The 121,094-nt window shown below is 44.6% G+C and overlaps 1 protein-coding gene across 2 annotated transcripts; it reads left to right on the plus strand.

Annotated features, from left to right (window-relative positions):
- The first annotated feature begins 11,216 nt into the window (after positions 1 to 11,216).
- On the plus strand, positions 11,217 to 111,718 carry LOC149865668 (V-type proton ATPase subunit S1-like). Of its 2 annotated transcripts, XM_090042179.1 has the most exons (11): positions 11,217 to 11,353; positions 23,334 to 23,460; positions 23,564 to 23,632; positions 34,070 to 34,266; positions 37,920 to 37,960; positions 43,241 to 43,326; positions 78,260 to 78,501; positions 79,177 to 79,230; positions 101,317 to 101,554; positions 107,453 to 107,565; positions 109,901 to 111,718. In XM_090042179.1, the coding sequence occupies exons 1-11, from the start codon at positions 11,241 to 11,243 to the stop codon at positions 109,989 to 109,991; spliced, it is 1,371 nt and encodes a 456-aa protein (XP_089898305.1). In that variant the 5' UTR covers positions 11,217 to 11,240; the 3' UTR covers positions 109,992 to 111,718. The 2 variants fall into 2 exon arrangements, with proteins under 2 accessions (XP_089898305.1, XP_089898304.1); XM_090042178.1 differs by lacking the exon at positions 107,453 to 107,565.
- Positions 111,719 to 121,094: the final 9,376 nt, after the last annotated feature.

Consider the following 121,094-nt stretch of genomic DNA (forward strand, 5'->3'; position numbering starts at 1 on the left):
CTGTGTGCCCACAGAGGCTGAGAGGGCACGGTGAGCTGCCACAGGCAGCGCAACGCTGGCAGTGGTGGCGGGGGGAACATGGTGGTGGCAACTGGGGAGCTCCTGCAGGCAGCTGCAGCGCTGTCAGCAGGGGGGAAGGGTGTGAGCTTTGATCAGTGGTCAGCGACCACCCGCAGACACCACTGGCAATCACAGACCACCCACAGACGCTGCTGGCAGTGTCAGCAGTGTCGGTGGCGCCTTTTCGCAGGGGGTACACCGTCACACTCAAGGGGTACATGTGCACCCGCCTGCACCCCCTTCGCGTCACCAATGCTTCAGTGGGGTTTGGTGCAAAACCAGAAAAGCACTTAAGCTCATGTAGGGTTTTAAGTATATGGAATAGTCCAGTTGATTTCATGTGCTTTGCTGGATCTGAGCCTTCATACAACTGTTGGAAATGAGCTCTCTGTCATAGAAAAGAACATGCCTGTTAAGAAACATTAGAATTATTCTACAAAAGAGGAAGAAACCCTACATATGTCAATCCATCCTTTGATTTGAGGCACAACTCTATATGTTTTCCAAATTACCATCAAGAAATCTGGCCCTCAGATTTGGTCCCTGATAAGTACCAAAGAAATAGTTCAGGCAAATCTAGACTAAGTCACTGGTCTCACAATTTTTGTGCACAGTTCAAGTTTGGTCACTGAAGAATTTATAAGAAAACGTGTTTTGGTCCATGAGAGGAGAATATAATGCATTACTTGCACATGCATTTGCCTCCTGGCTTTTAGTATAACTCAGTGTCTCTAATAATTGTTTCCCATTGCATCTGTTTAGGGATGTTGCTTAAGTTCTTATGTTTATAAATTGGTGAAAAATAATCCCTTTAAAACTAAGCTGACTAGGACATTTGACAGTTATCTGGGTCATGACTGCCTGATGGACTTGGAGAATTAAATTTCTGTTTGTTAAGGAATAGAAGGCTGCATGCATACAGGTTAAAGTTCTCAGTCTTTTACTGGAATGGTGTTAAAGAATGGCTCTTCAAAGGCATTGTGGGTACAGTGAATTGAATTACTTTGGGCAGCTTGAGTCACCAAAATGGTAACGTATAAAGTTCATATCCACTTGAGTCATTCATTTGGATAGAGCAAAGTATAGCCATCATAATTCTGATATAGAGTAATACACTTCAGTTGAAGCTGCGCACTCTTGATCAAACTCTGAAGCCCTATCCACCTGACACCAAACCTTGCTCTGCTCACTGCCATGTTGGTCCCAGAATCCCCTGCCCCCATCACATGGTCCCAGACATCAGAAAGTCCACCGTTTACCTGGGAAACACTTGACTGAGAAACACCACCCTCATGGTGCATGGCCTGCCCCTGGAGCCCCAGAAGTTCTGGCTTGCAGTTCACGAGGCCCAGGCATGACCAATCAGGTAGTGAGGGGTTGTGACCCCTCTAGCAACCAGCCCCATCACCCTTAACCTATTGGTGGGTGTTTCGGTGGCATCAGACCTCCCGAGAATGGCACCAAATAAAATCTTTCAGGAGAAATCATTTCAACAAAGTATAGATAAAAAGCAAGTAGTATACTGAAAATCAAACATCTACTATAAGATTTTAATTTTATTTCAAAAAAAATTTTAGTTCTGATTTATGTGCGTTTGAGTAGCATATACAGAGGCGATTGCATAATAGCTCAAAATAAAGGCTTGATTTTGTATATTGTGTGTGGTGGGGGTAGGGGGTGTGTGTGGGAGGTGGGGGTCAGGGAGTTGGGTGTGCACATGTGGGGGCTGCCTGAGTGCTAGGTCTTGGAAGCTGGCCAGGGGTGTGGGGGAAGGGGGAAGGGGAAGGAGGCATGTGGGTGGTGCAGATACAGTTTGCCTCACTCCTCCCCTCCAGCCCGCAGCTGCTTCCTGGCACTCTGCATAGGGCCGAGCTCTGCCCACTCCCACCCAAGACTGCCAGCTTGGTGCTCCCACCTGCACCAGCCCTGGCCCTTTCACCCACTTAGCCACTTGCAGGTGGCTGCTGATGGCGCCTGGCCGACAGAGTTGGTGGAAAGTGGCCAGGAGCTGGAGCTGGACCTCCATGCCCTGGGGCAGGAGCCCCCAGCTGCAGCTTCCCTTCCCTTTCAGCTGCTGCTAGTTCCCTTCTGCCTGCTGCCATTTCCTCTCCCTGCTGCTCCAAGCACTACAGCAGAGACAGGAGGAGGAATTGCTGGAGGCTGGAGCTGAGCAGTTGAGTGCAGGCTCCCAACAGCTCCCTCTTGTGTTTTGGGAGCTGAAACATTAAATAATACTAGGCCATTGACTGTGTTGGTGTGTTTATCCTCATGTCATGATCATAACTAACTTTTTCAGTCTGTTTGACCTTAAATTGGAATGTTTGTATATGCATAGAAAGTAGGTCTAAGATGAATACAGCATGATTGAAATATATATATTTTTATGATACAGCAGGACCTCTGTATCTATATGTGAATCCTTGACTTTGGATTCACAGATCATGTTGCTTTACCTATGAGTAAAGCAGGACAGAAAATGAGTAATATAAGTCAACAGATTGACTAACTGCATCAAAATACTGTATTTTCTCCTATAACATGCACCTTTTCCCCAGAATTAACCCTCCCAAAATGGGAGTGCTTGTATTAAGTGGGAAAGCTGGTTTTCTACATGAATTTGGAAGCATCCTAGTTTGATTCCTGCTCCACAGTACAGTACAGCACCTGTGGTATTACTGTTGAGGCAACTGAGGGAATCAATTGATTTAATGGTTCATTGTTCTTTACAGGTATTAGCCACCCTTTCTCCTTTTTATTGTGTTCATGTTCCACTAATTAAGCTAACCATTCTTAGGGTGATTTTGCTGTCTGCTTCTGGTCTATTTCATAGCCTCTTTAGCTCTTTTCAAAATCATAGAGCCACCTATGGAGACCAGTCTTCAGGAACAGCTATATATTCAGCTCTAGTTATGCAGAAAAGGAAAGGTGAGTCAGTTGAAGATTAGGATCTGTCCTTTCTTTGTGCAGCCATAAGTCTGGAAAAAAAAAACGTTTCTTCATTCTGCCTTTCAAAAAGGTGCATATTCTATTTGGGGGCATGTTGAATACAGGTTTTGGGGTCTGCTGCCATAAGAAAGAAATAGGAAAAGGTTCCTCAACTCTAACCTGGTATCTGCAAAACTCCATCAGCAAAGATTTTTCCAGGTGAAGGAACAGCCTAGCTAATTCAGGTTGTGTCTGCTCAACTGCTGAGTTAAGTACCTCAAATTGTTGAAGTATTTTATCTGCAGGGAGAAATTGTTTAGATTGGATCACATGTGTTTGGTTCTGTAAGTACAGGACAAATTCTTGAGACAAATACCATTATTTTTCCTTCAGTTCCAGCCATTCTTGGTCTCTGAGATAGAAAGCATTGATGTGAGTTGCAACTTATGCTTAGGAACTGTGTCCTTTCTGGCTGTTGAGAGTGAGAATTTGGTAGAAATTGTTAGTGTTTCCTTGAAGGAGGCCAGATTGGTTGGTTGGTTGGTCTTTAATATATTAAAATTACACATGCAAATAGTTGCTGTTCCAGAAGTGGCAGGGAGACTTGGACATAGAATGGTAACTAACTATATCAATTGTGTCTATTGTTACTTTTCCAGTACCTGTTTAGATTATTGAAAGAGCTGTGAAAGCTCATAATACTCAGCTGGGTGGTAACCTGGTTATTAAATAAAACATTGCATTCATTTGCATTTGTAGATGATGTTCTGATAACAGATAGAAATTAGGTGTCTATACTGTGGAGGGATGCCTTGCTTCTGTGAATTGAATTAAATTGTATTGTGAGGTGGTGTCAATGGTGACTCCTAGCATTGCAGGTTTCAGGATTGTCTCTAGTGGGTTATGGAATAGAGAAAGGTTCCACACAATTTACTGATTCGTTTGATGTGCCTGGCTGGGGGAGTATTTGGTTGATTGCACGATTTCACAATGATTGCACACTAAATTCATACAACACAATTTTATTTTAAAATTGCTACACATATAACACTGCTTAGCTTTAAGAAATCCTTCCCAAACAATGCTATAAGAATTAGTATTACAAAACATTACAAAAACAACTACAATTATAACTAAAGGTTAAATTGGAATCACTACTATTATTTCTCATGATATACTTACAATCCTAGAATTCCGAGAAACCAAATCCCCAGATATACTTTCATTCTTTAGTTATGGTTTTAGGGTTGGTCTCAGCAGTGATAGGAGCAAGTCCCCTTCCTTCGGTCCCACTTGGGCGCTCCGCGGCTTCAGCGTAAATGGGAGTTCGTGTTCATGGAGAGGGTGGTTCAGGTGATCAGTCTGATCCAGCCTACACTTGCGATTCTTCCTTTGGTGCTCTGCAAGTGAGGTTACCTCCAAATTGGGGACGGTAGGTTACAGTTTTTATTGGGTGAGTTGCCATCTTGGGCCCCTCCTACCCAAACCTCTCACTACTCCCAAATTTGGGCTCAGATCTTACTTAACAGATTCCTTTCCTGAGTAATTAGTTTGTCATCTTTGGGAAATTTTCCACACCACTGTGGTAACCTCTCTTCTCAACCCCGTTTCAAAAGCCCCTAGGTTTTGATCTCTCGGAATGTTTGCTTAAGGGTCGTTTTTAGGTTAACTTTGTTAAAGTTCTCTAGAGATAAAATTCAGACCCAAGACATTCAGCATGTAGGCAAAAACAAGCAATGAGCCTAGATAAGAAGATGAACCTTGCCTTTTTTCTTAACTGGCTAAGGGGCAGTTATTACAAGCATTCAAACTATTACATTCAATATGACAAGGATAAATTGAGCTGAATGGGGTGCTTTACGTCTCTTGGTGTCAGTTCAAGTAGGTTGCACAATTAGGCTGGTATCATTTATACTCATGTCATTTGCAGCTACAAGGATAGAAAACTTTTTTTTTTTTAAAGAGATGCAATTCTGACACCTTGGGACCCAAGAAGCTGGCCCTCGACCTATGCCCACATTCTCTGTGCCTTAGTCCAACCATATGGAAGTGATCAATGTAAGAGTCCCACTCCAGTGCCATAGGGGGAAGTTCTACCATAACTTCTTTCATCCAATGGATACTTGCTTGTTGATGAAGAGGACATAGCATATGGATTGCATATGTGGGCCTCTCTGCTTCTCTTTCCTCATCAAAAGACATGTCTACAAGAATGGGTGCTGAAAAGGATCTTCAGCACCTGCTGCTCCTGAAGTGGGTGTCTTCTCACTGGATAGAGCTTAGACAGGGGCAAATCCAAATATTTTCATTCAACAAGCACCTAGTTTAATCCATTTCCAAAGAAAAAAGCTCTGGCTTTTCCCCAGCATGCTTTAGAGCAGGGATGTCGGACTCATTTGATCATGTGAATGGGATCTGGGTTGTGAGGCACCTCATAGGCCAACAACCCACTTCCAGATCCATTCTGCAGAGTTTCATGCTGCAGCTGCACAGAGTTGATGCCACTCCTTAACATTCCCCATCTGTCACCTCAGCAATTGGAGCCATCTGCGTGCTGAGCTGCATGCTGATCAAGTGTCAGGAGTGGCTCCTGCAGCTATAGCAATGGGGTTTAAGTGGAAGCAACATTAACTCTGCTCCTGGTGCCAACACAGAGGCTCCTGCACTGCTGACACCTGCATTAGGAAGCCCCATAGGCCAGAAGACCCACCTCTGTGGGATAGATCTGGGAACCTGGATCCTAACAGGAAGTTGCAATTAGAAAAGCATTAATACCCATTTTGTATCAAAAAGTGATGCATGTAGCGATGGAATGTTTGATAATAGTAAAATAACTGGTGATCAACATTTGGCACTATTTTTCCCCTCCTGGGGTAATAGCTGACATCAGAATTAAAATATCTAGCCTCTTATAAGGCTCAGAATCAATACAAACAGGCTTTCGTTATCCACAGTTGCTAAGGAATATCTTAACATGCAGTTGCAGACTGCATGCCAGCTACTGAATCTGTTTCATGGGTCATATTTAGACAATTGACCTTTCTTTTTTTCCTGTCTACAGTCATTGTATTGGCTGCTTATACCCATTAATTGCTATTGTTACAAAAGACATCCCCTTGTGATAACTTAGGGCCCTAAATTTACCTTCATCTGCATATATCTGGTAGTTACACTTTCTATTCACAATTATTTAAGTCAAGGATGCAGAATTATGAAGCAGAGAAATATTGTTTAAGGATTTAGTGGAAGAAGAAATTAAGCCTATGTCCTTCTTCCTTGCCTACTATTTTTTGCGTGTGTGTGTGTGTCCCATGTTTCAACTTTGACAGGATGAGAAAGACGTGGGTTATGGTCTCTGCATAGGATTGAATAAGAAAGCATGTGTAAATTTGGACAAGTGAGTGGGAGTGGAAACCCAAAATGGGCTTTGGGAAATCAGCACTTATACCCTTTTCCATGTAATAAACTGATTTGTAGCTAAGAGAGGAGATGAAAGTAACATTTTGTCATCTTTCCTCGTTATAATAACACTTCAGAAACGAGAGATTAGTCTGAGTGACAGGATTTTAAATCTATGTTCGGTGTTAACACCTCAGTGTTCTAAGTTGTCTAAATCTGGGGTTTAGTTTATGTGTAATTTAAGGATAAATATTGAGGGGAAGTATAATGGTACATTTTACACAACTCTTGCTTGTTAGGTAGCATCAATCTGAACATGTAGGTCACCGTTTGCGTGCTACTTGATTAGAAAAATGGAGTCCTGAGATCTCATCACACTTCAGTTCGAGGTAAGTCAACTTTTGTACAAAACTCTTCCCCCATGATGGCTATGTCTTTCCTTACTGTACTTGTCATGAAAATTTTATTTTTAGGGACCAACAGTCAAAACAAGGAAATAAAGCAGATGTCTTTATGTTCATATGCAAGCCAGGCTTTTTGATGGAGACAAAATAAAGACCCCACTATAATTTCCTCATATTCTTTTCTTTATTTAAACAAAACTACAACTCAAACCTCTGCGTTATCAGCACTTAATCTCTTTCCTATCTGGGACGGGAAAAGAAATTTTGCCTCATTTCACAGCTTCTCCATTTTATTTAATTTTATTTTTTTTAACCCACTGTGTTCAGCTATCTGATACATACGCTAGAACACAGTAACCACACGCAGGCCCAAGCACCAGTACACCCTCTTACACTGATTTCTTCTTTCTCCAGCTCAGATTTCATGACAGGAATTCCATACGCTTCACACTAGAAGTAGTTGAAAAGAAAATTGAAGTTTTGAAAAGAAGGGTTTTCTACCTCTGTAAAGACACCCTAACTGTGCCTTTGTAAATGAAGACTATTTGACAGTTGTTAAAGAGTTGCCTGCCAAAGGCATTGCATCAGTATCTGTTAATACTGTGATGAAACAGCTCTTGAGACTAGGGATTCAACACCTTGTTTTTCTTCTTGGCTTTCATAAAGGCCAACCCTGATATGATTTCTGAGTACTGCTCTGATATAAGTATACTCTTGAGTAATACTCTGAATAGCAGAGACTTCCTATGCCTGAAGAAGGGTGACTGCACCCGAAAGCTTGCTAAGAAATTTTTTCCAACTACCCAGCTGGCCTAATAAAAGATATCGCATCTACTCAAAGAACCTTGCCTGCCTATGTCCTTACACCAACACGGCTACAACCAAAAACCCAGCAACTCTGATACAAAACTCTTAGTAGCATGTATTATATTGGTGATGCCACATCAACCATGGAGTAGCCTCACTGAAACCTGATTCTGGTATCAGAAATCTTGTATCCCATCTATCAACCCCATCATGTATTCTTTGTTTATGTATTTTTTCCCTAACTTTCAGCTGTTCAGTCTTCTTGTTTTCTCCCAGCCAGGTAGCCGTAATCTTACCAGAGGGAGTTTTGCAGGCAGCAGGTACGTGAAAACACAATCCAGGAGCCTTCCAGAACTGCTGTGGGAAAATAAAGACTAATGCTATAAAAGACTCCCAACGTAGGGTCAATGTGAAGTGGAACATTCCTCACGTCAACAGTATTTTGTGTTCTGACTGACCTTGTCCAGCTTATGCTAAATTCCTCTTCAAACACTCCAGTTGGTTCTACCTTCTTTCCCTTTTAGTGTTGCCTTACTCCAATTGCTCTGCCTTACCTTGACCGATTAGTATTTCTTTGGTAAGAATGAATAAATCAAAATCAAAATTGAACTTTCAAAAGTAGGAGGAGCTATTGATGGCAAAAGCTGTCTGGGATACAAATAGTTATAAAGAGGGTAAGCAGAGGAGTTTGTTTACATTTAATTTTATGTAGCTTTCTTCTATCACAAAACTGATTTTATATTAAAATGAAGTGATTTTATACATAATATAGAAATAAACTAAAGATCAAGTCAAATGGGTCACAAAAATTCAAGCCACTAATGCTCTCTTAAAGTTTTTATGTATGACACCTGCTTCTGCTTCTGCTCATATCCTGCTTCCTTGAGTTTGCTGGTGGCTCTTCATTGGTCCTTTCTGTATCATTGCTGCTCTTAGGCTAAGATCAAGTGTGGTTCCTAGCAGGCCTATGCAAAATGGCTAGTATTCTTTTTGGATTCGGATTTGGCCGATTCGGGGGACAGTGATTCAATTTGGTTATTTGAATCATTTTCCCGAATCGACTGAGCCAGATCTGATTCAGAGATTCAGCTGAAGCCAAATCAGATGAATCTCCAAATCAGCTCCACCCCCCCACCCACTCTCAATGGCTCCCCCACCCACTCTCCCACCTCTCAGCTCTTTCATAGTTTCTAAGGTCTGAAGGGACCTGAGCAGATCATCAAGTCCGACCCCATGCCATGGCAGGAAAAAGTACTGGGGTCAAACGACCCCAGCAAGGTGATTGTCTAGCCTTGTCTTAAAGACCCCCAGGGTAGGAGCCAGCACCACTTTGCTTGGAAGTTGGTTCCAGATCCTAGCCGCCCTGACCGTGAAGTAGCGCCTCCTGATGTCTAATCTGAATGTACCCTCTGCCAACTTGTGACGGCTATTCCTAGTCATTCCTGGTAGTGCTCAAGGAACAGGGACTCCCCCAATGCCTGCTGGTCCCCTCTGACTAGTTTGTACCACGCCACTAGATCCCCCCTCAGCCTTCTCTTGTGGAGGCTGAACAGGTTCAGGTCCCATAGCTTCTCCTCGTAGGGCCTGCCCTGCTGCCCCCTGATCATGTGAGTAGCCCTCCTCTGGACCCTCTCCATGTTGTCCACATCCCTCCTGAAGTGCGGCGCCCAGAACTGGATGCAGTACTCCAGCTGCGGCCTGACCAGTGCCGCATAGGGGGGAGGATCACCTCCTTGGACCTACTTGAGATGCATCTGTGGATGCATGCCAAGGTGCGGTTGGCCTTCCTGACTGCCTCCCCACACTGCCGGCCCATGTTCATCTTGGCATCAATGATGACTCCAAGATGCTTTTCTGCCTCTTTAAAAAGAACCCTGAACTCACCAGCTGTTGCCAGGTGGGGGGGGATCCCACTTCCCCCGGCTGCCCCACACCATGTCAAGGGCTCTGTCACAAGCCCCCTGGCCCCCCACCCACTTTCCCAACCGCCACCGCCCATGGCTACCCCGCTCAACCCAGCTCTCGGCCTTTAAAAAAAACAAATAAAAGTCCCAACTCACCAGCTGCTGCCCAAGTGAGGATGATCCCCACTGCCCCCCCACTGCCCCGCACTGCATGGGGGGCTCTAACACAAGCCCCCAGAAGCCCCAAGGCTGCTGCAGCAGCTCGTGAATCAGGACTTTTTTTTTTTAAAGGGCCGGGAGCTGAGGCGAGCGGGGCAGCCATGGGGGGGCAGGTTGGGAAAGTGGGGGGGGCTGGGGGGCTCATGACAGAGCCCCCCATGCAGCATGGAGCAGTGGGGGGCAATGGGGATTGCCCCCTGCCTGACAGCAGCTGGTGACTAGGGGCTTTTTTTTTAAAGAGCCAGGAGCTGGGGTCGGGTGGGGCAGCCATGGTGGGGGGCCTAGGAGAGTGGGCAGGGGTCGGGGGCACTCGGGGGCTGGAGGAGCAGGCAGGGGTCCCCCCATGGTCCTCCCCCCACACACTTACAAGTATGGAGTCCAGATCCAGCTCCCTGCTGCAGCAAGCAGGGACTGCTGAATCGCCGAAGCTCTCCGAACGTTTTCCAAGTTGATTCAGAGAGCTTCAAATTGATTTGAATCTTTTAATTAGTCGGATTCGATTTGGATTCGGAGGTTTGGCCACCAAATCAAATCAGCACCCAAAGCTTTGCACAGCCCCAGTTCCTAGTTCAGCAGTTCATGGAGTGCTTCTCTTACTTTGTAAAGAGTCAGCATGACTCTGATGTTTAGGATACTACCTAATTAAACAGTTGAAAATGCACATGAATGACTTCAATATAGCTCAGCGCTTGAAAAGGTCAGAGCAGAATTTTAAAATGAAAGATACAAAGGGAGAACATTATTAGAAAGAAGTAATTCCTGTAGTCATTTTGTTCTGTTATGTTTCCAAGCTGTTTAAGTCATGCCTTTATAGTCAAGACATTATACTTTGCTGTTGACTTTGGGCATTTTTGTTGCATGGGTCAATACTTTCTGTAGGAAAGGAGAATTGAACAATCCCAATTTTAACTGACGAATTCCAGACTCATCATTTTCTCACTCACTCTTCCTCCTCACAGGAAGCTGCAGTGTACAGATACACTGAAACTTTCAAACCTGCCAACACCCAAATGTGTAACATTAGCTTCTGCAATGTGTGAAAAAGCTAAAGCTGAGGGACAGGGTAATAAATAGCAGAGAAAAAAATGGAAATACTGTGCAATTCATTTTTCTTCAACACAAGTAAAGTTTTCTATAACTTTGCGATATAGCAATTTAGCAAATAGTTTATAATGATATTGCAGTGAGTTAGCAAACAGCAGATTGGAATGAAATTAGGCTTCATAATCAATGTCCTGTGGATGATCAGTTAATAGGTCTGTGTGTAAGATTCAAGGCACATGCAGTCCATGGAATATTTGTGCATATTTTTCCACTGGAAGTTGTTTAAAAATTCTAGCATTCGGGTTGATTTGATGAAGTGGTTGTTTTGAAAGTTCATACTGTTGATGTCAAACAGCTCTGCCTAGCACTCTGGCTGGATCCAGATACTGCAGATTAAACTGGAAAATGCAGCTTGCTTTGCCATATGTTCAGAGTTTTCTTTGCAGCTAGTCAGTCATGTACTAATCTGAGTGGAAACATGGCCAGGTTCTATTCTGTTGCCCCAGTCCAGCTGTTCTGGTACCTCACTGAGCTGTTCAAAGTGGCTCTGGCTGCAGACCATGTTCCTATGCTGCTCTGGTCAACTCAAAGGTAAGAAATTAAAACATACAGCTGCATTTATTGTGCTAAAAATCAGTTCCATTTCTTTGGATGCATTTTGATGTGTGTAGAAACTATCAGTTGTGATCATATAATCAAAGGTTGTAGTGATATATATATACACAAGTGGCTAAATTAATCCTGGCATTTCCTTACTTTTGCATACCTGACTTTACATCTTCATATTTGTTTTTAATAGCTTTTTTGTGTTGTAGTGTTCATTAAGTTAAATAACTGGAAGGTCACAAGAAGTTTCAATACAAAGGATTTTAACATACTTTTCAACCAGACATGAGACACTTGAAAGTAAGAGGGTTTAAAAGGAATTGCAAGGTCATAAACTACTTTTGACCAGGTTTGGAGGATTCCAGAAAAGGATTCATGACCTTATTCCAGAGAATAGAGGCAACAGAACTGCCATGCCTAAACTGTTTCTGCTGCCCAGCAGACTTGTATAATGGTGGGTTTAGGTAAATTGTTCTAATCTCTGTGCTCTACTACTTTCCTGCTGTTAATCCTGTCTTTTTAGATTGTAAAATCTTTGGTGCAGAGCCTGTCTCTTACCCTATGTATATAAGCATGTATAATATCTAGTAACATGACCTGGAACCCAGCTGGGGCCATTAGATGCTGCAGTGATAATGATAATTACCTTCTATTTCACTCTGGAAATTTGACATTTTTTTTCCCTAAATAATTTCAAACTTTGTCGTGATGGGAAGATTTCCCCTGCTGTCAGTAGCCTCCCAGTATTGCTCATCTCTTAATATTTCTGTAAAAATCAATAGCAATAGTGGGGAGGGAATGACTTGCAGGTGATTCAGTAGTGTTGTTCAGTCACAAGTTCCCAGGCAGGTTATAAGGTAAAATGCTCTTGGATGGGGAGTAATCCTGCTTCTGAGCACCTTTTGATCACTACAAAGTGCAAACAGACTTGACAAGTCTGGATAGATGAGACCTGATTCTCTTAGACTTGTATCACTTCACTAACTCCAGTGGAGTTACCTTAGTTTTACACCTCAGTAAAATGAGAAAGGAATCAGGTCAATGGTTTCTGGGAAGAAAATCAATCTACAACAGTTAGTTGAGCTGGTCTCCTCCACTTTCCTCAAGATCTTGACCCAGCATATATTATGTGAAGCACTATAAAGTATTTCCACTAGCAGGAGTCAGAATTAAATTTTCTGTTTTCATACATAACACTTATATTCTTCTAAATGCAATACTTTAATGAGCAACTGCCTTTGACAGATGAATAAGAGGATGCTTTCTGCATCTCTAATGTATTCCCCATTCCAGCCAATTCATCTTTACATCATTGCTGATTAACCCCACTCTTGACAAATGCCTATGTGTCTCTAAGGTGTCTGTGGAAATTGCATCTTTGGTTCCTGAGGAACAGGAAAAATCTAAATACAACTATGAGGCTGAATTAGGTTAGTTAACTTTGATGGTTTCTTTTCTGAAGGAAGGTTAAAATTGATCCTTTGATTTCAGTGGCTTTGACTTCATTCAGAACACTAAAAGTTGGCTAATTATGCATCTTTAAATAAAATCTAAGAGATCTAAAAGTGTGCATTTAAAATAAAACTAATTTTGATAACAATTCTTTTTTTCTTTTAAGAATCCAATGTTTCCGTTTTCCTAGTTCTTATTTTATATAAACATTATACCTTTTGCCTGTATAAACAAAGTGCTGCTCTTGTGTTAAAACAAAGGTCATTGCAAGATGAGTGTTCAGAAAGCAGAAGTCAGGTAGTCTAGAGTGGAAACAAAAATAAGCTTTGCTTTAGCAAGCAATTAACAACCTGTTCCATGCAGTTTATTCAGGGTAGTTAGCTAATCTACAGCAAGAAAATCAGGTAGACAGTGTGGTGAAAATAGCATTATATTTATATGAAAACAACTCTTCCTGAAAGAAATATACCTATATCCATGACTGTTTGTATTTTGGGGGAAACTAGCATAATTGGGGATATGTGAGAGGGTACCCCACGTGCCACTTTAGCAGAGGCACCAGAATCCCTCCCCACCATTATGGAGTCCATGCCCTGGCAGCCTTCCCATGCCAGAAACTCTGAAACAGTATCTGGCTCCTGCAACTTTAGGAGCAATAGCCAGAGGGGAAGAGCATGCGTGCGAGCAGCAGCTCAGCTAGGAGTGGAGTTGCAGGAAGGGATTGGAGTACTGCATCCCATTACCTCACAATCCAAGTGCCCCCTGCTGTTGGAACCCATGTCCTTCTCCCCCTGCCCCCCACTCTCCTTCAGGGTTTGTCCCAACTATGGTTGTTAGGCCACTGTTTGGGGAGCAGTTGTGGGGGGCAAGTACTCCGATGTGGGAGAAATTATTTCTGGTGAAAACAAACAAAGTAAAGATGAAAGCTATATGTTTTTATAAATATACAGCAGAACCAATGCAAACTTTAGTTTGCATCAAAAAACACTTCTATATATTTAGTTTCAGTTTCTACATGCCATACTCTAAGACTAGGGACAGAAGTTAGACATAAGCCAGTTTAAGTGATCAGAAGCTGGTTTATACCTGTAACAGAACAAAAGCTCAGTGCACATAAACCAGTTTCAAAGTGGCTGAAACAGGTTAAGTAAACCTGGTTGAATGTAGTATCAGACTTAACTGATTTGGGTCAAGTAGTTTATGAAACTTCTGTCCCCTTCCTGATTCAAGTTAAATCACAGTCTCCCAGCATGCTTTGCAGCCCTGGGCTGGGCTGGGCTGTGTGCTCCAGCAGATAAGGGCTGGCCCTGCTCCTCTGCTCCCTAGCTGGAGCAGCAATGAGGGTTGGCTGACAAGTGAGTGGAGTGGGCAAACCCAGATAGGGATGCAACCCACTCTGGGGGTGGATGACTGCCCCCACCCCCAGGCAAAAACTGGCTGGGGTTTGGGGTTGGGGGGAAGCTAAACACCCCTTCCCACACTCAAACTTACGGCTGGCTGCAACTGGACTACAAATCCCAGAGGCACCAGGAAGCAGGAAGAGGAAGTGATGAGCAACCCTGCAGAGTCCTACTGTTGTGATTCTGTACTACAAATCCTAGGGCAGGGGTGGACAAAATATGGACCACAGACTGAATCTGGCCCACCAGGCTACTCTATCCAACTCACAGGACCCCCAAAATTTAGTAAATTAATATTTATTTGGTCTTGGCTGCCTGCCAAAGATTTCACAGATTTCATAAACATTAGGGCTGGAAGAGACCTTAAAGGTCATCAAATCCAGCCCCCTGCCCCATGGACAGGAACTCAGCTAGGGTCAAAGGATCCCAGCAAGATAAGCATCCAAATGTTTTTTGAATGAGTCCAGAGTAGGTGCCTGCACCACTTCTGGAGGGAATCTATTCCAGGCCTTGGGGGCTCAAACAGTAAAGAAGTTTTTCCTTAGGTCCAGCCTAAAAAGGTCTTGGAGGAGTTTATGACTGTTGGTCCTTGTTATCCCTCAGGGCTCTGTGGTGAACAGATGTTCCCCCAGATCCTGATGCACACCCCTTATGTACTTAAAGACAGCCACCAGGTCCCCCCTGAGCCTGCGGTTTTCCAGGCTGAAGAGTTCCATGGCTCTCAGCCTCTCTTCATAAGCCCTATTCTCTTGCCCTCTGATCATGCACGTGGCTCTTCTCTGTACTCTCTCAAGCTTCTCAACATCATTCTTGAATTGTGGAGCCCAGAACTGGATACAGTACTCCATCTGTGGCCTCACCAAGGCAGAGTACAGCGGGGGGATGACATCCTGAGATTTACTTGAGAAGCATCTATGGATGCAAGTTAGAGTTTGGTTTGCTTTACCAGCTGTGACATTGCATTGGTGGCTCATGTTCATCTTGTGGTCAGTCATGACCCCCAAGTCTCTTTCAGCTGTGGTGCTAGGAAGCATAGCACTGCCGAGCCTATTAGCATGCTGCAAGTTTTTTTTTCCCCTCAAGGTGGAGTACCTTGAATTTTTCAGTATTGAATGTCATCAGGTTTATATCCACCCACTTTCTAAGCTTATCCAAGCCAGCCTGGGTCACTAGCCTATCCTCAGGTATGGACACTATGCCCTAAAGTTTGGTTTCAGCAGCGAACTTGGCCAGTGTGCTTCTGACACCAATGTCCACATTGTTGATAAAGATGTTAAAGAGAGCTAGTCCAAGGACAGAGCCTTGGGGGACACCACTGGTCATGGAACACTGTAATGATTCACTTCCGTCAACCACTACAGGGTCTGACCTCAGAGCCAATTTCCCAGCCATCAGATTGTCATGTAGCTGAGGCCACAGTTGGCCAATTTTTCCATGAGGAGATCATGGGACACCAGATCAAAAGCTTTTTTAAAGTCCAGATATATGATGTCAATCTCTTCTTCCATGTCCAGGTGATATGTCACCTGGTCATAGAAAGAGATGAGATTGGTCAGACAAGACCTACCTGCAACAAACCCGTGCTGGCTGTCCCTCAGATGATAGGATCCAGGGGCAGTAGGACCCATGGAGAGCTGGCAGCCCCGCCCCACCCCCATCCATTTCCCTGACTTCCTGCCCCCTCACTGTTCCAGCATCACATGGCTCCTGGATGCATCCCTGGACCACAGGAGCACAGGGCCACACCAGTACCCCAGGGTGTGTGTGTACTCATAAGGTGAGTCTCACTACATGCCCCCCCTTGTACTGCCATACACGCAGACACCCACACCCCTTCACACACCCCAGATACCCTGCTCTCACACACAGCCTCCCACAAACCCCATATCCACACACACACCCACATGCTCCCTCACCCTCCCCTACACCTATCCATCCATGAGTGCCTCGTGCTTCCCGAAACTGGGGGGGGCACAGCGACCACCTGAAGATGGTGGTGGCGGGGGCATGGTGGCAGCAGGTGGGGCCTTCCAGCAGGTGGCTGCGGCAGTGTTGGCAGTGAGAGTAGGAGTGGTTCGCACCAATTAGTGATCAGCAACTGCCCACAGACACTGCTGGCAGCAGTGGCAGCAGCCTATCTCGGGGGTGCACAGCCAATCTCATGGGGTACATGTGTTGCCAATGTATCCACACACCCCCACAGACATACCCACACCCTTCCCCACATACCCACAGCCCCCCACAATATACAAGAATGAGACTTCATTTTATACAATCTCCTCTGTGCACATTACACAAAAACATGTAAACCAGGACAGAAACATTGAAATCAATTAATGAATGTTGTAGATTTTCACTTTTTAGCTTCTGGTGGCAAAGGTCAGGGGTTAGTGGGCGGGACTTCTGGTCACAAGATGGCAACCAGGGGGCAGGGCACCTGTCAAGGGGCAGGGCCACCCATGTGGTCCTCAACAGCTTACCAAAACTCAGTAAGTAGCCCTCTGCTTGAAATAATTGCCCGTCCCTGTCCTCAACACAGAAGAAAGAGGAAGCCAACACAGCCCATGCTGGTAATGTACCAGAGAGCTGTGTTATAGCACTCCCTGGCTTCTGGCTTGAGCCACTACAGGTGTGTGACTGCATTTCCTGAATCAAAGGTAAATGTCTGTGCACTTGGGTCTCAATTTAATTTCTGCTGCTCAGACTAACCTGCAAAGACTGAATCAATTCAGCCTTGGGCTTTTTGACTGTCTGTACTTAGCCCTATAGACTAACTAGCTCAGTGAGGCATAAGCTTTAATAGGCTGAAACCTACTTGGTCAGATACTATAACTGGACATTGACATTCCATCACTGACCTCAGAGTAGCTGGTCTTAAACAGCAAAACTTTTGAAAACCAACCTGAATGTTAAATCATGGAATAAATAAATCACTCACAGATGGTTGTGTTAGGTATAGTTTCAACAGAGACTCTGGATTCTTACCCCATTACCTAGACTTGCTTTTAAAATCCTTGTATCCCTCAACAGGTTAACTGCTTTGTTTATCCTTTTTGATCTCAATTCAACTTCAACTCTCTCGACAGTGACCCTTTTCTTTCACACCCCCTTCCCCATCCTTTAAATGACTTCATTCTTTTCTGTTTAGTATTCCTGCTCTCTGCTGTTCCATTCATAACATCTGATGAAGTATGCTATAGCCTACAAAAGCTCATGCCTCTCTGATCAAGCTAGTCTGTAAGGTGTCACCGAACCCTGCCTTCTACCATTATAGGGCATGGATTATTTGGGATGTAACATATTTCAAAGTGCTCTTAAAAATAGTGTTTCTAAAGCCAAGTAAGTGCTAAATTATTCATATCACATTTCAAAATCTGTCACTAATGTTGTAATTATCATATATACAATTTTCATTAAAGAAATAATGTTTAAGAAGCCTGCAATTCTCAACATACACCGGGTGTAAAATATAAAATGAATATGAGATCAATCCTTTCTATAACTTTGGTTCACTAAATATGGTCTTCTATAGTAAGGATTATGTGTACACACCATTTTAAGAACATCCAAGTATTTTCAGCAGCAAATGAGAGGGAGGGGAGGACGGGGATGACTAGATTGTAGTCCATAGGTGACATGATTTGCATAAGAGGGATACTCGCATTGCAAACATTGTATCTGTTCTTAGGAATGTTCTTTGCTTACATTCAATACTAACATACCATGGTTTATGACAACCACCTGCATTATTTCAGGATTAAGAGGTTGAGTTTTATACAGTGAATGCAGGTTATAAGTGACTTTGAGTATGAGTTAATACCAAACACTACAATTGCAGTGTTTCTCCTAGCTTTAAGTGTAAAGAAAAATCTGCTCTGATTTTTAAGCATATAGAAATGATCCAGTGAATACAAAGAAGTTGAGAAATCCTATGACTTCCTTGGGGACATTTTTTTTAGAAGAAGAATCAAAGGTGCTCAGCTGCAAGATGACATTTTATATCAGGTCATTGTTGGATTGCCACTCCAAATGTATTCTTTTAGCTGTAATGCATTGGGCTGCCATGGTGATATTGTACAATAAGATGCTTCAGTACCTTTTTGTAATTCTAGTCCAATAGTCCTCAATTTCCATTCTGCTGCTGCTGCCACTAGCAGTGGCGACATGTAAACTTGATGTCTAGTGGTTGTGTTTAAAGGTTCCCACTGAAATTTTATTAACTATCTGTAGGCATATTTATTTTTGTTGCAGCAAGAAAAAAGCTATATATTGTCTAGTAATCTTCTGCCAGTTGAAAAAGACAACTGAAAAAATAAAATCTATAGATGATTTTATGTGCAAAGAAATTATATAAAATTGTAGACTATCCTCCAAGCCTGAGACCGAGGGGTTTCATTTAAAAATCATTGTCCAAATTCCAATTTTCTCTAAAAAGAAAATGGATTAGATAAAAGCCTAAACATACAATCTGAAAGGTGTTGGGCTAGTATACAGAGATACTGGGAGGGGCTTTGGGCTAACCTCTTCTTTCCTTTTGCACTAATACCTGCTGGCTTAGACTCCACCTCGAGTTACCCAAAGTCATTTCTAAGACTGTAAGTAACATTATGTGCAAGGTGTCTCAAACAAGCCGTGAAGCTACCTATTCACAGTGCAGGTCCTATGGAGAAAGAGACTCTAGTACCGTGTTTTCAAATGGGATCATGAGCTTCCCAAAACCTTTATGGTGTTTCTCTGTTGACTTAAAGAAAAAAGCATTTGCCATTGCGTTGCTACAAATACTTTAATGCTGTTTTGTGTGTCATGTTATTTTTTGATTCATTGCAGATAAAAAAAAGCTTTTGAAAAATCCAGTGAATATTTTGCATGATTTTGCTAATGCTTGTTAAGAAATGCATTTTGAATGGCTATAACATAACTGTTGAAACATTTGCTCTTCTTTCCCCCACAGTTCCCATTTCATCATCTTTACATCGCTTAATCCATATTAAATTTCTTTAATAGTAAAAGTGTTACATCTTGTTCATACAAATATAGAATATTCACCAATTCAGTGTAGTGGGCTCCATAACAATTTTTAGTCCTTGGGGCTTTTCTTTTTTTTTTTTTTTTTTAAGGCAGGTCTGTCCAACTTCTAAGCAGCCTGGGCCTGCATATCCTTTGGGCAGCAGCAGTAGGGGTCCCAGACCCTTGGGCTGTACACCACATAGATGCCCCCTCCCTCACTCCATTGCACCATCTGCCTGTCCCCTGTATCCATTGCAGTGTCTCCTGACTGCCAGCATCACAGCTGTGTAATGGAAGAATGCGTCAAGTAATGTCCCCAGGAAAGGTGCTTCTACAAGGATTTTCCCTGCAACATTTTGTAATGTAAAATAAAACAAAGCAAAAAACACCCTTTCTATCCACTATAATCTGATATTAACCTCTAAATCAAATTACAATAAAATACCTGGCTGAATAACAAGTAGTAAATTCTCCATTTGCTATGTATTGTCTTGGAAACCATTTTATTCAGGCTAAGAGCACTAACTTTTGCATGTGCTGTTGGCTAAGATGGTTAAATAACTGGGAAATGCAAAATTAAAATTATACTTCTAGTCTTTCCAGAGAGGTTCACAATTACCTTAGACAAGGCATTTATGGACAGATTCTCCCATAGAGTTTATGTTTATTATTTTTAGACTGGAACTATATCTTTCATAATACTATGCATAAAGTTGAACCAAATAGCTGCCAGTGTCAGTCTCAAGCTATCGGTATATGCTTCTATAAAATAAATTACTTAAAATTAAAATTAAATATGCTTGCAGGGGGCAAATCTAGATTAATTTATCTAGGGTCCCCTTCTTCCCAAACTTTGATAATTTGTGAAATGGATCTGAAAAGTTTTTGAAAATTACTAATTTTGCCTATATCTATTTTTAGTAGTTCATTAAGTAGAAGGCTCAGTTCTTCCATCCCAATTCACCTTGCTATGAGATGGGTATTTTGTTTATATGAAGATTTCTCTGGAAATTTTTGCCATGTTATTCCATTTTGTTCCACTTTCTCCTGAAAAGGTCTGTTATGCTTTATGAATGCTTATATGATGCCAAAACGTAAGTAGTGTAGCAGGAATTCCATTGCTCACCCCTCACCATGATGGTTGCCTACGTTATGTAAGTATTTTGGTGGAAATTCCATAGAGCTAAATTGCAGTGTAAAAATTCAGTTATTTCTTACACATGTCAGTTGCCAGCAAAAATAGGAGCAATGTAATTGGGTCTGTTCATTTAATGTTGGGTTAGTGGTCCTCTGCTGGAAATCAACAAAGATCAAATGAAAGATGATAATGTATCATAGTACATGGATGATGAAAATATGACTTTAAGTGGCAATTTTTCAGCCTTAGTCACCATAGTAAATGAGCCAAACCACCTTGCCACCCTCTGCTCAGAAATCAACTATTGCTCTTTCTGAATCGTGCACCACAATTTCGTGCTTCTCTTAACCAGCCATTTAGTGATAGACTGGGTGTCTGAAAACCCATTATCATCCAAAAATGAGAGAAGTGTGCTAGGAGTGATGACTGGGGCACTGCTTCTATATCCTCCTCCCCAAAAGTGCTGTTATCCAAAATGCTTTCCAAGGGTGCTTGTACACGTGATGAAAACCGACTGTTTTTGCAGTTTGTCACACTTTACATGTGCAGGGTTTTTTTGTGATTTAAATGCATTAGTTACGTTGCAAACAAACTATACTCCCATGTCATTTCATTTGCAATGTAGCTACTTATAACATTGCAGCCCTTAATCTGACAGCTCGCCCCCCAGCTGTGGCAGAGGTGGGCTGAAGGTAGAAGCAGTGAGGGGCCCAATCCGTGTGTGTGTGTGTAGCCTGCCTACATCTCCCATGGCTGGGGGATGAGCTGCCAGTAAGCTGAACAGCCCCTGAGCTGTGGGGGACCCTGGTCCTTCCCTCTGTGGCACTGGCACCCCACCCACCCTGAGCCGCCTGGGCAGGCTGGTAGTGGGTGGGTGCTGCCTCAGCTGAAAAGCACCCAATCCAATGCTTCTCCAGCCCACCCCCAGGCTTCCACCACCCCACACACCATCCCTGCTGCCCTCTCCAGCTGCCAGCACACCCAGCTGTCATCCTGCCATCTGCACTGCCCCAAAGCTAGCTAGCCCATTCCCAGGTGGTCCCAGGTGGTGGGAAGGCAGCAGGGACAATGCACAGGCTCAAGGAAGAGTTGGATCCAGTGACTGCTGCCTCTGAGCTGGGACAGTACCCACCTGCTAGCAGCCCACCCAGACAGCCCTGGGGGGCACCGTTGCCATGGATGGAAGGACCAGGACTCCCCACAGCTCAGGGGTTTCTTGGCCCACTGGCAGCTCATGTGGGCGGACTCCATTGGAAAAAACAAACCAAAAAAAGCAGTGAGGGGCCCAATACTTTTTTTTTTTTGCATGGAGACTTCCTGCGGCCAAGGGGGGTGATCTGTTGGTGGGTCCTGAGCTGTGGGTGGCCCTGGTCCTTCCCTCTGTGATGATGGCACAACCTAGGCTGCCTGGGTGGGCTGCTAGCAGGTGGATGTTGCCCCAGCTCGGAGGCAGCACCCAGCCTGAGCTAACTGTTTCCCAAGCCCAAGCTGGGGCAGCCCCTGGCCCACTAGCAGCCCAAGCCAGGCAGCTCTGAAGGGAGTGCCACCACCTTGGAGGGAAGAACCAGGGCTTCCCGCAGCTCAGGGGCTGTTCAGCCCACTGCAGCTTGCACCCTGGCAGTGGGAGAGGTGGGCAGGCTCCATGGGGGGAAAAAAAGGGTCGGGCCCCTCACCATAACAAGGATAGGAGTCCCTAAATTGAAACAGTGGGTTTTTAATGATCACAATTAAAAACCTACCATTTCAATTTAAGGTACCAAACCCCCGTCATGTGTACAAGTCCCCCAAAGTGCTACTTAGTTCTTCTATTTGTTTTCAGGAAAGTATGTTAGAGTCTAGTACAAATATCTGCACCACAAAGTTTTATTTTTGTCTGCTAGTAAGTTATAGCAATGAGATCTTGCCATTTGAGAGTTACCAATTCTGTTGTTCTGTGCCAAATTATTTTGCTGAGGCCATTTTTGAACAGCTGTGATCACTAATCTATTTCAATTTTAAAGCACAGGACAGCTTGTACCATGCTTCTCTAGAAGGCAAAAGCCATTACAAGGGCCATCACAAGCAAACTGAAAGTCCCTGTTGGTTTTAAACTCACCAAGTGATATGACTTTCTTTTCTTTTATTTAAAATTCATAATGTGTCATCAGCTTTGTTTCCAAAGTGTCCTATGTTTATCTGATGATTTAATATGGAGGTTTATAACATGGAAGTAATGGAAAAACTGCTTACACCTATTGACAATTTTCTCTAATCTATACTTGATATCTTTTACATTTTAAAAAGTGCTAAAAACATGGCATTAACAAGGCATGAGGTATTGTGTTTCAATTCATTTTTCTATCCCCTTGCTTTTTACACAATGATTATGTGGTATGTGATCTACCCAGGCACTTGTCTCAGGATATGGATCAGCATATGCTAAACGCCATCCCTGTTCACCCAACACTTTAAGTGTGTACTGTTAAGCATATATGTTTCAATAAGCATATGCTTAAATGCTTTGCTGAATAGAGATGGTTTTCAGAATTGGGTAAACAGTTTCTGTTATCATGAATAGCCTCAGTAGCCACAGTTGGATTACATAGTGGTGATCACTATGCTTAATAATAACAGTCAAATTGGGACCACAAAATATACATTTTCAAGGGCAGGGAGCCCCACTTTACAATTGTCCATAAGCCCATTGTATAGTGTTGGTACCAAACAATTAATAAGCAGTAATAGGAATAAGTGATAATTCTTAGCAGTCTAAATTTATCCTTAGTATAACTGAACAAACTTAATATGAAAACGTTGCCAATATGCATTCATCTGCCTAATAGACCATATCATATTAAACCAATATTGGACCTAATCTTATCCGATCTTAAACTGATATTATACCTAATGTTACTTGTGCGTGTCTTTAACTGAAAGAAAAACTGATAACTTTTGCATTAGAACTAAAAGAAAATTATTTTACTTTTAGCTCACTGTGGAATTCAGAAACTACTTTACATGAAGGACACATTATCACAAAGCAAGAGCTGCCTACAGTGCTGCAACCTATTTTTACCCAGAGTTCCAAGAACCTTGTCTTGTTCCTTCAAGATATGGTGCGTAATATAAAGTGCCTCATCTTGCCAGTACAGAGAGCAACCTGTGCATAAGGAGTTGACATGGCACTTGGTAACCTATACTCTCTTTTTTGTTTTTCAGCTTAGCATAGATGACTTCACATATTACAGTGAATCCTATGGCACCGAAAAGCCATTTCACAATGTGCAGGCAAGTATTTCTCTATCCTAGTCAACCTCATAGCTGTACTTGAAACAGAAGAAAAAATAATGCTACAAAAAAGTAACAAAAGGTTATTAATGAATTATACTTAGTTAAGACAGTCTGATGATTTAAAAATGGGTATTCAGTTTTAACAAACGGATTTTAGTAAATCAATAGTTTGCTGCAGCAGCTGTCTTCGATATTACATTTCACTGTATAAAACAACAAATCCTATACTAACACTCTAAAGTGACATAATGAAACCCACTTACAAGAATTACTGAACAAGGGAAAATAGTTATAGGAATAAATTCCTATATCTGATTTTCAAAAGTTAACTTATTTTGTTTCCCTAGTGGCACACCCAGTAATAACTGTGAAGACATTTTATAGCATGTAGACATTTGTCTTGATTTTTCAGTGCAATGATGTGATTAACCATGATGGTTAGACTCCTGGACTCTTCAGCAGATCACCTGTACCACAACAAACTTTACTAACAATACAGAAGAAGTAAATGTGTACTTTGGAATGAATACTTTATTGGAGTTGCAGTAAAGTGTGACTTACAATCCAATATCTGACTCCTCAGAAAGAGGCATTAAGTTCTTTACTGAGGATGCATCATTTCCTGTGGTTTCAAATCTAAGCAGAGCTGTGCTTGGTTCATTCAAGAGCAAATTTCACTCCTGCTTCTGTGTTGTTCAAGTCGGGTAAATTTTCAGTTCGAAGGTCTGCCTAAGATGTATTCATGCATGCATAAATAAGACAGATAAGGTTCTTTGGGCTAAAAAGGAACCTGAAGAAGGGTGTTTGTACCCAAAAGCTTGCAGAGAACAATTTTGCCAGCTATTTAGTTGGTCTAATAAAAGATATTACATTTACCCAAAGAAACTTGTCTGCCTATGTCCTTAGACCAACACAGCTACAACCAACAACCCTAATGCATAAATAAGATGGATTCATGCCTGCAAGATCCTTGTCAGGTAATAATCTTCCTTGATAGGGCCTTGGTACTTTTGTACATGTGTTTCCTAGTAGCTAGGGTCAGGAGGGACCTGAACAGATCATCTAGCCTGACCCCTGCCACAAGCAGGAATGAATGCTGGAATCACAAGATCCCAGACAGGTGATCATCCATGCTCCTCTTGAATTTACCCAAAGTATGGGGTGAGGACCACTTCCCTGGGAAGATGGTTCCGGATTTTGGCCACCCTAACTGTAAAAAATTGCCTTCTGATCACTAACCTAAACCTATTCTCCATCAGCTTATTACCATTGTTCCTCATCACCCCAGGGTGTGCTGGGGAGAGAAGAGCTCTTCCTATTTGCTAATGATCTCCCCTGATGAGTTTGTAGGCAGCCACCAGGTCCCCCCTCAGCCTCCTCTTGCCAAGGCTGAACAGGTTCAGGTCCCTCAGTCTCTCCTCATAGGGCCTGTCCTGCTGCCCTCTCACCAAACAGGTCACCCTCCTCTGAACCCTCTCCAGGCTGGCCACATCCTTTTTAAAGTGCGGTGCCCAGTACTGGATGCAGTACTCCAATTGCAGCCTGACCAGTGCCGCATAGAGGGGGAGGATCACCTCTCTGGACCGGCTTGAGATGCATCTTTGGATGCATGACAAGGTATGGCTGGCCTTGCTGGCTGTGGTCTGGCATTGGTGGCTCATGTTCATCTTGGAGTCAATAATGACTCCAAGATCCCGTTCTGCCTCTGTGCTTTCAAGAGGGGAACTCCCCAGCCTGTATGTATGCTGTGGATTCCTTCTCCCTAGGTGCAGCACCCTGCATTTATCTACGTTGAAGCCCATCCTATTGTCATCTGCCCACTTTTGTAGTCTGTCTACATCTAGTTGCAGCCTCTCTCTCCCTTCAAGTGTGCCCACCTTGCCCCACATCGTAATGTCATCAGCAAACTTGGACAATGTGCTTTCAACCCCCTCATCCAAGTCACTGATGAAGATGTTAAACAGTGCAGGCACAAGGACTGAGCCCTGGGGGACCCCACCACTCACATCTTGCCAGGTTGAGTGTGACCCATCCACCACTACTCTCTGGGTGTGCCCCATCAGCCAGTTTTTTACCCATCCAACTATGTGTAGGCATCAATACCACAGTCACTTAATTTATTAATGAGAATGGGGTGAAAGACAGTATCAAAGGCCTTCTTAAAGTTTAGAAAGACTACGTCCATGGCAACACCATCATCCAAGGATTTAGTTACCTGGTCATAAAAGGCATGTTCTGAATAAGGGGGAACAAATTAACTACAATGCAAATTCTTCCATCCTTTGCTTTTGACCATGAAAACATCAGAAGCTACAGGATTTATTCCAGCCAAGAGATGCATTTATGGAGTGACTTCTTAACAACCTACATGATGCTGGTAGAAGGGCTGGTCACTCAGACTTCTAACATGAGCAGATCTAAGATTTTAAAAAGGGAGGTGAGATAGTGGGATGCATGAATACTGTTCAGCTGGAGATAAAAGTAAAAATATCTACTACTTTATAGGATTGTGCATTATTTTGTTATATATCAAGTATAAAACTATACAGCTGGTCCAATAACATACCACAAAAAAACCCTTCCCTCCAGAACAGTAAATAGCAACATGACTGAGTAAGATCTATAAGGTGTGGGACTGCAACAAGTATGGCTAGAGTGGCTACAGAGACACAGGACTCTGAGAAGTCACTCCTCTGGAAAGCCTTAAGGGGAGCCTTTAAAGGCAAGCCAAGGCTTTCACTGCTGGTGTTGTTTATGCTTCTGCAGGGGGCTTAGGGTATGGAACTCAGCTGGCCATGCATATGGGAAAACTTCATTTTGAAGAGCATGGTTCAGGCCAAGGTGCTGCTTGACCCATTCCCTGCTGGGCAGTTCACTCCCTTACTGCAGTAGCCTTGTTGTCAGCCACCTAGAGGGAAGTAGGGAGGGGGAATGGGACTTTCCCCATCTGACCTAATTCCAGTAGCTGGGCTTAGGGCTCTCTGCCACTTTACCTATTCCCTGCTGGGTCTGGTACCAGCAATTTGCTCCTTCATTGAAGCAGCCATGCTGGTCAGGTCAAGGAAAGAGCAGATAGGACTTTTCCCCCAGAGTAGCATGTGCTCCAGATCCCAGGAACAATGGCTTTTTTCTAGAAAAATTAAAACTGTCCACAAGAAAGCATGAAAATTTGATAAAGTTCTCATCTGAAAAGATGTGTCAGGGTTAGGATGAAATTTCTGCTCAAAAGGGGAGAGAAGACCGGAATCCCAAACAGCCTGGTGGCTGGGGCACTTACTTGGGATGTTGGAGACTCAGTTTCAAGTCGCTGCAGGACATGACTTGGATCTGAGTCTGACTTGTGCATGCCAGGTAGCAGTTGGCTATTCTAGGATGGGCTTGTCAACAATTTTCTGTGTAGAAGCAATTCAACTTTGTATAAATAATTGAATATTAAGTGTAGTAAAAAGACACTGTTTTACAGTCCTGTTTCAATGAATGCTTAATTACATGAAATGAGATAGCTCCAGCAGGAAAGACTGAGACACATATCCCAAAATAGCTGATAGCTTAGTGGGTGGACCACTCACTATAGAGAATGGCAGAGAGACTTGACCCTGAGTAATACACATCCCATGTGTTTTCTCTCTCTCTCAAAACTGAGAAGTCTTGGTTTCCACACAGTGTAGAATGGAGAAAGCCTCTAAAGTCCCATTGTTTCACAAAATAGGTAAATTGTTTCCTGCACAGCATTAATCCAGTGAAAAAGTAGCACATGATCATGTAGATGATCATGTAATTAAGACTGTCATAATTAGACTTAGCAGAATTTTATACATGTATGTATATATGTGTGTGTATATATATATGTATGTAGACAGCCAAAATCAATGTGTATTTTTAAACATATGTTTCAATTCTTATCAATTTAAATTGTTCAGAATTGTGTGAAATTAGGGGTGTGGGAGTACGTCCACACACATGCACACACATGTATGAACACATGCACGCATGTTCCCACATGTGCCTGCTTCCTCCTCCAGCTCAACACACAACAGGCACAGGGAAAGTTGCTGTGCTGCCAGGTGGACAGCCTACTGCCCAGCCCCTGTGCAGGGCATCGCCAGTCTCAGCACCCGCTTTCCTTTGTCACACAGCAGTCACTGCCTCCCACCCCTGCAGCCCCTTCCAGCTCCCTGGCAAGGAAGCCTCCAGCTGCTGCAGCAACATCTGCCCCCGGCAGCCAGCAGTTTGCTCTGCCTGCCAGCTCCCACCCAGGTTTGCAAGGCAGGGCCTGGCTGGCTAGCACCCTGCAGGCACCAAGCGGGGAGGCAGCAGTGGGGACAGGCACGCACACTGATGCATAGTGCCCAGCCTGCCCTCTGCCTCCAGCTGCTGTTCAGCAGGAGCCTTCATGTTGCCTATTCTTAGGTCCCCTTTCTATAAATTTCTGTTATTAATGATGGAAATATTTTTCTGTTGGTCTGTGAGTGTGAGGTGAAATTAATGGTTATGGATAAAAATCAAATCCTACCAAGCCTAATCATAATATATATGCATGGAGGAAGGAAGACACACATTAAGGTTGCATAGACAATCTTAATTCTGTCATCCCCTAACTTTGGAGTACTGAATTTTGCAATCTTAATATTTGTCTAATGTAGTTTGTGTACACGTGTAAGAGAATATATTGTAGTGGAAAGAAAATAGGATCTTTAAGATAGTATTGGGATCTTTGTGAGTGGCATCTTTTATTAGACCAACTGTAGGCAAGCTCTTGGGTACCAGGTGCCTTTCTTCAGGTCTCTGGGAGGCTCTTTGTAGCACAGAGATCTTCTGAATTGAATTTGTTCATCCTAGTTTCTCTCAATATTTTTCTTCCAGTTCCCTCTTCACTTCTGCTTGAAGCCAGGGAATTCTTCAGGTAAAGCATCCACCCCTGCCAGGAAGGGAGACCTGAAAACTTGTCTATATCCCATCTAACTATGTGGCTGTTCCAATCGGAGAAATGACACAAAAATCCTTATCTCTCACACCCTTAAGATAATCATTTTATTTTCACTTACATTTACATGTATAAAGCTTTGATGACACTTGTGCATCTGTGATCATAATCTCTAAGGCCAGAAATGGTTATTATAGTCACTTACTTTGATATTCTGTAAAACAGGTTGGAGAAATTAACCCAATTATTCCTACATCAAACCCATTCCATTTTTTGTTAGAACATATCTTTAAAAAAATTCAGTCTTGGTCATATTACAAAGGATCCCATTATAATTCTCTCTCTTTCTCAGGCACAGAGTAAAGGGCAACTCTGAATTGCCTCACCAAGAGAAATTATCTTTAATGTTGCATGATCACAATTTTTACATCTTTGATAGGCTTTTACTGTACAAGTTTCATCAGAATCTAGTAGATGTGGCTTGTCACAAGAATATCCTCCTCTTGACCTTCAGTGATGCAAATTTATTCAGAGACTTAACCCAGAGATCTTATTTAATATGTATATGTGCATGTAGCAGCACGTGTAATACAAGAAAAGAAAGGGTGATTTGCTAAAAAGAGTTATAGGATTGTAACTCTCAGACATTCTCAGATATTAGATTTGTGCAGCTCTTTACATGAGCGAGTAGGTGTTTTGAGCTTTTGGGATCAATGGTTGTGTGTGCAATTAGGACTTCCCTTCCCGGTTAATACAGAGAAAGATGTTATAAGTACATCATTTGTTTTAAGCATTCAAATAACTTCTTTATTAAATAATAAAGTACAGAGACTGGCATTCTGGGAGAAGTTTTGTCAGCTGAATATGAATCCCACAAACCATTTTTCTCTAAAATAGGTTTGATGGTCCCCAAACAATACTTAACTCCATTGAATTACAATGTGTAATAAAGCAACCTAATTAGTTGCCAGCTGTGCAGTTGTGTAATTACTACTGTAAGTCAGAACTTTCTACTAGATACTGTGTATGCATGTACATATATATGCATATCCATATGACTTATTTTTCTAGACACTAGAAAAGCACTGATATTCCTTTATAACCAAGCATAATCTCATTAGCCAAAGCAAGGCCTTGCACATAAGTGAAAAAAATAGCATTTGGTAATAGAAAGCATTGATTATCTTATCAGCTGGCTGAGTAGGATCATGTAATCCTGTCTCAGCAGGATTGCTTAATAGGAATATGGTATATCAATATGTGCTTCTAAATGCTAGTATAACTGCAATCGTTCCAGAGGCTGAATTATGGGATTTTTTTAGCTAAACATTTTTCTTTTACTTAGTTGCATATATACATATAATTCAATTTAACTATATTTGGTTCAAAGTCCATGTTGTCATAGCAACATTGTACAAAACGTATGTAGTGGACCAGTCCTCAGCCCTTTGTTTTCTGGCTAAATTGACTGAAATATTGTTCATTACTCTATATCTACTGCTATGTACTCCTTGTACCAACGTCAGCTAAATTGACATTTATTACGTTGAAATGAGAGTTTTAGCACAAGAGGGGTTGCCCCTTTACTAGATCCAGTTTCTAAACTCATTTCCATTTGTATGTTTTTTGCTAAAATCAATGCCTTGAATTGTTTTTTGTTTTGCTTTGTTTTGTCTTGCATGTACCTTGCCTCAAAGGGTACTTAACTTTTTAACAAAGGTTGCCTTTTTTTAAGATTCAAACCTACCCCTAAATTTGCTGTAGGAATTAAGAAAGAGCATACTTTAAAGACACTATTTCCATGATAAAGCAAGCAAAGAGGGACTGGATGTAACACTCTTAATAATTATGAAGTAAAAAAAATAATTTATTTATAAAAAAAAGTTCAAACCCTGACAGAGTAGCTAAATACATACATAAATTAAATGAATAAAACAACTATCACAACATTAGAAGAGAAACTGCAATAGAATGAAGAACTAGTTGTTTAAAAATACTTTCAATAGTTGAAATAAAATATCTGCTAAAAGTATACCACACCAATTTTCACTTGTATCATACAAAAGGGTGAAAGATGAGATAAGGCAGATGGTAAGGCAAGGTTGGCCCCTTGGAGACTAACTCATTCAGCAAACCATGAGCCTCTACTAGGTTGTTGCTGATGAAGACTCATACCTCTGAACCAATTAGTCTCTAAGGTGCCAACCCTGCCTTACCTTCTGCCTGGCTTAAGGCTAACATGGCTAGCTGCCTCTCCATGTGAACCATAATACATAATTTTATGCATAATGAGTACTTTTCATAAATCTAAAAATCTAAAATTAATACTAGCTTCTGAAAGAGTAACAATGCTAATTTTCCATCTGATTAACATGAGTAGAAGCAGATGGTTCTTGTACTCAGTTTGATTTGATTTGTTTTTATATGACAATAATATATTGGTGTTGTAGAAAATAAACTTCAATATTTGAAAGGTACTCCTAAGGATAAAAAAGGCAGATTTCAAGGATCTCATTTATCAGTTTGTCTGCTTTGGTACTGTTTCCAGATATTTTCAGAGCAAATGCACATCTTTTACCTCAAATATGGTTTCTTATAAAGTGGATTGAAAACCCTCTATGCACAATCTTTTTGAGAAAAATGAAAGACGCTAACCATGTCCCTATTAAACTTTGCTCCATTGTAGGAGAATCATAGAACTGTAGTGTCATGAGGGACTTTGAGTCCAAACTCATGCACAAATGCAGGAGCTTCAGGGGATTTTTAAGAAGTCAAAGGTATTCATTAGTGGAGCAATCTAGCATAGCCAAAAGAAACTCCTTTTACAAATATTATGGACAGCAGTTTCCACATAGAGATTCCACTATCACTTCATGGTCTTGGAAAAAAGAGTTCTTTCCCTTTCACAGCTTGGGCTCTTCTGTGCTGATATGTCTAGTCCTTCATTAGACTGTAAAATGCTTGTCTTTAGTTCTATGCATTCCCCATACTTTCAGTCATCTAGGACTACAGAAGATGAAAGATGCACAATAGATGGAGCATCAACTAAAGATTTAAATTATCATCTAAATTATCACCTAGATTATTTTATTGCATGTAATGGCCACACTGTTCACTTGTTTAGTACCTACTGCTGTAAAAATTGTGTAATAGAGGGTAGGAGGTTAAAATAACAAAACTGTCAGCCTTAAATATTGCCTCAGGTGTATAAAATGCAAAATGTGATCTATTTCTAAGTTTAAGCAAAGCTAGCAAGACAGGAGTACATTCCTCCTCACCTCCCATTTCCTTCCTTGTGCAACAAATGCAGGTTTTTTTAAGTTCATTTTCCTGGAGTTGCTTTTTCTGCCAGTCTAGGTATTACAATAATAATAAAAATAAAGTATTTCTTATTTCCAGCAAGTGAAGGTCAAAGGTTCTCTCATGCATAGTGGCAGCTGGGGTGGGCACTGTTAAGGCACACCAGATTCTGTGGCCAAAAACCCACAAGGGAAGGATGTGATTAGCACCATGGCCAGCAACTTTTGACTCCCTGGTCCAAATGGCCAAGTAGGCTTGAGTCAACTGGAACAGCCATTGCCCTAAGTCTATAGTGAGATTGAATTCATACCTCCAGAGTTTTAGCAAGAGAGCTAACCCATGCTGCCACTGTACTTCTATTAACAATCAGTAAAATGTGAAAATGACTGTCTGCTGAGCCTGGAGTTTGCTCTTTTTGAAATCAGCACTGGGAGGAAAACATAAGATGTAAAAAATGATCCAAGCAATTGGCAATATGAAGTAAAATGTCAGAAAAGTGGTAGGCAGACAGAAAACAGAAAGGGGAGAAAAATAACAAGAAGGGAGAAGTTGTAGCAATGCCATAACACTAGCATCAGCTAAGAGAGAGTCTTTAACAAGCGGAACATCAGAATGCTAAGTAGTGTCAATTAGTTATATATTTAGAAATGCTAAAGAAAAAATAAAATGCAGTAAACTAGTGGGGGAAAATACACAAATATTCATTTAAATTTTTGAACAACTTTATTTAGACTATTCACACTTGCTTTTCTTAAACATTTTATCTGAGCATTGCATTTGTTAAAAGTAATTGCAAAAAATGTTAAGCATGAATGCTTGAATATTTTAAGATTTTTTTTTTACTTACTGTTCATGAGCATTTGGATCAGAGACCTGAGTAAAAGAGTTGGCTCATGTAATAAAGCAGGGCTGGGTATTTAATCAGTCAAATAAAATTTGATAGTTGACCAGTCTAATATTGGTAAAAAAACATTGTTTAAAAAATAACAATAGGTCTAAATAATACACAGAAAAAGCATACATTTTCCATAAAGAAATGTGTCCAAAAACAATTAAAAAAACCATCTTTCTGTCAAGAAAACTACACAACATTTAGGTTTTTTTGTAAAATTACTATAATCTTTGATCAGTCAAAAATATGCTGTCAATCAACCAGTCAATTGACAATATTGCCCACCCTAGAATAAAATAATATTATATTTGACCATTTTAATGGACTCAGTCTGAGTTTTACAATTCAAGTTTTGTTTAGGAAACCAGAAAATATCTTCATAGTTTCTATTAATTTTATAGTAAATGAAAGTGAATGAATGGGAAATGAAATAATGAAGTCAAAAGAAATTAGCAATCTGTTTATAGAGATGTTTTAAACCTTAAGGCCAAATTTGTCCAAAAAAATGTTGTTATAAATCAGTCATTGTCAAGACAAAATCAATCATGATAGGGTCTTATCAAGAAAGGGTATTTAATATATAAATAAATAATGAAAATTGATACTAGTGATGTGACTTTGCTACGTATTGCACTCCCGTAGCTTGTGCTATCATTTATTTATCTGCTTTAGTTTTAAGGGCATTACATAGCTGTCTAATGATTGTCTGGTGGCTTTTATATATTGGACAGGTATATAAACCATGGAGACTTGGTTCTTGAGTTGTCCCACCAGGATTGAGGCACAGTTGTAGAATTGTGCAAAGCTCTGCGCTGTTTTTTGAGTATTGAAAGAGTCATAACCCAGATGCTGCATCAGTCCAGTATTTTCCAGAATCAGGCTTATACAAGTTTGAAATGTGGTATATTCTAAATAAAACATAATAACAATTTCAGTTACAAAAACAAACTTATTTGCACAAATGTAAATACTTAGGGCTGGTTGAAAAATGCAAAATTATTATATTAAACTGTCTAATATTTTGTTAATAGTCAAAATTCCAAATTTACAGTCATTTCAGGGACTTTATAAACTTGTTTAAACCAACCAAATGTTCTTGCAATATATAATTTTGCAAAAAAAAGTTTATAGCTTTTGGTAATTTTAAACCCTCCTTCTCTCCCAGTACTTTCTTTTACCATATTTGTTAAACTATATATAGTTGGATCCATGTTCAGAGTTTTATAGAGTTCTTTGAATATTGTAAAACTATAAAACATAATTGACCCATGTCTTAATTATAAAGCAGATAGCTAAATGCTCCATATATGTATTACAGGAAATTCTTAAATTTTCATCATCATCTTTAATTTTATCTGCTGTTGACTCTGAGGCTGCTAGATATCTTTTGGACTATCTTCTGGGAGTTGTGGATTGGAAGTTAACAAATATAGATAACCTCAATGATGCATCAGAGATGGAAGTGGATACATCAAAGTCCAACCTATTTTTGATAAAGCTACAACCAGGCAACAGGTATGGGGCTTTTTGTGGTAAAGGTTGGAACTGATGTGTCTGTTCACAGGATTCTTAAGGCTTCTTAAAAATGCCATATGGATTAATTATGTAGAAAAGTCAGTGAACCAATAATGTACAGGATTAGGAAAGTTATTGTTACTTGTCAATATACATTCTGCATTATTTCATACCTTTAGTTATGTTTACTAAGTATAATATTTGAATGGTGTAGAGAAGGTCAGTTAGACATTCCCATTTTATCTGCCTTGTTACACTAGAACAAGGGGTACCTTAGTTGCATGCCACTGGGGGAAGCACTGCACAATGACGCTGGCTGCCTTACCCACACCTTGTACCCATTTGCAGCTCCTGGACTCCATTGGAACGCAGGGAGTGGTACTCTGGTCGTGCACAAGTCCCAGAACCTGCACGTGAGTCCCGCATGATAGAGGCGGGCTGGCCTGGCTCTGCTCCTTACCACCATGTGTAGCTCCTGAAACTGGCTGGAGCTGTGCGCCACTGGGCACCAGCACCTGCATAGGCCATGAGCACCCTGAGGGCCTGCTGCTGCTGTCAGTGGCAGGGGCTGTGCACACCCTACCTCTGACCCCACAAACCCCCCACAGCCCCCAACATGTACACACACCCACAGCCCCCAACATACCCTACACCCCCCACACACAGCCATACCTCCTCACAACCCCCCATACACACACACATGCCCCACATACTCCCCTGCATGCAACATACAAGTGTAAAACCTTATTTTGAGCTATTATGCAATTACCTCTATATACGCTATGCAAACCACATGAAAATCAAAAATATTTTTAAAAATTTTTTTAAATAAAATTAAAATACATTATAGTAGATGTTTGACTTTTAGTATATGATTTTGGGGGGACTTCTGGTTCCAAGATGGCAACCAAGAAGGAGTAGTTCTGGGGGCAAAGGAAAGGACCAGGGGCTAGGAAGCAGGACTTGTGGTTCCAACACAGTGATAAACGGGTGGCGCACCTGTCAAGGGGGAAGGCTACTATTGTGGCCCTTGACTGCTCACCAAAGTTCATTAAGTGGCCCTCCAGACAAAATAATTGCCCACCCCTAAATTAGCCTGTTAACCACTTCTAAAATAGTAAATTGGCCCTAAGTTCAGGTAATTGATAGTATGAGAAAATGGAAAACAAGCCACAAAATTATTCCACAAAATGTATGGAATAATTTTGCAGCTGGTTTCCACTGTGTCTTAAATGGAGCATGTGGCATGGTTTTTACCATGCAGCCTGGTGCCAGCTTCATAATGGGTAGAGACCTACTGTATTTGAGGAGTCTGCCCCCTGATTTTGTGGGCAGAACACAGGGCCTGAAAGCCATTTTGCAGGCAGAACATGGCACTTCCCTGCACCTCTGATTGCCTGCTGGGCCCTGGTGGCTGCACCCCTTGCTGCTGATTGGCTGTGAGGGCTGCCCATCGTATAGCCTTGCCCCTCACTGCCAGTTGTTGGAGGGGGTTGGGACCACATGACAGGCAGCCTGTCAGCAGGGCAGGGGTGGCAGCCATCTTGCTGCCTTTATGCCAGGCACCCCAGCCAGACCTGCCCAGTACAGTGTTTTAAGTTCCTTTGCTGGGAGCCTCTGCTTCCCCCCATCCGGACACTCTGGGCAATGTTCATAGAATAATAGAAAAGTAGGGTTGGAAGGGACCTCAGGAGGTCATGTAGTCCAACGCCCTGCTCAAAACAGGATCATCCCCAACTAGATCATCCCAGCCAAAGCTTTGTGTAGCCATGTTTGAAAACCTCCAAGCATGGAGCTTCCACCACCTCTCTGGGTAACCCGTTCCAGTGTTTTACTACCCTCCAAATGATAAAATTCTTCCTAATATCTAACCTAAACTTCCCTTGCTGCAACTTGAGATTTGCTCTTTGTTCTGTTATTTGCCACCGCTGAGAACAGTTTAGCTCCATCCTCTTTGGAACCCCCTTCAGGTAGTTGAAGGCTGCTATTAAGTCCCCACTCAGTCTCCTCTTTTCTAGACTAAATAAGCCCAGTTCCCTCATTCTTTCCTCATAAGTCACGTTCCCCAACCCCCTCATCATTTCTGTTGCCCTCTCTCCACTTTGTCCACACCTTAGCTGTAGTGGGAGCCCAAAACTGAATACAGCACTCCAGATGTGGCCTCACCAGTGCTGTACAGAGGGAATGATCACTTCCCTTGACCTCCTGGCAACACACCTACCAATACAGCCCAGTATGCTGTTAACCTTCTTAGCAACAAAAGCACATTGCTGGCTCATGTTCAGCTTATTGTCTGTAACACCCAGGTCCTGCAGAGCTGCTACCCAGCCTGTATTGGTGCATGGGATTGTTCTGTCCTAAGTGCAGGACTTTGCACTTGACCTTGTTGAACCGTATGAGATTTCTTTTGGCCCATGTTGTCTGGCCTGGGGTTTTAACAATTAGCTCATTGTCAGCCCTAGTCTCTGGAACGCTCAAATGAGATCTCAAAAGAGACCTGGAACTGTCAAGCAGAGGCAATGGTCAGTTGACTGTTAGCTCCACATGGGGGCACCTGCTGTCAACTTGTCAATACAGGGGGCTCCCTCTGTATTTGCAGATAGTAACGGCATTATTACAATCTGATTCCCCAATCCCCAAATTATATCCCCTGCCCGCATGTGTGGCAAGGTAGGAAGCACCATTATTGCGATCAGGATCAGATCCTAGCAGGCTGTTAAATGAATGTGTGCTAGGTCACTTTATAACCAAGCTGGGGAAGGTAAAAGAGAAATAATTGCACATTTCAGTGCCTAAAACAACCACTGTCTGCTAAACGATTCCTTTACAGGTATGTTGTTATGTAATTGTATGGAACTTTTACACCTTTCTGGAATGTCCAGTACAAGTTGCTCTTGGTCACAGAATACTAAATAGTATATGGATCTTATCTGGAACAGAAACAAACCAAAAAGCTTTGAACTTCACAGGTGGTTCTGTTGGACACTGTCAGCAAATAGTATTTAAGTTCAAGAGAGTCAGATAAATTATTGATTTGGGGATTTTGATCTTAACTACCCTGGTTGATAATTCATAGTATTATCAATTTTACCATCATTTGATGTGTTTCTAATAATCATTTCCATTCATTTCCAAGTACAGTTGGATGCACTTTTGCACACATGCAGCAAATCCCTCTGCCCAGCTCACCACCATTCCCTTAGTAATGATACAGATCATTACTTGGGTGGTGAGCTCTTCCCATTACCAGCTTGACTCTTCCTTTTCCAAAGAGGTAACTGGATCTGAAGTAAATGCAATGCTGTAGAGCATGTTACAGTATAGATGAAATCCTAATGCATGTCCCAAGGAGCTTACAAGCTAATACTAGTTGACATAATGGCTTGGGAAAAGGGCCAGGAGGGAAGGATTGGCCTTTCATTTCAGGAACTCCATACCTTGGTAGATAAATATATATATATATATATTTTTTTTCATGAATACAGTAAATAATATTTATCCTAGGCTTTGAAGAAGAACTAATTCTAAGGGACAGATAGCAGGAGAAGAAATGTATGGTCTTTGCTCCAATTTGTTATGAAAGAACTCATGGAAATAAAAACTATGTTCTGGTCTCTAAAATATTTTAAATCATCTTTCTTTTCTTTGACTAGATTAAATGACGTTTCTATGGCAAAGATTTTTGCAGCAAATGGTAAGCAACATGACTTGATTATAGCCAACATTTCATGATTTGTTTCTGTCATCTTAAAACATTCTGTATCTTCTAGAGATGTCATAGAGTATGATACTGTTGCTAATACTTTAAGTTCATCTTTACATACCTGCATCCACAGTATTTTTATGTGGTCAATCCTCACATATTTTAGCACTAATAATCTTGCCCGCAAACTGTTGGTATTTAGTAAAAGGATCCCCGTAGACTTCCTTGGACTCTAGATTCAGGCTCCAAATGTGGCTATATTCTATGCCTGCTTCAGTGAGAAGGCTTTTGTAATACTTATTACCTTCATTTTATGACCCTATTTTATGTCAAGAAAGATGTGAACAGTTTCTGTGTCCTTTGCCCAGCTGGCTAATGAAAACTGCCCCGTGCCCTCATCTCAGTTATGTTTTCAGCTGTACAAATACGAAAATATGCGCTGGATCCAAAATTTGTTACATTGCTTTGGGTCTTTTGCCAACTATGCTTATGCCAAAGCAGATACTCAGAGCATTGCTGAATAAATCCCAGCAACTCAGGGACACTGAATTTTAACTTAGTTACTGAATGGTTGATTCTTAGAATAATCCTACTGTAAGTCTGTAGCGCTGATGATACAAAATCATAGGGGAATCCTATTATTCTGTTTCTTCAATTTTTTTTAAATGAGGGGCCACCATTATAGCTGTCCAAATCTTGTGTTCTGTGCTCCAGCAAATCTATGTGTTACTGGTACCACAGCATTGTCCATTTGCCAAATCTTACCACTATCAGGAGACCTCTCAAGGTCATGATTGTTTGCCAGGTCATTAATTATTTGTATTTGCTACTTACAGACTTCTGATGGCTACCATTTAGTAAAAAACACCATTTGTGACATCCTTGTCACAAGATAAGAATGTTATTAACCAATAAATATAATGTGTTGTTCCTGACTATCAACAATAAAATCAGGCTATCTAAATATTACATTGAGTGTGTGGCTATCCATTGGCATAGCCATACACTCAAAAAACTGTGTGTTTTGTTGCAATGAATTCTTTACCACTCCCCCTCTACCCTCATACAGGGTTTTATATTACAACACAACAGAAAGCCAGAAGAATATCTCCTTTACATTCATGGCAAATACTGCTGTTAAGCAATAAACTTCAAATCTAGATTAAAAGCAGGATGTTTATAATGTGCTCTGGGAGGCAGGGAGCGGGTGCTTTAATTAGAGTGGCTCTAAGAGCCGCTCTAACTAAAGCACCCAGAGCGTCACGTGTAACAATGTCCCTGCACTGAAAAATGGCAGCAGGCACGCTTTAGCTAAAGCTTGTTGAACGACTCTGATACATGTAACACTGGAGTCTGCAGGAGCACAGTAATTGCCACTCCCCAGCAGACTCTTAACTGAGTCTGCTCCAATGCACTGTAATTACAGAATGTTGGAGCACCTCAGTGTACATGTATAGGTGCCCTTAAAATTTAGAAATTTTCTCCTTGGACATGGTTCAGAGTTGGGTCAGGGAAATATTCAGAACAGTAATAAGACCAGCTCTGCGAATAGGGTTCATGTTCAAATGCAAAATCTCTCCAAAGTTCCAAGTATTCAGATTTGTAAGTCTGTGTGACATGCCATTCACTTCTGATCTCTTCCTGTCTCTGTATATAGATAGGGAATATACTGTACAGAATAGTTAATCCTAATTTTTACTGTGTCTCTATTTCTTTGATCTGATTCCACCCTTCTCCTCCTTCAGCATTCTTCTTTCATCTCTCTAAGTCACTGTTTTCTTCCAGAAGTTACCCTTCCTCTGTTTCTTCCACAGTCTCCTTTCAACATTCACTCCCTCCCTTTTATTTGAGAAAGAGCAGATGATAGTCAGGACTGGAGGGGTTTCCATTTTGCTAACTCCTACTGAGAAACGCAGAGAAATTAATTAACTTTTACTTGGGAGTGGCTTCAGATTCTGGTTTTTCCAGAAGTGTGTAGGATGGGGGATATAAGGTAGCAACTAAGAGTATAACTGTAGTCAGTGCTGTACAAACACATACCTTGAAGAAGCTGCAGTCTAAGGCAAATAAATAGTTTTATAAGAAATAGATAAACTGGTTTGAAATGAGTTTTGGAAACAGGTGATTTAAGTCTTTATCAATTGTACTGTCCATATGTATGTTGACATGACAGTTTCTCTGAACAAATAGGTCACCTCTCCACCTTTCTAAAAGGCAAAAGTCACTCCTATTCCTGGTAACTATAGTTACCTTTATTTCCTTATTGCATTGAAATGCTAAATACTGTGTTGTTATCACAGGCATTTTTATCTTAATGAGGGGAGAAACACATGCATTTACCTAGTATTATAACAGCTGAAAATGCTAGTTTCTGTTGTTTCTTTTTAAAATAGAATTTTTTCTTGTGCCTAAAACATACAAATAAGCTGCTTGATATAATTTTTAGAATTCCTCAACCAAACATATAAATAAATATCATTTATTTTCCTGGAGCAAGACTGTGTATAGATGTTACAGTAGATAGCTTTGTTCAAATGAGCATTAAAATACTACTTTATATGACTACCATTCTTGATTAAAACTGCAATTGTCTTCGGTTGGCAAGATCCTGCTGAAAAATGGGTGTTTCACCAAGCTACCTAAGCATTTCTTTTAGTTTAGAGTAAATTACTCTAATCTTGAGTAAATTACTCCAAAATAAATGCATCACAGGATACAAAAGGTTAGTTCACCTAACTCCTTCATCAGCCACAATGAAAAAACTAACATCTGGAGTTCCACTGTGTGCTTTATCTAAATTATTTCCCAGCATTATCAGCTAAAATCTGACTTTTATAAGCTATAAGTTTTTGTTATGAGTGGGTGCATCTACATATGCAGCTAGCACAGAGCAATAAACTCCAGTGCCGTTTTTGTTGGAGTCAGCAGCTCCTAGGCACAGCATATACTGCAGTTAGAGCCAGAGCAGAGCAGTCCAGGGCTGGAAGCAGGCTTAGAGGGTCAGCCCCAGGCTCTGGGTAGCAGCGTTGGGCAGCAGAGGGTCTGGCTAGGGCACAAGCATGCTACAATATGGAGCTAAGCAGCAGGCATCCCCTATACCAGGGGTGGGCAAAATACGGCCTGCGAGGCCATTCTATCTGGCCTGTGGGGCCCCTAAAAAATTTAGAAAATTAGTATTGATCTGGCCTTGGTTCCTGTCAAAAGTAACAAACCAGGGGCAGTAGGACCCAGGAGAAGCCCAGCAGGCTCTCACTCCCCTGGGACCATGTGGCTGCCCCCGTACCAGAACCTCAGGTAAGGGGTGGGGGAGGACCCTGAGGAGGGAAGGGGCCCAGAGAAAAGCAGCCCCTTGCCTGCCCCATGCTCGGTGCTCCCTGCTGCAGCTGCTTGCAGCTCGCACGGGACTGTCCTAAGCAGACACAGGTGAGGGTTCGCTTTTACCCATGCTCAGCACCAGCTCATAACCTGCCCTCACTGCCAGCCTGGGCCCTGCACCAGCTCTGGGCTCACCCGTCAGGGCTGCGCATGGTGACAGCAGCTGCAGCTCCCCCACTCACCACACTGGGCAGTGTTTGCTGCTGCTGCCTACCCAGAGTTCATGCACTGGGCAGCCCAGAGGCAGCAGTGGCAAACACTGCCCGGCATGGCAAGTGGAGGGGCTGCATCTGCTGCTCCTGCTGTGGCACAGCCCCGACCAGCAAGCCCGGAGCTGGTGCGAGGCCCAGGCTGGCAACGGGGACGGGTTACAAGCTGGTGCTGAGCTCAGGGAAAAGCAGCCCTTGGCCCACCCCATGGCCAGTGCTCCATGCTGCAGCTGCTCGCAGCCCAGGTGGAGCTTCCTGTGCCTGCTCAGGACAGCCCCGCATGGGCTGCAAGTGACTGCAGCAGGGAGCACTGGCTACAGGGCAGGGGAGCGGCTGCTTTTCCCTGCGCTCCACACCAGCTTCTTCCCTGCCGGTGAGCAGGGGGTCACCGCCTGTACCATGGGGCTGGGGGGCACTGGGAGTGAGCAGGTGCATGGGGCCCACACCGGTGTCCCAGGGCCAGCACCAGCAGGACCCAGAGCAGGGCAGCAGGGGTACAGGGTCCCAGCAGGCAGGGGCTCTATGGAGCTGAGCCAGCTCCCCCCTCCCCTTCTGGTGCAGCCCAGCCTGGCCCCCCAGACCCCTGCCAGCCTGTGCCCCACTCTGGGCCTCACCGGAGCTGGTCCTGGGACATCGGTCCCAAGACATTGGGACATTGGTTCCAAGATGGTGACCAAGGGGTGCGGCACCTGTCAAGGGGCAGGGCTAGCCATGCGGCCCTCGACAGCCTGCCAAAACGGGGTAAGTGGCCCTCCGCCTGAAATAATTGGCTACCCCTGCCCTGTACTCTAGCACATTCATGCCTCAGCCAGCTACATTACCATTTACATGTGCATTGAGGTGGCATAAATTACACAAATTACTTGTCCTGAATCTTAGTATCCTATGGTTGAGTTAATAACTGCCCTCTAACACAGGTACATGTGTTGACTGTGATGCTTTACTGCGGCGCTAATTAACGAACTCCATAGTAAAGTGTATATGCAGACTATGTATGATTTCAAAAATAAAGATTTGCCCGTAAAAAGTATTTTGGGCCTTACTTAAAATTAGTACAAAAATAATGTGCTTGTAGTAATTCCTCCATGTGTAGAGGTTTTTTTTTACTATTTTTGTGACTTGACTCAACAGCTGTTCTAATTAAGGGTTTATTTCTGCCCCTATTTAAGTCTATACTAACATTTCCATAGACTTCAGACCAGTCAGATCTATTTGCAAAGCCACTGTATTACTGTATTATTACCAAATCTAAGATTTACCAATCCTTCAAAAAAATTTTGCGGGTAACTTTCCAATGATCAAATACTCTGAGCATCTTAGGTTACGCACAACATAATTTCTTCAGCTTTATTTTTATTAGATGGTATTTAGCATCCTGTTCTCATCTGCTCATGCTCTGTCTTTCCTCCTCCTTTTACTTTCCTAAAATATCCTCTTCCAGATCATCTAAATTTCATTTAGACTTCTGAATCCCTCCTTTATCTGAACTGCCTTGCATTCATCTTATTTAATATAGATTTTACGTTTCTTGAGCATTACTCTAGTTTTCTAAACTGTCATACGAATTATAGTTTTCCTAAAAATTGATTTAAACACCCATATACTTCATTACTTGTGTTGCAGTTATGATAGGTTTTTAGTTTTATCAGCTTAGAGTTTGGTAAGCTATGTAAGTTTCTATTTATAGACAAAGTAATTGGAAGATTGACTAAGAGTCTGCAAGAGCGAGGAATTCATTTTTCAGTAATTTATACTGCAATGAGATCTTCAAGGGTGAGTAATCTTCAGGGTCTAGAACTGTCAAATTTCTGGTATGTAACAACTAAATATTTATTAATGGATGTTGTAAATGACTTGGGAGCATAGAGGTAAGCTGTCTGGGCTATATGTGACTACACAGGAAAGAACTGCATACATTTTCATATGCAAGAGCTGTACCATATAACCATTAAAGCCTTGAAGTTTTTAGTTGATTATGTAAAGTTGCCATTTTTTCAGTGTTCATTATAACTCATAATTTTCTTCAAGAGTTCAAGGTTGTTACAGGTTTTTTTCTTCATTAACTCTTTATATATTCATTTATTTAGTATGCAAAGATCCTGCATAAAGCACTGGATGGATTATCAAGCTACTCATTTACAGGTCACTGGTTCAAATCTTAGCTGGAAGTTGTTAATTAGCTGAGGCTTGTTAATTGTACAGTGTAAAATATGTCATTGTTGTCAATCTACCACAGGGGTGCTCAGTCCCCGGCATATGGGTCAGATACAGCCCCTGGCAGGGGTGGCGCACAGGGCATGCACGTGGGTGCACCCCCTGCGTGTGGCAGTGCACCCCCTGCAAGAAGACACTGCCGACCCGACACTGTCTGTGGTGCCTGCAGGTGGTCCTGGCAGCATCTGTGGGTGGTTCCATGATCACCCCTTGCTGCTGCCCCTGCTGCCAGCAGTACGTGCTTGTGGTCACCAACCCGTGGTCAGCGCTCACCACCCCACCACCGACAGTGCCAATGATGTCTAAGAAAGCTCCCTACTCACTGCTGCCAGGCTCCTGCCACAACTGCCATGTTCCCACTGCTGCTCACGCAGCCATGCCCCCCCAGCCACCAGGGGCACATGCTGTTCATGGCACCTGGCACCAAGTCATCCAGCCTGTATGTTTGATGGGGCCTGATCCTGGCATGTGGGGCCCCAAAGCCTAATCCCAGCACACAGGGCTCCTGAAGTGGTGCATGCACCTACTCTGGGCTCATTCAAGAAACGTTTGGATGCTTATCTTGCTGACTTTGACCTTAGCTGACTTCCTGCCCCTGGGCCAGGGGGCTGGACTTGATGATCTTCAAGGTCCCTTCCAGCTGTAACGTCTATGAAATCTATTATACAGGGGCAGTGCAGGGCCCCTGAGCCCATTGCTGGCACATGGGGCTGGGCAGGGGCAACACAAGGCCCCAGAGCCTGATGTTGGCATATGGGGCCAAGCATGAGCAGCACAGGACTCCAGAATCTTACCCCAGCCTGTAGGTCCGGGCAGGGGTGGCTCAGGGATTCATAGTGCTGGCCCCATGCCACTCATTTGCCCTGTGGGGCCAAAAGGTTGGGAGCCACTGATCTAATATCTTGTGGACAAAATTCAGCAATTGTAGTTACACCCCTGGTTGTACTCTATGAAGAAGGAGCAATAATCAAGATAGATGTAGACAGGAGCAGATCTGGCAGGGTGCAGTGCTGCAGTTGCATCCATCTTTCTTTCCTGGTCCATCTAAAGTTTAAAACCCACTGCCTGACAGTGGCAGCAGCATTTCTATTCAGGCAGCACTAAAGAAGTCAGTTGCTGTCATTGCTCAGACCTGAATCCTCCTAAATGATTCATTGCACAGGTGTTAATGACTCTCTCTCCTTTTTAGTAGTTTTGATGTTCCACTAATTAAGCTAAATTTGATACCTTCCATGGTTGTTTGTACCCATGTTAGTCTAAGGCAGGGATGGGTAAAGTCTGGCCCATGGGCCTGGCAGTGGACTCCATTTCCCAGAAGCTCTTGCCCATGTGGCTGGGCCTGGTTTCCATGAAGACCCCAGCAGCAGCTGTGCTGTGCTGGGCTGTGGTAGCAGGGGCAGGGATTTCTGTGAAGACTGGCCCCAGGAGTGCTGGCAGGGCACACAACAAGACAGGGACCTGCTCTGGGGCTGGGCTGGGATCTTGCAGCAGCGACAGTGTGGTCCAGAGCCAGGGCAGAGCTGTGATCTGCAGCCTGCATGCTCTGGGCACCAGAGTCTGCTGGTGAATTGTGTGCTCTCCTGGGTAGAGTTAGAAGCCAGTATGCAAAATTAAGCTATGCTTTCTTCTGAAATTCTGCTGTTTGCTAGCTACTCCTGGTAATGTAACTCCTATGTCACAGCCCTGCAGACTGTTTTAACTCTAACTAAAACCATTAATTCAGGTATGGAAATAACTTTCAATAAAACATCTGCTCAAGAAGACTGGAGTTTGTTTTATAAATCTGAAAAAAATTAAACATTTAATTCTAATGATAATAAAACTAAAGAAATAACATCTTGTATTTAATTTTTTGCCTCATTTGTTTTTTTATATATAGCTAATACACATTCTGATAAAGTTATATTTGTTTTTTGCTTTAATCTTAAACTGAATAATATAGCCCTAGGCCCTGCCACATTAGGAAAGCTTCTAATTTCTTTTCAACTGGTGAAAAATGTGTTGTTTAATAGTTTGACAGTGCACCCCCCCTTTTAAAAGTTCTAGAACTGCCTATGGCAGGCAAGCTTCTTTAGGTAGATGTGGTATCTTTTATTAAAATATGGAGACTCTCCACTGTAGCATAGTATCACCTGGGACTCTGCAGAGTCTCCCTATGCTTGAAGAAGGCTGTTTGTGCTTGAAAGCTTCCAAAGAACATATTTTACAACTATTTAGTTGATTTAATAAAAGATGTCACATCCACCCAAAGAAACTTGCCTGCCTGTGTCCTTAGACCAACATGGTTACAACCAACAACCCTAGAACCACCTATGGAACTGGACATTGGTCTGCCTTCTGGTCATATTTTCAGATACCTGGTGAAGTGCTGGAGTAATGATGAGGATGGGTCAGTTATGTAGGGTGACCTGTTTCACTTGGCCAACTGATTGCAAGCAAGCAGCATGATAACTTTTATTAAAGGCAAATGGAAGGCCATCAAACATCTAGGAACAAAGAAAGTAAGTCATAGTAACAGCATGGGGGCATGTGGAAATAGTGGGGCATGATAACAGCATTCTCAAACATCACATGCTGCTCCCCATGGGCTACTTCCTAAACTGACTACAATATAATTGCATCAGCTGAGCACTCAAGGCAGGTTAATTAGCACACTTAAGTGATGGTTCCAATTAGCCTATATGTGATACAACGTGGATGCAGAAACACTGCTTCTGATCTAGCATGCAGTCCACATGAAACAAGAGTGTGATTTGAGGACACTGCTGCCTAATCTATTAAGTTTGCAGGGTAAAAAAGACTAGTGACTTTGAAAATTATGCTACATGTCATAGTGGATAGCCAACCATATGTGAACTCCCAATGTGGTGCTGTGCCTCAGTAGCATAACTAAGGGGATGAGAGAGTGGAGGGGGTTGGGGCAACAGCCTCAGACTCCAACTTAGGTAGGAGGCATAAAAATAGTTTTTGAAACAGCTACTGGTACTGCCCCATGCACTGTCACTGCCCAAGTACAGGGCTGCCCTGTTACATCTCAGCTGTATCTAATTTGATCCTTGGAAGACGAAAGGTGTAACATCAATTCAGAACAAGGAGATTGTATTTCCTCTGTTTCAGGTACTGGGGACACCATTAGTGGAATTCTCTGACTTGTTCTGGTGTGTACAAACCAAAAAACCCCCAGAAACTTGAAAAATTGGAGAGGGTTTCAAAAAAGAACTACAACAATGGTTCAAGTCTGGAAAACCTGCCTGGGAGCAATATACAGTGATATTCTGTGTAAGGCTAAAAATACCTTGAAATTAAGATTGGCTGCATCCCTAAAAGCGATGTAATTCAAGCAAAAAATCGTAAGGTGTCTATTATATAGGATATCATAGAATAATAGAAAATTAGGGTTGGAAGGGGTCTCTGGAGGTCATCTAGTCCAACCCCTGCTTAAAGCAAGACCATCCCCAACTATATCATCCCAGCCAAGTTTTTGTCTAGCTTGGTCTTAAAAACCTCTAAGGATGGAGATTCCACCACCTCTTTGGGTAGCCTGTTCCAGTGCTTTACTACCCTCCTAGTGACAAAGTTCTTCTTAATATCTAACCTAAACCTCCCTTGCTGCAACTTGAAACCATTGCTCCTTGTTCTGTCATCAGCCACTGCTGAGAACAGTTTAGCTCCATCCTCTTTGGAACCCCCCTTCAGGTAGTTGAACGCTGTTATTAAATCCCCTCTGTATTCTTCTTGAAACTAAAAATGCCCAGTTCCCTCAGCCTCTCCTCAGAAGTTAAGTGCCCCAGCCCCCTAACCATTTTTGTTGCCCTTCGCTGGACTCTCCAATTCATCTACATTCTTTTTGCAGTGGGAGGGATGGGAAACTGGACCCAGTATTCCAGATGTGGCCTCCCCAATGCCAAATAGAAGGGAATAATCACTTCCCTTGATCTGCTGGCAATGCTCCCACTAATGCAGCCCAGTGTGCTGTTAGCCTTCTTGGCAACTAGGGCACACTGCTGGCTCATGTTCAGCTTATTGTCCACTGTAACACCCAGGTCTTTTTCTGCAGAGATACTGCTTAACTAGTGGACCCAGCCTGTACCAGTGCGTGAGATGATTCTGTCTTAAGTGCAGGACTTTGCACTTGTCCTCATTAAACCTCATGAGACTTCTTCTGGTCTAATCCTCCAATATGTCAAGGTCTCTCTGAATCCTAGCCCCACCAACTAGCATATGTACTATTCACCATGGTTTGGTGTCATCTGCAAACTTGCTAAGGGTACACTCCATCCACCCATACCAGCTGCCAACTAGACATTGAGCCATTGACTTACTGCTCTCTGAGCCTGATGATCCAACCAGTTTTCTGTCCATTGTGCAGATCATTTGTGCAACCCATACTTCCTTAACTTGCTTGCAAGAATGTTGTGGGTGACTATGAAAAGCCTGGCTAAAGTCAAGGTATATCTCATCCACTGCTCTTCCTGAAACTACTGAGCCAATCATCTCATCATAGAATGTGACACTAAGGCTATACTTACTGAATAGCTGCATGTTTATTTGAAATATGCTGTGGTAGAGCCTAGTAGTGGAACTAGAGCAGGGCATCAGCCCTGGGTGCCAACTGTCAAAGGGGCTTCAGAGTTGCCCGTCAACCCTGGAAATCTTTGCTACAGCATGTGCAACTCTGCGCTGCCCATGCCCAGTCATAGGAGCTGGGCAGGGAAGCACTAATATAGTTGGAGACGGTCTTGCTTTGAGAAGGGGGCTGGACTGGATGACTCTTGACATCCCTTCCAGTCTTAATTTTCTATGATTCTATAATTTATTTATGTGATCAGCCAGGGGATCAGACTGGCCAATAGCAGGGATCACATAGGATTAAGCACAAATCCAAAGTGTAGTTCTTTTCCACCATTGTTATACACTAGACGTGCTTAAGCATGCATCATTGCCAATGGGCCATTTGGCAACTTAATTACACCATTCCACCATACTTTCTGCATCTTTTATACTGGGTTTGGCTGTATTGTCTTCCATGCCTTAGCTGTTACAGCAGTCCATATTGATCCTGTCCATCTTAGGATGTTCTTGGATAGATTTTAAATGTTTTGGTCCCTTTCACCAAACTTACAACATATAGGGTTGTAACACCAATAGCTCTAGGACTGCCATGTGTCATATTTGAGCCCTACTGTTAATGATGCATAAGCCATTGGTCTCCATCTATGACCAGGCAACTGAAAGAGGACAGTGTCTTTCTGCAGATATCTTTAGTTACAGTCACTGTATCTCAACAAAGGGACCTCTTTAATTCCTTGAGCTTCTTAATGCATCCCATTGACCATCTTTACCCAGTGGTCCTGTCAGTATGCTATTTTGATGAGATAATTAGGCATAAACTTCTCTACAGAGTTCACTGTTCCAGGAAACTGTGTTCTTCCTTGTCAGTTTAGGCAGGCAAGTTAGTGATGGCTTCTACTGCTGTGATCTATCTCTATACCTTACTGTTTTTAACCTTCTTTCTGGGTGTGGTATATTTGTCATGTAGAATTTGCTTCTTTATTTGTTTCAGTTCAGCCAAGGAGCTCTGGCAATTTCCATAGCTGTTGGAGCTTATGCTCATGGTCTTCTACTGTTTTTCATCATCCCTGTAGGTCTGAATTTTCTCTACAGCAGTGGGGCCAACTTTTTCAACAGATGTGCCATAAATTAGGCCCACACCCTCCCTGAGTGCCACTCAGATCCCATTCCCCTATTTGATCTGCTGCTCTCCTTTCTGCTCCCTGCCCTATGTGATGCTGTATTGCTTCTCCCCTTTCTAAGGGGAGAGAAAATACAGGCTGTCCATGATCCTGATCTACAGCATTTGAACTTTGTTGCAAATTTCAGTGAAATGATTTGGATGCAAACACTTCATGCCAATTTGAGGAAGCAACATCTCCCCAAGAAGATGCTGTTGAATGTGCCCTGTCTTTCTAAGGGAACATAGTAGAATCCCTGTGATATCCAGCATAGAAAAAAAATAAAATCAGCCATCTTTCTCCAAAAATTTCTTTCCTTGTAGCTAGTAAACATGTTCTCTTTCATGTATAAAATTATTTTGGCTCTATACACCAGTGAAGGATTTCATCTTTTTTATCTGCAAAAGGCAAATGTGGACCCACTTTGCAACTTTTATCATCGTATTATTATCACAGCTATAATATTATGCAGGTCCTCATTTAGCTTCTCCTTTTCTAGGTACATAGTTCCTGGAATGGCTGAGTTATTTCACCTTTTCTGTGCTGTATTGGAAATTTCCCAGTTCCTGGAAGATTATGTTAAAACTCTTCCTCAGTTGTTTTGCCCCCTCGGCCCCTCCAATGAGTACACCTTCTTAATGAGGCCAAGGCTTGAAACATTTTTAAACCAATAATGAGTATCATTTCTCTGGTATTGTTATACATTTTATTTATCTGATTTCTTATTTACCTGTCTGTTTAGTTCATGCATTCCATTAGCGTGGTGAGTAGCTAGCCACTGAAAACGCTGAATTGTATTAAATTTAGTCCTACTGCTACTCCTTGTGGCTTTTCTTTCAGTGCTAATATTAGTGTTTCTGGCATAACATTAGCTTGTCCACCTGTGTCCAATTTAAAATTATTAAATGTTCCATTTGTGTCTAGGCTGACAATCTATTCATTTTTGGTCACAACCTTGTCTATTACTCTTAAAAATAATTTTTCTGAGCTATTGTTATTATTGTCATGTTTTTATTCATGCTTTGCACACACTGTTGGTGCTTTTGTATATTCTTTCAAGTGATGTAATCTATTATAGGTCTTGAATCTTTTCTCAGATGCTAAGCATTGTTTTGGCTTGTACATTTTTCCATATACATACAGTTCCATGTTGTATTTTTTGGACTTGACTTAGAGCTTTGCATGCCTATCTGCCTCAGGTTTCTTTTCTTGTAGTATTTTTAGTTCTCTTACATGTTCAGTGGAGACCATTCTCCACCTTCCCTTAGGCTCAGTCTGAACAAACTTGGCAAACTCTAATAGCTTGGCAAACTCTAATAGCTTTGTCAAGAGTTTGCTCTAGATCTTCTGGTAGTATTTCTCTGAGGTTTTTATTCCAGGTCCCAATCATAGCTTGCATTTATCAGGAAGTCAACTAGCCCCTCAGAATGACTCTTTAGTCTTAAAGTATATCTAAATTCACATATTTAGCATGATCTAGAAAACCTGCCCCAGAAGCTAAGCACTGTATTTACTTGAACCACAGATGAGGTTTTTTCTCCATTCAGTAGGGGAGTGACCCTTCTCTTGGATTCAAATACTGGCCCAGGGCAGGTGGTTTCTGCAGCTCTGGCCCCAGCCAGCATCTCCCCTAGTTTGTGGGGGAAACAGGGTGTTAAAGAGAGTGCAGGGGAGTCCATGCAGTATATGGACCAGGGGAAGCATAGGGGAGGGGTTTTATGGTGGTGGACACAGTGGAGACTGTTGCATGAGGTGTGGGGAACAGGGGAAACTGCTTAAAGGCAGGGGAGTTGTTGCAGCGCCAGCTCTGGCCCCAGCCTGGAACCAAGGCCAGAGCTACTACCTGCCTGAGGCTGGGACCGGAGCTGCTACCATTGCTGGTACCAGAGTCACTGTGTGCTCCATGTCCCTGTCCTCTAATAATTAGATTTTACACATGAAAAATTATACAAATATATAATTTTCCATTAATTGAATCTAATTATTTAGGCAGTTTCTTAAATTCAAAGTCATCTTGGATTTGGGTAAATACCTAATTGGCTGCCTTATGAATCATGCTACCTTGTGACTCTTTATGTTACTGCAACTATGCTTTTAGCATTGTGTACACTAGCTACTTCAGGGTATATCTATATGAGCTGCAGTGACTGCAGTGTAGGCTTACCCTAAAATCAGTCACAAAGACTTCTGGGTTTTAGACTTCTATCACTCACACGTTTCTTTTATACAAGAAATACAGGGCTATTCAAATTTCTGTGGCATAGTTTTATAGTTAGCCTCCCCTTCCCAAGTAAACTGAAAATGCTCTGAAATATATCAAGTGCTTTAGGACCTTCCATTGTTAGAAATAAGGCTATTTTCAAGCTAGTATCCTTACTGCTGGCATCCCTTGTTTGTAAATACAAAAGTGCTGTTGAAATCTTTAGTCATTCTTTATTTGTTCACTTTCAGCTTTGGTGGAGCTTTTAAAAGCTCTATTCTTCCATCAGGGATTTTCTAAATTTATTTTACTCCCAGGCCTAGGTGTTGGGTCAGAAATGATTCAGAGCCATGGACCCTGAGTGAAGGGACCCTCATTCAGAACATGAGGTCTAGATCCAACCTCCATTACGTAAGCTTCTGCTCAACTCAGCACCTGGTTGTAGCTGGTTCTTGCAAGAGTTGCTTAATGAGGCTAATCAGGATACGCCTCTCACCTGAGAACGGTTGGGAAGATTACACCATCTGTGGCCAGTGTCTAAGGTGGCAAATTCTTTATTTGTACTTTGCCCTTTTTCACTGATTGTATTTCCTCTACAGCTACGGCCTCTTCTTCTGACTAGCACCACAGCTGATTCTTTCTCCCAAGTGCTGTTTAGCTTCAGGACTCCAACGTAATTACACTTGGCTATGCTTTCTGCTATGTAATCTAATCATCCCTGACATGGCCAGTAACAGGGGTTTTGGTACAGATGAAAGGCCATAAGGGTTAGGATCATGCCATTTCTTAAAGTTGGAAGTGGATGAAGTGAAGTGCATACAGGCATGTAGTGGAGATTCACTCACTTCTTTACTGTCTAGCATTTTTTTAATGTTGTGCGGGAGGGTATGGAGTAAGCTGTGCCATATTGAAGCTTTATTGCTGCCAGCTGTAAAGAGGAAGAAACAGCTGGAAATTCCCATAATCCTTCCTTTTCCCCCTTGCGCCCTTGCCCCCCTCTCCACATCCCCCCCCTCCCTGCTTGGAAAATTCCTTTACAATTAAAAAAATAAACTTTGACCTGTGGATGTAGACAGTGTACTTAATTATTTCCAAGCTAACTCAGCCAGATTTTTTCACATACTATATGCAGAGTCATTTAAAATACAGAATAACTGCTTCAAGCTGGTTGAAGCTAGTTGCCCATTACTCTGGGGGAAGCAGGGTTGGGGAAATCAACCTACTTATTTTGGAAGCAGAATGGAAGGGGGAATAAGAATGGTTTGTTAGCAGTATGATTCATTCCATGTTCTAGTTCAGGACAAGGTAAATAACTGTGAGTCTGTCTTTTAACCTTTAACCTTAGATGCTGCTTTGCTCCTGCTGAGCACAGAAACTAACATTGTTAAGTGCTTTAGCAGTTCATTGTTTTATACTTTCAAAAGTTCTTCTTTTGATTTATGATTGCATTTCTGTTGACTTCAGGAGAAATGAAGAGAAATGTAGAACTATTTTTTTTCTTGTTTTTCCTGTTATCCGATCAGGACATTCATTTATTTTCAGGTATTCTGCCTTGCTATATCTCAGAATTGGGAAGTTAGCATATTTACAGAATACTTTCTTGAGACAAAACCTTGTAACACTCTTCATGAAGGGCCAGAAGAAGCAACCAGGGGGTAAGAATGCTCCATGAAGGGAAGCCCATAGGTTCCCCACGTGCTTCCATTTGGAATGGGTGGGGTTCTTCTACAAGGCACAAGACCAGTGATGAAGACATTTAGCATGGATTCTCTATAACCAACTCTGAATCCCCTTCTAATTTGCTGTTGGCCTCTTAGACTCATTGGACTCCTTTTTTTAAAAAAGGAGGTATTTCCAATAGGAGGAAGTGGTAAAATGAGGAAAGAAAAAGCTTACTATGAATAACAGCATACATTTCTCTCAGTCTAGTCATTCACATGGCTGAAGTGGAAGATCTGTACTATGGAGCTAAAGGCAATGGGTTCAACCTTGTTTATGGTTCTTAGAGTAAACAAAAGAGCTATATAGATATAAAAGTGAATGTATGTCCTGGAGTAATTACTGCAAAGCCTCAGGGCTGGATTAACCTTTTAGTGGGCCCTAAGCAAACAAACTTGTGGCCCCGGGGCCAGTTGAGACCCCCTGTCCCCACCCCCGCATTGCTGCCCGCAGGGAACAAGACTCAGAGCTGCTGGTGCTGCAGCAGTGAGGCCGGCACAAGGGATGGGAAGGGAGGTGAATGGGGCCATTTGTGCCACCACCACAGAGGGATGGACCAGGCCCCCTGCGGCTCAGGGCCATAGGCATGTGCCTAGTTTGCCTATGCATTAATTCAGTCATGAAAAGCCTTTATATTGCAAAACAGTTAATTTAGAATGGAATTAGACTGCTGTATTAATAAATTTGGAGGGGGGAAGTATTTATAACTTGATTAATATAAGCTAAGGATGGTTTTTTTTTATTGTATTTGAATTTAACCCATCAGCAGGGACTAAAATGTGTTCCTATCTTAATAGATATGTAATGCTTCCTATGTAGATAAATCTGAATCTCAGTTCAGTCTCACTTCCAAACTCTCCATCATGTTGTCTACCTAATATTAAGTTGGCAGGCCTTCAGGACACAGACTTTTTACTACAGGTATCAAAACTACCCAGCACAATAGGGCCTGACTGTTGCTTGGATCCTCAAGCATGAGTTCTGGCAGCATGGGCCAAAATCATAGCACTTGCAAGTACTGGCAAGGTTGTAATTTTCACGTTCATGTTGGGAATTGCCAAGAAAGTTATAATATATTTTTGGTCTATCCTTGGATTTTTTTTTAAACATGTTTGCTGGGTAAGCTCATGATTTTTGAGTCAATCAAGATTTTTGAACTCTTGAGGTGACAATATTTTGTTGTGGATGAGGTTATGTTGGGGGAGCTGGATTTAGTTGTGAAAGAAGGAGCTTCTGAAAACATTCAGTATTTAAGAAGGTGCTGCACAGGATCAATATGTGCCAGCTCTTTCAGCTGGTAGCAAATGTATAAAACTGAGCAATGGTATGTCCTTGCCTAAGCAGCTTGTGGTGTTTTTTGCCTTCCTTTCTGTAGTATCAGTACTGGATATGATTGTGGGCATTTAATTACATTTTAAAAATGGGCATTTAGTTTTTCATTGACCATCTGCATATTTCAACTTGAAAAAAATCAAATTCTTATCAAATACAAAAATATTATCAAGCTAGTTGTTATTGTTACTTATTATAAAGTAGTTTTTCAGAAAATAAAATATTTCCATAAGCATATTGTACTTTAGAATATGACAATGAAGAATGGATCAATTTTGGGGACCACCAAATTGAAATGAAATGAGACCACCTTTGAAATGACAGTTTTCTGCGAAGCTTTCATTTTTACTCACTTACAAGCATTTTACACTGCTTCAGTAACCCAGTCTGTGTCCTGCTTGGCAGGCAGTGCAAGTTCTAAATAAATGTTGTCACTTAACTTCCTACCTACATCCTCTAATCTCTCTCTGCATCCACATATATCTTCCTCCCTTTCCCAATATTCAGCAGTATCATAGCATTCAAAATTGCATAGGTTCTCAACATTCTTCCTCTAACAGCTCATGACCATTTCTACCTCTATTGATTTATTTTACTAAGCTCTGTCCAGGGTCAGCCCACAATTTTTTGAGGCCCATTGCAAGAAATAGTTTTGGAGCCCCCTCATGCAAAGAAGCCAGCGGTGGCAGCAATGGCGGGGGGTGGGCAGCCAAAGAAGCTGGCAGCAGTGGTGTCAGGAGGGTGGCAAGTGGCCGGATGTGAAGCCGGTGTCGGCGGGGGTCACAAGGGGCTGGACATGAAGCCAGTGGGGGGAGGTGGCAAGCGCCTGGGCACAGGAGGCCCCTTGGTTGCAAGGCTCCCTGCGGCTGCAGGTTTGACGGGATAGATAGGGCTGGCCCGTTCTTTGTCTACCATCCATCAGTAGAACATACAACCCTCCAATACACCATTGAAGCAACAAGGTACAAGCAATCTACACCTGTATTTTGTTGCATCTGGTGGCAAAATTGACAGATAAGATTTAATTATGAAATCACTTTTAAAACAAGGTTTCTCACTGTCTATATTAAATTTTAAAAAATCATATAAAACTACAAAGATGTTCACCTGTGTGTTGGCAGCAGGGTTTGAACCCCAGACCTTTTGATCCCTAGCACACGCCTCTACTATTTGAAGTAAAGAAGAAACTTCTAAAGTCACTATTTTGACAACACAGTAGAGAGGAATACTGCATATACACTGCTACATGTGTATTAACAACTATTTACTAGACAGCAGTATAATGCAGATGTTGAAGACTCCTTGGTTCTATTCCTGACTCTGGCAGGAATATATTATATATTATGGTAATAGAGAGGCTAATCAAACAAATTGTGACTTAAAAAAACCAGAAGTAGTTTCAATTAGATTTTTATTTTTACTGTATTTTTCATTTAATAAAGATTGAAATTTCATCAACATACATATACCCACAGACTATTTTGATGTGCCTTCAACCAGTGCTTTCTGATGGGAAATCATTTTGTTGCATATATTCTGACCAGCTTGAGAGCTAGATCAATATCTCTAAAATTAAAATAGAATTTAATACAGAATGATAATCCTTTATATGGATTTTGATAGAGTACAGCACCGCGAAAATGATGGATTCTTCTTTAGATGGTATTCAATTTGAAGTTTGTCAATCTATAACTTCTATCTTATGACCATGGCACAGCTTGAAAAGGTCCCCTCTCATTTGGCATCACTCAGTTTTCAGTGACTGACATGGATGGCTTCCTTTCTTCCTCTTTTCTTTTATTTGCCTGAGAGTACAGGTAATAGGATTGACTTTTTGGTGATTGTTGGTCAATATGTCCATAGAAAGGTTTTCTTTCTTTTGTTTAGCATTTAAAGTAGCAGACTCTTTTTAAATTCATCTTCCTCAACTCCTTTGCATTTGTATTTCTGGTTATCTAGTTGATTTTCAGCATTCCTCTATAACAGTAAAATTCAAATACTTCAATTCATCTCTCCTTGTCTTTCAATATCCAACTTTCACAACTACATAGAAGGGTCAACCATATGTAACCATCTTAGGCTGAAAATAAATTAAATTTTTACAATACAGAAGCCTCTGGCAATTGTAAGATAGTTCTTGCAAAAAGTTCATTCTTCATTTTGTTACTTTATCACATCTTTCATGTGATATTGTCAAACTCCCTAAGTAGAACAACAATGCTGGTGTATTTCAGTGCTCTATATAAAAGTTACTGCTATATAACTTCTGCTATATGACTTTTCTGTAACAGCTAGTAACCTGGAGGTGCATACAAGCCTCAATTCACAAAATTTCTATGAGAAGGTTGGGAATTAGGCCAGGGTGCAAAACAGTTTTGACGTACAGTTGTGGAAATGTTTGTATATATTAAAGTGCAGGCTTATGCTTTCTCAGACACCTGTGCTTCACTGGTTTGTAATAATTAATAATGGCCATACTTAACAGTGTTACTGATGTTACTTCTGTATCAAGTCATGGATGCTTGAGCCTCCTGGGTGGCATCGGCATGTGGAATAGGATCAGGGACTGCACTGCTGGTGTGAGCAGTGGCTGGGCTGGCACTACAGCTGCTGCTATTTCCCCCTCTCTCTCCCCACAACCCCTGCTCAGCAGCCAGTGCTCGTGCCCTGGTCACCGCCCTTTTACACCACTGTTTCTGAATGATTCTCTTGAGATTTAAGAGTAGCAAAACCATTTAGGTCAGGGGGTGGAAATCAATACTCTACAGGGTGGATCCATCTCATAGAGTCATGGCTTCAGAGGAATTTAGCAATGGGGGCCTCTCCCTATGTCATGTCACAATTGGGTGGCAGAGGCTTCAGCAGAGAGGGAGTTCTGTTCATGTCATGCCACACCAGGCAGAGGCTTTGGTAGAGGGGGACTTTGCCACACCGTGCCACAGCTATGTGGGCACAGACAAGCAGCAGAGGTTGAGTCCTAATTCCAACCTGCCTCGGACATGAGCTGGATCATTCTAGCCTGTTGCTGGAAAACGTTGCCAACTCTCCATCTAGAGGCCAAGCACTTTAGCTCATGTATAAAGCTATGGAAGTATGAAGAAGTAACAGCTCAATCATATCAGCTGATGGCAGTCCCAGCAACAATTCCTATGCCTTTTCAAAATAGTGGAAATTATATCTGTACAGCGATACTGACATACTTGAAGTCCCATTGTACCACATTTCAATAAGCTCATTTGTTGCATCTGCTTATCTAACTTTTATAAGAACACAGGTTTGGAAGAGGCTTTCTGAGCCTTCAAGTTCAGTCACCTGTGTTCATAGGTGTTTAACTGAAAGAATCCCCAAAACTGTCACTTTAAATCCTCACCTGCAATTACAAGAAAAAAATTCCCTATTACTTGCTATAAGCAAAAGCAGGGGTGGTGACCGCACTGCCAGCGCCTTGACACTGCAGCAAGGAAGTATCTGGTAAATATGTGCTTAGTTATGTGTGGGCTACAGTTAAACTGAGATTATAATGCTACAGTTTAAAAAGCTTTCACATTAGAAAATTATTTAAGTCTATTAGACTTACGTTACTAATGTCGTGTGGTGATAGTATCTCTGCAGAGGCAGAACTCTGCATGTTATAGATAAATGTATTCTGAGAGAAAGAGCTTATTTTCCCAGGCAAGAAACTTGTCCTTTTTTACTGGTAGGATCTGTAAAAATGTCCAGGCCTCTTATTTAATTTGTTAATAGGAAATTTATCATAGAAGCCAAATTTATAAGACTGCAGAGATTATTGCCTGGTATCAGTTTTGATGCTACGTGGCCTGTTTTGTCTTTGTTGGTAGCTGACATAGCAACAGTGCTCTGACCAGCATAAAAGAGACAGAAAAATATGTGATTCTGATTCCCAGAGAGTTTACAATCTGAATCTACTCTGTTCCACTCAAGTTGCAACTTGCTTTATAACCATATATAGCTATAGAGTTCTTATTTTGGCCTGGATGAGTAGCTTCAGTAATACATATTTTATTAGTCTTAACTCCTAAATAGCAGCACTATATACAAATTTTACTTAAACTATGATAGAACCATGGTGTGTGAAGTTAGACCTCCGGTGTTTGACACACTGATATCTGCTTCATATGCTTTTAGCAAGGCAATGGCGATGTCAAGAAATGCAATAACATGCGAGACTTAATTATGGATGGATTCAGACTCAGTCACCACCTCACTGCTGAGAAGCCATCTCTTTTCAAGTCTCTGCTCCTCTTATGTCCCTCCTCTTATGTCATTCTGCTTGCTATTGATTCAAACCTTTGTCAGGCTGCAAACTAGTCTGGGGGAAGTCTGGTCACTTTGGCTAGGGACAGAAGTTATACATAAAGCAATTTAAGTGTTCAGAAACTAGTTTAAACCTTTAACAGAACAAAAGTTCAGTGCACATAAACCAGTTTCAAAGGCTAAGTACAGACAGGCAAAAAGCCCAAGCCTGAATCAATTCAGTCTTTGCAGGTTAGTCTAAGCTGCACAGATTAAATTGAAACAGACATGAACAGACATTTACCTTTGATTCAGGAAATGCAGTCACATGTCTGCAGTGGCTCAGGCCAGAAGCTGGGGTGCTAAATCATGGCTTTCTGGTTGTGTTTTCACTTCCTCTTTGTGCTGCCCCTGACATCTCTGGGATTTGCAGTCCAGAATTAAAGCAGCAAAACTCTGCAGAGTTGCTCATCACTTCCTCTTTCTGCTTCAAGGTGTCTCTCAGGTTTGTAGTCCACAGTCACAGCCAGAAGTAAGTTTGAGTGGGGAAAAGGGTGTTTAGCCTCCTTCCCCGGCCCCAGACCTTAGCTTGGGTTTGCCTGGGTGAGGCATTCTCCCCCGCCCCCTTGTCATCCAGCACTCACTGCTCCAACTAGGGAGCAGAGGGGTGGGGCCAGCTCTACTCTCTGGAGCAGACAGCACAGCCCAGCCCAGCCCAGCCCAGCCCAGGACTGGAAAGCATACTGGCAGACTGTGATTTCATTTGAACCAGGAAGGAGTCTAGGACAGAAGTTTCATAAACTGGCTTGATCCAAATCAGTTAAGTCTGATACTACATTCAACCGGGTTTATCTTAAACCACTTTCAGCCATTTTGAAATGGGTTTATGTTCACTGAGCTTCTGTTCTGTTACAGGTTTAACCAGTTTCTGATCATTTAAACTTGTTTATGTGTAACTTTTGTCCCTAGCCAAAATGACTGAAACTGGTATAAGATAAATCTGGTTGAATGTAGTATCAGACTTAACTGATTTAGGTCAATCCAGTTTATGAAACTTCTGTCCTAGACCCCCTCCTGGTTCAAGTTAAGTCATAGTCCCCCAGCATCCCAGGATTCTTTGCAGCTGGGGGCTGGGTTATGCTGTCTGCTCCAGAGAGCAGGGTTGGCCCAGCTCCTCTGTTCCCTAGGTGGAGCTGTGAGGGCTGGCTGACAAGGGGGTGGGGGTGGAAAACCCAGCTGGGAACTGCAGCTGGGTCTGCTGGGGGGTGCGGCAGCCCCTGCAAGACTTTTCCCCACTGGAACGGAGGGGGGAAGGCAGGCTCAGGTGGAGGGGAGGGAGTGGGGTTTAAACCCCCTCTTCCACCAGCACAGGACCCCAGCTGTGGTCTTCTTGGCAGGGGGCTGGCAGGAGACCAGCAGACTCCACCCCCTTTCCCCCTCTGGCAGAGACTGAGGCAAGCAGTTTATAAGGGGAGGGGAAGGGGGCATAATTCCCCTCAGCTCCCTGAGGCCATGGGGGAGCAGGAAGAGGCTGGGGAACTGGGGCTGGAAGGACTGGTCCCCTGCCACCTGTGAGCACATGGCCAAGCCCTGCAGGACCGGACTGAGAGCTGGGAGGTGTTGGAAAGACCTGGCACAGTTATCACATGTATGTGCTGGAGATGGAGCCAAGGGAACAGAAGTGGGTCCCAGATTATAAAGCAAAACCTAAGAAGAGACAAAAGACACTGAATGCATAAGTGTCCTGCCAAAGGTGCTATAGGTGATAAGCATAGTAATGCCAAGGTACCCAAGGTGGAGAAGGGAGTATAAGTGCACCTGTAAAAACCCAAGTAGAGATGCAGCTTGTGGGATCTCCATTCTAACACCGAAGACTATCTGCTGATTTCCTAAGAAGGACTTTCTGAATACCTGGCTATGAGGAGACACACTGCCCTGAGGATCACGTAAGACTTATGCAAGGCTTTCTCTTGTGTTTTTGGTTTATTACATTCCATTTTAAGTTAAATTAAGCTGTGTGTGCTCTCCCTGTGTTTTACTGGGCTGTATCTTAGCTTAGGCAAAGATTTTTGGTGGTTCTTTGTTGTGTGCTTGAGGTTGAAAATTGCTATGTTCAATACATGCTTGCTTCAAAGAAAGGACTATTCTTGTTCAAGCTTTTACTAATTCAATGCCACTACCTTTTTCCTCATCCACCCCTTTCTCAGCCTGACAGGGGTTGCCCCCCATGCTTTAAGTAGGAAGTGGGGGGGGCAGGGGATAGAAACCTGGCAGACACTGCCCCCCTGCCCAGGCAGACCTGGGCTGGGGTCCCTTGCAGGGCAGGGCGGGGATTTAAACCCCCATCCTCTAGTGTGCTCGCCCTGGGCTGGGGCCTGGCCAAGGCCCCTCTGCTTGAGCAGAGAAGGGAGGGAAAGCCTTAGAGGGCATTTCTCCTCCCTTCCCTCTGGCAATGGCTGGGACATGTGCTCTAGCACCCCGCAACTTCTGGTCTGAGCCACTGCAGGCATGTGCCTGCATTTTCTGAATCAAAAGTGAATGTCTGTTCACTTGCTTCTCAGTTTAATCTGTGTAGCTTAGACTAACCTGCAAAGACTGAATCGATTCAGCCTTGGACTTTTTGATTGTCTGTACTTAGCTTGTGGGATGTGCAAGTATGGAGTGAAACCTGGAGTTATCTGGCGTAGGAGGGCTGCACAGGCTCTTGTGCAACAGGGTGGCTGAAGCACCTTGCCATGGGAACACGAGTATTAAAACAAAGAAAAGAAACTTACCGGGAGACGCTGAGGAAACCGTGGTGAGCTGGGGTGGGAAAGACGTTGTGACCTGATTAATTAAGGGAACCATCTGGGACCATGGCAGTTCAAAGGCTGCTGCGGCAAACCCAGGTGCCTCAGGTCAAGCCCAAGACAGGGAGAATGATGCAGCCAAAGAAAAAGAAAAAAGCAAAGCTGAAAAATCAAAGGGGAGATAGCTGGGTCAGAAAGACAGTGAATTGCATGCTGCCACGGCGGGCCCAGACAGCTGGGAGGGGAAATTTAAGGGGATGCCGAGGCAGTGTATGTGGTCAGACTGGAGAAGAGGGGAACAAGAAGAGAGAGAAGGTGGCAAGAGCTGATGAGAGAAGAAACCAACCCTGGGGCTTGGAGGAAAGCCCTGGTTCCCGACTTACCTGGTGAGAGCCAATGAAGAGATAGAAAAGACTGCTTCGTCAGTGAGTCCAGTCCTGAGGAGTGAAGGTAACCTCTCTGGGATCCTAGAGAAGAAAAGAGACATGGATGAGATTACACCCCAAGGAGGGGTAAATCCATCATGACCCTGAAGGTTAAAGGCGGGATTAGAACTAAGAAGTGGCTGCCTTGGGACCTGTGCAGGGAAGAATGGGGCTAGCCAGCCAACTTAGAGGAGAACTCCCCAGCAACGCGTCCATAAGACTGAGACCACACCCTCAGTATCATAGGTGGGTAACAACATGCCTGGAACAATCGGTGTAGTTAGGGCAGGGGTGGGGAGCCCTGTGAAGATAAGCCAATCTCTTGAGCCTATAACTGATTCTTTTGTCTCCCAAAAGTGTTTTGGCACCTCTGTCTTGAACATCAAGGCATGGTAGGAGATTTTCCTAAGGACAGAACACAACTATTCCAGCAGAGAGACAACTTGGCTCTAGGTAGCATGCTACTGACCTCTTATAAGAGGGATGAGGCAGTTGGTACAGTAAAATTGCAACACTCGTGGAAGTTCTGACAGAAATTCAGTTTAATAGAATCATAGAAAAGTAGAGTTAGAACAGATCTCAGGTCAAGGCAGGGTCATGTCTGTCTAAACCATTCATAGATTCATAGTTTAGTAGGGCTAGAAGGGACCTCAATAAATCATCTAGTACAACTGGGGACCAAACGTGCAACTTTGGTGTTATTAGCACTATACTCTATTCTAGAGAAGTGTCTAACCTGCTCTTAAAAGCATCCAAGGAAAGGGATTCTCAACCTCTCTAGGTAATCCAATCCAATGCTTAACCACCCTCATCCTGAGAAAATTCTTAATATCCAACATAAATATTCTTTGCTGCAGTTTAAGACCATTACTTCCTGTCCTGTCCCCTGCAACCAAAGAGGATAATCTGTCATCATCTTTTTTATGACTACTGTTTGCATATTTGAAAACTGTAATCAACAGGCCACCCTCCCCTCCCCCTTCAACTTTTCTTCTCCAGGCTAAGTAGTCCCAGTTCTTTCATTTTTTCCTCATAAGTCATATTTCCTAGATCTCTCATTTTTTTGTTGATCTCTCCAACATTTTTTCTAGTTTTTCTACATCTTTTTTGTAGTGAGATACCCAAAACTGGACACAGTAATCTAGGTGAGGCCTCCCTGGTGCTGAATGGAACTGAAAGAATCACTTCTCTTGACTTGCAAGTGATGTTTCTATTAATGTAGCACAGTAATGCCATTGACTTTTTATTTTCAAGAAGAACAGATTGTTGGCTCATACTTAGCTTATGGTTCACTGTGATCCTTTTCTGTAATATTGTAGATGAGCTAGTCATTCCCAAGTCTGCATTTATGGATGCAGTTGTTCCATCCTAAATATAGAACTCTGCACTCATTTAATTTCATTCAATTACTTCTTTGGGATCATTTCTCCAGTTTATTAAGGTTATTATGATATCTGTTCTCACCATCCAGAGTGTCTGCAACTTTACCCCTGGGTTGTTTTACCTGCAGATTTGCTGAGCATGCATTCAGTCCCATCTTCCAAATCATGAATGAAAACATTGAATGGTACCAGACACAGGACAGAACATGGGGGACCTCTCAGTTGATACTTCCTTGCCATTTGACATCGTGACATTGAGCCATTAACAACTACTCTTTGACAGTATGTTTGTCTAGCTGTTTCCTCATCTTACTAATAAGGATGTCATGGAAGACAGTGTTGAAAACCTTGCTAAAGCTAAGGTATATTACATCCACTGTTCTCCTGCATCCAGAAAATCCATTACCTTGTAAAAGGAAATCAGTTGGTCGAGCATTACTTACATCGATTAATCTATGTTGGCTCTTCCTGATAAATGTGGCATCCTTTAGATGATTAGAAACTGATTCTTTGATGATATGCTTCATGATCTTTCCAGGTATAGAGGTCTGATTGACTGGTATGTATTTCCTAACCATATCAGATAATATGAATCAGGTTTCCATAGTAGTTTTTATGACAGAGACAGACAATGGCAGTAACTGTTTCAGAAAGCTTGCTAAAATGAGTGGTCTCATTTTGATTGACATGCTAGATCAGCAAATGGCGAAGAGGTGGGATAATAGCTTTGTGAAGACAGAAAATGAATGAGTGGAATTGTGTTCACCATAAGAGTTAACTGGACTTCAGTGGTTTTCTGTTCATCATGTTGCAAACATGGGTGGAGGGAAATTACCAAGTAGAGATTCTTAAAAGTCTCCTTCCAAAGGGCTGAGATACTAGTTATAAGATTAGCTTTGTCTAGGCATGCTGTTGTGGACTTTATTGATGTTTTGCTCTGGATATACTCTAACTTACATAATGGTACTATGCTTTCAGTAAAATCATCTAGGCTACCAAATACAAGCAAACAAAACAGAAGGCAAGACCTCTTCTATTTAATGTTCTGTGAAGAAGCACGTCCTAACTAAACTCTTTTGAAGAAGAGATCCTGTTTACTAACATTCTTGGCCTTTGCCCTGCAATTCATCACTACTGCAAAGACAGAGACTGAAGTGGCTGGTGTGTTGCTTTCAGAGGTGTCAAAGTCCCTTCTCTAAAAGCATTAGTTTTACAATTAAAAGGGAAGCACACAATATTGTCACTGCCCAAAGTTCAAAAACCATGCATCAAACTTTCCCCAAAATCATGAGAATTGGCTGAGGAAGAATAGGCTAAAAACAATTATTTTTGTATATCTTGCCAGTGATGATGACAGTCATCATCCCCTTACTCATAACATGCTTGTGATAAACCAATGGCAGATTTTGAAGATTAATGGTATGTAATACAATAGACCTTCCAGAGCTGCCAATTCTCAGTAAATTTACAAGCTATCAGTGAAGTCAGTAAAAAAAAAAAAGTTTAGCTGCCAGTAATAACTCTAAGCAGCCACAACTTGACTGAAGCTTTGACAGACAGAGCACCTGGTGTCTGAGTGAAGTGGAGCACCTTGCAGGGAGCTTTCTCTGAGCTATGTGCTCCTGCTGTATCTCATGCTGCCTGTAATATTGATGGGTCACTGGTAGGCTTCTTTGGGGCAATCCATGCCCCAGAGAAGGTTGAGAGGAATGGGGCCAATGGAGGTAAAGCTGGCAGTGAGCTCGGGTGGCAGGATGGTGCAGGGTACAATTGGGGATATCAGTGTATGGGAGTGAGTAGGGGGCTTTGGTGAGAGGGGAGGTACACAGCATAAAAACACTGTTGCAGTTAAGCAAGGTTGCCAAAGAAAGAGAGAGAAATTACTGCAAATTTTTTAATGACAGCCACACATTTTTACCTTTTACTATGGCTAAGGTTTGAACCCAACCCTTCTAACTGGGGCCTAGCAGCAGGGCAGGACATGGTAGAACAGTTACATTAGCATTATGTAAAACATATCACTGAAAATATATCAGTAAAAAAGTTTAGCTGTCAGCAAAAACTTGCTAATTGTCAATATAAATTATTTCTTAGGTTGGCAAACCTGGGACACTCCCATCTTCAACAATTAAGTCTACAACCCCAGATTCTAGACGCAATAATTTCTGTAGCCCATCCAAACCCTTCTAGGAGCCAGCAAGTTTGGATGCCTTTTGATTTTTATTAAGTTAGAAAATCAGATTTTTAAAAATGAATGTAAAGAGGTTTTAAAAATCCAGAAAATCAAAATACTGTCCACTTGATTGGAGGAATTTCATCTGCTGAGTTCATCACAAATTTGAAGTGTAGAAATTCCCTCACTCCACCCAAATACATCCTTATCTATTTGAAGCTTCTGAAAGCAAGATTTTTGAGGGGGACCTGTTAGTCAGTTGCAAAACTTTGGTATAAAAGACCATGTAGTATGGACAGTTGAGATTTAAGTCTTCAGTTCCTTTGCATACATGGCCCAACTGACAAAACTGAAAACTGTACAGGGGAAAAATAACAAGAAGCTACATTAATTTGCAACAGAAAATGGAGAGTTCTTCCTTTCCTTGAAAGACACTATCAAGATATCTCTTGTGGGTCCTGGTTCTTCAAAAGGGCTTGCTTCTACAGACCCTGGCAGCCAGGCATTGTCTGTGCTTATCCACAGAGAACTGGGCTTTTGCTCCAAAGTAATTTCACACAGGCTGCTACACAGTCATGTTAAAATAACTATTACCACACTATGTATTTTTATTTTATATTTCATCTGAAGATCTCAAGGTACTTTGCAAGAATGAGTGCACTCATCCCTGTGAGTTGAAAAGTGTTATACTCATTTCAGAGCTGAGGAAATTTAGTAACAGAAATACTAAAGTCTGTTTTCAGGAATGTGAAAAAATCTTAGGGAACATGAGAGTACAGGCTAAGTTCTAAGGAAAATTGTCTTAGCCATTTTGTTTCTTGATCAGAGTATGTCATGGAGAAGGTGAAAGTTTGGTAGCTTCAGCAGGGAACCTCACCATATCTCCTTGGGGAATGGAGCCTTAGACAGACCCATGAGTAACAAAAGGTATATACAAGCATTAAACTAAACCACATACGCCTGAACCTGAGCAAGGCCATGCAAATGCTTGTTTGCCTGTTTCTCTAACCCTCTCCTCTCTAGCACATGCTTATAAAGGCCAACATTTTACCTCAAATCATCAGCATAATTATTGTGGGGTGAGGCGGGGGAAACTGGGGCAGCAGCCCCTGGTGCCAACTTGGGAGGTTGTTGGGGGCAGCACAAAAATGACAGCAGCTGCTGCCAGCAGCCAAGAGGAACTGCTACCCCATGCACTGAGTTGCCCTATTGTGCCTCTGACTAAAATAACTTGTCTCAAGCCAGGAAGAATGAGGGTTAGAGAATTAAAAGAACAGGAAGTCACAATGAGGAAAAGTTGAAGAGCTCTATCTTGAGGGATAAGAAGGCAAAGAGATATAGATTCAGTACATTTGCACTTATTCCTTCAAAATAAAATACATACAACCCACCTAACAGTGTTAATAAAAGTCTTTCTAATGAAGGACAAAAAAATGACAAAGTGGTTAATTTTCTGAAAGTTTTAATTTCTTCTTTCTGAGGAACTAAATTGCCTGACACCAGTTGAACGACATTCTATTTTGCAAAAGTTTCCTGGTGTGCATGTGTAAACATTAGGGCTGTGTGAAGCTTCAGGTGCTGATTCGATTTGGAGGAGATCTGACCCAATTCAGTGGCTGAATCTCTGAATCTGAATTGACTCAGGGGACCACTTAAAAGGTCCGAATCAATCTGAAGCTCTCTGAATTGGTTTGGAAAAGACTCAGAGGGGTTCGGCAATTCTGGCAGTCCCTAGTGGCTGCAGCAGGGAGCTGGACCCAGACTCCATGTGGTAAGTAGGGGACAGGGGAGGAGAGGCTGGAGGAGGGGGAAGGGGACCATGGGGGCACCCTTGCCAGGTCCCATCCCCTGCCTGCTCCCTCAGCCCCCCTGAGTGCACCCTGCCCACTGTCCCAACCTCCCCCATGGCTGCCAGGCCAGCCCCAGCTCCTGGTTGTTTAAAAAAAAGCCCCACTCACTGGGTGCTGCCAGGTGGGGGGGCTCTGCCATGAGACCCCGACCCCTGCCCACTCTCCCAGCCCCCGTCATAGCTGCCCCACCCACCCCAGCTCCCAGCCGTTTACAAACAAAAACAAAAAAAAACCCTTAGGTCTTCTGGGAGCTCGTGGAAGAGCCCCCAATGCAGCACAGGGCAGTGGGGGGCAGCAGAAATCACCCCCTACCTGGCAGGAGCCCGTGAGTCCAGGGTTTGTTGTTTTTATTTTTAAAGGACTGGGAGCGGCGGTGGGGGCAAGGATGGCTGGGACAATGGGCGGGGAGTCAGGGGACTTGTGGCAGAGCTCCCCCATGGGGCATGGGACAGTGGGTGGCAGCGGGGATCACCCCCCCACACCCCCATCTGGCAGCAGCCAGTGAGTGAGCTTTTTATTTCAAAGCACTGGGAGCTGGGCCTAGGCTGGGCAGCCATTGAGCACAGATGGGGGATGGGGCCTGTGCAATTCAGAGATACGGCTGATTTGACAGCAGCCAAATCGCCGAATCAGATTCAGCCGAATCAATTTGGGACAGTGATTCAAATCACTGAATCGAATCACTGTCCCCCGAATCGCCGAATCCGAAGTAAATAGTAGCTACTTTGCACAGGCCTAGTAAATACGTCTGGTGCCCAAGACCAGTCCAACCATTAGGCAAACTAGGCAGTTGTCTAGGGTGCCAAAATTTGGGGCGCACCAAAATTATATGCAGAACAAAGTAACAGGAACATCATTCTAAATAACAGCCCTGGCTGGCTACGACTCCACTTTGGTTCGGTAAGGGGAGAAAGACCTCTGAAAAGATCTCAGAGGAAAGATCACTAGAATCGACCCGCATCACAGCTAGAACTCCTGGTTGTCTCCGCACAGCTACATCAAGGGTTTAGACATGACTTTAAGTGCACCTCATGGCCCCCTTGCGCTCTGCTCACGACTCCTACCTTTTCAGCTCTCCAGCAGACTTATGACAAGAGCATACCATTGGCAACATCATCCTAAAAGATATATTGAACGTGGTCAGGGCACTGAGGTACACAGTTCGCTTAGGGCACCAGTTGCCCTGGCCCTGCTGGTGCCTCAGTTCTCTCTCCTGTTATTCATGAATGCATTCAAGTCTACTGCCCTACAATGTGTATCTGGGATCACAGATCTACAGAAGTTACTGAAAAATAAGTTTGTTCATTCTTTGAGACAAACTCTTCTAAGATTTACTGAAGTGACAGGTGTCAGTGAACTCCAGCTCACTGAAATATTCTGATCAAGTATTTTGTGGTTCTATATTTATATCTCACTACAAGTGTGATTTCCAAATCCATACTTTTGCCATAAATGTTCATAATTTAAGCCATATTTAGAGCAACTATAGGTGTCTGATTTTACTGTGTTCCCTTTGGCTGTCTAATTCAGAACTAGTTCTCTATTATACCTTCAAGTCAACCAGCCTTGACAGTTTATGCCCAAGGGTACTCAAGGAGCCGACAAGCATCATAGCTCAGCCCCTGGCACAGATCTTTGAGAACTCCTGGTGTTCTGGTGAAATGCCCGAAGAGTGGAAGAAGGCCAATGTGGTACCTATCTTCAAGAAAGGGAGAAAAGTGGATCTGGCAGACTACAGGCCCAATTAGCCTGACCTCTGTCCTGGGGAAGGTCTTGAAAAAGATTATCGAAAAGGGCATCCTTAACAGACTGGCTGACAGCAACATCCTGAGGTTAGCCAGCATGAGTTTGTCGCATGTAGGTCTTGCATGACCAATCTTATTTCCTTTTACGACCAGGTGACCTATCACCTGGACAAGGGGGAAGAAATTAATGTCATATATTTTGACTTTAAAAAAACCTTCAATCTGGTATCCCATGATCACCTCTTGGCAAAACTGGCTAACTGCGGCCTCAGCCTCACCACAATATGCTGACTGGGGAATTGGCTCCACGGTAGGACCCAGAGGGTGGTGGTTGATGGAAGTCAATCATCATGGTGCACTGTGACCAGTGGGGTCCCTCAAGGCTCTGTTCTAGGGCCCATACTATTTAACATCTTCATCAATAATGTAGACATTGGAGTCAGAAGCAGACTGGCCAAGTTCACTGACGATACCAAACTCTGGGGTAAACCATCCACATCTAAGGACAGGAGAGTGATCTGGGCAGATATTGACAGGCTCAGGAAATGGATGGATGAGAACCTGATGTTTAACACCGAAAAATGCAAGGTTCTCCACTTTGGGTGGAAAAACCTGCAGCATGCTTATAGGTTCAGCAGTGCTACGCTGGCTAGCACTATGGATGAAAGGGACTTGGGGGTCATGACTGACCGCAAGATGAACATGAGCCTTGAATGTGAGCCTTCAATGCAATGCTGCGGCTAGTACAAGCCAACATTTTGCTTGCTTTATCCATAGATGCTTCTCAAGCAAATCCCAGGACGTCATTCTCCCCTTGTACTCAGCCTTGGTGAGGCCGCAGCTAGAGAACTGCATCCAGTTTTGGGTTCCACAATTCAAAAAGGATGCAGAGAAGCTTGAGAGAGTCCAGAGGAGAGCCACACGCATGATCAGAAGTCAGGAAAACAGACCTTATGATGCGAAACTGAGAGCCATAGGGCTCTTCAGCCTGGAAAAGTGCAGGCTCAGGGGTGACCTGGTGGCAACCTACAAGTTTATCAGCCGTGCTCACCAAGATCTGAGGGAACATTTGTTCACCATAGCGCCTCAAGGAATGATGAGGTTGAACAGTTATAAACTACTGCAAGACCGTTTCAGGCTGGATATAAGGAAGAACTTCTTTACTGTACGAGCCCCCAAGGTTTGGAATAGACTGCCGCAGGAGGTGGTTCAAGCACCTACTTTGAACGCCTTCAAGAGACATTCAGATGTTTGTCTTGCTGGGATCCTATGACCCCTACTGACTCCCTGCCCCTGGGGCAGAGGGCTGGACTCGATGATCCTCTGGGGTCCATTCCAGCCCTAGGGTCTATGAAATCTATGAAATTTATTAAGATGCTAGACAAAGAAAATAGCTTTTCAGTGCAATGATTGATTGTTTTAGCTCACACAATGACAATGGCAATATTTGCATTTTCTTTTCCCCTTTAATGCCAGTACAAATTTTACCTGAGTAATGTTTTAAGGATAAGGTCCTTCAAAATCAAGCCATTTACTGGAAAATACATTAACTTGATTTTTCAAATTCTGAGTATTTAAAACTTCCTATATCTCAGTCTATCTATGAATGTAAACTTTCTGGATGCTTAGGGCAGCTCAGAAACTGAGTTTTGCTCCAGTAACAGCAGGTTCTTATAGTAGTTGGGAAGGAAGCATGTTTATTTTGTTTTGCTATTCAGTGAATTAATTCAAATGAAAAAGATTGATAGACGATATGGCAGGGTTGTTAAGTCTAGCAACCTTCTATATTAGACTCCAGTCCCATCATAGCATCTGACAGAATAGGTTGTTGCCTATAAAAGCTCAGGTCTCTCTCAACCAGTTAGTTTCTAAGGTGCCACCCTGCCTGAACATCTGCCTGACATCAGGCTAACATGGCTAACAACCTCTCAGCAGATGAAAGGGCCCATGAAGCCTGTTAGATAAAGGATGTTTTGTTTATTTCAGAGGTAGAAAGTTTCATCCTACCAGGCCATGTAGCTCCTCTTCAGAAATGTAGGAGTTAAAACCTGAATTCTTAGCATGATAATGAGGACACATGCTTCCTTGATCATGGAGCTGGAACTGGTCTTGAGGTTCAGGATCTCCTTGCCCACTGAGAAGAGACAAAGACTCACAAAGCTATGGAGTTCAGACAATGAAAATGCTGGTAGGGGAGGACCTTCTGAACAGTAAGGGTTGCAAAAGTCTAGGGTTTAAAAGGAAAATGAAGACTTTAGGCTTGTCCAGAGAGAAATATTAGGAATAGCATGCAAAATATAAGACATGAAAAACTAACTGTCATATCAGGATATCTGATGAAGGTTTTTCTAATAGAAGTCGTGGAAGCTGCAGTTGGACTCATTTAGCACTAGACTGGACAAAACCCTATGTTCAGGACAACAATTTTACTCTGATGAAGAAGTGAGCTACGTGCTACTCAGTGAGTATGTAGGTAGAATCTAATGGGCCTTTCCTAGTTTTTATTCATTTGAGTCTCTGAACTTAACACTAAAAGAAAAAAATGTCTTTTGGGAAGTATCCAATTTTAATTCCTGCCTTTTGGATGATTATTTGTTTACTACTAGTAAAATAAAACCAGATATTTCATGGACTATAGATTTTAGTCTTGATGCCATTCAACAGTATAATTGTTCCATTAGTGCTGCCTATAGCAAGTCCTCAGATAAAAAGCAAAGGATAGCACACTTTTAAAATTGTTTGTTTGATAAAGATCAGAAATGGATTTTTTTTTTAAAAAAGGATTTAAAACATGGCATGCTAATGCTGGCTGGCTTGGGATATGCTACAGCCAAAACCCAGCAGGTAACATACCTCTCACTCCTTTTGAAATCTAGGCTGCTTTGCATGACATGCTGGAAAAAATGGTAAAGGATTTCTTGCAGTAAATATACTAAAAGTATTGTACAGAATCCTGTTGTGCCAAGCACAATATACTTGGGTTAGATACCCTATCAAAAACATTATTGATGAGTAGACTGACTACAGCAGTTCCATAATTAAATCTAGCCCTTGCTAAAGGATATAAAGTAGCAATACCAATGTATTTCCAGTAACACCAGCATTTTCATTTTTGCCTCTGGTTTGTGAGCCTTTTGAGTTCAGTCATTACATTCTTTCAAAGTATTATCAGAGGTGTAATAAGCCATTTTTGTGCCCTGGGCAGTGGCAGCAACCATGGCTCTGGTGGCAGCTAGGCTGACCACAGCATGAGCCACCAATCTTGCACCCCCACTAAGTCGACACCTGGGGCTGGTGCTCCATTTATCCACTCCTAGTTACACTATTGAGTGTTCTCTGTAGCCACAAAAGTGGTGGTGGTTGTTAACAATAATTATATTGTACATGCTCTGAGAATTGAGAGTCTTGGTGTCTCAATCTCAGTAGCTGGTTTTTAGAAATAAAAATTGCCAGTAAAATGAGTGTTGCGATAAAATTAACAGAAAAGTTGAGCAACGTTGCATCAGCTGCAGAACTTTTGCAATGCTTTCTTTGTAGTGAGGCAAAAGAATAGGAAAGGATGGGAAGGAAACACAACACCTCTTCTTCCACTAAAATCGTAGAGAAAACTTTCCTCCTTTGGCTGAGGTGACGAGCTTCCCCTCATCTTTTAATATCTGTATGGTGGGGTAAAGTTGGAAACATGTACCAAGTGCTGGTGGTATAAATGAATGAGCCGAGCTACATTTCCCATCTGGGATTTGGGCCAGCCTGGTGCACCTATTCAAGGTGGGACCAGACTCACCCACAGAAAGCAGAGTGAAAGAAATAGTCCAGATACAGGAATTCTCAGATAATAATATTCTATTTTTCCAACAACTTGTATATTCTCTGTAAGCCAGTTCTTCCCATGTGTTGCACTCTGAAGCTTCCAGGACTTTTATTATCACTGGTTCGGGGCAGAGCCAGAGGGGTGCAGTGGCATGTCATACCCCTGCTACCACTCCTCCTGGCAGCTCTCTTCTCCAGGTTTCACTTGCCAATGCAGGGACTCCAGCTGTGGGAGCAGCTACATGAGATACCTGGGTAGGTAAGGGACAGTGGGAGTGTTGTGTGGGTCTTCCCTTCTTGCCCCTGCCCTGCTCAGGGGTAGCCCTGCTGGAGAAAGTGGGGGGAGAATGCAATGAAGGAAAGGTGCTGAACACTACAGGGGAGGTGATGCACAGAGTTGGGGGGGCGGGGAAGAGGTATCATACCTGTTTCAGGGACTCCAAAAAAAACAGTCCCTGGCAGCTGCTGCTATAGCATAATCTGCTTGTGGGAGATGCCTGAACCACATCTGTGGTGCCAGTCACATCACCTGAACCGCCATTTTTGAAATCTTAGGTATTCCATGAGCCTTAAAGAACGTGTGTATAAATTATATTTGAGAAAACAATTAGACTCCTCCTCTTCTATGTTTTTGTAAGGAACTTCCATTTTGCTGCATTCTCACTCTCACATAGAACATATGGAATATAACAACTTGGTCCCAAATCCCACTTCACCCTACCAACGGCACTATTTAAGAAAAACCACTGTAAAAATCCCAATTCTATCTAGAACAGAGGGTTGCTCATTTTGATCAAGGGCAGAATGGTTCAAATGTTTGCCATGGAGGCTACATTCATTTTTAGAAAAACTGATTATTCTGAATTGCTATGGCATCCGTTCATCAGTGAGTGATGGTGGGTATTGCAGCTATTCTACTGAATATTTCAGCTATTCTACTGACAGGTGGTGTGTTTTCTCTTGTGGCTGTCAAGACCAATGTTAGATTTGCAGGTCTTGCCACAGTGGGCATAGGTATACATGGTGTTAGGGGCTACTGTACTGACAGGCTGTTTCCTTCACTCATGTTTCTGTTGTAATTCAAGTGACCATTTCTTGTTGTGATGTCGGACTCCATGATTGAGAAGGGAGCACCACTTTGTCCTGTCTCCTGCTAAGGCCTCCCAAAGGTTTGGGTCACATCCAAAAGCTTTCGTATCCTGCTTACACATTGGAAGTGCAGTTTTGGGTGCTCTACTGTTCTCTCCCCACTTTCAATTTACCTATACAGGATGTCCTTCGGGATGTGCCCATCTTCCATCCTGCAAAGATGGTCAAGCCAGCATAGATGCCATTGTTTGAGTAGTGTAGTGATGGTTGGCTTTGCAATGCCCTCTGTGTTGATGATTCTGTTTTGACACTTGATGTCCAGGATGTGCCATAAATAGCATAAGTGGAAGTTGTTCAGCTTCTTTTCTTGATATGCACATGTTGACCATGTCTCACTGCTATACATAAGGACACTGAGGACACAGGCTTTGTACACAAGCAACTTAGTGTTGATTGTAAATTTTGCATTGTTCCAGACTCATTTGGAGAGCTTACTGAAAGTGGTAGCTGCCTTTCCAATGCACACATTTAGATGCACACATTCTAATGATAGGTAGTCACTCACTGTGGATCCAAAGTAGCAGAACTTGTTCACTGCCTCAAGAAGTGTGTTGTCAAGGCTGACTGATGATGACTGGAGCACACCCTGTCCTAGAACCACAGTCTTTTTGATGCTGATGGTCAAGGCAAACATCTTGCAAACAATGGGAGAGGTGATTCATGAGTATTTGTAGTTGGCCATCTTCATGGGCAGTGAGTGTAGCAGTATCAGCAAAAAGAAGTTCCCTAATATATATGTGCCTCACTTTTTTGTCTTGACCTTTAGATGTGATAGATTGTAGAGTTTACCATCTGATATTGTGTGAAGGTTTCATAGATTTCATAGACATTAGGGCTGGAAGGGACCTCGGGAGATCATTGAGTCCAGCCCCCCACCCAAAAGGCAGGAAGTCAGCTGGGGTCGTAGGATCCCAGCAAGATAAGTATCCAATCTACTCTTGAAGGCATTCAATGTAGGTGCTTGAACCACCTCTGATGGCAGGCTGTTCCAGACCTTGGGGGCTTGGACAGTAAAGAAATTCTTCCTTATGTCCAGCCTGAAACGGTCTTGTAGTAGTTTATAACAGTTCGACCTCATCATCCCTTGGGGCGCTCTGGTGAACAAACGTTACCCCAGATACTGGTGGTCACCCCTGATAAACTTATAGGTGGCCATCAGATCACCCCTGAGCCTGCGCTTTTCCAGGCTAAAGAGCCTCATAGATCTCAGCCTGTCATCGTAAGGTCTGTTTTCCTGACCTCTGATCATGCGCATGGCTCTTCTCTGGACTCTCTCAAGCTCCTCCACATCCTTTGTGAATTGCCGAGCCCAAAACTGGATACAGTATTCCAGCTGCACCTCACCAAAGCCGAGTACAAAGGGAGAATGATGTCCTGGGTTTTGCTTGAGAAGCATCTATGGATGCAAGCCAGCGTTTGGTCACTTTACTAGTTGAAGCATCATATTGCAGGCTCATGTTCATCTTGTGGTGAATGATGACCCCCAGGTACATGCCTTCCTTCAGGCCATCAGAAGTGTAGTGCAACAGTGTGAGAGGGTTCTGTACTTTTATCTTCATCTTCCCTCTGTACTCGCCCACCACAACTTGGATGTGAAGAAAAGAAAAGAGGATTAGTGTTCTTTAGTGTCTGAGAAAGATAAATGCCACCCAGACGTTAAAGTCTCACAGGGTTAATTTATTTCCAAACTAAATGCGATATAATTGTAGCAGTCTCATCAATTCTTTCATTTGTGAGAACAACCCATTATTGAGAAGGAAGGTCCCTGCTGGATATATCTTTGCAACTTTGTACCTAAATTATACTGCTATTTGCCTCATTAGCGATATGTGCTATCCACTTTTCTCTTTTTGTTACGGACAGCTTGTGCTGAGAGTGCCTCCCTGCTGTTTCTTCACAGATGGTCTCTCCACTTCAGGTATTAATTGTCCTCCCAAGGTAGGAAGCTTGAGGGAAGCTACTCTCAATCCCCATCTCTCCCCTGAGGGGTACTAGCTCTCTCTCCCTCCCTGAGCTCCTCTCCACTGTATCCTGCCACCTCACAGTGCTCCCGCAGTTGCCAAAGCCACCGAGTCTTCTCTGAGGTGCTTCCTTTCTCTCCCTCCGCTTAAGGCACCTGTCTCCTAGTGTCTGGCAATGCTCCCACACTCACCCATGCACCGGGGTTTACAAAGAAGTATTTTGCTTTTTCTGACCGACCTGCTGCCTCTCTTGAAGTCTGTCTCTTCCAGCGTCCTCCAGGTATTACAGGTATGATCTCTCCTCCACCTTCTGGAGTCCCCATAGTTTTCTTCTTTGTCCTTTGGTGCCCAAAGGCAAAAATCAATGCCCCACCGCCATCTTTTATCCCCCGGTTTTCATGGGCTAATCACCTGAACCTTTCCCGAGTATATAATGTCTGCCACCTGACAGAGTTCATTTTTGGGTCAATCCTGCCCAGGTCTCTAAGTAACTGGGCTCCTGCCTGAGTCCCTGTTACAAGCAGCATAGAGAAGAAGATCTCAAAGAGCGTGGGTGCCAGAACACAACCCTGCTTCACTCTGTTCTTCATCTCAAACTGCAGAGGTTGATCCATCAAACTGAGCTGTGGCCTGCATGTTTTCATGGAAGAAGTGTATCATACTGAGTAACATTGGAGGGCATCCAATCTTTACCAGAACTTTGAACAAACCTGCTCTGCTAACAGTATTGAAGGCGTGACACTGAGAGAGATGCCCCTATAGTTGTTGCAGTCACCCTTGTCTGTCTTGTTTTTGTACGGAGTGATGATGTTAGCATATCACATGTCCTGGGGTACTTCCCTTCCTTCCAGCAGCTCACTAGGAATTGAAGATTCACACTTGAGAATCTTAGCTGGGATGCCATCTTCCCCTGGGACTTTTCCACTTGCTGGAGTCTATGGCCTTGCTAAGTTCTTTGGCTGTAAGTTCTATGTCTAGCTGTGCCACTACACTTGGAGTTGGGAGTTGATTCAGTGCCTTCTGAATTAGGAGTCTGCCAATACAGATCAAAGGAAAGAATTTGGATGCTGGTTACTTCCATTCCATGCTCAGCTAATAACTGTAGAGTTCTAATCTAATGCATTGCTTTCATTAGACGTTTTCAGTCAGATACTGTGATTGCTTGCTGTATAATTGTGATCTAAATTGTAATTGATAAGCTCACCAAATGTGAGAGGGGAGCCATAGCTACTATGGTTCATTTAGACTAAGCAAAGAAAAAAATCCTGAAATGCTATGTAAAGATTTAGAATATGACGACTAAGAATTTGCTCCTGAATAATCTGATTTGGTTTAAAAGGACTTAATGTAAATATAACCAATTGTTCAGGCATGGATCTTGTCTCATAGTTTATTGTGAAATGTATAGCTTGGGTAGAATGATTCCAACTGCATAGCTGTATGTTTGATACAGCAGGATACATATGACAAAAGAAAGAACAAGTAAACAAAGGAATTATGAAATACACGTTTGAAATAGAAATACATGGAAATAAGCTTATAAAGGGAAAGTTGGCTTGATTTCAATGCCTCTGGAGGAATTTCTCTCCTGCTTGGGTACTAAGTTATTGGAGTTTGTTTCTTACTCGATAAGAGAAAAGAGGAAACTTTTACACTAAAATTGTTTTGTAAAGAAAAATACTTCTTCCAAGTAATGCCACTAGTGGGCACTAATATTCCAAGGCTAGTACTAAATTAGCTTTGTTAAGACTTATGCTTGTGGTAATGGTTTTATGATGTGGATACCTGATTCAACCAAACTCTTTTCCTACTGGTTATTAAACCAAATGTAAGATGTCGAATACTGTTTTTGATTGCTGACTTGACCTGAGCTTATTGATGACTTGAGCTGAGTTGGAAACCTCAAAGCCCCATTACCAATTGAAAATGTTCATGCTTTGAAAATGGATTGTTGTTGTGCTATTATCCGAGATTCCCAGAATAACCGATGTGGCCTTGGAGTCGAGAAGAAGATTGATGACTATTGAAGTACCAGACTCCATTCTGTACCCTCCACTCAATGTGACCAATGGAACAGAAACATGTATCCTTATGTATGCCAGTAATTTCAGCCTTACAGCCAACAAATCAGTTCATGTGGATCTGACAAATTTTACATTTGTATCCCGTAATGTGGACTTCAGTTCATCAGCATGTTCAGCCGCCAACACAACGTGAGTGGGACTTGGAGTTTCATACCATGAAATGCATGCTATTCTAAATGCTAATTAGAAATTCTGCAATGGCAACAAACTAATAGTGACTTAATCATGTGTTTATAAAACACCATGGATAAAACATGCCATATTTATTTTTTGGTTGTTGCAAAATCATAGAGGTGAGACTACAGGAATCCTTTGACCATGGTTTTTAAAGCGTTTTTCCTTTTAATTTATTTCCTTGCTTGCTTATGAGTATGCAGTTTAAAATTAGTTTTGACTAGAAAAAGATTTCTTCATTTTCCTTTGTGCTCTTCATGTGTTATACCCAGCTTCTCTTAGCATCTGTCTAACTCTTACAACCACTGAAAATTCCATTAGCATTAGTAAGATACCAATTTCATTAAAAGATTTCCCACAAGTGGAGCCTCGGCTGTACCTGGTAATAATGCAACTGTGAGGTCTTCTGTAATTTTATTTTCTGTATGATTTCCGTATTGAAGCATCTGCTGAAAGGAGAAAGAACATTTCTGTTTGAAATGTTTGACATGTTTGTCTAGAATAGTGTATCTTTTGCTGTGAAATTCCTTTGTATTTACTGATTTAGAACATAGTTTGATTAAAACGTTAAAATGTCTTAACTAAAGCTGCCCCACTGCAATGTTTAAAAATAATTTTCTTATTGTTTAGGTTGTCATTAAAATATAGTAACCCAGTGGATAACATCAACAGCCTAGAAATAAGGTAACTATGCTTTATTAATAAAAAATTCTACTTGGTACATGAGGGGTAGTTATAAATTAAGACATAAGACAGAGTGAGATCAAAGTATAAATACTATTTTTAAGTCGCTTTTTTTTAGAGAAGGATTGTGCTGGGTTTTTGATGATATCTTTAAAAAATGTTGCAAGTTGAACAGTACTTGGTAATTGGGCTAACTTTTCACTACTATACTACTGTATTTTAACAGAAGAATCTTTATACATAGTGCAGGTTACATGCATATGTTTAAGAGCCTATAAACATTTTCAGACACCTACTTTTGAAAAATGCTGCTGTAAAATAATGACATTCAGAGAATGCTGGAATGTGAAATGTCCTATATATCCAATCATGCCAAAAGTGCACCCATTTCCCATGTTTATCTTGAGGTTATGATTGGTCTATATATTCATATCTGTTGCAGAACTGACCTCTAAACCCAGTTCTAGAGTATATCTTGTTGTGACAAAGATATGCAAGGAAATCTACTATCAACACAATAGTTTCATATGCCTGTCTGTGCTTTCAGTCTTATTATTTATGGAGCACTGTCAGTCTTGTGCAGAACAAGACAGAAAGAATGACAGTAACATTATTTTCAAAATGGTCTAAATGGCAAATTCTACATGTAATGTGTAGAATATTTTTATGGCCAGTCTGTATAGCGCCTTAAATTGTAGGCATAGCAGGTCCAGGGTGAGGCCTCAACCCAGCAATCAACTGATCATTGGTTTCTGCCCTGAACCACACCAGGGCTGGGTTGAGACCCTGGAGCAAACCCTGGCTGGAGCTGACAATCTGTTGATTATCAGATCTGGACTTGCCCCTATGATCACTCAGCTTTCAAGTTCTCTGTGCAGGGGGAGCCTGGGCTCCCAGTGTACTGGCAAGTAGAAAGTGTGCAACTGAGATGTTATTCCCCATCCCAAAATCACACCTCCAGCCATGCACATATGACAACATTAAGAGGCACGGTCATTGGGATAAGGGATCAGATCCCATTGCAGCCTTAAACTAAAGTGTGCTAGGGGCCTTGGAGGCAGCAAGAAATGCAAGTTTAGATGGAGGGATATGTTTAGGAGTATTGAGATGATGCACAGGAGAGATTCCTAAGGTTAAAAGTATTACTTTTTTTGACCCATAAGCAGTTAAACTCCTAACTGGTTGTAGGAGCAGGAGATGAGGATGGCTTTAAAAATTTTGATGCAATCCTATTTATTTATGAAGGTGATTTGGAAAATCCTACTTCCCTGAACACAGCAAGAATCAAACAGAAGCCAATTTCTTTGTGCACAGCTCTGAGCATTCCCCCCTAAAAGCTCTTTCTTGACTTTTTCAGAGTAGACGTACCTCTCTGTCTACCTCTGGTGCTTTCCCAATGCCTTCTCTGTCTGCTTCTGGGTATTTCTGCTATAGCTTCTGTGTTCTCTGGCTGCTGCTTGTTCTCACTAACACAAGCACAGAATGCATCCAACAGTACCCAGCCCCTCATGTTCTCATTCACCTCCCGGTGAAACCCCTCTACCCATATAGCATGATCAGCCTTCCATGTGGCATGTGTTTTAAGGATCTACTTGTCTCACATTTATCTTGAATAAAGGGGTGGCTAATAGAGCTGTGCAAAATTTCGCAGGTTGTTTTGTTTTGACAGTTTTGACTCATTTTGAGCTCAGAACAGTGCAATTGAAATGAAATCAAAGGCTTCAAAACAAACCGAAGGCAGTTGAAATGTTTTGAAAGTTTCGAAGCTGAAGCTGGGCTTGCCTGCAGGGAAACAAAGTGTGGGGTGGGGGAAGCAGGGGAACGACACAGGGAGGACGCACCTCAACACACATGCTAGAGAAGAAGCTCCTGCAGGAGAGGAAGGAAAGGCTCTGTCATAGTTTGGCTGCTTGAGATGCTATTGGTGCTACTGTGCTGCTCCTCACTAAGTTATTATTTTACCTGTTGTAATTTAACATGGTGGACTGGACTGAGGCTGGAGGGGAGGAGGATGCTTCATTGGGGCACACTGCTGTGTTGTCTAGTGTTATTAGTGCCAGTGAGGGCGTACCTTAACACACACACCCAGTCACACATGTCATGAGTTTTGCTTGTCAGCAGTCTGAGGGGCAGTTTCCCAGAAACCCCTGCACCTATCTCCTTGAAACCAGGCAGGCTTCGTGGTCTTCACAGGGGCTACCACACCTGTTGTTTTCATCCCCCTGTGTCTTCACACTTATAAGTGACACAAGTTTTGCTTTCAAGACTTTGAGGTGCAGTTTCCCAAAAACCCCTGCACCTATCTCCTTGAAACTTGGCAGGTTTCATGCCCTCAGAAGGGGCTACCATACCTGCTCCATTCATCCAAATCTACCAAAAAATGGCAAAGTTTTAGGCAGTTTTCATGAATCACCTATGGGCAAAGCATCGAAACAGTGCCAAAACAGTGAAACAGTTTTACGAAACAAAACAGAACAGTACTTCTGAAATGAAACAAAACTCAAAATGAAACACTGTCCAATCGAAATGTGAAACTGAAGTTGAAATGAAGTGGTGCTGTTTCACACAGCCCTAGTGTGAATGCACCACTCACTTTTTCCATTTTGATAAGGATTCAATTAATCCCCAGCATAACAATATGTTTCCTAGAATATATAGGAGATGAAGGCTCCTATACAATGCTGTAAGTCCTAATGCACTTAAGACATATGAAGCGTGATGTTATGTTTACAAAATAGATTCAATTTGTTAAATGAAGAGACCTCTTCTTTTTTTTATGATATGGGGAGGCAGATTTTGTTAGAGCATGCAGTAGTAAATCCCAAACTCTGGGAATGCTAATAGAGAAACAGAAGACTCTGGAGTTTGAAAAAGTTAATCTCCAATTTTGATGGCTGCAGTAGGGATTAGAAGATCAAATGTAACATTGTACATGCACATGGACTTAATGAGGATTATTCGGATTTATGTTCAGTCATCTGTTTTTTTAAAAGAGGCTCCTTTTTAATTGATTATTTGGAGATAACTTTAATGTGATCATGAATCCCAGTTGCATCTAGAGGAGAAGAAATTTAAAGCAACTCTGTGGATAGATTTTACCATAATTTAACAGTTATATAGAGAACAGCAAGCAGTGGAGCTGGAGATTTCATGTTTTCTCCCTCAATGTAGATAGTTTTTTTTCATTCTTGAAGCCTCACACTGAGGTAAACATAGCCCCAGTGTTCTTTTGGATCATGCTTCTACTTAATTAGGCAATATTATTCTTAATATTATGGTAACAATTGATTATATTTAGTATTTACAACATATGCTTTGCCTTTCTCAGACACTTTATTACCATTAACTAATCACCCCTTGCAATATCCTGTAAGACAATTATCACCATTCCTTTTTTATTGAAAGGAAAGCTAAGATGGAGAGGTTAAATGATTACTCCACAGCCACAGAGGGAATATAGGCAATATCTGCAAAGGAACATGGTTGTTGTAGGCCTGTGGGAAGTGGCTAGTATTTGCTTCGGATTCAGCTGATTTGGAGGACAGTGATTGGATTCAGTGATTTGAATCACTGTCCCGATTTGATTCAGCGGAATCAGCCAAGCCAGGCCTGCCCCTGCCCCTCTCCTGGTCCCGGCAATGGCTGCCCTGCCTGCCTCAGCTCCCAGCTCTTGTTAAAAAAAAGCCCTGACTCCATGGGTGCTGCCGGGCAAGGGGTGATCCCTGCTGCCCCCACTGCCCCATGCTGCATGGGGGGCTCTGCATGAGTCCCCCTTCGGTCCCCTAGCCCCACCATGGATGCCCCACCCAAGCCAGCTCCAGCCTTTTAAGACAAAAAAAAAGAGAAAACTCCCAGTCTCACCACTCCTGCCAGTCAAGGGTGATCCCCACTGCCCTGCACCATGTGGGGGCTCTGCAGGAGGCCCCGAGGCTACTGCAGGAGCGGTGACTCCGGGAGCTTTTCTCAGCTTTTTTTTTCTTAAAGAGCCAGAGCTTGCCTGGGTTGGGTATCCAAGTGGGGGGACAGGGGAGTGAAGGGGGAGTCAGGGGCCTTGTGCAGAGCCCCCCTGCAGTATGGGGCAGTGGGGAGGGCAGGGCAGCCATGGGTGGACTGGGGGAACAGGGGAGGCCAGGGGGGCTGGTAGGGGTCCCCCCATGGTCCCCTACCCCTCCCCTGCCCCTAGTACTTACCAGCTCAGAGTCAGCTGCAGCTCCCTGCTGCAGCCACCAGGGACTGCCCCAGTCATCAAAGCTCTCCAAATCTTTTCTGAAGATTTGGAGGGCTTTGAATCAATTTGGACCTTTAAATTGCCCCCGATTCAATTTGGATTCAGATATTTGGCCACCGAATTGGGCCAAATCTCCTCCGAATTGAATCACCACCCAAAGCTTTGCACAACCCTACTTGGTATCGCAATGAAATCTTAGAGATCATAGAGAAGTAGAGCTGGAAAGGACCTCCAGAGGTCCTCTAGTCCGACCTCCTGCCTGAGGCAGGATCATCCCTCTCTAAGCCATCCTGTTCAATCCATGATTTAAACTCTTTGTTAGACTACCATAAACCCTGAGGCAACACAAGAAGTAACACCCTAACCTACTACAGGTAAAGCAGGAGAGCCACAGCAGCCAATGTCCTGCTTCTATAAATGCTTACTTTTTTAACCTGCTGTCTTCTGGAGCCCTGAATTAGTTGCCTAAAATACTTGTTCAAGGCACGGGGAGACTTAGGGGCTTCAGAACAGGATTCGTCACACCCACTCTGAGTGGGGATCAGCCAAGGCTAGCTGAGTTTGGTGTGTGAATCTTCTTTACTGAGGCAAGCTTAATGGGAGAAGGTGCTACACATGCTGCTGCAGCTGCCTCCTTTCTCTGCTTTCCTACAATACCCTAGCGGTTAAAGCATGAACCCAGGAAGTTAGAGGCCTGTGGCACTCCAACTCTTCTTCCATGAGAGTACCTTTCCTGCTGGGGTACAGGATATTTGAAGTTGGCAGCACTCTCCACTCCTCCTGCTGAAGCTATGGCACTTTACAAAAGCATTCTTCCTCATGCCTCCCTCCAAAAGCATCCTTCCTGAATCATTACATAGAAAGGGGATGTAACTTGCAAGCTTCTCATGTTGTGAATGTAAGTAGGGAGAACAGAGTGAATGAACGAATCCTGCCACACCCCCATAGCAGCTGTTAAGTAAGAAATAATTCAAGGTTCGTTGCATCAGAGATGCAAGCATTTCTTGTGGTGTGGAAAGGAGTGGGGCGGTACTTTAATTAGAGTGGCTCTGATAGCCTCTCTAATTAAAGCACTTGGAGCGTCACGTGCATCAACATCCCTGCATTGAAAAATGGCAGCAGGGGTGCTTTAACTAAAGATCGTTCAATGAACTTTAGTTAAAGCACCCCTGCTGCCATTTTTCAGTGCGGGGGCTCTGATACATGTGCTGCTGGAGTGCAGTAATTACCATGCTCCAGCAGGCTTGATTAACTGAGACTGCTCCAATGCACTGTAATTACAGCACGTTGAAACAGCCTTGCTCCACATGTATAGACGCCCAAGGAGGGTGCATAACTTTGTACTTAGTAATTTCTACACCCATTTGGAGGGGGAGAGGCCTGGATTTTTATCCCTGCTCTAAGGACAGTCCTGCATTTTATCCAATGACTGTTTATTATTAAAATATTTTTTAAAAAATCATGTGAGCAAGGCACTGAACCCCAGGTCTCTCTTCTCCCAGATGAGTACGCTCATCACTGGGCTAGAGCCAGGCTCCATCTCTCTGGCATAGTGAATCTTGAATTCCTTTCTGCTCACTGGCACCATTTTACAAAGAGGGAGTAGAATATGCCCCACTTCTGAACAGCCTGGATAACTAGTTCCCTATCTAGGCAGGCTAAAGGTGTGGGCTTAAACCCCCACATGCTAAGGAGGACATAGTTCCCCTATATCCTGAGTGGTCTAACCATTCAACTATTGTACATTTGCTGGAAACTACCTTAAATAGGATCCCAAAGAGGATGCAGCTAGACTCTTGTCAGTGGTGATAGGTAACAGAACAAGGAGCAATAATATCAAGTTGCAGCAAGGAAAGTTTAGGTTATATCTTAGGAAGAACTTGTTCATTAAGAGGGTAGTGAAACACTGGAACAAACTACCCAGAGAGGTGGTGGAATCTCCATCCCTGGAAGTTTTTAAGACTCAGATAGACAAAGCCTTGGCTGGGATGATATAGTTGGGGCTGATCCTGGTTTGAGCAGGGGGTTGAACTAGATGATCTCCTGAGAGCCCTTCAAACCCTAATTTTTTTATGATTCTATGGAACCAGCATGCTGCCTTCTCTTATCTAGCAGTGTTTCTGCATGAAAGTGTTTGGATTGCTGTGCTTTATGAAGGACTTACTTGCATAGGTATGAGCTAGTTCTGCTCATGGCATCTCAGGCTGCCTCAGGGGACATAGGGTCAGCAACACTTAGCTTTAGAATTTAAGTCAGGCTTATGCCTGAGAGATGCACTAGGTTGCCCAGCACTGCTAAGGTGGTGGCAATTCTGGGCATGTTCAGAAGAAGATCTTCTCTGGACTTCAAATGTCCGTGTGGTTAGGCAAACGCTTTGAGAATCACAGTCTTTGACACTCCCACCTAAAGTAGGGATTAAGCAGTATTTAAGAGCTTAAATCCTTTGTTGATCGGGCCCTAAAGTACCTATACATGTGCTAGTTCATGTTCTAATTAGAATGCATCAGAGAAGACTTGATTAATCGAGTCTGCTCCACATTCGGATTAGAACACTGCATCATGGCCTCACCATTACATGTATAAGTGCGAGGGAACTTTATCTGGACCTTATTAAATGATGTTTTCCCACAGCCGTTTTTAAACCCGGGGGGGCTTAATACACAGGACTATGGGGTGTTTTAATTAAAGTCAGGAACCACTCTAATTAAAAACACCTCCCCCTGCACCGCTGAGGAGGTGTATATGTAGCCTGAGTTTCTGAAGGCGAGATCCCTTGACCTGGACACAACACATTTACACTAACAGAAGTTGCTCTGAGAGCAGTGTAAACAAGGAGGCATTGTATAGCTGCACACCAGTGGATTACCAGTGGATTACTGGATTTCAGTTTAGAATTAACCCTGAAACAATTATTAGTAAAACTGCACAGTGAACTACACCTACATGAGTATGGGTGTTGTATGCCTGTTTTTGCTCCAGGAAAGTTTTTTTTTCCCCTAGTGCAAACAGACTATTATTAAATCTCCTGCCACCCTAGGTAAAACACTGTAATAATACCTTTGTGGCAGCTACTCTCAGAGAATTAGTTGTCCTCCACTCCTGGCACAGGTGTAAATAATATTGATGCACCAAACTGATATCAGTTACACTTGTGTTAGGCTACAAACCTCAGTGCAATTATTCAAATGTCCATTATCCCAGGACAAACCCCAAAAAGTTGTTAAAGGGCATTGCAAAATGCATCTGTCCTGGGACTGCATCATTGAATCAATGGCAGAAAAGCAACAGTGCAGTCAGCTGCCCACTAAACCCTGATTGGGAGGGCAGTGTGTATACACACCAATCCTGGGATCTTTCTGTTCCAGGACAAATACAGGCACAGTTTATCCCAGAACAAATGCAGCTTCTATTCCTAGCCTCAGTGTCTTGTGTCTAGGCCCTCTGATTTGCAGTTTTTGTTTACATTTCAAGTTTACAGTCCTCTAAAACAGTGTTTCTCAACCTGTGGGTTGCAACCCAGAAGTGGGTCACAAGAATATATGAAAGAGTTGTGAACAAACTTTAAAAATGGATTCTCCTTTAAAGGAGAAGCCATGGCTTTTCTCTTCTAGGTTGGCATAGTTCCAACCTGCACATGAGTGCTTGGGGCCTCCCATGCCCCACACATGCACTCCCTGCCTCACCTACTGGTTAGGAGTGAGGGACACTGGGTTGGGACTGGCAATCGATGTTTACAAATGTGCCCTGGTACAAAAAAGGCTCTGAGAGCTGTCAAAAAAGATTCATATAGACATGTTCTCTTGTCCATGGAGAACACAGCATGCCTATATGAATCTTTCATGCTAGTTCACTACAAGGTAGCAAAACCCCATATCTTTGTACTACCTACCCCTCACCCCCTTCATATGTTAGAAACAATGAAAAGCTGCAGATATCAGGCAAACACCCAACCCATGCTGTGGCGCTGCAAGCATATAGAACTTCTGCAAAGAGGCTCCAAGAGCTGTCAAGAATAGCTGAGCTATTGGCCTCTACCCATCTATCCAAGTCCCACCTGATTTACTCCTCTCTTGAAGTACCTTGGGAGCACAGACTAGTTCCAGCTGTGTCCAAAAGGACACTATAGAAGATCAAACTAAATTTTACCCTACAGGTGTCTGAGTAGTTCCCAGCGAAGTGAGGAAGAGTTGCACAAAAATATAAGAGTACAAAATTTGGACTGAAAACTACAGTGATATAAATATAAGCATAGCTGACTTGGAATTAGTTTGGGATGTAAGGTTTGAAATGATCTATACAATACTATATGGAGAGGAAGGATTTGGACAGAGATACTAAATCACTGAAAACTGAATTGAAAAGCCTAAATAGCAACTCATAAACAAAATAACCAATCCCATCAAAGGTATGGGAATGCAGGATAAACTGGAAAGGGTATTAAACTACAAAGCTTACATCCTTTTCCACTGCAGAGCTATTAATGCAGTGGGGAAATGGCTCAGAAAACCCTATAGCAATATAATAAAATGTTGATACCTTCTGTCACGGAGTCACAGAGGTGCTCCGTGATTGTGAGGGTGATTGGCAGAGCTGTCAATCACCCAGGCAGCTCAGGTGCCTGGTTGCCAGGACAACCAGGTGGTCACATGGCCAGAAGAGGGCAGGGCCTGGCCTTTATAACTAGCTGAGGCCGGAGCTGGAAACACAGTTCCCTTCTGGCTGCCGCAGGAGCTCTGCGGCTTGAGCTGAGTGGCCTGAGTGGCTGGTTGCAGCCTTACCCCACTAACAGGCTGCGATGATGCAGGGAACAAGATCACCCTGACTCCAGGTAGGACTGAGAGCCCTGGCAGGGCTTGGAGTTATTGTTAGGCGTGTGGAGCCTCTGTTTATGTTGTAGCCAGATGGCTTGAGTATTATGTTGCAGTTTACACCGGAGGACCGGGTGAGGCTGTAGGGGAGCGAGGAGGCCTCAGGCGAGCTCCCCAACAGCTTGGGGGTTCCCAGTGCCCAGTAGGGGCACAGTGTCAGGGGCACGAGCGTCAGTGCTGCAGGGCACCCTATTGCGCCAGGGAGGCGCGGTGTGCGGGGTTACAGACCCCAGCCCATAAGGGCGGTGTTTGGCCCTGGAGCAGGGCAGAGACAGGGCGCAAGAGGAGCGGAGTCAGCCCCGAGAGGGCAAGGCCCCGCGGCGGGGCAGAGACAGGGCGCAAGAGGCACGGAGTCAGCCCCGAGAGGGCAAGGCCCCGGGGCGGGGCAGAGACAGGGCGCAAGAGGCACGGAGTCAGCCCCGAGAGGGCAAGGCCCCGGGGCGGGGCAGAGACGGAGCGCAAGAGGCGCGGAGTCAGCCCTAGAGAGAGGGCAAGGCCCCGGAGCGGGGCAGAGACAGAGCGCAAGAGGCGCGGAGTCAGCCCTAGAGAGAGGGCAAGGCCCCGGAGCGGGGCAGAGACAGGGCGCGGGGCGCGTGGCGTGTCGGCCCCAGAGTGGGGAAGTCCAAAGGGGCGAAGCGCAGGGAGCGCGGTAGAGGCCCCTGAGGGGCGAGGCCCCAGAGAGGGGCCGAATAGCCAGGCCTAGCGAGCCGGCCCTAGGGCGCCGAGACTAGGGCGGCGAGAGCGAGCCGGCCCTAGGGGCGCCGAGACTAGGGCGGCGAGAGCGAGCCGGCCCTAGGGCGCCGAGACTAGGGCGGCGAGAGCGAGCCGGCCCTAGGGCGCCGAGACTAGGGCGGCGAGAGCGAGCCGGCCCTAGGGCGCCGAGACTAGGGCGGCGAGAGCGAGCCGGCCCTAGGGCGCCGAGACTAGGGCGGCGAGAGCGAGCCGGCCCTAGGGCGCCGAGACTAGGGCGGCGGAGAGCGAGCCGGCCCTAGGGCGCCGAGACTAGGGCGGCGAGAGCGAGCCGGCCCTAGGGCGCCGAGACTAGGGCGGCGAGAGCGAGCCGGCCCTAGGGCGCCGAGACTAGGGCGGCGAGAGCGAGCCGGCCCTAGGGCGCCGAGACTAGGGCGGCGAGAGCGAGCCGGCCCTAGGGCGCCGAGACTAGGGCGGCGAGAGCGAGCCGGCCCTAGGGCGCCGAGACTAGGGCGGCGAGAGCGAGCCGGCCCTAGGGCGCCGAGACTAGGGCGGCGAGAGCGAGCCGGCCCTAGGGCGCCGAGACTAGGGCGGCGAGAGCGAGCCGGCCCTAGGGCGCCGAGACTAGGGCGGCGAGAGAGCGAGCCGGCCCCTAGGGCCGCCGAGGACTAGGGCGGCGAGAGCGAGCCGGCCCTAGGGCGCCGAGACTAGGGCGGCGAGAGAGCGAGCCGGCCCTAGGGGGGGCGACCCGAGCGCGGCGGCGAGAGCGAGCCGGCCCTAGGGGGGCGACCCGAGCGCGGGCGGCGGAGAGCGAGCCGGCCCTAGGGGGGCGACCCGAGCGCGGCGGCGAGAGCGAGCCGGCCCTAGAGCGCCGAGACTAGGGCGGCGAGAGCGAGCCGGCCCTAGAGCGCCGAGACTAGGGCGGCGAGAGCGAGCCGGCCCTAGGGGGGCGACCCGAGCGGGGCGGCGAGAGCGAGCCGGCCCTAGGGGGGCGACCCGAGCGGGGCGGCGAGAGCGAGCCGGCCCTAGGGGGGCGACCCGAGCGGGGCGGCGAGAGCGAGCCGGCCCTAGGGGGGCGACCCGAGCGGGGCGGCGAGAGCGAGCCGGCCCTAGGGGGGCGACCCGAGCGGGGCGGCGAGAGCGAGCCGGCCCTAGGGGGGCGACCCGAGCGGGGCGGCGAGAGCGAGCCGGCCCTAGGGGGGGGCGACCCGAGCGGGGCGGCGAGAGCGAGCCGGCCCTAGGGGGGCGACCCGAGCGGGGGCGGCGAGAGCGAGCCGGCCCTAGGGGGGCGAGACTAGGGCGGCGAGAGCGAGCCGGCCCTAGGGGGGCGGCCCGAGCGGGGCGGCGAGAGCGAGCCGGCCCTAGGGGGGCGGCCCGAGCGGGGGGCGGCGAGAGCGAGCCAGCCCTAGGGGGGCGGCCCGAGCGGGGCGGCGAGAGCGAGCCGGCCCTAGGGGGGCGGCCCGAGCGGGGCGGCGAGAGCGAGCCGGCCCTAGAGCGCCGAGACTAGGGCGGCGAGAGCGAGCCGGCCCTAGGGGGGCGGCCCGAGCGGGGCGGCGAGGAGCGAGCCGGCCCTAGGGGGGCGGCCCGAGCGGGGCGGCGAGAGCGAGCCGGCCCTAGGGCGCCGAGACTAGGGCGGTGAGAGCGAGCCGGCCCTAGGGGGGCGGCCCGAGCGGGGCGGCGAGAGAGCGAGCCGGCCCTAGGGCGCCGAGACTAGGGCGGCGAGAGCGAGCGAGCCGGCCCTAGGGGGGCGGCCCGAGCGGGGCGGCGAGAGCGAGCGAGCCGGCCCTAGGGGGGCGGCCCGAGCGGGGCGGCGAGAGCGAGCGAGCCGGCCCTAGGGGGGCGGCCCGAGCGGGGCGGCGAGAGCGAGCCGGCCCTAGGGCGCCGAGACTAGGGCGGCGAGAGCGAGCGAGCCGGCCCTAGGGGGGCGGCCCGAGCGGGGCGGCGAGAGCGAGCGAGCCGGCCCTAGGGGGGCGGCCCGAGCGGGGCGGCGAGAGCGAGCGAGCCGGCCCTAGGGGGGCGGCCCGAGCGGGGCGGCGAGAGCGAGCGAGCCGGCCCTAGGGGGGCGGCCCGAGCGGGGCGGCGAGAGCGAGCGAGCCGGCCCTAGGGGGGCGGCCCGAGCGGGGCGGCGAGAGAGCGAGCGAGCCGGCCCTAGGGGGGCGGCCCGAGCGGGGCGGCGAGAGCGAGCCGGCCCTAGGGCGCCGAGACTAGGGCGGCGAGAGCGAGCGAGCCGGCCCTAGGGCGCCGAGACTAGGGCGGCGAGAGCGAGCGAGCCGGCCCTAGGGCGCCGAGACTAGGGCGGCGAGAGCGAGCGAGCCGGCCCTAGGGCGCCGAGACTAGGGCGGCGAGAGCGAGCGAGCCGGCCCTAGGGGGGGCGGCCCGAGCGGGGCGGCGAGAGCGAGCGAGCCGGCCCTAGGGGGGCGGCCCGAGCGGGGCGGCGAGCGAGCGAGCCGGCCCTAGGGCGCCGAGACTAGGGCGGCGAGAGCGAGCGAGCCGGCCCTAGGGGGGGCGGCCCGAGCGGGGCGGCGAGAGCGAGCGAGCCGGCCCTAGGGGGGCGGCCCGAGCGGGGCGGCGAGAGCGAGCCGGCCCTAGGGCGCCGAGACTAGGGCGGCGAGAGCGAGCGAGCCGGCCCTAGGGGGGCGGCCCGAGCGGGGCGGCGAGAGCGAGCGAGCCGGCCCTAGGGGGGCGGCCCGAGCGGGGCGGCGAGCCGAGCCCGAGCGAGCGAGCCGGCCCTAGGGGGGCGGCCGAGCGAGCGGGGCGGCGAGAGCGAGCCGGCCCTAGGGCGCCGAGACTAGGGCGGCGAGAGCGAGCGAGCCGGCCCTAGGGGGGCGGCCCGAGCGGGGCGGCGAGAGCGAGCGAGCCGGCCCTAGGGGGGCGGCCCGAGCGGGGCGGCGAGAGAGCGAGCCGGCCCTAGGGCGCCGAGACTAGGGCGGCGAGAGCGAGCGAGCCGGCCCTAGGGGGGCGACCCGAGCGAGCGGGGCGGCGAGAGCGAGCCGGCCCTAGGGGGGCGACCCGAGCGGGGCGGCGAGAGCGAGCCGGCCCTAGGGGGGCGACCCGAGCGGGGCGGCGAGAGCGAGCCGGCCCTAGGGGGGCGACCCGAGCGGGGCGGGCGAGAGCGAGCCGGCCCTAGGGGGGCGACCCGAGCGGGGCGGCGAGAGAGCGAGCCGGCCCTAGGGGGGCGACCCGAGCGGGGCGGCGAGAGCGAGCCGGCCCTAGGGGGGCGACCCGAGCGGGGCGGCGAGAGCGAGCCGGCCCTAGGGGGGCGAGACTAGGGCGGCGAGAGCGAGCCGGCCCTAGGGGGGCGGCCCGAGCGGGGCGGCGAGCGAGCGAGCCGGCCCTAGGGGGGCGGCCCGAGCGGGGCGGCGAGAGCGAGCCGGCCCTAGCGGGGGGCGGCCCGAGCGGGGCGGCGAGAGCGAGCCGGCCCTAGGGGGGCGGCCCGAGCGGGGCGGCGAGAGCGAGCCGGCCCTAGGGGGGCGGCCCGAGCGGGGCGGCGAGAGCGAGCCGGCCCTAGGGCGCCGAGACTAGGGCGGTGAGAGCGAGCCGGCCCTAGGGGGGCGGCCCGAGCGGGGCGGCGAGAGCGAGCCGGCCCTAGGGCGCCGAGACTAGGGCGGCGAGAGCGAGCGAGCCGGCCCTAGGGCGCCGAGACTAGGGCGGCGAGAGCGAGCGAGCCGGCCCTAGGGGGGCGGCCCGAGCGGGGCGGCGAGAGCGAGCGAGCCGGCCCTAGGGGGGCGGCCCGAGCGGGGCGGCGAGAGCGAGCCGGCCCTAGGGCGCCGAGACTAGGGCGGCGAGAGCGAGCGAGCCGGCCCTAGGGCGCCGAGACTAGGGCGGCGGGAGAGCGAGCGAGCCGGCCCTAGGGGGGCGGCCCGAGCGGGGCGGCGAGAGCGAGCGAGCCGGCCCTAGGGGGGCGGCCCGAGCGGGGCGGCCCGAGCGAGCGAGCCGGCCCTAGGGGGGCGGCCCGAGCGGGGGCGGCCCGAGCGAGCGAGCCGGCCCTAGGGGGGCGGCCCGAGCGGGGCGGCCCGAGCGAGCGAGCCGGCCCTAGGGGGGCGGCCCGAGCGGGGCGGCCCGAGCGAGCGAGCCGGCCCTAGGGGAGCGGCCCGAGCGGGGCGGCCCGAGCGAGCGAGCCGGCCCTAGGGGAGCGAGCCCGAGCGGGGCGGCCCGAGCGAGCGAGCCGGCCCTAGGGGGGCGGCCCGAGCGGGGCGGCGAGAGCGAGCGAGCCGGCCCTAGGGGGGCGGCCCGAGCGGGGGCGGCGAGAGCGAGCGAGCCGGCCCTAGGGGGGCGGCCCGAGCGGGGCGGCGAGAGCGAGCGAGCCGGCCCTAGGGGGGCGGCCCGAGCGGGGCGGCGAGAGCGAGCGAGCCGGCCCTAGGGGGGCGGCCCGAGCGGGGGCGGCGAGAGCGAGCCGGCCCTAGGGCGCCGAGCTAGGGCGGCGAGAGCGAGCCGGCCCTAGGGGGGGCGGCCCGAGCGGGGCGGCGAGAGCGAGCGAGCCGGCCCTAGGGGGGGCGGCCCGAGCGGGGCGGCGAGAGCGAGCGAGCCGGCCCTAGGGGGGCGGCCCGAGCGAGCGGCGGCTAGGGGGGGGCCCGAGCGAGCGAGCCGGCCCTAGGGGGGCGGCCCGAGCGGGGCGGCGAGAGCGAGCGAGCCGGCCCTAGGGGGGCGGCCCGAGCGGAGGGCGGCGAGAGCGAGCGAGCCGGCCCTAGGGGGGCGGCCCGAGCGGGGCGGCGAGAGCGAGCGAGCCGGCCCTAGGGGGGCGGCCCGAGCGGGGCGGCGAGAGCGAGCGAGCCGGCCCTAGGGGGGCGGCCCGAGCGGGGCGGCGAGAGCGAGCGAGCCGGCCCTAGGGGGGCGGCCCGAGCGGGGCGGCGAGAGCGAGCGAGCGGCCCTAGGGGGGCGGCCCGAGCGGGGGCGGCGAGAGCGAGCGAGCCGGCCCTAGCGAGGGGGGCGGCCCGAGCGGGGCGGCGAGAGCGAGCGAGCCGGCCCTAGCGAGCGGGGCGGCGAGAGCGAGCGAGCCGGCCCTTAGGGGGGCGGCCCGAGCGGGGCGGCGAGAGCGAGCGAGCCGGCCCTTAGGGGGGCGGCCCGAGCGGGGCGGCGAGAGCGAGCGAGCCGGCCCTTAGGGGGGCGGCCCGAGCGGGGCGGCGAGAGCGAGCGAGCCGGCCCTTAGGGGGGCGGCCCGAGCGAGCGGGGCGGCGAGAGCGAGCGAGCCGGCCCTTAGGGGGGCGGCCCGAGCGGGGCGGCGAGAGCGAGCGAGCCGGCCCTTAGGGGGGCGGCCCGAGCGGGGCGGCCCTAAGGGCGCCGGCCCTAAGGGCGCCGGCCCGAGCGGGGCGGCCCTAGGGCGCCGGCCCTAAGGGCGCCGGCCCGAGCGGGGCGGCCCTAGGGCGCCGGCCCTAAGGGCGCCGGCCCGAGCGGGGTGGCCCTAAGGGCGCCGGCCCGAGCGGGGCGGCCCTAAGGGCGCCGGCCCTAAGGGCGCCGGCCCGAGCGGGGCGGCCCTAAGGGCGCCGGCCCGAGCGGGGCGGCCCTAAGGGCGCCGGCCCTAAGGGCGCCGGCCCGAGCGGGGCGGCCCTAAGGGCGCCGGCCCTAAGGGCGCCGGCCCGAGCGGGGCGGCCCTAAGGGCGCCGGCCCTAAGGGCGCCGGCCCGAGCGGGGCGGCCCTAAGGGCGCCGAGACTAGGGCGGCAAAAACGCTCCAGTTCCAAGGAGAGCCGGCGATTAGCCAGGCGCCAGCTAGAACCCGGCCCAGGAGCGCCGGTATCAAGCGGCGCTAGCTAGTCGGACCCAGGAGGCGCCAGCAAGTAGCTGGGCGCCAGCGGGACAGGCCCAGGGCGCGGGGAACGGGTGAGATTGGGGGCCCGACCCAAGGAGGCGCCAGGTGGGCGAAGAGCCCCGGTGCCCGAGAGAGAGAACAAGGGCACCCGAGGGGTGAGGGACCGCGCAAGCGTCCCCCAGAACAGCTGCGAGGCTTGGGGCGTGCTGAGGGGGAGGCTTGGAGGCACGCATTGCCCTTAAGGCGGGACACATATAGATACCCCCCGTCTGGAATAGGGACGAACAACAAGACCGTCCATTAGGGAAACTGGCAGCCTCCACATTATATATTTTACCATCAAAGTCGTGGCGGGCGAGGTTCTGAGGGTGCTACGTCACCCTAACGTGATGGTAGGCGGCACTAGGGAGCACACGGCCGCCCCTAGCCGCCACTCCCTCACACCTTCCATCTGAACAGCCTCAGGCAGAACTACAAGTGATGAAGGGATAATCAACAAAGATTTTAGAGGATTTCATAAAGCCCTTTATACTTCAGTATCCACAAAAATGACAGGGGATTGCCTGGGTTTGTTTGTTTGGGCAAGAAAAGTAGTATTGCTCTTGCAGAAGAGAGAAACCCTGGTCTTATATGAAGAAATGGATGAGTTCTGTGGAAAAGGATGTTTTCTTTCTGTCTGTCTCTCTGTTTTTGGAGAGTAACATTTACATTTTAAGATGTGTTCCTATTCTGAAGACACCACATGAAATGGAGTCCGGTGTTTCCACAAATTTTGCACCCTGCATGTATTCAGAACTGTACCTGCTCACTTCACTGACACGTTTTTGCTAGATTCTCCACTTTTAGCCCAGCAGAGACAGCACAGGCTCCACTCTCATCCTTCTTGTGCATTATTCACATAATTATTCACTAAATTCCAAATGGTATAAAGACAATGAGGGATGAAGAGAGCTTCACAGTGTTGAATGAGGACATAATTTGACCTGCAGAACTCTTCTTGCAGTTTATAATGCAGAAAAAGAAAAGAATCCAGTGTGATGCTTAGATCCTAGAATGAGTTTCTGAGATTGTCCATTAGAAAAGATTTAACCTAAAGAAGCTTGATCTGAAATCAGAGGCACAAAAATGAAGAGAAGCCCTTGTACTTAGTGTCACTTTCCCAGCACAGCTATACTTTAAAGCTTGTTTGATTCCAGTGTTAATGGAATCCCTGAATCAAGAGTTACAAGCTGTCACAGTCTTCCACTATGAACAATTCTTTTATCTATCACCAGAAGGCAAAGTATTAACTTCTGTTGCTGTCCATGATATTAACTTCTGTTACTGTTCAGAAAGTATTAACTTCTGTTGCTGTTCAAAAATATGGAAAGAACTGGGGTATTAAGCTGTGGATCTTCAAGGGACTTCAGGAAGAAAGATTTATGGTAAATGTCATTGTTGTTGTTGGCTTATATGGCTGTTATTGATGTGTTGTCAGTGTTGTAGTCTTAGGAGCTGCAGTGCAGGCAAAAGTTGAAGCCAGGAGATCCCAACACCAGTCTTGTCTTAAAAAATTACCACAGGCTCAGTTCAGTGCCAAAGCCTCAGCCCGGTTTATTGTCAACAAAGGATGGCCTTACCACTCTTGTGATCTGACAGACAAGGTGTTAACGCATGTATGTCCATGACCAGGTCCTGGCACAACACTACATAGGGCCCCCCTAGGCCAATACAAAATTCCCACACTTTCCATTTCTTTTATAAAGTGGTCAAAACAAATTATGTATTACATTCTGCCTGTATTTTGAATATCTTAAACCATCCTGTACTATGCTCTTGTTTCACATCCTGTTCTGGGTGTTTTCATTCCAGCCTTATCAGCTTGATACTGGGCAGTCCTACACTTTGTACTGCTATCTCCCCCTCCTATCTTCTGGCAGGAGTCCACATCTGGCCCACATGACAAGTTTTGCATATGTAAGGAGTTCATGCATGGTCAGGTTTGCTGGTCAGGCCTACTCTGGCAAAGCCGTTGTGTGACCAGTATATATTATTGATCAGTGTTCCAGCATAGCCTACAGTAACCTGATAGAGGACAAAGGTTAGAATTAGTTGGACATTCAAGGGCCTGCTATATGGTTGTCCTCGCTGGTGGCAAGGTGGGTTCGTTTCAGTGTAGGCAGTCACGTGTTCTTGCTTCTATTTAAAACCCTCACTATTTCAAAAGTGATTACTTTTAAGATTCCTGATTGTGTCTTAAAGTGTATGAACAGTCATAATCTCTTTTCAGGCACTTAAGTGTAATGGCAATGAAATAACAGTACATTAATCAGAATGCATTGTTGTTAACTGTCATCTGCCATTCAGCAGCACTATCTGTTTGTTCACCTTGGTTGTACTAACAGTGTAATTTTCTGAGTGCCTCATCAACAGCTAATGTGCAACATCCCTTCCACCTTCTCTCTCCATTCTGCTTCATTTAAATTAATTTGGTTGTTCAATTGAGTCCTCTACTGGGGCTACATTCTATTTACACCTGAAGCAAGTGCAAGTTTAAGAGAGGAATTAAAAGTTTTCCTTCTCCTTAGGCTCAGCCTGTACAATCGTCAAACAAAATTGCAGTCCTTAGGCCCAGACAGAGTATTCCTTTGCTATTTCCATAGGGTTATGTATTATCTTATGGTACTGGGAAGATAAAGCAGGCAAAGCTGTGACTGCAGTCTCCTCCTACATGGGCCAGCAGAATTGGGTGTCCATTTTTGGGTTGTGAAGATAGTATGCTGAACCTTGGGCAGATATTGAGTGTTCTGGGCACTTTACCACCTAGCACTATTTCATGTCTCAATAGCCCAGTCAATCACATAGTATTTTCTTGTTTAATACTCTTATTTGGCTCTTGGTAATTGGTATGGGCTAGAACGGAACAAGAAATCAGGAACTGTGTTTTGATGAACTTGCATGTTTTGCTGAAAGTTTTTACTTCAGAAATATTGGGGGGGTGCCTATACATGAGCAGCGAGGCTACTCTGATGTGCTGTAATTACAGACTCAGTTAATTACCATGCTCCAGCAGCCTCCGGCATCTCATGTATCAGCATCCCCACACTTCAAAATGGTGGTGGGGGCACTTTAACTAAAATCTGTCTGACGAGCTTTAGTGAAAGAGATGCTTCAGGTACTTTAATTGGAGGGGCACTAATTAAAGCTGCCCCCCTTCCCAACTCCTGGAGCACGTGTATAAGTGCTCAGGGTTTCCAAGTTCTAGTCTGACTGTTGATCTGTTGATTAGTGATTAGTTTCGTGCAGTGTAAGCAGTGTTCTTGTATCTCTACAGTACCTGCTCTTGTCCAGGAGCTCTTGTCCATGAGTAGGGTTTCTAGCAACTCACAATATATATACTAATAATGGCTGTGTGGTGAGTCACTTCACACGGATATAGAAAAAGGTTCTCAGTGTCCCCCGTTCAGTCCACCTGCCAAGTGTCACATGACTCTCCTGAGGGAACTCCACCTATGCAGAGCGAATTCTGGGCTCTGCTGGATGATGCATGTCACTGAACTGACATGGGCCATTTTAAATAGACAGAGGAGGCCCAACATGCAGTTACTATTATGCCTGTGCAAATAGGGAAGTATTCAATTTGGATTCGGCTGAATCTGCTTTGGAAGATTTGGTGCTGATTCAGAGAGATTTGGCGATTCGGATCAGTTGGGGAGAGGCAGGCACAACCGAGTGGCTGCAGGTTCTCCTGCAGCTCCTTCACAGCCCCAACCTAGTCCCAGCATTTAAAAAAGAAGAAAAAAAAGCCCTGCACTCACTATCTGCAGGAGCAGTGAGTGGGGCCTGTGGGTGTTCATGGCAGAGCCCCCCCCCATGCAGCATGGGGCAGTGGGAGGAAGTGGGGATCACCCCTCCCCCACCTGGCACCCCTGTGGCAGCTGCCCCATAGCGGGTGCAGCGCAGCTCTGAAGAGCGTTGTGCGCTGTCTGGGAGCTGGGGCCACTGAGGCTGAGTGCTGCCGGGCTCCAGCTGAGGTGGAGCTGCCCCAGTTCCCAGACATATCACAGCACCCTGCCAAGCCATGCTGCACCTGCGCCATGGGGCAGTTGCTACATGGGTCCCTGGCAGGGGGGAATCCCTGCTTCCCCCCACTGCCTTGTGGTTGCACCACTGCTGCAACCAGTGAGTGTGGAGCTTTAAAAGAAAAAGAAATAACCCTGCACTCACTGGCTGCAGAAGCAGTGACTGGAGCCTCTGAGGGCTCATGGGAGAGCACCCCCAGCCAGTGCAGGGCAGTGGGGGCTACTGGGGATCACCCCCCTGCCTGGCACCTGCACAGTAGCTGCCCCATGGTGCAGGTGCAACGAAGCTCAGTAAGGCGCTGCACGCTGTCTGGGAGCTGGGGCCACTACGGCTGAGTGCTGCCAGGCTCTGGCTATCACATGGAGCCACCCCAGCCCTCAGCCAGCACACGGTGCCCTGCTGAGCTGCGCTGCACCCGTGCCATGGGGCAGCTGCCATGCAGGTGCCAGGCAGGGGGAGAAGATCCCTGCTGCCCCCCCACTGCCCCATACTGCATGGGAGGGCTCTGCCATGAGCACCCAGAGTGCCCAGCGTCCCCCATCACTGCTACTGGAGCCAGTGAGCATGGGGCTTTTTTATCTTTTTTCTTTTTGTTTTTAAGTGCTGGGAGGCTGGCCAGGCAGGGGTTGGGTCTGGGCAGGGCAGCTATGGGGGCTTCTCCTGCATCTCCTCCAGTTGTGCCTGCCTCTGCCCTGGCAGGAGGAGCTGCAGGGGCCATGCCCTGCTGCCGCTTGCCCAGCCAGCGCAGAGGGAGGTGTGGTGCAGGTGTGGCTCATTCCAGGTGGCAGCAGGGCATAGTCCCCACTCCCAGTGCTGCCATGTCTGCATCAGAGCTGTGGGCGGGGGCTCTGCCCTGCCGCCACTTGTGGGGAAGAAGAGGGGTGGGATGCGGGTGCGGCAGCACTGGGAGCGGGGGCTATGCCATGCTGCTGCTTGCCCCCTTCCACCAGATTGAGCCACACCCACACCCTGCCCCACTACCCTGGCTGGGCAAGTGGCACCAGGGCAGAGCCTCCAAATCAAATCAGCTACTGACGCTTTGCACAGCCCTAGTCATTATTGGCTTATTTATTTTTATTTTATAATATATACAGATGTGCTGCATCAGAACAACATCCTAGACCCTAAAATGTTTACAACTCACAGGTGGGAAGACAGCTTAGACTATCCATATGTGTAGCCACTCTTAACTACTATAGATTGGCCCCTCAGATTTTATACTGCTGTACAGTACTGAAAAATACTGTAGCAAGCGCCAGGCTAAAAAAAGTAAACCAAGTAGGATTAAAGTACTGATCAGTATATAATAAGTAGAAAATATGTACTCTTCAGTTTTCTAAGTTGACACAGAAGATATATTTAATATAAGAATATGGGAATAGCTAAATAAAGCTGAGTAAAGTAATTGTAATAGGATCTGAGCCCACTGAAGCAATAATGCCTGATCATTTTTTTTTCTCAATTTTTTTAAATGTTAAAAATATTTTACAAGATCTTATATTGGGATGATGGAAAAGTACACATACATGCACACACACATAAGAGAGGCATGTACCTGCAGGTATAAAATTAGATATTTGCCTATAAAAATGACCATTGAAAGACTTGAACCAAGGAACACTTGCAAGAATAAACCAAAAGTTATCAAGTTATTCTTATGTGTGTGTGTATGTATACATTTGTGTGTGTGTATATGCGCATATGTGTATAAGTATATAAAATACTTTTAAAATCCCATAAAATTTTTTATTGAATAATAGTACAGCAAAAGCAGTGTTATCCGGCACTTCACCATCTGGAATGCTCCACTAACGGGCATCTGTCAATACAAATCTTCCTTCCGAGGGATGTGGCAAAAGAGAAACTGGAAGTCCCGCTTCTGGTTTTACTGCCTCGAGCTGAGTTCTTCTTCTCAGCTTTTGAAAACAAAAAGGCAGAACTTGTCCCTTTTTCCCAATGTTCCAAAGTGTTTGGATAGTTCAAGCTGAATTTTTTTTTTAATTTGCTGTGGTAGGTTCTTAGGTATTGAAGTCAAGCTGACTTCCCTGCCCCCTACCCTGTTCCCTGGCACACTGACGCCAGGGAGTGAAAGTCCTGGTGCACTGGACGCAGCATATTTGATTAACTGGCATCCCCCATTCCCCATGGATGCCAGATAACAGAGCTTTTACTGTATAAACCTACAGATAGTATCTCACTACTGATGAAAAATTGCATTAGAACAGACCAATGCAGAATAAAATACAATATATATGCTGCTGGCCTGTTGCAAATTAGACAAATAGGGGTTATTATATGAAAGTTTAATCAGTAGCATAATTAGATTTAAAAGTCACTTTGTTTTGAATACTCCTGTGGGGGGAAATTCTAAATGATAAGTAAAACAGCTCATGATGATTTATCCCATCTGCCATTGGTTATTTCACTGATTATTACAACTCTTTCCTATGTCAATTTGATTCTATACTTAGTTCTTTTTTCTTTCTCTCTCTAGATTTCTAATGACCAAGAAGTTCTTTGCAGCCTCTGCTCGAAACTGGTTTACTTTAGAGACTGTTGAAATTGTACAGGACAACGGAAGGGTTGCTAGGTTTAACGTCTCTGTCATCTCTGCTCCTGCAGAGTATTCATTTCATTGTCAGTTGGTGGGAACAAGCAATCTCTACGGTGTAAATCTGATTCCATCCAACAATGAAGCAAAGAGCTGGGACGTTTTCATTTCTGAGTTTCAAGTGAGTACACATTGCCATTTCAGAGGCCATTCCAAGAACCATTACTTGCTATAGTAGATACTCAACAGGATACATTCATAATGCCCCTACTTTAAGTTCAACCCTAAGGGAAAGTTAAAAGAAAGCTGTCCCCTCCCCTGTGGGTGCTATTCAATAAGGGGTAAAGGAAAAGGCAATATCTGAACAATAAGAACATGAAAGCACAACTGTGAACAACAAAACCCTATAACGTCGACCACAAAAAGAGGAAAATAAAACAACAAACGTTAATATATTTAATCAGCCAAAGAAATACTAAGTAGTTCCTTTGCCTGTTTACTGAACTGGGCTGCTATTGGAAACATGGACCTCTTAGGTGGTTGTTTTTATGGGTAGCTTAATGCTGCTTTCTTTGTTTTTATTTGATTTCTTTGCACTTTGTTTATCCAGGAAAGTACAGCTTAGTATGACTGTGTTTTTCAGCAGTACAGAATATCTGAACTCATGGTGAGTTCTGTTGTATAATGCCATAGATCAAAAGCCCAGTACTGTTCCTATTGAAATTAATGGGAGGTTTGCCTTTGACATCACTGGAGGTATAGCTGCAGTTCATATGTTCACAGAGGGAAATCAGTTTCCTCTTTTTCTTCATGCAAATGAGGTACAAATTTCCTGTTCTTATAAGGCATTACTACTGTGTACTTATGCCAGGCATGCAAAAACAATGCTTTATTTTGAGTGTGGTGTTTTCTTATGAGTATATTTACATTTACACCCTAAAAGCATGTTTAAAACTCTATAAAATTGAGTAGATTCTTCCAAAAGAACATTCAAATGCAAGGGATAACTCCAAACTCTATTATATGTATAAAAGCTGAGCTGACTCTGTGATACCTGGATTCTAAAACTCTGTTAGAATTCAGGGTTTGGCTATCTGTACCTGAATCTCAACAGATCTCGGTCCATAGTTGGACTGAACCTCATTGTTGGAAAGCTCATGGGAAAAGTATTGCTGCTAAGATTGCTCCCTGTTGATTCTTATGTCTCCAGCTTCTGCAACTTAGGGATTGTGGCGGGGCTTTTGCTCTCTGCTTTCATTCTGGAACCTAAATGAAGGCACAATATAAAAAACATTAGACAACACAGGAGATGGGGAGTGAGTGAAGTATGGAATGGTAATCCTCTTGTTATTAGTGAATAGAAATGTCTTTGGCACCAGAAACAGCAGCAAGTCCACTCTGTTCATTTACTTTACAGTCAGCTTTTTAAATACAAACACACACACAGCTTTTCTTTCTCTCCAGTCAGAAACTTTGACTCCAGTGCCTGGAAAGCTGGAGCATGTTGCTGGAAAGCAGGTGGCACCTAATTTAGTATTTAGGGTCACTCATGATGCTGTTGGTCAGAAAACCCTGAAGAAATCTTTGTCCAAACAGACAGTGGACAATGAAAGGTTCGAAGTGTGTAATGCGCTTTGATAGCACTAAAGTTCAGGAAAATGGAAGAATCCACTTGTCTTTTCCCAGAATTTCTACACAAGCCTCAAGCTGTTTCCTCCTCAGAGCTGAGAAAGAGGCATTGTTTGTCTGTTGTTAACTTTCTGTTATTGGAATCCAAATTAAGGATGGTGCCAAGAAGACCTATGCATGGACTGTTCTTCCTCCTTTACTTATGCAGCAGTTCTTGCTGCTCTAAGTACCACTTGGGGAAGACTATTTTCTTATATCCTGTCCTAACCCTCAAACAACAGCTTGAAAGGTTATGATGCAATCCCTTCTGTTATACCACCCTCAGAAAAAACAGTCACTACTGAGTTTTGCCTCTTCATTTCTTTCAGCTTGTAGTTATTATTATAGTTTTTATTGCCTTTGGAGCAACTGTTTGTCTGGACCAGCCAGTGCTTCTCTAACTACTCTGTGAATTCACTTGGAGTTTGGAGGATCTATTGGTTTATGTGTATATGATATATACAAGGGTTGAGAACTCCCAGGCTAGGGACAGAAATTGCATAGAAACTGGTATAAATGGAAACTGGTTCAAATCTGTAACATAACAGAAGTTTGGTGCACATAACCCACTTTCAAAATGGCCGAAGCTGATTGAAGATAAACCTGGGTGGATGTAGTATCAGACTTAACTGATTTGGGTTAAGTCAGTTTATTGAGCTTCTATCCCATATATCCTCCAGATTGAAGCTGTCTGCTCCAGAAGCTAGAGGTGTGCTCTAGCTCCCCCTGGCTTCTGGCCTGGGCTATTGCAGGCTCATGGCTGCATTTCTGGAAACAAAAGTTAACGTCTCTTCACTTTGTTTATCTGTTCCATCCACGCAGCTTAAACCAACCTGAAAAGATAGAATCGATTCAGCCTCAAGCCTTTTAACTGTCTATACTTAGCCCCAAGCTCCACAGCAAGAGACAGGGGAAGCAGAGATGTAGAGGAAATGAGTGATGACTGCAGACAAGGGTATAGCCCAGAATCTGATCATTACTGAAGGAAGTCAGAGCCTTCAACACTACCAATCATAAATACCAATAGTGCCAGGATCAGTCAAAGGAATGACTGTTCTAGCCTTTTTTGGTTGCTTTACACCATTACAGCTCCATTACAGCGTAATCTGTGAAATGAAAAGTTTCTTCTTAAGAGCTACCCTTAGACATCTCCTTGTTTCTTTAGTGTACATCATGTTGGTTTGTAGACCCTTTGTTCCAAATACCAGCCCCAAACCCTGGGAACAGGAATCTTAAGATTTTTTAGGGCTAAAATATTTCAAACCGTACTAATTGTATGCCGCCCTTGAGGCTAACCCTCCACAATCAACATAATACTTTTTCCTTAAAGGTTTTGTTAAAGGTCAAATGATGAGAGAATTCCATTCAAAATATAGACAATATAGTTCAATTTTAAAAATAAACAGTAAATACAGAGTAACCTCACTTATAGAAATGATATTAGTCTGTGCTCTAGAATTAAAGCCTACAGAGGGCTGGAATCCTTATCAAAAGACTTTTATATGCATAAAAATAAAGAACAGGGATTATGTATTTTTAACTTTACATAGGCATGTCTGCAGGGAGTCGCATCCTTATCTCCCAGCTGGGATCCAATAACACCCCCACGGAAATGATAACACATCAGAAAAACAATACGAGAATCTGTATATACTACAGCAATTTCCTAAGAGTAGACATGGCATTTTAAGAATGTACAATTAAAGCTTTCACCTCAAAGGTTTGCCAGGCACAACCCTACTTGAATATGGAACAATTGTATTGCACATAATAAAATTCAGTCTTCCTGGCTGTAGTCCTGGCAAATTAACTGTCCTGGTAAAAGCATATCCATCTATTAAATACCTCAGAGAGTTCTTGTAAAAATTGGAACACAGAGGTATTGTTTTACAGAAGCTCAATAGTTTCTGTGAACCAAAATTACATGAAGCATCATCTGCTTTTTTTTTCCCAAATAATCTTTCAGACCATATTGTGTGCCTCCCATTCCAGTTTGGGTCTGATGTCTAAACAGTGGCTTAACAATTTTAGATCCTGGCAAAAATGTATGCATTCACTAAAGCTGTGTACAAACTTGACTGCCCAACCAAAATATTTGTTTTCTATTATTCTGCTTGAATCAGAAATATATCAGTGGATGTACTGAAAATCAATCAGTATTTGCAAATTCTCTTCAAGGATAACATTGGGAAGACTCTCAAATTATAGAAAAAGGTCCAGATCAACTAGCTCCATCAAAATATCTTTACCATCTCTATGGGGCTTAAATAATCCTCATCTACTCTAATTTTGCAGATCATGATGAACAGCGCTAGCCAGCACTTGGATTTGCCATTGTTGTGTTTGAGAGAGAACCATTCTTGTGTCAGAAAGGTCTAAGTAGGTTTTTAATAGAATTTAGCCACCTGAGTTCTAAAGAGCAATGTAAACTGGCCCTTCTCCATGATAGTAGACTGCCCTCCATTTTGGACTGTAAGATTCCCTTAAAACCTGGGCTTCTCTGCACACTCAGAAGTGAGCTAGTTTTATCCCCTAGATGCCTTACCTACCTAAGCTCTGATGTGAACCAATTTTGTACTGGGGATATGCCTAAATTGTTGGAGGGACACAACCTGTTAGGCATGTTCTAAGCATGGCTAACTTATGTCGATGACATACACAAAAAGTGGTGGGGCCTACCTTTTGCCTGGCAAACTAGTGATTAGAGTAACTTCACAGATTCTAGCAGACACATAAGCTCTTGAGGGGGGCAAGAGTTCAGGCACGCTGAACTCCTTTCCTGTTGGCTAGCTCTAACTTTCTTTGGATTTTTGAAAGTGGCTACCCTACCACATTCTCTAACTAGAACGGTCTAAATCTGGTCATGTGGGAGCACTCTCCCGTGCTGATGGGCTTAAAGTGTAGGCATTAGGGGCAGCTATATATGAGCAGCAAGGCCACTTCAATGTGCTATAATTATAGCACATCGGAGCACACTCAATCAATTGAGTCTGCTGGAGTGTGGTAATTACTGCGTTCCAGCAGACTCCAGCATCTCATGTATCAGCGTTCCCACATTAAAAAATGGCAGCGGGGGCACTTTAACTAAAGATTGTTCAATGAACTTTAGTTAAAGCATACCCTCTGCCATTTTCATTTAATGAACTTTGGTTAAAGTGCCCCGCTACTATTTGTCAGCATGGGGATGCTGATACATGAGATGCTCCAGATGTTTTAATTAGCTTAAAGGTCCTTCCACTCCCGAAGCATGTGCATAAACACCCTTGCGTTCTTACATATAATGTGACATCTATCTGTCTATCTAGATACAGATATTGAGACCAAATTGGGTCTGTCATTTTATTTTGCAAGAGAATACTCTGCTAAGCACAAACACTTACAAAACCAGTGGCAATGTGTAGGGGGTACACAGGGGTGTACATGCACCCCCTGAGAACATCAGTGAGCCCCTTGTCAGGCCACGCTCCCTGTTTAGCCAGCAGGCAGGGGGGCAGGCGGGAGCACCAGTGCTCGTGAGTGCTGCCAGCAAAAGCATTTTGGTGAGTGCGATTGATCGCTGGGAGACCCTCCCCCTCTCCCACAGCAGTCAGCATGATTGGGACTCCCTGCCCCCAGTCACTGACTGATGTCGGGGGGGCACCAGTCGCCCATATCCAAAACCCACCAATAGTCTATGTTGCAGACCCTTAACTCAAGCAGTTATTAACAACAATCTAGTTTGCAAAGAGCTGTAACTCAGAGGGGTCTCCTGCTCGGTGGTTCTTCACAGACAAAGATGGTAGGCAGATAACTGCCCACACCAATTGCAGGCCTGCTGGTGACTGATCAGTCCAATTGCAGAGAAGCAAATCCTGCTGCAGTGGTTACACATGTATGGCTGACTGCTGCTCGATGAAGGTGTATTTTTCCTCCTACTCCTCTTCTCCTTGATGCTGGCTCTGCACTGACATTCAAAGAAGGCTGTTGGCTTTTTGATCTGGAGCTGCCAGGCATCATGATCTGTAGCCTGTTTCCCACAATTTGTGGTCAGCACCACAGGCAGAAAATGACCTCTTCAGAGTATCCTCGAAGTGCTTGTGTGGGGCCTCTCTTTTGCATTTCCCCATCGTCAGTTCCCTGTACAGCATGGCCTTTAGTAGGCAGTTGTCATCCATCCAGGCTACATGGCCTCCCCACCACAGATGAGTCTGCAGGACAATTGCTTCGATACTGGTAGTATTAGCTCTTTGTAACACCCCCACGCTGGTGACATAGCCCTGCCAGCAGATCTTGAGAATGGTGAGGAGGCAGCACTGATGAAAGCACTCAAGGAGGTGTACATGGTGGTGATATAAGACCCAAGACTCAGCACTGTACAGTAGGGTGGAGATAACAACAGCTCTGTACACCTTGGCTTTGGTCTATCCCGTAGGTTGTGACTATTCCAGACCTGTTTCTGAGTCTGCTGAAGGCACTGCTAGCTTTTCAGAATCTGTTGTCTACCTTCTTGTCAATCATGGTGTCATACAAGATGACACTCCTCAGGTAGGTGAGCTGCTTAACAGCATTTAGCTTAGTTCCTTCAATAGTCATCTTTGGTGGTACATAAGCATGGCTGATAAAGCTGGAGCTGGCTGATAAAGAACTTCAGTATTCCTCAGACTGTTGGTAAGTCCAAAGAGTGGCCGTGTGCTGCAGATCATGTTGGGTGTGGGCCACCAGGGCACAATCATCTGCAAACAGAACTTCACAGATGAGTTGTTGCAAGGTCTTTGTGTAGGCCTGTAGCTGTCTGAGGTTGAAAAGGTTTCCACCTGCCTGGAAGCAGATGCAGGCACTTTTCTCACCTTCCCCAAGATTGTCCAATGCTTGCTGCAGCATCATGGAAAAGAAAATGGTGAACAAAGTAGGGGCGAGTGCACAGCCTTGCTCAACCCCACTGGAGGTCAGAAAGGGACACAAGAGGTTGCTTTTGTATTTGACTTGTCCACACTGACTGTCATGGAGTTGCCTGACCATAGTGAGAAATTTAGTTGGGCATCCAAGCTTCTCGAGAATCTTCCAGAGACCATTTTGGTTTATGGTATCAAACGCCTCAGTAGGGTCAGTGAAGGTGATGTACAGCCCCTTGTTCTACTCCCGGCACTTTTCCTGTATCTGTCTGAGCACAAATACCATATCTACCATGCCTCTGTTAGCTCTGAAACCATATTGGCTCTCTGGGAAGACCTCTTCTACTATGACGGGCATCAGCCTCTTGAAGAGGATTCTAGCTCAAATCTTCCTGGTGTTGGACAGAAGGGTGATCCCTTGGTAGTTGGAACAGCCTGACGTGTCCCTTTGTTCTTGTAAAGGGTGATGATTACAGTGTCACGCAGATCTTGTGGCATTTTCCCTTGCTCCCAGCAGGCTATAAAGAGTTCATGGAGCTTGGAGGGCAGGGCAGGACTGCTGTATTTCAGGGCTTCAGGTGGAATTCCACCAATTCCAGAGGCTTAGTTGCTTTTTATCTGGTTGATAGCAGTAAAGGTTTTTTCCAGTGTAGGATGCTCATCTAGTTCCCCCTTAACAGGCAGTTTCTTGACTTGGCAGACTGGTATACTATGTGTTCAGCGCTAAAGAGAGTTTCAAAGGGCTCAGACCATCAGTCCATGACAAAGTCTTTGTCTATGCATAGGGTCCAGCTGTCAGAGCTCCTCAGCGGGCTTTGGATCAGGAAGGTGGGGCTGTAGTCAGATTTCAGTGCAAATTTCTTTGGTGGACTCTTTACTCTTACCATCTCAAGTGAATTTGGACTTCAGACTGGGTAATAAACAAAAGGGGAAAAGCCCTTTCTGACTGGCTAGGACTCAAAAACACTTTTCTCTGTGGGAACCTATTTTTACAGCGTCGGCTCCAGCATTGTTCACTTAGCACTGTCAATACGAACAACATGTTGCTACCAGGATATCATGCAATAGTTCAGCGGGAGGCAACTTTTTTGGCAGGCCCTCTGCTGCAAATTAGCCCTGTACCCTCCCAAAGTGTCACTCTTATCCCTTTACTCTGCCCGGTCTGCTGCTCTGCTTTCTGGTCCCAAGTCTGTAATTCTGAAGGATAAGCACACGATAGAAACAGCAAAAAGGGATGCAGTGATTATGTCTTTATTATTCACTGTTTCCATGAACTACTGTAGGGTGGCCAATCTGGCACAAGTGCCGCAAAAGGCATGGGCAGCATTGCATATGTTGAGATAATTATATAAGGGACAAAGTATCTTGTTTTTTTGCTTAATGGTGGGGAGGGTAGTTCACAGCAATATACAGTGTATGCATGTGTCATAAGTCTGGTAATATTTAATATTTTCCTTAAATCCAGTTTCTGGAATTAGGTTTCATTTTAAGGCAAGCTTCTAAATCTTCCTAGGGAAAAGCTGGAAAACAAGTACCTACATACACAAACACCAGATGACAAATTTGCAAAAAAAAAATGACTCAATTTTTAAAATTTACATCTTATGTTGTTTAAACCAGTCTCATAGTTTTGGGTGCCCTGACTTATATTTTTGAACGTTTGGGCTTGACCATTCTGAATCAATTAATCTATATCAGCTAGCTTTAGAACTAGATGTGTTTGTATTCTTTGAAATGTTACCTTTAAAATCTCAGAAACTGGAAGCATAATTTTCTTCTTCTCAGATGAATAGCTCTCATGTACCTGTAGCTCTTGGGAGGTGAAAGGAATTGAAAAATCATTATGCAAGAAGAGTCTGTGATCAAATGCAGTTAAGGCACTCAGTAACTTGTTGGCTGACTGTTTTTTTTAATGAACATGTATATCTTCAAGTAAGAATATGTAATATAAATTCATTTAGGCTTGCCTATCATTTTCTTATTTTTAGATTCAAGGCTTCAGTGTTGAAAACAACCAGTTTTCCTATGCAAGTGACTGTACATCGTTCTTCTCCCCTGGAATTTGGATGGCCTTGGTGACATCAATAATTTTATTATGGATCTTGACCTATGGTATCCACATGATCATGCAGCTCACAACAAACAGTAGATTTGATGATCCCAAAGGGCTAGCTCTGTCAATTCCTCAAACAGAATAGCACTGGTTTACTTTAAAGTGCCTCAACCATTTGCTGTGAATAGCATGAGAGTTTTAGGTTCTTTCCACTTAATAGTACATGTACGTGGAAAATCATTGTTAGAATAGTTTAGTAAAACTACACAAATCTGAGTACTGAAATCTTTCTTGTAAAAATAAATAAATAAAGGGCAACACAATAATTCTGCTGTCTATTACCCATTTGTTAATAATTACTTGAGTTAAAGGTCTGAAACTAATAGTAGCCATGGATCTCACCAGCCACAGAAAAGGTCAGTAAGTAGTGCCAGCATGTTCATTATTACTGTTATATAAAGGATGTCACTAAAGTTCTTTGAGACCTTTTGTTGTTTTTAAAGAATATAAAGGGTCTATGCTGAAACTTCTAAGTTTTTCCATAACTATAAGGAATATCGCAAAGGATGCTAATTAGGCAAGAGACAAAAATATGAAGATGTTAGCAGCAACTTCTGCAGAGACTTTGATGTGGTGGGTGGAGTAACAGCTAGGAAAAGTGGTAGAGGTACAGAAATGAAATGGAAGCCTGTTTTAGAAATCATCTGCACCATTATTCACATTACACTCCAGAGGGGGCAGAAACTACCAAACAGCTACTTGTAAATTACTGCTCAATGGTTAAATGAAAGCAGAAATATTAAACTTCTTCACCATGTTTTAACATGACCAAATGTTCTACTGCAGGCAAGCCCTTAAAGTTAATTTTGAAAAACTTCTTACCTCTCCACCTTTTTAGCTATCCAGCTAATAGTTTGGGATAACCCTGAAGAAAAATGACATAACATTACCAGAAAGTCACTGTGCCAGTGAAATATTTTAGTTTGATCATTCCTATGATGATCCTGATCAGAGGTGTCAAAGTTCTGGCCCATGGAGCTATATCACATAGCCCACAGGGCTCCTAAACGGTCAGTGATTTTTAGGGATGGGATGAGCAGGTGCAGGAGCAGGGCCTAGCACTGAATTCCACTGTACACAGCCCCACTGGGACCCGCATCAATGGTGGAGGATGAGAAACAGCTGTGTTAACCCTATAGTTCCCTGGTACCACTTGCCCTGTTACCACAACTGACAGATCCAGCCTAGGGGACCAAGGCACTTCAACATCACTGATGCAGAGGACTTTAGAAGTCTGAGCCTGTTCAGACTGAATGCATATGCAGGTACCATAAGTACTATATCCTCTCTCCAATCAAGCTGACTACTGACCTAATTCCTAAACTACACAAAAACTCTTTTGTCTTCATTGAAAATGAAGTTCAAGTCCATGTCAAGTTTGATGTCTGAATGCCTAACACAGTGATATTCAAATCAAATCAACCAATTTTTGTTGAAACTTTTCACACAAAGTTCATTTTATTGAACTTATAAAATTGAAATTTATTTTTAAAAAACATTTTGAATTCCGGTAGGCAAAATCAATTAGTGGGTTAGCACTTTCACTTCTGTTTTTGTGATCATTTTGCTATGATTTGTGTAACGGTTGTCAATGGACTTGAAAGATGCTGACTCCCTGTTATATGAATCCAGACTTATGTAACCTTGGCCCATGTATATAAGCCAAGAAATAAAGAACAGTTTCTTACTATCATTTCTGTGTCACAGCTTTATTATTTAGTAGAAGTCAATTATATCTCTTCCAGAAAGGAGATCTGAATCCTTCAGAGTAGATGAACCTAGAAGGGAGAATAAATTGGGGGTGGTGGCATTTGAAAATGTTCCTGGAAGCATTTGGAACCACAGAAAATTTGGAAAATGAAATCTTCCACACTGGTCTGTGGCAGGCATGGGAACTCTATGATACCCTTCTGAGCAGGAGACAAACAAAACTGCAAACTGTTGATAAAACATTGTCAAACAGTGTTCTTTGATCCACTCAAGAAAGTCAAATGAGGACACATTTGCTTTCCAAGAAAATAGCTGGCAAGTGAAACAATTGAGCCATATAAGTAACTTATTTTTGGAAAGGAACTCGTGTGAATATGTATTGAATTTGGAACCTCTTGTTGAAAGCTCTGGAGCAGGAAATGATCTAGGAAGTTAGTCTTTAGAATTGAAATGTCTAGGAATTACAAAGACCACTTCAGAAGAGACCCTGGGTTATGTGAGAGAAGGCTTATGCGCTGTACTTGCTGTACTTGGAAAAGATGTTGAATGTGGTATAACTCTTTCCCTTACATGAGGGAATGGGCCAAGAGTATATACTACCCGAGTCACAGTTCATTTCATAAGTTCTTTCCATCCTGGTTCAGCTGTGGCCACCTTGTCTTTTGGATTAAGTGAAGTGTCACAGCCCAGGGGAAATCAATGAAAATATTACCATTGACTTCAGTGAGGTCAGGACTTCGCTCTTGAGGTATAACCTTGACAGCGATCTAGGTAATAAGGAAATTCCAGCATTATACCTCACTGAGTTTATGCACTATATGTTGTCCTAAATAAAATTCATGTCAGTGAAGTAGAAGGCTTGGCAGGTGAATCTGGGTTGCATAACTCAGGTTGCATAATTCAGCGTGTAATGCTGGTTCCACTTGTGAAAACATGCCTGTTTTGTGAGTTCTTCCAACTCTTAGGCGTATCTGGAGAGTAAGAGTACTTCAATAGAAGAGATTTCCCTGGGGCCTGAGAGCACTAGTTCAGACCCCTAGAAAGTACAAAATGAATTGGGGGATGGGAGTCAGGGAAAAATAGTTTTAAAAAAATATGAACAAATACTTTCTCTTTAAAAAATAAAAATACAAGAAAGTTTAAAAAGGAAAAATGTTAAGAATGAGCAGAGATGGGAGTATGATTTTGTCTTTAAAAAAATTAAAAATCAGGGAGAAGATTAAAATGAAAAAAATGAAACCATTTTTTTTCATAAATATTTAATTACAAAACAAGCAGTGGCCAGAGAGCATGAGGCACTAAATACATTTAAAGGGGAAGCAGTATGACCTTGTATAGTGAGCACCGAAGTGGGATTCCAGAGGCCTGGGTTTAACTGCTCTGACATTAATTTTCCAGGTAACCTTGAGGAAGTCATTTCATTTCTCTGTGCTTTGGTTTCTCCATCTGTATCATAGGGAGAAAGTATTTTAACATCTACTGATGAGGTATAATATAATACAGGGTAATTACAGAAATAGGCAACAGTTAAAACTTTAAAACTGGCATTTGAGAGGATTTCCTCACATGTCTGAAATTTAGGTATGTGGTTAAAGAAGAAACATTAGCTGAATAGCTTCCCATCCCTTCTGGCAGAAGACAAAAATCATTGCAGCTGAAACTCGCCCACCACTGGGTGGAGTGTCATATAGGATGCTTGTTACTTCCTCACCAACCAGTTCAGACATCAGGTAGTGGAGTGCCCATACTTTTTCCAGTGCATGAACAATACAATCTGAGGTGGATGGAGACTAAACTAGGGCAGTCAGAACCTGGGAGAGAGCAGAAGGAACAGATCAGAAGCAGTACCTTGTCAGACAGCTATGGGGGGGAAGGCTAGACAACCTGGGAGATGCAACAGAAAGTCTGAGATGCAAGGATTGCTGTTGGAAGCATGAGGCTAGTAGTAGTCTGAGCACAGAAAACTGACAGACACTGTAGGTGCATCTATATGTGCAATTAGCACAGAGCAATAAAGTCTGGTGCATATTGCATTGCAGTTTATTGCTCCAGGGTGCTGCATTTGAATGTGCACCTGGGACCGTCAAGCTGAGTCAGAGAAGCCTCAGCTGGCAGGATGCCTGGGGGGTCAGCCTGCCAGCCTGAGGATGCTCTGACCTGGCCCAACATCCTGCAGAGGGTATTCCCCATAAGGTTATTCCAGTGTGGGGCTAGCTGGCAGGCAGCCCTCACACTGAAACACACCTGTGTCCTAGCCAGCCCTATTAGCATCTACACGTGTGTTGCTGTATGCTAATGAACTGTGCCATAAGACAGTACTTGCATTTACAAGTACTAACCTGCAGCAGAGTTAATTAATTTCCTGCAGCCTAATAGGGCCATGCATGTAGACATTGAGACTTTACTGCATAGATAATTAGACAGCTTTGCAGTAAATATCTTGTGTGTATGAGTTATGTTAAGACTGAGCTACCTTTACATGCCTATGCTGGACTGTAACGTGTTGTGTTTCAGACTGTTTGGTTTCTCCTTGAAGAAATCACTGAAGCAAGTGTATGATAAAGGGCATTTGCACCTTTTGTTTCAGAGTGCCTTAGTAAAATAATTCTCTGTTGTTTCCTTGGAATCTGTGGCTTTTGGGAACTCAGCAAATGCTTAATCCAGTCAAATCTCCTCTTCCATGGTGCCTGCTTTTGAACATAGAACACACTAGATTAAGAACTGACATTTTACAACATTCATAACAACACCTGGGACTGGGGTCATTTACAATACAAAAAAGATTTTTTGTAAGGTCTCTTGAAATGGTTTAAAACTGCTTGGAAGTGGGATAAATTTTTGTAAAAATGATCTAATTTGAGGTGTCAAACTTTTAAATGTTTTTACCAATTAAAATGCTGGCAATTGCCTGGGGTGTTTCAAAATCTTCCAGGGAAAAAAGGCTGGCATTTTTTTGTTGGCATATTGAAAGAAGATTCTCCAGTCATGCCAATATATTTCTATCAGGCCTGTTATTAACAGAGAAATAGGGATGGAAGAGCAAATTCTTCAGGGTTGAGATTAAAAAAAAAAAAACCTGAAAAAGTAACCAAGGAGTGAAGAACTTGCCAAGGGGTGGCTCTCAACTGTGCTGGTATGTAAGTGCAACCTCTCTCATTCTACCTGCCTGCGCCAGTAGATTGGTATCCCTGTTGTGTGGGTGGAAGGAATAGTTACTTCAAAGAGCATCAAAGACCAAAGCACCTGCTCCTGATTTCCCGTAAATTAAGTTGTTTCTAGCTTACAGCTATCACATACTAGGACTTTATAACTTCACTGGGCCTTCCTATAAGTGTCCAGTTTGATTATAGATTCCTCACTCTAGACTGAATGGACTTCTCTGTAAATCCAAGATCTGGTATGTTTTTGAATTATTATTATTGTATTTATTTGGGGTTTTTTAAAAACCTTCTCTCAGACTTAATCTTTATTATTGCAGAAAATGGTTTACTGAATCATCATCTCTTTATCTTTTTTGCACATTTGTATCAAGTGATGTGAGAACCCAGTAGAAGAGTGTGACACCAGCTTCTAATCTGTTTTAATACTTTTTGAACTAGCTGGAAGGAAAAAGCATCATCTAAAACTGTAAAGTCAAATGCTACCTTTGATATACATGTGCATCTCCTATTAGTAAATGGGAATTCTGTGCAAGTATAAACAACTGCTTATAGATATTTTTGGAGGGAATAGGTATGTTGAATATTTTCTAATGTAATAGTTGTATTTATCCCTTATATACTGATTTTCAATAAGAGACCTCAGAGTAATATTTAATTTTTGTTTTCATTTTACAGATGGGAAAAACTGAGTCACAAAATAGATTCAGTGATTACCCAGAGTCAAAACAGCACATCACTGAGAGTCAGAAACCCAAGCCACCCTCCACTTCTGTGTCTACTCGCCTGTCTCCTTTCAGTGAAGTAGGTAACCATTCTACTGAAAAGAATTTTTATTGAATAAGAAACTCAGATTCCTGATCACTGTTCAGCAAGTCTTGTCTCTAAGCCTTGTGTACAACTCAGTCACTTGTGTGTGTTAGAACAGCCTCAGGACAGCTTCCACTTTAGGCTTTTTTACGAAGACCCTTATTCATTGCTGAAAAAATCTTGAAGGCAGCATGATGTAGTTATGGCCCCTTCCCACCTCTCTGTTTGTATGAGGAGGATCAACCAAGGTTAAATTAAGGTTGTCCATGGCCCTAAATAGATCATGATGTGGTTCCCACCATGGCTTAGCTCTTGTGCTTAAAATGCCAGTGTCTTTTCACGGTCCTTGCATGGTGCAGTCAGTGGCGGTGGCTGTTTGCTTCTTCCAGGAGGGGGATGTAAAAGCTCTATGCTTTTACAGGTGATATCTTGGGGTTTCCTCCCCCTGATAATCAAGTATGGCAGCAAAAGGGATAACCAACACGTATTTCTGTAGTTACTGTGAGTCTCCGCACATAAACCCACTTCCTAGTGCATTGGGTCTTGGCACTCTCTCTCCAGTGAAATGCATAGTGAAGTTTATATCTCTGAGAAATACTGTTTCATGACATCTGCAAACTCAGGCAGATGCAGCTGTAATAGTTATACTTGGGTCATATTTTAATTTTTTTCTTTACAATGACAAGGGCTAGAGATTTCATTTTTAATTAAAGCTGAGATTCCACTATTGTCACATTACTGCAGGGTCAGAAGACTGCAGGCCAAGGCTGCAGTTCTGTGCTTTACAGCATTCATAAAGCAACAGAATCAGGGCCCAAAGGGTATGAAAAAAGGCAAAGCAATTCCATCTATATTTGAGTGAATATTCATTAGAAAAAATGAGGCATTCACCCTGTTTTACATATAGGTGAACTGACTAGAACTATAGTTACAAAATATGCATACTGCTTTAGCCTGTATAGCTTGTATGGCCTATTCATAGAATCGTAGAAAGTTAGGGTTGGAAGGGACCGCAGGAGGTCATCAAGCCAACGCCCTGCTCAGAACAGCACCAGCCCCAGCTAGATCACCTGAGCCAAAGTTTTATCAAGCCGGGTCTTAAAAACCTCCAAGGATAGAGATTCCACAACCCCAGCAGTATGATTGATGTGTTTATGTCAGAGTTTCCACTGACTTACAACCTACTGATATTTTTGGGAATACACTAAGTAGAATTTAGCTTTTAATGTTTCATTGCCTTCTGTTGGATTATAAAGAGCATTTTCAGCTAACAGTTGATACACAGATACTGAAAGGAGAGGGGAAAAACTGGGCTTGGGGGTGGGAGAGAGAGAGAGAAATGACTGCCCTGATTTTGTGTGGGAAATGGAAAATTGCACATTTCCCAAATTTAGCTTGATCTCAGTTCTCCCATAGTTTCCTATACAAAACACTTGGTAATCAAAAGGGGTTGTGATCAATAGCAGGACAGAGAATTGCTTTGGTAATCCAAGCAAATCAGCTTGGATCAACGATTACATTTTCTACAGTTTGAAATCCAAAACTTGTTCCTGGATTAAGATACTGCACAAATTGGTGCATATGGATTAGAGGAAATACTGGATTTACCTAATGCACGACTTCAAAAATATTACCTGCTGCATATTGGTTAACCTTTGGTTAACTTCCATGAGCTAAGTACTTCCACCACCTTTTCAGAAAGGTGAAGGATGCCTTCCATCAGGTCACTGTCTTCAACTGGCATTACCAAAGGTTTCATTTCAAGGATTAGGCAAGATTGTATGTTATTCATTAAGCAACATTTGAATCTCAGCTAATCAACAGTGTACAAATCACTTACAAAACCAGGAATGGATCCGGTTACTTTGCAACCAGAGTCTCATTTGAAAAATTGCTAATAATTGAAAGTTACAAAACCATCAGTTTTACTGCTAGTACATAAACTTAAATGGGTATTGTTGTATGTTGTTTTCTCCCTGAAGTATTTAGTTCAATGCTTTATCTGAGAGAAAAGATGTGCTCTGATAAGCTCCAAACCATATACATAAAGGTATCATACATAATAGACAAGAGGAATTAAAAATGCACAGTATGGAGCTCTAATAAAAAAAATCATTTTACGCCTGCTGATAGTTACTAGTTAAGGACCAATGGTGTATTTGGGTGCAGTACCAGAAGCTGGAAGATAGTGTCTTGCCTAAGGCCCTTGCAGTTTAAAGAACTGCTTATTAAAAACATTTAAAGTAGCTATGGGATAGAGACATAGGGCTCAATCCTATTTTACTTTATGTGCCTAAATAGCATATTCAGGGTCATGAAACTGCAGTTTTTGGGACTTACACCATTTCAGATTCTGTTTCACTCTGTGGCAACACTGAATCAACGTGTGTGCATAGCTACCGGCGAGGAGGAGGAATGAAGAGTCCTCACATGCTGTATACAGTCCAGTAGTCTAGTGGTTAGGGCACTTTTCAGGGTGCAGGAGTCCCAAGTTCTAGGTGCCTAGAAGAGATTCATTTGGCCTATTTTCCAGTGAAGTGCTCTGACCACTAGGTATGGGTTAGATATTTTCCAGGCCCACGTCCAGCCCTGCAGTGGACATAGAGTACATATAGCAGTATATAACTGAATCTGCATAGGTAAATATTATGGAGGCAGGAATAATCTGGCCAAGATACTAAAGCTAGCTCACTTTTGAAAAATGCCATAGGTTCTTGAGGGAAAAGACCTTTTTAAAAAAAAATGATATCATCAGTTCAGAGGGTAACTAACCTAACATCACAGTGCCCGCAACACTCAGGTAGTAGTAGTTCATCAATGATCTGGAGAGAGATGCCAATGCATGGTACAATTACCTGAGGTATACAGTGACCATATTTCTTCCCAAGTCATAAAATAGGACACCACACTCCCCACTCTCAGAAATACTCAGCTGTTTTTGTGTTCCAGTTTCAGTTCAGTGCACTAGAGAGAAGAGTGGGGAGGGTGTGTGAAGTTGGGAGAGCAGCGGGGAGTGTGTGTGTGTGTGTGTGTGTGTGTGTGTAGCACTGTGGGTTCCTGAAGGACTGGCAAGTGTGTGTGTGTTCATGTGCATGCAAAGCACTGTGGGATCCTGGAGGACTGGCGTTCCCTATTGCACTCTTTGACTAGAGAGTATCACTACTCGTGCATTTCCACTGAAAATAGGACAGCATTTGATAAAAGCAATGACAAAGTCTGACCCTGTTAGCTTGTAAAAGCTGGGCCAAAGCTGGTATAGTTGGAGACCGGGAAGACAAGACCTAATTTTTCTATGTTCTGTCTTGTCTTTCAAACTCACCACAAAAGGAAGCACTTGTTACTCGGCTGTATTTATTGATGATTTAGCAATGTATCTGAATGGAGCAGTGGCCAGAATCTAGCCTCTTATGGAAACTGCTGGGCCTCAAATTCGTGTGCGTTTAACTGAATTTCAAACAACAGTTTGGGTGAATTCCAACTGACCTTGAAAAGGCAGGTATAGCCAGCATCCTTTAACTTATGTAGGTGGCTTAAAATAAAGAAACACTAGACCCACGCATCCCTCAAAGAACAGGAGTGTTGACTCTTTGTAAACATGTCAAATTATGAGAAAGTTTAACAGCCACTGACTAGAAAAAGAAGAGGAAGTAAAATAGTCATTTAGTCTAGCCCAGAGATAGGCAATTATTTCAGGTAGAGGGCCGCTTACTGAGTTTTGGCAAGCCATTGAGGGCCGCGTGACAGACAGCCAGGAGCAGATAAATATTAATTTTCTAAATTATTTAGGGGCACCACAGGTCAGATAGAATGGCCTGGCAGGCAGCATCCAGCCCACAGGCCACATTTTGCCCACCCCTGGTCTAGCCCCTCTCTTGTTCCTTTCTGATGGGAACACAGAAGCTGCCTTTTGTAAACCAGGAGAGCACTATTGGGTTCCTTGCTACCCTTGTAAACTGAGACTTGTAAGCATATGAATGATATATTATGTTAAATAGAGCATGAAACAGAGTTAAGCTTTCTAATATTTCCTTTTTGTTCTGGGTAAAGCATAAACTCTGGGACAATGAGCTGTATCCTGACCTGCTGCAGGATCAGGATGGCCCACCTTCTGATGTCTTGCTTTCCAAGTGCATGGGAAGTAAGAAGTCCTTTCTCTATGAGCAGGTATTAGGCAAGTGGTGGTCCTTGCGGTTCTATGAGTTCAAGGATTGTGCTAAGTAAATATGTATAGTGACAACAGTCTATTTTAGAGGACTGGACAAATACCCTAATCCGCTATGAACAGGAGAGCTGATCCTATGGTTGAGCCTACTCTGGCATTACTTTTGTTGCTGGCACAAGGTGCCCGAGGGAGGCAACAATTGGGTTCGTTGCCCAGTGTGCGTCGCGCCAATAAACACACTGGGGGGAGAAGTAGACAGAGTTTATTTGAGCTCAAGTAAAAGGCACAGGGAGACTGTATTGTCTCAAATCCTGCGCCCCTAGCCCTGCAACAGTGTATATTTATACCCTGGTCATTTCTACAGTATTTTTCCACTAGCTGCCCCCCCCATCCCCCTTTCCCTCCTCCCTTCTCTCTCTGAGCGGTGCCCTTGCATTCCACAGATAACAGTTTTTAGGGAGTTTCAGCTTGCCTGCTACTCATCCTGTTTTCCAGTATTACAGGAGGTTACAAAGTTTAAAGAAAAGGTTACAAAGGTTTGGGGAGGGGGAGGGGCCTGGCTCACCTGGGCCTAGAGCAGAGGGGCTTCATTGACACTCGTGGTCTTCCATCCCTCTGAGTTACCTAGGGTTATGCCCAGTGACACCAACACTTTCATGCCTTCTGCTCGTGGAAACATGGCCCCTGGTAAACATTTTCAGAGGGAGTACTCACTTTGTAAGAGGAAACTCACTGTAACTGAGGGCTACAGAATCCCATCTCAAATATGATAGAACTCATATGACTGCAATGTCTACAACTGCAAAGAGTCAATTTTCTCTGTTTGTAAATAAGGCTGCACTTCCTAGCTTGTCCTTCCTGTTTGGTGACCCAGTTGCTAAAAAGCTGAATATACTGCTCAAAAGTAGTTGGCAAATGCAGAGCAGGTTTGAGAGCTGCGTAAGTACCATTTAAGGTCCCTTTCCACATGGAAGAGCTGCTTATTTGTTTAGGAAATAGGGGTTGCAATGCTTAACTTATGACATTTCAATCATTTCCATGGCAACTGATTCTAATAGAACAAACTGCAGGATCAAATAATAGGTTGCAAACTGGAACTCTGAAAAAGTTACCAGGAACCCTGTGAAGTTCCACTTTAAAAACTTGCTTATTACTTTAGTTATTACCTTTCAGATTTCACCTGTGTTAATTAAATGTTAATTTCATTGGTGAAGTAAATGTTGCAGAGG

The sequence above is a fragment of the Crocodylus siamensis genome, chromosome 4 (genome assembly GCF_052110815.1).
Source record: "Crocodylus siamensis isolate JL-2025a chromosome 4, ASM5211081v1, whole genome shotgun sequence".
Lineage (NCBI taxonomy): Eukaryota > Metazoa > Chordata > Crocodylia > Crocodylidae > Crocodylus > Crocodylus siamensis.

Coding starts and splice junctions, on each gene's coding strand:
- LOC149865668 (XM_090042178.1), top strand. CDS start 11,241: ATGGCCAGGTTCTATTCTGTTGCCCCAGTCCAGCTGTTCTGGTACCTC. Junction 11,354..23,333: donor CTGCTCTGGTCAACTCAAAG/GTAAGAAATTAA, acceptor TTTTACTTTTAG/CTCACTGTGGAATTCAGAAA. Junction 23,461..23,563: donor TCTTGTTCCTTCAAGATATG/GTGCGTAATATA, acceptor TTTGTTTTTCAG/CTTAGCATAGATGACTTCAC.